The sequence below is a fragment of the Cherax quadricarinatus genome, chromosome 14, assembly GCF_038502225.1.
Source record: "Cherax quadricarinatus isolate ZL_2023a chromosome 14, ASM3850222v1, whole genome shotgun sequence".
In the NCBI taxonomy this organism is placed as follows: domain Eukaryota; kingdom Metazoa; phylum Arthropoda; class Malacostraca; order Decapoda; family Parastacidae; genus Cherax; species Cherax quadricarinatus.
The window spans coordinates 46756701-46870716 of record NC_091305.1 but is presented as its reverse complement, the minus strand read 5'-3'; the positions used below and the strand labels follow the sequence as shown (position 1 = coordinate 46870716).

At 42.1% G+C, this 114016-nt stretch overlaps 1 protein-coding gene across 4 annotated transcripts; it reads right to left on the bottom strand.

Annotated features, from left to right (window-relative positions):
* Positions 1 to 50423: 50423 nt before the first annotated feature.
* Positions 50424 to 112161, bottom strand: LOC128694830 (uncharacterized). Of its 4 annotated transcripts, XM_070084987.1 has the most exons (4): positions 110465 to 112160; positions 67478 to 67568; positions 63439 to 63562; positions 50424 to 51786 (listed from the first exon to the last, which is right to left on the bottom strand). In XM_070084987.1, exons 2-4 carry the CDS (start codon positions 67564 to 67566, stop codon positions 50815 to 50817), a joined length of 1185 nt encoding a protein of 394 aa, XP_069941088.1. In that variant the 5' UTR covers positions 67567 to 67568; positions 110465 to 112160; the 3' UTR covers positions 50424 to 50814. The 4 variants fall into 4 exon arrangements, with proteins under 4 accessions (XP_069941088.1, XP_069941090.1, XP_069941089.1 ...); XM_070084989.1 differs by lacking the exon at positions 63439 to 63562 and having other exon boundaries at positions 110465 to 112161; XM_070084988.1 differs by lacking the exon at positions 67478 to 67568 and having other exon boundaries at positions 110465 to 112159.
* Between the last annotated feature and the right edge of the window lie 1855 nt (positions 112162 to 114016).

The following is a 114016-nucleotide window of genomic DNA, read 5'->3' as shown; positions in this document are numbered from 1 at the left end:
AGGGTGGGGGAGGTGCAGCTGATAAGAAAAGATTAGATGACCATCGCCCTCCCTTTGTTTTTGCTGGTACACAAATATTTCTGTCTATGTGTCTGCCAACCTCATCTGTCTGTCCTCCTAGCTCTCTGTCTCAGAGAGAGCCACAAGACTGTGTCATCGTCACGTTTACTCACATCTTCAAGCAGAGTATAGCACTTTGTCAGGATTTTTTGGGTTATCCTAGGTAATTTACACTATGTATACTTGTATTTATGTGTACCTGTGAGACAGAGATAGACAGATAGAAAGAGAGAGACAGATTGAAAGAGATAGAATGAGGGAGAAAGATAATTAGATAGAATGGAGGGGAAGCAGCATCTGACCCCATTGTTTTGACAGGCGGTAGGGGGAGTGAGTAATGAGATAATATGTCATTCTGACAGCTGCTGACTCCAGACTCAAAACAATTATAAGCCACACACTTGCACACAAGACAAGCTTGATGAATGAAGATAATAGCAGTTATATGAACGTATCCAGTGACTATATATGTGTATATATATTATAGAAACCAGAAGGAAGGAAGAATGGAAGGCAGGAATGAAGGAAGGAAAAAAGAATATAGGAAGGAAGGTAGGAAAGGAAGGAAGGTAGGTAGGAATGCAGGAAGGAAGGAATGATGACACACGACCATTTACCTAGGATAACTACATAACACAACTGCCTGCTAATACTTTGAAGAAAACTGCTCAGACGAGGTGTTTTGTCTTTGCACATAAAAAAAAAGTTCACAAAAATGCACACACACTGGTTTTATGTGTGAGAAGTGTAAAACACCATTGTGTATGAAAACATGTTTCAAAGAGTTCCACAAGCTGCAGAACTTCTAGGAATATGTTCCGTGACTGTACATTGGTATATATATTATAGAACAATAGTAATAAAAAAAAATTTTGTATTGTTTGTTTTTGCAAACAAGTTTTGTAAACAATATACTGATAATTATGTTTGTGTGCTTATTGTGTTGTATACAACGAGTGTATATATGTACATTGCACCTTACTTTGGTCTCACAGGCCACATAGGTTATATGAAAAAATAAAATAGTGAAAAAAACAAACCTTCAAATACAAGTAAACCAAAGTTTACCGGGTGAGCAGCAGTCGCCGCTGTTGCCATACGCGGCTCATTTTCTGCAAACTTCACGCCTCTATATCTCGGTAAGTACTGATGGCAAAAACTTTTTTTTTTTTTTTGGACTAAAACACTCAGAAAAATAATTTTAACATTTTCATAAGAAAAAATAATTTTTTTTTTTTCGAATATTTTGTGACATAGAATGACAGTTTCAGAAAGGGGCCTGCGACAGTCAAAGGGTTAAATATTCCTGCCATCTTCCCAATACCTCCAACTCCTCATCTACGAACTCTTCTATTCTGTTTTTGACTATCAAATCCATTTATTCCCTAGGTTTTCTTAACCTGTTTATCTCACTCCAAAATTTTTTCATATACTCAGCAAGATTTGTTGATAGCACCTCACCTACTCTGTCCTTTGCCCTCGCCATTCTCTTCACCTCTCTTTTAACCCAGAAATGGTCCAAGCAGATCTACATTCACATGTGTAGTGCTCCAAAAGTAGATCTATGTTTTTTTTACACATTTTCAAATATAACAAAAAAAAAAGTATATAAAAATTTTTTTTACACATTTTCAAATGTAAAAAACAAAACAAAAAGAAGATCTACTTTTTTTATATACTTTCAAATGATGAAAAAAACGTATATGTACGTTTGGACCGTTTACGGGTTAATGTCCATATACTCCACCCTTCCTTTATCACTTCTGCTTTGTAAAAATCTCTCATAAGTGACCTTTTTCTCTTTTATCACACCCTTTACCTCATCATTCCACCAATCACTCCTCTTTCCTCCTGTACCCACCCTCCTACAGTCACAGACTTTTACTCCAGATTCTAAAACTATCCCACCCCTCTTCAACATCCCCCTACTACCCATACTTGCACTACCCCATCTTTCTGCCAATAGTTGCTTATAACTCACCCTAACTTCCTCCTCCCTTAGTTTATAAACTTTCATCTCTCTCTTACTTGCTGTTGCCATTTTCCTCTTGCTCCATCTACCTCTTACTCTAACTGTAGCTACAACTAAAAAATGATCCAATATATCTGTTGCTTCTCTATAAACATGCACATCCTGAATTCTACAAATCAACCTTTTATGCACCAATACATAATCTAACAAACTACTACTTTCATTACGTGCTATATCATATCTTGTATACTTATTTATCCTCGTTTTCTTAAAATATTTATTACTTAATACCAAACCTCTTTCTATACATAGTTTGATTAAAGGCTAAATTTTTATTCTCCCCTGGCAACCCAAACTTACCTAATACTCCCTCCACAACAGTTTTACCCACTTTAGCATTTAGGTCCCTCACCACAAGTACACTCACTTGGTTCAAAACTCCCCACACACTCATCATCTCCCAAAATCAATCAGTCAGTCAATATCGCTTTATCTCTCTTTTTTTTTTTTTTACACACGGTTCGACAAGGTTAAGGATCCCTAGCTTCATTGACAAGCTATTTACAGGTTAAGGATTCCTAACTTTATTGGCAAGCTAAGAGCTGTTACCTACATCAGCTCATTTGAAAGCATTTTTATTGTTATGAGACATACAAGTAGGGAACAGGATGAAGTTGGAGCCATCTGTGGGCCAGCATTTTCATTTGATCAACTGACGTTATCTCGTTGACATTATGCTGTACGAATGTGTTCCATACTCGAGTCATCCTGGGTATATATGATCTCAGATGGAGTGATGTTCTGGAGAAGGGTACAGCCAGAGTGAAGTTGCTGCTTTCTGCCCGTCTTGTGGCATAAAAGCTTGTTTCACGCTGTCCTCGAAGTGGATCCAAGTGTGGTACTTTGCAATATTGGCCTGGTACATAACAGTAAGGCCACCCACATCCCTCCTGTGTTGAAGGCTCTGCTGAAATGACAGATCTATCCAGGATGGGTCCAGGCGAGAGATGAGACGTCTTGCTCTGTTCTCCACTCTGTCAAGCAGTCGCAGATGAGAGGGGGGGCAGGCAAACCAAGAAAGTGGAGCATACTCAAGATGTGAGCATACTTGTGCCTCATACTGAATCTTGCAACCCCTACTGTCAAGCAGATGCGAGATACGGTGAAGTGCTCTAAGCTTCCTGGCTGCCTTGCTTGCTAGATTTACATGGTTCTTCATGGTTAGTTTGGAGTCAAATTTCACCCCAAGGAAATCAACTTCTTCTCTAGGTGCCAACACCCTCCCATTCATCCTTACTACTGCACCAACATTACCATCATGGTGCCTAGAGACGATCATCATTTGCGTTTTCTCAGGTGCAAATGTTACTTGCCATCTATTTCCCCAAGCTGATATAGCTCTTAGCTGGTGATTGATGTAGCTTACAGCAGCTGGCATTTCTTCTCTTGGATAAGTGAATGTCAGTGTACAGTCATCTGCATATGCAGGTGATTCTGGGATGAGATGAAGAAGGTCGTTGAAGTAGACATTCCATAACAATGGTCCCAGCACGCTTCCTTGTGGAACACTTGCCCCAATAGGATGTCTTGCTGATTCCGTTCCATTGAGAACTACACTTAGAGATCTACCATGAAGGTAATCACTGAGGAGACATAGCGTAGAGCCTGCAATTCCCAGTGCTTGAAGTTTTGCTAAGAGGCCCTGGTGTCACACCTGGTCGAAAGCACCAGCAATGTCCAATGCTACCACACAGCTGACTTTGGATTCATCCAGTGACTGGTGCCACTTAGTGGAGAGGTTTAACAACAGATCAGCAGCAGAGTAACCTTTCCTGAAGCCATATTGACGATCACAAAGCAGTGAGAGTCAAAAAACTCTGTCATTTGTCTTGAGATTATTGCCTCAAGGATCTTACCAGTGATTGACAGGAGTGACACTGGTTTGTAGTTGCTGATTTCTGCTCTGCTCTTCTTTTTGTGAACAGAGACTACATTTGCCTCTCTCCACAGAGAGGGCCATTTACACTGTACTAGGCAGTGCTGAAAGGTGCGAGTTAGAGGTGCTGCTAGCTGGTCTGCACATCTCAGCAATCTTGGGCTCAACTTGTCTGAGCCCACAGCCTTTTCTTGGTCAAGCGATTTAAGAAGGAAATGCACCTCCTGCTTTATTGTCACCACTGACAGTTTTGACACAGTTCTTGCAGCTAGCCAAGGAGGATCCCTTGCTGGATCAGGAACTTGCATTTTGGTAGCAAAGTGTTCAGCAAAGAGGTCTGCCTTCTCTTGACTACTAGTAGAGGTGGTCCCATCCTGTCGATTTAGAGGTGGAATGAGTTAATCAGGCAAATAACCTTGTCTGTCCTTGACCAGGGACCACCAGGTTTTGGAGCCTACTCCACCTGATCCTAGCTTTCTTTTTGTGTCCACCTCCCATTTAGCAATGGCCCACTTTTGAACGTCACCCATATGTCTACAGGCTTGCCTGTGCAAGTTCCTGTTATAGGTGGTAGGATGTCTCTTATACCTTCACCATGCTTTGTACTTAGCAGTAGCAGCCTCTCTACAACAAAAGCCAAACCAAGGCTGATTTGTAGGCTTCGTCACATATTGCCGGTGAGAAATGTGTTCTTGTTGTAGATTAAGGATGTGTCCAGTGAAGGCTTTCACATGGTTGTCAACATCCCCTTGGAGAAGAGCATTCCAATCGGTGGTGGCGAGCTCAGAGCAAAGGGCTGGCCAATTACCTCTCCCATAGCCAGGTTGTGCTTGTGGACTCCTCACCTCGTTCTGTTGGGATCTTAAGTGTCATAAAAACAGCCTTGTGGTCAGACGATCCAATGTAGCCGAGGGGTTGACAAGTGACTATACCTTCTGCCAGATCACTCACTACTGGGTCAAGGGAGGAGCCAGAGATGTGAGTAGGGAAATCAACAAAGTTTCTCATGTCAAATACTGCAAGAAGGTCATCAAAGTCCCTCTGTATAAGGTGTTGGTTGAGGTCACCAACAATTGATATTTTGACAGTTGTGTTGTAGCAGAAGGGAGTCCATATTTTCCATTAGGAAGTTGATGGGGTCTGCATGTTGCCACTGAGATCTGTACATTGCACATGCTAGTACAGAGGTACTAGTGTTTATGCAGAGCTTGAAGAACATCATTTCAAGATGAGTAGGGGTCGCAACATCAATGTGCTGGGCATGAACACTTTTAGAGAAGCACACAGCAACACCTCTTCCTTGCCCTTGCCTGTCTCTTCTCATCCATGAGGTGTAGCCAGCAATTCTTGCAAAATTTTCTGGAGTCCTGTCATCAAAAACTGTTTCAACAACAGCTATCATGTCGGGACGTCGAGTGTTCACAAAACTATGTGTTAGCTCTCTCTCTCTTTCTCTTCTCCAGTTGCATAAGCACTTACTGTAACCCACTTTTCATATCCCACCTCTATTTATACATTTATATTCCCTCTTTTCCTGCCATAACTGAGCCTTCAACATTACTGCTACTCCTTCCTTAGCTCTATTAGAAACCCCTGACCTAATCCCATTTATTTCCCCCTCCCCTCTGAAATTCCCCTACCCCTTTCAGCTTTGTTTCACTCAGAGCCAGGACATCTAGCTTTTCATTCATAATATCCATAAGCATCCAGGTCTTCATATCAACTCTTATTTCATTGAACCTGCTGGCATAGTAAAGTTGTTTAGACTTCCTTATTTGTTCATTAGGTACTGACATGTAGTTTTTGGTGTGTTCTTAAGCCCAATCTATATTGTTTTTCATGTTTCTTATCAATGGACCTGAGGATGCTATTTGTTAGTCATGGGCTACCCAGTCTCTTTATTGTTATCTGCTTAGTTTTAATAGGACAATGTCTAATGTGAAGGTTCTGAATTTTTTGCAGAAAAATTTTGAAACATTCATCAGTACCCCTATTGTCAGTAAACTCTGTTTCTGTGCTAGTCACTGTCACTTACTGCTGTAGTGAAGTTATTTAATGATGTCTCAAGACAAAATGAGATCATTCTAGTTTTGAATGGTAGCTGACATGTTGGTTATGAGGAAGGTGGAGTAGTGATTAGCAGTATTGTTTGTGATTATCTCTGCGCTACAAGAGTTATTACTTTGGTCCAGATATGATCAATTGTGATTGCTCTCATCTCTGTTATTCTTGTTAGTTTAGTTATAGATGGTATAAGCAAGAAATTATTCATACTGTTATTAAGTCAGTTACTTGAAGGTCCTCAGCTTGACTAAGGTAATGTTGAAGTCACTAACAAGTATTAGATAATGTTTGTTTACTGTTAGTTATTAGGTTTTTTAGGTTGTCACTAATGGTTGGGATATTAGTATGAGGTAGGTACACTTCTCCATCTGTAATGGAAGTCTTTAGGTTTTTTGTTTGAAAAGTTAGCAATTATATATTCACCATATTTATCACTGATTCTAGGTAGTAGGTTGGTAGACAGCAACTGCCCAGGGAGGTACTACCGTCCTGCCAAGCGAGTGTAAAACAAAAGCCTGTAATTGTTTTACATGATGGTAGGATTGCTGGTGTCCATTTTTCTGTCTCATGAACATGCAAGGTTTCAGGTACGTCTTGCTACTTCTACTTACACTTAGGTCACACTACACATACATGTACAGTGGACCCCCGGTTTACGATATTATTTCATTCCAGAAGTATGTTCAGGTGCCAGTACTGAACGAATTTGTTCCCATAGGGAATATTGTGAAGTAGATTAGTCCATTTCAAACCCCCAAACATACATGTACAAACGCACTTACATAAATACACTTACATAATTGGTCGCATTGGGAGCTGATCGTAAAGCGAGGGTCCACTGTACAAGCGTATACAGTGGACCCCCGGTTAACGATATTTTTTCACTCCAGAAGTATGTTCAGGTGCCAGTACTGACCGAATTTGTTCCCATAAGGAATATTGTGAAGTAGATTAGTCCATTTCAGAGCCCCAAACATACACGTACAAACGCACTTACATAAATACACTTACATAATTGGTCGCATTCGGAGGTGATCGTTATGCGGGGGTCCACTGTATATACAAACCCCTCTGGGTTTTCTTCTATTTTCTTACTAGTTCTTGTTCTTGTTTATTTCCTCTTACCTCCATGGGGAAGTGGAACAGAATTCTTCCTCCATAAGCCATGCGTGTTGTAAGAGGTGACTAAAATGCCAGGAGCAAGGGGCTAGTAACCCCTTCTCCTGTATATATTACTAAATGTAAAAGGAGAAACTTTCACGTTTCCTTTTGGGCCACCCCGCCTTGGTGGGATACAGCCAGTGTGTTCAAAGAAAGATTTATCACTGATACATGTAGAGTTACTGCATATTAACCTTTTCAGGGTTTTCGACGTACTGGTATGGCTTACGCTCCAGGATTTTTGACGTACTAGTACACCTAAATTCTAGCGCCTTCAAATCTAGCGAAAGAAAGCTGGTAGGCCTACATATGAAAGAATGGGTCTATGTGGTCAGTGTGCGCAGTATAAAAAAAATCCTGCAGCACACAGTACGGAATGAGAAATAAAAAAACTTTGACCGTGTTTTTGGATTAAAACAGCGACTTTGCACTGTATTTTCGTATGGTATTTATGGTTGTATTCTAGTTTTCCTGGTTTCATTTTATAGAATGGAAGACATACTACAGAAATTGAGATAATTTTGACTGGTTTCATAATGAAAAGTACCTTGAAATTGAGCTCAAAGTAGCAGAAATGTTCTATTTTTACCAAAGTTTAAAAGTAAACAAATCATGCCAAGCGTCCAATACACATCAACTGGTGAGTCTAATATTCTTTCACAAGTGCGCTGATGTTATTTATACCATTTCTATGCTAATGCAGTAGCCTGCATAACAGTAAATCTTCTATTTTTTGTAAGAATAAAAATTCAAAGTGGAAAGCAAAAGAAATATAAGAGGGGCCTGGGGACGTGACTAATGAGCAGAGAACTTGTTATTTTAGTGCCAGGAATGTCTTTCTTTTTTATTCTGGACCCTATTTGGAAATTGGCATCTTCTGAAATTTGTGTGAAATTGGCAAAATTGGCAATTTCTAACCACTTTATTGGATAGTTGAAATTGGTAAATGGGTGGTTTCTTGTACTCATTCGATAGAGAAAATGGAGTTCTAGTGAAATAAATATGATTTTTGTTCACTAGTACACAGGAATTGGCCAAAAATAGGGCTCAAAGTGGGCAGAATCGCCGATGCGTAAACACCGGCGAGACCGCTAACTTTGCGAGAGCATAATTCCATAAGTTTTCCATCAAATTTCATACTTTTGGTGTCATTATGATCGGGAAAAGATTCTCTGTCATTTCATAAGAAAAAATAATTTTTTTCCAAAAAATTTTTGACCCTGAGAACAAGTTTAGGAGAGGGCCTCTCGACCCTGAAAGGGTTAATTCATTAGAGTAGTAGATGGCAGTCCCTTCCCCATTTGATCTGACCTGTAGTTATGAATGTGTACCCAGGTATGATAAAAATGTCTGTCATGTTTAAGATAGGTTTCAGTAAGAATAATAAGATGTTAGCATTTCAAGACTCTCGGAGTGATAGATCATCATAGTGCTTACGTAGGGATCTAATGTTGTAACTGAATATTGATATATTCCTGTTGTTGCTGAGAACACCTTTTGCCTGGCTTGCTATGTAGTATAAACAGAGAAGCATTGATCACCATTTTGATAAGATAGGAGATTTAAATCAGGGTCAGTATCAACATCCATGAACTATGAGGCGGAATTAGGTAAGTGATGGGTGAGGTAGAGGTATCAGTAGTTAAACACCAGTGATATCAGTAGTGGTGTAAGAACAGAATAGCACACTTAGTTGGTATGACTGTTTATACCAAATAAAATCAGTAATGAAATTAAGGATAGTGTACATGGTTCTAGTGTGTCCCCAAGTAATAAATCAAAATAAGGTAAAAGAGAATTAGCTAATCAAATCTAAATAATGCATGTAAATACAAGGTAAAAAGTTACACAATGAACTAGTAAACAGGATACAGGAGAGGTTTGCTTATATGATGGGTTAGGTTCCAGGCTTCCTCCAAAAAGCAAAAATTGCCATAATGCAAATCACCCTTTTTTCACCTTTTAAGTGCATAAAAATGTCTTATAGTATGTTTACACTATCATATATTGAGTTCTCAATAGAACTAGGCCTATAAACAATAAAAAAGTAAAATATACAGTACACTCATTACTTACCTTAAAATATTTTTGGCCTTAACGTAGGATGAAAGGCAAGTAGTATTTATTATAGGAAGTCAGGAGATGAAACCAGTCTCTATCAGCTTCGAATGTATCTTCAGTAGCTTCCTCACCTCTCTCAGCCTTCATAGAATTGAAGAGATTTAAGGCCTTGGACTGGATAATGGCTTGGCTTAACCCCTTCAGGGTCCAAGGCCAAAATCAGAAGTGGTGCTCCAGTGTCCAAGAAATTTGGAAAAAAAAAATAAATAATTTTTTCTTACAGAATTAAAGAGTATATTTTTTTGAAGGTAATAAGACAAAAAAAAAATTTTTCTGATCAGTACTTACCGAGATACAGCGGCGGGAAGTTGACCCAAAATGACCGGGTGGCGGCAACATCAGTGACTTCCGCAAAATCCCATTTTTTTATTTTACGTTTTTTATACTTTTTTCTTTTCTTTTCTAATTTTTTTCTTTTTTCTAATAACATTTGTGGCCTGTGAGACCAGTATAATGTATATTGTATAAGTGTACACTCATTGTATTCAACACAATAACTGCACTAATTTGTTTATCATTATATTGCTTACAAAACTTGTTTACAAGTTTATTGTAAACAAAATGATGAAAATATTAGTGGGGCTATTGTGTTGAATACAATGGTACCATATAGTACCATATGGTACAATGGTGCCATAGGGTGCAATTGTACCATGTGGTACAATGGCACATGATACAATGGTACCATATGGTACAATATGGTACAGTGGCACATGATACAATGGTACCATATGATACAATGGTACCACATGGTACAATGGCACCATATGGTACAATGGCACCATTTGGTACAATGGTACCATATGGTGCAATGGTACCTTATGGTACCATATGGTGTAATGGTACCTTATGGTACCATATGGTGTAATGGTACCATATGATGCAATGGTACCATATGGTACTGTTGTATTCAACACAATAAAAACACTAATATTTTCATTATTATTTTGTTTACAAAAGTTGTTTACAACAAAAATATGCAAAAATGTTGTATATTAGTAATGTTCTATTATATATTTACAAGTGTACAGGAACTTGACGTGTTCCTTGAGGTGGATGACAAAGCACTTTGTCTCGGAAACTGCCGAGTCAGTAGCTAGCTTGCGTCGCCACTCACTCAGTCTTGGCTGGTGTCTCATGCCACCAACACTTATTGACCATATGGTACACGGTACCATATGGTACAGGGTACCATATAGTACATTGTACTATATGGTATAGGGTACCATGCAGTACAGGATAACATATGGTACAGGGTACCATATGGCACAGGGAACCATATGGCACAGGGTGCCATATGGTACAGGGTACCATACAGTACAGGACACCATATGGTACAGATACAGGGATAACTATGGAAATAAGTCACCCTGACTTTTTTGGGTTATCCTAGGATTTTATATGTATGCTGCTATGTATGATAATCTATGTAATTGTATTTCTGTACACCTGAATAAGCTTACTCAAGTGCACGTGGCATCATAAGTAAGTTTATTTAGTTATACACAAATAAACTTACATAGAATATCATACTTTGCAGCATATGTTTGGAGAACCTAGGATAACCCAAAAAAGACAGACTTATTTCCATTAGGGTCCCTGTACCCTGTACCATATGGTATAATGTACCATATGGTACAGTGTACTATATGGTACATTGTACCATATGGTACCACTACCATACAATACCATTGTACCATATGATATTGTATGGCATGGCACCATTGTACCATATGGCACAATGGTACCATATGGTTCAAAACCATAGAATTCGTCTTCAGCTCCACTTCCATCAGTCTTAGAACTGTAAGTTGTGAAGAGGAGAGTCAGAATTCGCCCGGAGAGCGAGTGGGGAGTGAGAGCTTCCTTGCCGCCAGGCATGATGAACAAAGCTACTTTGCCGGCGTTCCCACAATGCCATGCAGGTGTCCAGATTTTTTCTATGGTGTGCACACTGACCACCCAAACCCATTCTCTCAGATGTAGGCCTACCAGCCTTTTCGCACTAAATTTGACGCCGCTAGAATTTTGGCATAGATCTATGGTTTGGACCCTGAACGTAAAGTCGTAGATCTACGGGACAGACCCTGAAAGTGTTAAAGGCACATTGTGACTAGTTTGATCATCAGTGCACTCCAGTGAAAGTTTTTTCATATCAGCAATAAGGTTATCACATTTTCTTATAACTTTAGTGTTCACTGGTGTGGCACTTTTAATTTCCTGCAACACTTTCTCCTTATAGTTTATTTTAAGTAAAAGCTTTACAATGTAATAACTTTAAAACACTTGAAACTTTGGAAAGTTTCCAGATGGAACCAAGGGAGATGCAGAGTTCATGGCAACACACCCAGTTCCACTTGTAGAAATATTGTTATTATTATAAAACACTGTTGGGTGTGCTACATAAATGTGTATATAGTGTCTGTTTTAGGTGGGCAGTCGGATGGATACGTATTTCATATCTGTCCACTGGCTCTTGATACGTGTTCAGCTGGCATTATGCACATGACTGAGAAGTGCTTTTCCCACAATACAAATACAGAGGATATAAACAAACTGTGAACAGGTGGTGCGCAGATGCCGTAATAGCGAATCATGAGCCGTATAAGAGAAATTTCGTTTATAATTTGAATTGTCCTTATTAGTGAATTGCTGTAAGGGAAAGCACTGTAAAGCAGGTCCCTCCTTTCTGAAAAGACAAGAGAGTTTATTTAAAACAAAAATCAATTAAGAAAATATGGGCACTGTACAGTGTGAATCTAGATTCAGTTCAATTCAAGTTTATTCTCTATAATGGTTACAATGTGGGGTTTACAGGTTTTGGATATTTTGTGGTTTACATGTTATAAAATACTAATTACTGATTACCTCATCTTCTGTACATAGTTCTACTGTCTTCAAGTTATGTCCTAGAATTTGTATTGATAAAGCCACTGGATGGCAAAACGTCTACAATAAAGATACCCAGATGTTGCACATGTGTCTTACTCTCATCTTGTCGGTATTATATACCATTCATACACAGTTCTAGAGTTTTCAGGTAGGGTGTTCCAGATTTTAGGTCCTTTGAAATACATTGAATTTTTGTAAAGGTTTAGTCGAACACGGGGAATGTCAGAGATGTTTGTGTCTGGTGTTATGCCTGTGGATCCTGTCACAACTATCAAGAAAGCATTTTAGGTCAAGGTTAATATTGGAATTTAAGGTCCTGTAGATATAGATTGCACAGTAGTAAGTGTGGATGTTCTGAACAGGGAGTAAGTTTAGATCTATGAAGAGTGGGGGGGTGTTGCCAGGCAGGGCCGGATTAAGAAGTCTCCGGGCCCTAGGCTATTCAGATTGGCGGGGCCCCTTTGAGTTATGGGTAAGCGAAGCGACCCCTTCCAGCTTGGGGGTGGGGGGGGGTCGGTGTGAGCCTGTTTAAGGTCTAATTAAATACATTCTGGCTATTTAGATTAAATTTAATAGGGAAAGTACATCAAGACAACCAAAACCATTTACCAACAGCCATTATAACTATCTTGTTAAATCATGCATTTTAAAGAGAATAAACTCAAGACAGCATAGTATTACTAGATTAAGCTATTAAAGTAGTGACATCATGTATGTGGAAAATACTGTATATATATTTTCCAGAAATACAGTAGTTATTAAATGTAAATAGATGGCCATACTGTATTTAAAATTTATGTAATCGAAAATGGGAAGCTGCGCCTGCGCAGAAGGGGACTCGCTATCTTGGGTTTTGAATTGTGTACAACGTTGGTGTGATGGGAAGGAATTTTCGTGCTCTAGAGGTTGAAATTGGGCTGACACCTCTCAAATAGGAGGCGAAATTGTTGGACATGCATTCCTGCATAACTTGAGATATCAGACGACTGGACAAGGCAGCTCCAGGAACCTCAGATAAGCTCTCTAGATTTGTGTATAATTCTGGCCAGTGTTTTCATAAATTTAGTTAGTGAGGTTTTTCTGAGTATGATACAACTTAATATCCAGTCAAACTGGCGAGTGATATTAAGATATATTTTCCTTCTGTTATGTAAATGTGTTTATATGTAATCATTTTTTAATTTTAATATACAGTCCACAAATTTATATATTTACCAGAATTCCTGGTGATGTATAATTCATTTAATTAATAGGTCCAGAGCAACTTGTGGATATGACAGTGGTAGGTATCGAAGGGGGACATTTTTGCGACCTAGGTGTCCCAAATTCCTACTTGTCTAACTGATAAATAATAATTATCTATGCTCATTTATTGTTATGTACATAATTATACATACAGATAAATGCAATTTTCCACAATGTACCTATTATATTCAGCATAACCACTATTATTCCCTTTATAAATCACTGACCATTATTATTATCATTGCATCATGCATAAGACTGTCAAATCATATAAACTACAGAAAATTGGAGAGGAATCTCCCATACTCACCCATTAGCGGGAAAACACAGCTGTTCTGATGTAAACAAAGGCGTGTTGAGTGTTGCCATCTATGGTTAGGTTTATTTATTTTTATTTTATTTTATTTCATTATTTATTTTTGTTTTGATTAATTTTTAAAAATCAATTTTACTCTCCAAACACTTGAACTTTTTAGGTAGGGACCCCTTTGCACTTGCACCATGTGCGCAGTCTTGGATGACCCCTGAACCCCTTGGACCGCGGGGCCCCCAAATGCGCGGGGCCCTAGGCAAATGCCTAGTTTGCCTATGCCGTAATCCGGCCCGGTTGCCAGGGATGGTATTTAGTGATTATTCTTCCTGTGGCTTTTTGTTGGGTTATTATTGGCTTTAGGTGTGTTGCTGCAGTTGAACCCCAAGCACAGATAGCATAGGTGAGGTATGGATATATAAGTGAATGGTATAGTGTGAGAAGGGCAGTTTGCGGTACGTAGTATCGTATCTTGGAGAGGATCCCCACCGTTTTGGATGCTTTTTTTGTTATGTGTTGCATATGGGTGCTGAAATTTAGGCTGTTGTCGAGGTATAGGCCAAGGAATTTGCCCTCATTATGTCTGGCAATTAGTGTGTTGTCGATCTTAATGTTAAGTTGCGCAACACCTGCTCTGCTACCAAATGTAATATAGTAGGTTTTGCAAGTGTTAAGTGTAAGTTTATTGGCTGTCATCCAAGTCGATATTTTGAGCAGCTCCTCGTTAACAATGGTGTTGAGGGTGGCAAAATTAGGGTGGGAAATAACGTAAGTCGTGTCGTCAGCAAAGAGAATGGATTTCAGGTGTTGGGATATGTTTGAAAGATCATTGATGTAAATGAGGAAGAGCAGGGGTCCAAGGACACTTCCCTGCGGAACTCCAGTATCAAGTGGCCATATTGATGAGGCTGTGTCTTTAATGGTGACATACTGATACCTATTAGAAAGGTAGGATTTAAAATATGCAAGCGCATGGCCTCTTATACCATAGTGGGCAAGTTTGTGGAGTAGGATGCCGTGGTCTACTGTGTCAAACGCTTTTCTTAGGTCAATAAAAATTCCTAGCGGATATTCCTTATTTTCCAGTGCTGTGTAAAGCAGGTCTAGCATTTTTATAATTCCATCATTAGTGCTTTTATTTTTCCTGAATCTAAATTGGCATGGGTTGAGTATGTTTTGTGACGTTATAAATGAATATAGTCTCCTGTGCACGAGCTTCTTGAAGATTTTGGATAGCAATGGTAAGTTTGATATTGGCCTATAGTTGTTTACGTCTGTAGGGTCACCACCTTTGTGTATTGGTGTAACCCTTGCTGTCTTGAGTAATGTCGGGAAAGTGCTAGTATTTAGTGACTTGTTAAAAAGTAATGTAATAGCATGCGAAAGGACACGGGCCGCTCGCTTGTACAATAATGGTGGGACGTGAGACAGATTCCCCGAGTTATTTTTAAGTGACTATATGATCGCGGTGACTTCCATGGGCTCAGTTGGTACAAGATAGAAGGAATTTGGGAAATTCCCATCTAGGTAGTCCCCGTCACGGGCATTGGTACGTGGGATTTTATTGGCGAGATTAGATCCTACGTTTGAGAAGAAGTCGTTTATCTTGTTAGCTGTATCAGTGGGATGCAGTGGTGTTTCATTAGGTTTAGTTAGAACAATATTCTTGGTTTTTTTCAGTTTGTGGGTCCCCAGAATCTGGGAAAGTGTTTTCCTGGTCTTTTTTTTTACATCTCCTCTTGTGTCAGTGAATCTGCTGGAGTAGTACAGTTGTTTGGCTTTCTTTATTAATTTGGTGAGAACTGTTGAATGTTGTTTAAGAATATCTTTGTGTATTAAGCCCTGTCTATATTGCTTTTCATATTGGTGTTTCTTATCAATGGATTTCAGAATGCTGCTGGTTAGCCATGGGCAACCAAGCCATTTATTCGTGATCTGTTTCGTTTTTATAGGACAATGTTTGTTGTATAGTCTAAGTATTTTGTTAAGAAAAATGTCTGTCCAGTCGTCAATACCATTGGCATTGGAGAATTCTGTAGGCCAGTCAACAGTCTCTAGGTTTGGAAATAAATGGTATAAAATACCGACACAATGGAAATATAAACACACATGCAATATAATGTGATCCTTTATTGACAACGTTTCACCCACACAGTGGGCTTTTTCAAGTCACACACAGATCTACCTGGGGTGGAAGGTACGGGAGTATTTATAGTCATGTTCAGAATGTTGAGGTCAGGTGGAGAATGCTGCATCTGATGATCTACCGGGTGGGGTTATAGAGTCTTGGGTAGCTTGGCAGGGGTATTGGACAAGTTGTGAGTAGACCTTCTGCAGTGTTCTATGTTCTTAAGTGGGATAGCGATGAAGAAGTTTCTTGGCGAGTGGTTCAGCTATGTTATAGAAGCAGTTGTTCTGGTTGAAATTGTTAGTTATAGAGATAAGCGATGATTCCAGGATTCTTCGGTATTGAGTGTTGTCTTCTGTGGCGATAAGTCTTGAGTTTCTGTAGTTAATTAAATGGTTGTGTGAATTGTGATGTTGTACACAGGCATTCCTTGTATCGTCAGTCCTGCTTGCATATTGGTGTTCTGAAATACGTGTTTGGAGGTCTCTTGATGTTTCGCCCACATATAATTTGTTGCAGTCATTACAAGGGATTATGTATACCCCTGCAGAGGATGGAGGCTTGTCCTGTCTACTACTGGTGATGTCCTTGATGGTCGTGGTTGTGGAGGTAGATACTTGGAATGATGTATTGGAAAAGATGTTGGAAATATGTTTGGCAATGGAGTTGGTGGGGAGGACTATGTATCTCTTCTCGGAAGTGTCTTCTCTGGGTGTGTTGAAGATGTTTAATGCCCGCCGTCTGCAGTCTCTGATGAAGTGACGAGGATAGTGGAGTTTAGAAAATACTTGTTCAATTATAGTGCATTCTTCCTCAAGGAACTCATTGCTTCAGATTCTGAGTGCACGCAGGAAGAAGCCTATAATTACACCACGTTTGGTTTTGGTGTCGTGGTGAGAGTATATGTGGAGAAGATTGTTTTGGTTGGTGGGTTTTCGATAGACTTTAAAACGAAGTTCGTGGTCAGCTTTGCAGAGCAGAACATCAAGGAAAGGAAGAGTGTTGTCGACTTCTTCTTCAAGTGTGAACTGGATTGAAGGCTCGACCTGGTTGAGCTTGTCTTGGAGAGCTTGAACGTTGAAGCGTTTAGGAGTTATGAGGAGACTGTCGTCAACATAACGGAGCCAGGTGACAGACGAAGGAATAATGGTGGAGAAACGTTCGGCTTCTAGGTGTTCCATGTATAGGTTTGCCAGTACCGCACTGAGTGGCAAACCCATGGGTAGTCCAAAAGTCTGTTGAAAGAGGTGATTTTCGAAAGAGAAACATGTAAAGCCAACACATAGTTCAACAAGGTCGATGAAATCGCTGGCATGAATGGGAAGATCAAGTGAATCATCAATTTTCCTGCGCAAGAGATCGATTGCTTGTGTAGTAGGTACTTTGGTGAATAGGGAAGTCACGTCAAGGCTGGAAAGTTTCTTGTTCCTGATGTTGATGTTGCGAATGCGATTGAGAAGATCACCTGAGTGTTTGAGATGTGCTGGACTGATAGTGCCCAAGAGTTTAGAGAGGTGTTTTGCGAGAATTCCTGAGAGCTGGTGGGGAGCACTGGCTATTCCCGAGGATATGGGCCTCAGTGGGATACCAGGCTTGTGAATTTTTGGCAGGCCGTACATTCTGGCAGGTCTGGGGTTGCTGGGCATGGTGTGCAGAAGTTTCTTCCCTTGTTCTGAGCCCCTCAGAATGCGGCGAGTCCTTTGAAGAAAAGTTTTAGTAAGGTTGTCCACTTGTTTAGTTGTGAGAGGTTTGTAGGTATCTGGGTCATTAAGTAGATTGAGCATTTTGTTCCTGTAATCGTCAGTGTTCATGATAACAACACCACCTCCTTTATCAGCGGTGGTGACCCTGATGGTCATGTCTTCTGCTAAACCTTTGAGTGCATTGATGTAATGTCGAGGTATGACTGGGGAGCTGCATGTTGAGATGGCTGCTGAGATGATGCCTTGAAGATAGCCTTTTTGGAAGTCGGAGTCATTGTGTCTGTAGTTTTTGGCGATGAAATTGAGGTCTTGTTTTGGTTTCATAATTCCTGTTGCGAATTTGAGGCCTAAGCTGAGGGCTTCAGTTTAGGCCTCAAATTCACAACAGGAATTACGAAACCAAAACAAGACCTCAATTTCATCGCCAAAAACTAGACACAATGACTCCAACTTCCAAAAAGGCTATCTTCAAGGCATCATCTCAGCAGCCATCTCAACACGCAGCTCCCCAGTCATACCTCGACATTACATCAATGCACTCAAAGGTTTAGCAGAAGACACGACCATCAGGGTCACCACCGCTGATAAAGGAGGTGGTGTTGTTATCATGAACACTGACGATTACAGGAACAAAATGCTCAATCTACTTAATGACCCAGATACCTACAAACCTCTCACAACTAACCAAGTGGACAACCTTACTAAAACTTTTCTTCAAAGGACTCTCCGCATTCTGAGGGGCTCAGAACAAGGGAAGAAACTTCTGCACACCATGCCCAGCAACCCCAGACCTGCCAGAATGTACGGCCTGCCAAAAACTCACAAGCCTGGTATCCCACTGAGACCCATATCCTCGGGAATAGGCAGTGCTCCCCACCAGCTCTCAGGAATTCTCGCAAAACACCTCTCTAAACTCTTGGGCACTATCAGTCCAGCACATCTCAAACACTCGGGTGATCTTCTCAATCGCATTCGCAACATCAACATCAGGAACAAGAAACTTTCCAGCCTTGACGTGACTTCCCTATTCACCAAAGTACCTACTACACAAGCAATCGATCTCTTGCGCAGGAAAATTGACGATTCACTTGATCTTCCCATTCCAGCCAGCGATTTCATCGACCTTGTTGAACTATGTGTTGGCTTTACGTGTTTCTCTTTCGAAAATCACCTCTTTCAACAGACTTTTGGACTACCCATGGGTTCGCCACTTAGTGCGGTACTGGCGAACCTATACATGGAACATCTAGAAGCTGAACGTTTCTCCACCATTATTTCTTCATCTGTCACCTGGCTCCGTTATGTTGACGACATTCTCCTCATAACTCCTAAACGCTTCAACGTTCAAGCTCTCCAAGACAAGCTCAACCAGGTCGAGCCTTCAATCCAGTTCACACTTGAAGAAGAAGTCGACAGCACTCTTCCTTTCCTTGATGTTCTCCTCTGCAAAGCTGACCACGAACTTCGTTTTAAAGTCTATCGAAAACCCACCAACCAAAACGATCTTCTCCACTTCTACTCTCACCACGACACCAAAACCAAACGTGGTGTAATTATAGGCTTCTTCCTGCGTGCACTCAGAATCTGAAGCAATGAGTTCCTTGAGGAAGAATGCACTATAATTGAACAAGTATTTTCTAAACTCCACTATCCTTGTCACTTCATCAGAGACTGCAGACGGCGGGCATTACACATCTTCAACACACCCAGAGAAGACACTTCCGATAAGAGATACATAGTCCTCCCCACCAACTCCATTGCCAAACATGTTTCCAACATCTTTTCCAATACATCATTCCAAGTATCTACCTCCACAACCACGACCATCAAGGACATCACCAGTAGTAGACAGGACAAGCCTCCATCCTCTGCAGGGGTATACATAATCCCTTGTAATGGCGGCAACAAATTATATGTGGGCGAAACATCAAGAGACCTCCAAACACGTATTTCAGAACACCAATATGCAAGCAGGACTGACGATACAAGGAATGCCTGTGTACAACATCGCAATTCACACAACCATTTAATTAACTACAGAAACTCAAGACTTTTCGCCACAGAAGACAACACTCAATACCGAAGAATCCTGGAATCATCGCTTATCTCTATAACCAACAATTTCAACCAGAACAACGGCTTCTATAACATAGCTGAACCACTCGCCAAGAAACTTCTTCATTGCTATCTCACTTAAGAACATAGAACACTGCAGAAGGTCTACTCACAACTTGTCCAATACCCCTGCCAAGCTACCCAAGACTCTATAACCCCACCCAGTAGATCATCAGATGCAGCATTCTCCACCTGACCTCAACATTCTGAACATGACTATAAATACTCCCGTACCTTCCACCCCAGGTAGATCTGTGTGTGACTTGAAAAAGCCCACTGTGTGGGTGAAACCTTGTCAATAAAGGATCACATTATACTGCATATGTGTTTATATTTCCAGTCTCTAGGTTTGCTGTGAAATTCCTTATTGAGGCCTCGTCATGGAGTCTAAATGAAACTTTGTTATATTCGAGTGGTGGCTTACTAATGTTTGTTAAGAGGAAGGTTGGGTAGTGGTCAGTAGTGCTGTCTGTGATTATCCCTGATTTAAGGGGGGCTATTATATTGGTCCATATGTGGTCTATTATGGTTGCACTTGTCTCAGTCAGCCTGGTTGGTTTAGTTATTGTTGGTATGAGAAGTGCATTGCTCATATTGTTGATGAAATCAGTTACAGTCTGATCATCTGGTAGGCTAAGGTTGATATTGAAGTCTCCAGCTAAGAGAAGGTGGTGCTTGTTCATTTGTTTGTTATTAGTGACTTTAGATTTAGTTTGGGATGTTTGTGTAGGGTATCCGGTATATGGCACCGATTTTTATAGGCGTCTTGAAGTTTTTTACAGTAAAATTAGCAAAAATGTATTCCCCATATTCATCACTAAAGCAATTAGTGCTAATACAAGATAGTTGGTTAGAGTAATAGATTGCAGTACCACCCCCAACTTAGTATGGTCTGCAGTTGTGGATTGCTGTGTATCCTGGTAGTGGGTAGATATCAATTGTGTCCTGCTTAAGCCAGGTCTCAGTAAGAATAATGCAGGAGAAGGGTGTCTTTAGTGACTCAAGGAGTGCCAGGAGGTCATCATAGTGTTTGCTTAAGGACCTGATGTTGTAGTTAAGAACTGATAGACTTTGAGCAGTGTTCAGGATAATGCTGGCTTGTGATGCTGTGTAATAAAGGCAGTTACTTTCCAATAAGTTTTGATTGTGTGTTAGATTATGGAGGTTTAGATCAGGGTCAACATGATCATTCATCTTTTAGGTTTAAATAGTGGTTGTTTATATCCTGTATTATGTGGCGAGTTCTAATACTGATTTCTGTAGTGGTGGGAGGTTTGGACAAGTATACCGCTAAAGCACTTTGGTCATTAAAGACACAGCATCAACAACACGGCCACTTGATACTGGAGTTCCGCAGGGAAGTGTCCTTGGTCCCCTGCTCTTCCTCATATACATCAATGATCTTCCAAATGTATCCAAACACCTGAAACCCATTCTCTTTGCTGATGACACAACTTATGTCATCTCTCACCCTAATCTTGCCACCCTCAGCACCATTGTTAACGAGGAGCTGATCAAAATATCAACTTGGATGACAGCCAATAAACTTACGCTTAACACTGACAAAACCTACTATATTATGTTTGGTAGCAGAGCAGGAGATGCACAAATTAACATTAAGATCGACAACACTCTAATTACCAGACATAATGAGGGCAAATTCCTAGGCCTATACCTTGACAACAACCTGAATTTCAGTACCCATATCCAACACATAACCAAAAAAGTATCCAAAACAGTTGGGATCCTCTCCAAGATACGATACTACGTGCCGCAAAATGCCCTTCTCACACTATACCACTCACTTATTTATCCATACCTCACCTATGCTATTTGTGCTTGGGGATCAACTGCAGCAACACACCTAAAGCCAATAATAACCCAACAAAAAGCTGCAGTAAGAATAATCACTAAATCCCATCCCTGGCAACACCCCCCCCCCACTCTTCATAGATCTAAACTTACTCCCTGTTCAGTACATCCACACTTACTACTGTGCAATCTACATCTACAGGACCTTAAACTCCAATATCAACCTTGACCTAAAACGCTTTCTTGATAGTTGTGACAGAACCCACAGGCATAACACCAGACACAAACATCTCTACGACATTCCCCATGTCCGACTAAACCTTTACAAAAATTCAATGTATGTCAAAGGCAGAGAGGGGCCTGAAACAGTCAAAGGGTTAAGTGGATGAACATTTTAGAAGAATTAATTATTGAAGGAAGGTTGAAGGGGACAGTAGAGCTTCATCAACTAAGTCTTCAACTTGCTTAATTCAGCTCAGAGTCAAGTGAATCACAGAAAATAATATGAATATAACCGTGCCCCGTGCCTGATGGCTAAAGCTCTTGCTTCACATGGTGAGGGTTGAACCAATGGGTGTGTTTCTTTACACCAGCTGTCTATGTTCCTCATCAGTAAAATGGGTACCTGGGTGTTAGTCAACTGGTGTGGGTCTCATCCTGGGACAATACTGACTTGATTTGCCCAAAATGCTCTGCATAACAAGTGGCTTTCTATACAGTAGTATATCATTGATGTCAGATAGGCCTGTATAACTTGTACATGTTGAAATAAAGATATTATAATATTATTATTATTGTTATTATAACTGAAAAGTGTCACATTAGCGAAGCACTCTAAAGCCAGTGCTATATTAGTGAGGTATGCCTGTATGTGAGTCAGAGATGTTAGGAGTACCTCTTAAGCGTTAATGTGGTAGAGAAATGGAGTGAGCTAGACTAGTAGTAGTGAAGACAAACTTCATGCTCAGTGTCAGGCATAATGTACTGCAAGACTCATGCTTTATGGTAGAGAAACATCAAAAGGTGGAGTGAGAAACAGTCTCTCAAGACTCATAAACAATTTGAGTACAAGTCTGATAAAAAAATTATACTGATATTTGCATTCATTATTATTTTTTTTATTACCACACTGGTCATTTCCCAGTGAGGCAGGGTGGCCCAGAAAGAAGGAATACTTACCCCATTACTCACTCCATCACTGTCTTGCCAGAGGCATGCCAATACTATAAAACTGCAATACTATAAATACTATAAAACTGCAAATATCCCCACTCCTGCAGAGTGCAGGCACTGTACTTCCACCTCCAGGACTCAAGTCTGGCTAACTGGCTAATGTTACATTGCTAACACTCCAACAGCACTTCAAGTCATAAAAACCACTTGCCCCTACTCATTTCTATCTAACATGCTCACATACACTTGCTGAATGTCTAAACCCCTCACACACAAAACCTCCTTTACCTCCTCCCTCCAACCTTTCCTAGGATGACCCCTACTCAGTCTTTGTTCTACTGCAGATTTATACCCTTCAAGTCATTTTATTTTATTTCATCCTCTCTAACTGTGCAAACCACCTCAACAACCCCTCCTCAGCCCTCTGGATAATACTTTTAGTAATCCTGCACCCCCTCCTTATCTCCAAGCTTTGAATTTTCTGCATAATATTCACACCACACATTGCCCTCAAACATGACATCCCACTGCTTCCAGCCTTCTCCTTGTTGCAACATTCACAACCCATGCTTCACACCCGTATAAAAGCATTGGCACCACAATACTCTCATATATTCCCCTTTTGCCTCCATGGATAATATTGTTTCCACATGACTTAAGAAATCGTAATGACACGATTGCAAACAAACCATACCCCCGGCTGGGATTGAACCCGCGGTCATAGAGTCTCAAAACTCCAGCCCGTCGCGTTAGCCACTAGACCAGCTAGCCACAATAAGATTCATCCAACTAGGTATATTTCTACACCATAGGAAAGTTAGCACAGGCACCTCTGTGACCACAAATGCTAGAGTTCGTCACGGCCACGCTAGCTGGAGATTCGTCTGTAAAAACTTGCATTTGTGGTCACAGAGGTGCCTGTGCTAACTTTCCTATGGTGTAGAAATATACTTAGTTGGATGAATCTTATTGTGGCTAGCTGGTCTAGTGGCTAACGCGACGGGCTGGAGTTTTGAGACTATGACCGCGGGTTCAATCCCGGCCTGGGGTATGGATTGTTTCCACAGATGCCTCAATGCACTGCTCTCCTTTTTTCCCTTGTCTATTCTATGATTTACCTCATCTCTCATAGACTCATCTGCTGACAAACCCACCCCCAAATATCAGAACACATTCACTTCCTCCATACCCCCCTCTTTCCAATCTGATATCCAATCTTTTCATTACCTAATTTTGTTACCCTCTTCACTTTACTCTTTCTGATGTTCACTTTTGATTTCCTTCTTTTACATACCCTACCAGACACTTCCACCAACCTCTGCAACTTCTCTTCGTTATTATAATCAAATAAAGTGCTAAACTGACAAGGGTAACTTCTCTTCAGAATCACCCAAAAGCACAGTGTCATCAGCAAAAGTAACTGTGACAACTTTCACTTAGTATTAGATTCACTTCTCTTACAAACTCATATAAAATTGTTAAACAACTATGGTGACATCATTCATCTGTAAGGCCTACTTTTACCAAAATATAATCTCCCCTCTCCTACATATCCTACCCTGAGCCATGCTATCAGAATAGTCTTTACTGCAAAAACGCTATGCACATAAAGGGCCCGAAGATCTGGAACTCGCTACTCACTACCACTATTTGTAATCATATAAGTTTTATAAGCTAAATTTAAAACTGTAATTAATGTACTCACTGTAACTTATTAACATCCAAATAATAACCTGTTATTGCCTTCCTAATCTTAAGTTAATATTAAGTTTGCCCGAAATGCTTTGCATACAAAGGGGCTTTTGGCTTATACACCAAACTATTATATTCTTCTGTACAACTGTGTATCATGTCCAAATAAAATTTATTATTATTATTATTACAGTGGTACCCAGAGTTTCGTACATAATTCGTTCCAGAAGGCTGTTCGAGTGCCGTTACCAAACAAATTTGTTCCAATAAGGAATAATGTAAATTAGATTAATCCATTTCAGACCCCCAAAAATACACTTACAAAAGCACTTACAATAATACACTTACATAATTGTTCAAGTTGGGAGCAGTACGAAACTGTATTATTATTATTATAAATTTAGGACTTTGATAAAAAATCATCTTATCTCTCAATACTAACCAAATCAACTGCTAATTAGTTTTATTATGTGACCTCTAGAGTTTTAAACTTCTGCCAGTCCATGAAATATTACTGCTTGAACCATTAATTTAATATTGTTTTAATTATGTGCAATTTCAAGATTATTATTCTTATAAATCTCCACCCTGACTACCTCGCATTAGTATTTTATTTTTATTTTATTAACGCATCGGCTGATTCCCACCAAGGCAGGGTGGCACGAAAAAGAAAAACTTTCATCATTATTCACTCCATCACTGCCTTGCCAAAGGGGTGCTTTACACTACAGTTATAAAACTGCAACATTAACACCCCTCCTTCAGAGTGCAGACACTGTACTTCACATTTCCAGAACTCAAGTCCGGCCTGCCAGTTTCCCTGAATCCCTTCATAAATGTTACTGTGCTCACACTCCAGCACGTCAAGTGTTAAAAACATTTGTCTCCATTCACTCCTATCAAATATGCTCATGCACGCTTGCTGGAAATCCAAGCCCCTCGCACACAAAACCTCCTTTACCCCCTCCCTCCAACCTTTCCTAGGCCGACCCCTACCCCGCCTTCCCTCCACTACAGATTTATACACTCTTGAAGTCATTCTGTTTTGTTCCATTCTCTCTACATGTCCAAACCACCTCAACAACCCCTCCTCAGCCCTCTGGATTATAGTTTTGGTAATCCCACACCTCCTCCTAATTTCCAAACTACAAATTCTCTACATTATATTCACACCACACATTGCCCTCAGACATGACATCTCCACTGCCTCCAGCCTTCTCCTCATTGCAGCATTCATCACCCATGCTTCACACCCATATAAGAGTGTTGGCATAACTATACTCTGATACATTCCCCTCTTTGCTTCCAAGGAGACTCCTAAGTGCACCACTTACCCTTTTCCCCTCATCAATTCTATGATTTACCTCATCCTTCATAGACCCATCTTCTGACATGTCCACTCCTAAATATCTGAATACATTCACCTCCTCCATATTCTCTCCCTCCAATCTGATATCCAATCTTTCATCACTTAATCTCTTTGTTATCCTCATCACCTTTCTCTTTCCTATATTCACTTTTAATTTCCTTCTTTTACATACCCTACCAAATTCATCCACCAACCTCTGCAACTTCTCTTCAGAATCTCTCAAAAGCAGTGTCATCAGCAAAGAGCAACTGTGACAACTCCCACTTTGTGTTTGATTCTTTATCTTTTAACTCCACACCTCTTGCCAAAACCCTGGCATTCACTTCTTTTACAACCCCATCTATAAATATATTGAACAACCATGGTGACATCACACATCCCTGTCTAAGGCCTACTTTTACTGGGAAATAATCTCCCTCTCTCCTACATACTCTAACCTGAGCCCCACTATCCTCGTAAAAACTCTTCACTGCTTTCAGTAACCTGCCTTCTATACCATACACCTGCAACATCTGCCACATTGCCCCCCTATCCACCCTGTTACATGCATTTTCCAAATCCATAAATGCCACAAAAACCTCTTTAGCCTTATCTAAATATTGTTCACCTATATGTTTCACTGTAAACACTTGGTCTACACACCCCTTACCTTTCCTAAAGCCTCATTGTTCATCTGCTATCCTACTCTCCGTCTTACTCTTAATTCTTTCAATAATAACTCTACCATACACTTTACCAGGTGTACTCAACAGGCTTGTTCCCCTAAAATTTTTGCACTCTCTTTTATCCCCTTTGCCTTTATACAAAGGAACTATGCATGCTCTCTGCCAATCCCTAGGTACCTTACCCTCTTCCATACATTTATTAAATAATTGCACCAACCACTCCAAAACTATATCCCCACCTGCTTTTAACAATAAGATTGTAATAAAGTAAACCACTATTATCTTGTATAGTTTTAAGTAGTTACTATGTGTACTAGGATTAGTCTGCCCGAAATGCCCTGGCATGGTAGTGGCTTTCTTTGTACTTAGCAAGCCAAAATTGTAATTACACATTGTAACCTTTACAAAGAAATAAACCTTTATCTTTAAGAGCTTTCCACTTATTCCGTACATTCTGCAAAATATGCCATATTGCTTCCTTTTCCTCCCCTCTCACATGCCTTTTTCTGAATCCATGAATGCAGTTCACAACCTTTTATCATAGATCATTTATCATTGGAATATTAGTAAAATTACTGAGTTACACAGCTTTTAATATCATTATTATTATAATCAAGTTCAGTACTAAATACAAGTGGGTCATGCAGCATCACATGTGAGTGATGTGCAGAAGTAGGAATGTATGAAGAGTAGGGGTGAGAGTGAGGGGCTCTGGGGAATATTATTAAGCTAAGTCTATTTAAAGACATGAATGAAAAATACTTAGCTTCAGTGCTGATTCGGCCTCCCTGCAGCTGCATCTGGAGTGGCCCCTTCAATATGAATCAGGTAACCCCAGCCCATAGCTGTTGAGGTATGAGGGATGATTAAGTAGTTGCCCCGAAGGAGTGTATGTTTCAGCATTTCTGACACTGGTAACTTAATGCTGACTAGATTTGTACTCGCTTGGTCAGGCTCAATGGCCCACCCATTACTGCCATGTGTAGGACAGCCTCAAACACCTTGTATCTACCCAAAACTGCAGTTTTTCTGGTTCTACGAGAGGATTTGAGATTTGCCTTGCTCTTGTAACATGAGCTATGGTGCTGACAGCACCATTTATGACAGATATGGGTGTCTTGATTGGAGCAGTAGTGTCTCTCAAACTGTTGCACTGTCCTCCACTCAGTAGGGAATGTTCTGCAACACGCACTGTTAAACTACACTAAAATCAAGATTTGTCTTTTGCTTCATAGTATTTCACAACAGGAAAATGACAGTTCACTGTATAATAGTTCTACCCCAAGTTTCTGAGATTGTACCAGAGTCAAACACACTGAACACTATTGTTCCTTTGCTCAGGGCAATGCCTGAATGAAACATGCTTCCCGTTCATCTGAAGCCAATCTGAGCTTCTCTACATACTTTGCCCTAGCCGGGCCCTAAAATGCTGACTTCAACATGATTTCCCTCCATGCTTAAGACTGTCACAGTATTCAATACAAGATGGTTGATTTCTTATTATCTATCAACAACAGTTCATTATTGTCCCACATTGTAAGTAAAGTGGTGCAGGGTTTTTCTGTAATTTTCCTGCAAAGGGAAAGAGCCATTTTTCTCGTTTCACTGTCACTCGTATTGCAACGAACACTACTCTGCAAGAAGAGGTGGCATGACTTATGATGCTGTTAGCCACATGCGGATCTAATTAAACTGTTTATGTGGAAGCAAGAGAGGCTATCAGCCCCTCAAGTCCCTCAGGGGGCTGAGAGGGCTGATAACCCCCTTTCTGGAGAATTTTCTCCACAGGGGCAGGGATATACGAGAGTAGGAGTGTGAGAGGCAGGGATCTGCGAGGGTAGGAGTGTGAGTGAGGGGCAGGAATATGCGAGGGTGGGAGTGTGAGTGAGGGGCAGGGATATGTGAGGGTAGGAGCATGAGTGAGGGGCAGGGATATGTGAGGGTAGGAGCATGAGTGAGGGGCAAGGATATGCGAGGGGAGGAGTGTGAGTGAGGAGCAGGAATATGCGAGGGTGGGAGTACAAGTGAGGGGGCAGGGATGTGCGAGGGGGGGGGTTAGTGGATGTAGGGGAGAGTGCAAGAGTAAAATGTAAATTAAAGTTGGTGCAACAGTCATCAGTATTATTTCTTATTTGCAGTTACTTGAAGAGTTATCACCTCGGCTGGTTCTTAGTGGTCACACCCACCATGGTTGTCACATCAAACATTTGAACAAAGGCTCAGAGGTACACGAATACACCATTGCTTCATTTTCTTGGCGGAATAAAAAGAGTCCTACATTTTCCATGGTAAGTCAAGTATTTTTTCAGCAACTCTGTATTTAGCTCTTCACTTGTCAGTTTTACAAGTTTATACCCTCACAGTGCTTATGATAGTATCAAATTTTTATCAAAGATAAGTGGTAGTAGTAAACCTTGCATTAAAAGTATTTTATTTACACTATTACAGTATAAGTTTGTCAGTGTGATTCCAGTTTGTATAGTGAAAACTAGTATCTTGCAATTTCTGTGACATATTATAAGATGCATTAAGATATGTAAAATGTTTTACTACAACAATAATTATTTCCAATAGCTGAGTGTGAGTTCCAACAATTACTCCATCTACAAGTGCCACATGCCTCAAGAGAGAACTGTGTTTGCAATGTATACTGTTGCTGCATTGTTTTTGATAGCATGGATGGTGAAGAAGAGGCTCAGATCACAGGGTATTATTTATACAAAAGTGTCTCGGTACATAGACTAGAATAGTTTATACTCGTAATTGTTTTTTACGAAAGGATCTCAAGACAGCATTAGTAGTAAAGGTGCTCCTTGACTTACAATGTGGTTATGTTCTGACCAACCCATCATAAGTTGAATGTGGATATGCTAAATAAATAAGCAAATAAATGTCATCACTGATTAAATAAACAAGCAGTTACTTTAAATACCAGCATTGAAAAGTAAAAAATTGTATACAAGTTACGAACTTGCTGCCTTCATGCTGGGTAATCTTAAGTTTCATCGGCAGCGTACAGGAGGACCTCACTTATACAGCAGGTTAGGTTCTGGGCTACTGCTGTAAAGCCAAAATCACTGTAAAGTAAAACATAGCCTCTTTTCACTTTCAAATGCATATAAAAGCCTGATAACATGTTTACACTATCATATATTAAGTGATCAGTAGAGCTAGGCCATAAAGATTCATATACAGTACACACAAGCTATAAGCTAAGCACAAATATTTTTGTGCTTAGCTTATAGTGAGTGGTGAATATATTTATTGTAGGTCTAAATAAAGGAAGAACGAATATAATTGAAAGCCTCTGCACTAGCAAAACACTGTAAAGTGAAGCGCTGTAAAACGGGGCCCACCTGTAATTGCTTTTGCACCATTGTTAAGTCGAAATATTGTGAGTTGAACCATCATAAATTGAGGAGCATCTGTATATTAAAAGTGCCAAAGACACTAATTAAATATAAAAAATTCAGGGCATTTTACATCAGAGATTTTAATTAACTACAGGCAGTTACGAGGCAGGTTTGTTTAATAATGGATCTTGCAAGATTACAAGTGTTTGAAATGTTTTACAGCAGTGTCTTGAACTCGTTTAACCATTTAACTGTCTGACATACTAGTATGCAGGTGCAGGTACTGTGTCCAATGTACTAATTTACGGGTGTTGGTACTTTGTCCAATGTACTAGTATGCAGATGTTGGTACTGTGTCCGACTTACAGTGGAACCCCAGTTTTCGCACTCCCCAGTTATTGGACGATTCGCTTTTAGAACCAGTTTTTGTGTGAAATTTTCCTCCAGAAATCGCATGTATCTGATGCCACTTCAGTCTGGCTCTGTCACTGGTTGAATGAGCATTCATCTGAAACATTTTATAATTCTTGTGCTTGTTTATTGATTGTGACTGTAAAATAAGCCACCATGGGCCCAAAAAAGTTCCTAGTGCCAGCCCTTTGGTAAAGGGCTGAGAGAGAGGGGAGAATGTGCCTTCTTCAGTGATTCTACAATATGTACAATACTAAAGTAGCAGGAGTCAGTAAAGGCTATAGTGCCAGGCAGCAATGAAGTGTAGCATTAACAGTGTAGTAAGTAAGTTAATGATTCAGCGATAGAAAAATGATGACACGAAACTTAACTCCTCCATTGTTGTTTGAGATATGTAGGGCCACTGAGAACACCGCCACCACCACTACTATACAGCTTATGCTCTCAGTGGCCCTTGTAAACCCAACACCACCACCACCACCACCACCACCACCACCACCACCACTCCACATACGTAATGACATATTTTATTAAGATAAGATTGTGTTTGGATTTTTAACCTCGAAGGGTTAGCCATCTAGGATAACCCAAAAAAAGGCAGTGCGTAATCAAGGACTGTGTGTCTTATTATTTCCATTGGGGTCCTCAATCTTGTCCCCCAGGATGCGACCCACACCATTCGACTAACGCCCAAGCACCTACTTGCTGCTAGGTGAACAGGACAATGTGTGTAAGGAAACTCATCAAAATGTTTCTACCCCGCCGGGAATCGAACTTGGGCCCTTTGTGTGTGAAGCGAGAGCTTTGTCAACCAGGCCACGGGGCCTGGCTGGTTTCTATGTTATTATGTCATATTAGATCAGTTGTGATAGATAAATAAGCCGTAGAGTTGATAGTGTCATATTGTAGGAGTATTTTGTCCTGCCTCCAAACACTCTCTGCCTCTGCCACCATTAGCCTCATACGTAATGACATATTTAATTCATTCAGGTTTCTATGTTATTTATATTGTTTATGTCACATTAGATCAATTATGATAGACAAATAAGCCATAGAATTGATATTAGTGTCATATTCTTTAAAAAATTAATTTTTTGTAAATATTTTTGTGTGTTTGGAATGGATTAATTGCATTTACATTATTTCTTATGGGAAATATTGATTCAGTTTTCGCATGTTTCAGTTTTAGAACGATCTTCTGGAACAGAATAAGTTTGAGAACTGGGGTTCCACTGTACTAGCATGCAGATGTTGGTACCGTGTCTGACATACTGGTACACAGATGTTGGTACTGTGTCCGATGCACTAGTACGCAGATGTTGGTACTGTGTCCGATGTACTAGTACACAGATGTTAGTACTGTGTCTGACATACTTGTACACAGATGTTGGTACTGTGTCCGACGCACTAGTATGCAGATGTTGGTACTGTGTCCGATGTACTAGTACACAGATGTGACTATTGTGTCTGACATACTAATTTGCAGGTGTTGGTACTGTGTCCACCATACTAGTACGCACCATTTTTTGTACCCACAAATCTGCCACCTGCCAATATTTTTTACCTCAGGGCAAGTCTTTGGGTTTTCTTCCATCTATTCATATCTAAGGCCAGCAGGGACCACACAATGTATCATGGTTAACTACTCAGGTGATGACTGCATGTCTGACGCACTAGTACGCCTCACTAGCTCAAGAGTAAACAGAAGAACCAGGAGATGTTGTTCTACCACCAGCTTCGGTCCAAATTTGTTAGTTTCCTGATACTATCAGTGGAATTCAGCCACAAAACACACTAGAATAGTAACCCAGGATAACCCATTAAAGTCAAACAATGTACAGTGGACCCTCGCCTAACGAATGCATCGTATAACATTAAATTCGCCTAACGATACATTTTAACACTAACATTTTGCCTCGGCTAACGCTAAAAAACTCGCCTAATGATATTCGTTCTTGGGTACCAATTAATATCGTTAGGCGAGGGTCCACTGTAAATAATTTCCATGTTTTGATGAATATTATACTCTAAAATGAGTGTAAATATTTTAAGTATTAATTATACATAGCCTTAGAAGACCGAAATAGTAGAAAAAAATTCATAAAATAACAGTTATAAAGTATATACATAACCCAGTAAAGTCAATCAATATTACTTATTTCCATGTTTTGAGGAGTATTACATTTTGAAACAGTTGTAATGTTAAAAGTATTCCTTGTACATAGCCCTAGAAGACCAAAATAGTAAAATAAATAAAAAGAAAAACCAGTCACACATTATAGATACCAATTATTCCAAATGAAGCAATGTTGGAAGTGCTAAAACACCTTGAAACACATATAATATTATAAAAAAAATGAGTATATATAATGTTAAACATTAAAAGCAGTTAAAAAAAAAAGAAAAACAATTATATATTAGCGTGAATAATTGTAAAATGTCAGCATCGCTGGTGCTTTAATGCCATTGTTGCTGATTAGTGATCATTTGTTCACAAACTTCAACATACTATAAAATCTTAAGTAATTATCAGAGTTTGCTTGTTTTAATCTTATTCAATTCAGAAAAACAAACTGTCGATCTGTAAGAATTTTTTTTTTTATTTTTCAAAATCTTCCCACACAGGAAATTTTTTCCAGGGTCTTCCACAGTTAAAGGGTTAAAAACTGTTGTTTCTCCTTGCCATGATTGCACTGACCATTTATGCTCACCTTGAAAGTCCAATTGTACCTTATTTCCATTGTTTTTAACATGAAAAGTTTCTAATGTGGCAGCATCAATGAAGCTCCTAAAATTTTAGTCCCCTGGGCCAGTCTAAGCTCCTGAGATGGCCTAATTGCAAGTACTACTGCACTAACATATGCAGACCCAGCATGACCTAAAAAAAACGACACATCTACAACCCGACAAAATCGACGACCAAAGGAAGACTGCCCTGTATACCCAAATTCAGCCCTGCTACCAGACGAACAACCAACCCAAGCTTTGTGCACCACAAAGCTCTCCTTAACTCTCACCAACTGCACCAGTGTTCCCATGAAAGAGAATCTCAGTACCAACACCTACAAGAATAACACCAGAACACCAAGGAAACTATTCCCCATTATGACTACCATGGAGGACACTGGCAAATCGTCCACCCTCATCCCCACCCCTGTAGGCTAAACATCAACAACAACAACTTACATGGTGCACATCTTAACCTCTCCCTCAACCTTGGTCTAGAAGAAGACCAACCAGTAACTGACTTCATTAATAGTATGAACAATTCATTACTCATACCAGCTATAACAAAACCAACAAGGTTAACTGAGAATAGTGCAACCATAATTGACCATATATAGACAAATGTATTAGATCCCCTCAAAGCAGGGATAATCACAGACAACACTACTGATCTGAGACTAGGTTGCCTGTGGCTTACAAAGAGCATCCCTTGATCCATAGATAAGAAACATTATGAAAAACAGTATAGACAGGGCTTAATAACTAAAGAACTAGTAAAAACTATACATCAGTCCTCACCAAACTAATAATGAAGTCCAAACAACTGTATTATTTTAACAGATTCACTGAAACAAGAGGAGATATGAAAAGGACCTGGAAAACACACTCAGACCCTGGGTACTCAAAGCTGACCAAAATTAGAGATATTGTCCTAACTAAACCCAACAAACTGCAACTCCGGCCTATTGAAACAGCCAATAAGGTAAATAATTTTTTCTCTACCATAGGATCAAGTCTCACTAACAAAATTCAAAGTACTAATACCTAAGACAGTGATTAATTAGATGGAAACTTCGTAACATCCCTCTATCTTGTTCCAGCTGAGCCCACTGAAGTCTCCCTGATTATTATTTCACTAAAAAACACATCAGAAAATTTAGCTCAAGTTCTGCCACTACTGCTCAAATGAGAAGATCATGTCGTCTCACCCACCTTTACATTACTTTTTAATATATCACTAGAAACAAGCATTTTCCCAATATTACTCAAGATGGCAAGAGTTACTCCAGTACACAAAGGTGGAGACCCAACAAATGTAAACAATTATAGGCCATTATCTAACTTACCATTGCTATCCAAAATTTTTGAAGAACTAATACATGGGAGATTATACTCCTTTATAACATTACAAAGTATTCTCAATCCCTGCCAGTTTGGTTTCAGGAAAAAAAAAAAGAAAAAAGAAAGCACAGATGGCACAATCATAAAATGCTAGATTTACTTTACACAGCTCTTGAAAATAGTGAATATCCACTAGGCCTCTTTACTGACCTTAGGAAAGATACTGATACAGTAAATCACAGCATCCTACACCTCAGACTTGATCATTACAGTATAAGAGGTGATGCATTTGCATATGTATCAAGTCTTACCTAACCAATACACACCAATTCATCTCTATCAAGGGTACAGCCTCTTCAACAAAATCTGTGGACATTGGTGTTCCATATGGAAGTGGCCTTGGCCCTCTGCTTTTCCTCTTATACATCAACAATCTTACAAATGTATCACAACAACTTAGACCTGTTCTCTTTGTCGACAAGACAACTTTTGTCATCTCCCACCCAAATCTAGCATCCCTCAACAACAATGTTAATGAAGAGCTCTTAAAAATATCAACCTGGATGACTACCAATAAACTTACACTTAATATTGATAAAAACTTCTACACTACATTTGGGAGCAGAGCAAGTAATGTTCAACTAAACGTTATGACTAGCAATACTCCTATCGCTAAACATAATGAAGGAAAAGTTCTGGGTCTGATCCTTGACAGCAACTTGAAAGTCAACACCCATATCCAACACATTACAAAAAACAAATATAGCGGACCCTCGCCTAACGCTATTAATCCGTTCCTGAGAGCTCAACTTTAGTCGAAATTATCGTTAGCCGAATTAATTTTCCCCATAAGAAATAATGGAAATCAAATTCATCCGTTCCTGACACCCCAAAGTATGAACAAAAAAACATTTTTGCCACGTGAAATATTAATTTTAATACACACAAACTGAAGAAGACATGCATAGTTACATGACACTTACCTTTATTGAAGATCTGGTGATGATTGATGGGATGGGAGGAGGGGAGACTGTGGATGGTGTTAATATTTAGAGGGGGAATCCCCTTCCATTAGGACTTGAGGTAGCAAGCCCTTTTCCGGGGTTACTTCCCTTCTTCTTTTAATGCCACTAGGACCAGCTTGAGAGTCACTGGACCTCTGTCGCACAACATGTCTGTCCATAGAGGCCTGTACCTCCCATTCCTTTATGACATTCCTAAAGTGTTTCACAACATTGTTAGTGTAATAGTCACCAGCACGGCTTGCAATAGCTGTGTGAGGGTGATTTTCATCAAAAAAGGTTTGCACTTTAAGCCACATTGCACACATTTCCTTAATCTTTGAAGTTGGCAACTTCTTCAATTTCTCTATCCCCTCCTCTGAAGCAGTTTCCTTAGGTGTGGCCTCTTGCTGTTGAAGATGATCTAGCAGCTCATCAGTGGTTAGTTCTTCATTGTCCTCCTCCACCAACTCTTCCACATCCTCCCCACTAACCTCCAACCCCAAGGACTTCCCCAATGCCACAATGGATTCCTCAACTGGCATAGGATTCAAAGGGTTAGCCTCAAACCCTTCAAAATCCCTTTTGTCTACACATTCTGGCCACAGTTTCTTCCAAGCAGAGTTCAAGGTCCTCTTAGTCACTTCCTCTCAAGCCTTACCTATAATGTTTACACAATTGAGGATGCTAAAGTGATCTCTCCAAAACTCTCTTAGTCAATTGAGTTTCTGAGGTCACTACAAAGCACCTTTCAAATATAGCTTTTGTGTACAGTTTCTTGAAGTTGGAAATGACCTGCTGGTCCATGGGCTGCAGGAGAGGAGTGGTATTAGGAGGCAAAAACTTGACCTTAATGAAGCTCACATCTGCAGAAAGTCACTGCCACATCTGAAGGATGACCAGGAGCATCGTCTAATACCAGGAGGCACTTAAGGTCTAATTTCTTTAAAATTAGGTGATTTTTCACAGTGGGGGCAAATGCATGGTGTAATCAGTCATAGAAAAAGTCCCTAGTGACCCATGCCTTACCGTTTCACCTCCACAGCACACACAAATTAGCCTTGAGGACATTGTTTTTCCTGAACACTCTGGGAGTTTCAGAGTGATACACCAATAAAGGCTTCACTTTGCAATCACCACTAGCATTAGCACACATCAACAGAGTAAGCCTGTCTTTCATAGGCTTATGTCCTGGGAGTGCCTTTTCCTCCTGAGTAATGTAGGTCCTGCTTGGCATTTTCTTCCAAAACAGGCCTGTTTCATCACAATTAAACACTTATTCAGGTTTCAGTCCTTCACTGTCTATGTTCTCCTTGAATTCCTGCACATATTTTTCAGTCGCTTTGTGGTCCGAACTGGCAGCCTCACCATGCCTTATCACACTATGTATGCCACTACGATTCTTAAATCTCTCAAACCAACCTTTGCTGGCTTTAAATTCACTCACATCACCACTAGTTGCAGGCATTTTTCTAATTAAATCGTCATGCAACTTCCTAGCATTTTCACATATGATCGCTTGAGAGATGCTATCTACTGCTATCTGTTTTTCGTTTATCCACACCAATAACAGTCTCTCAACATCTTCTATCACTTGCGATCTCTGTTTTGAAAACAAAGTTGCACCTTTGGAAAGAACAGATTCCCTGATTGCCGTTTTCTTGGCCACAATAGTAGCGATGGTTGACTGGGGTTTTGTGTACAACCTGGCCAGCTCGGAGACACGCACTCCACTTTCATACTTAGCAATGATCTCTTTCTTCATATCACCCTTTTTGCTGTAGGGTTGGTACTAAAAGCTTTCTTGGGGCCCACGGTGACTTATTTTGCAGGTGCAATCACTAAAAAGGCTATGATAATATGAAATGTTCTGATTGTATGCTTGGAAGCGACCACAGTGGCTGGCTTGTAAACACTGGCACCCATGGAACAAGCGAGGCGGGCTCAGGCCGCACGTGGACGCGTCTCGAATGAATCGTGTTGAGTGAGTTTTTTAGCGCTAGCCGCCGAGGCAAAATTTTTGCATTAAAATGTATCGCTAGGCGGATTTAACGTTATGCGATGCGTTTGTTAGGCAAGGGTCCACTGTATGTCCAAAACAATTGGCATTTTCTCAAAGATATATTATTGTGTACCACAAGCAGCACTACTTACAGTATACTACACACTAATCTATCCCTGCCTAACCTATGCTATTTGTGCCTGGGGATCTACAACAGCAAACCACCTCAAGCCAATTGTAACTCAACAGAAGGCTGCAGTACAAATGATCACACAATCTACTGCCAGAAAAAACACCCCTCCCCACTCTTCAAAGACTTTAACCTACTTACTGTGTAAAACATTCACTCTTACTACCGTGCATGCTACATATACAGAACAATAAATACTAATATTAATCCTGACCTGAAGCACTTCCTTTGTAGTTGCAACAGAACCCATAGTCATAATACTAGACAAAAATCTTTGACATATCCAGTGTCTGGCTTAATCTGTAAAAACTGAATGTGCATAAAAGGATCACTCTCGCCTGAGTGCTTGAGGGGTGCAGACATGTATTGGGGGTGTCTGGGCCCACTAATTTGCAAGCCTACCCATTTCACCCGACTGATGGGGCATCATAGAAACTATACTGTTGGATCACAGCTGCAGTGTTGTCAGAACTCTTGTGCGAGTTGTGACTAGTGATATACAGTGGAACCCCAAATATCGGCCTCTGCGGGTATCGGCCGAATTGTATTTAGGCCGGTTTTTGGACTGAAATTTTGCTCGGTGTTTCAGCCAGTGCCTCACAAATCAGCCATATTAGACGTGTCAGCCTGCCTCCCGCCGGGACGCCACGTGTAGGTGAGTCAATCTCCCTGTGTCTCTCGGTGAGTGAGCATATACTTCGCACATTCATCCAAACATTTTCTTGAAATTCATTGGTTTTTGTTTATTTTTTATTTGGACATGATACATAGTTGTACCACCAGTCCGATGACATTCTTCTTTGCAAATATACAGGGTCTAAAGCCAGCGACGAACAACAAAATACCTTTCATCCGTGGACTGCTTGCAGAGACAAATGCAATGTTCACAGCTTTCACAGAGACCCACATAAAGGATGTTACAAAAAACGCAATTCTAAAAGCTTAGAGATCTCCAGTGAATACTAGAAAGGACTGCCCTTCTAGCATCCAGCCTGTTACTGGGTTTTCGTAACAATTAGTCAGTATCCTTGCCCAATTATCCATTAGAATTCAGTATGATTCAGTAGTGCTTCAGGATTACAACTGGTAGGCTACTAACTAGAGAAATTAAAATTTAATAAATTTATTAAGTCTAGAGGTATGTTATCAAATTAAATTAAATTAAATTAATCACAGTAATCAAAATAATATCACTTCTCTCGAGTACAATATTATTGTACTGAAAGCACACATCACATTTATAATTCTTAAGTACCGTCTGGTACATTAACATTTAATAAGATATTACAAATATGTACAAGTAAGTTTGTGTATGTGTGTAAGTGCTCTAAGTAGTTCGCTATGTCTCAAGACTCGACTAGACTTAAACAAGTGACTGACAAAGCCCTCAAATAAACTAAGTTCTTGACCAAGTGGCAATCAGAACAGTCTGCTTGAACAATAAAAAGAATGCTAAGCCCAATAGCAATATAACAAGCAACTGCGACACAGAATCAGGAACAAGGAGATAATATAACGACACTAAGTAGGGACCATCTGCAGATCCTCCACAAAAGTCACAAAACTCCCATACTACTGAATCTAAGTTCAGCATAAGAAAATCCCTGACTGTGATAATATACAGATACCAGTACAAGTTAGGTCAGAAGCTACCGCTCAGGACCCGAGTTGTTTAGAGTGTATGCGACACACAACCTCAGTACAACGTCGAAAATCACTAAGTCTATACAATGTTCTTTGAACAGAGTTCTACAGAACTAACAAGAATAATGAGACAGACAATCTGTCCAACCACCAAGAGAGTCTAGACCAGACTGAATACTTCACGCGAGGTGAGGACACCCCCCCCTCGATCACGTGATAGCTCCGTGGACAGCTGCAGCTCAGAAACAGAAGCCGGCAGTCTAACGAGCCACAAGCGATAATTACAGTAGTTAGACAATCAAGACTTGAACTGAGCACATAATATGTTACATCCTACCTAACAAAAGGAAGCTAAGTCAAATAATATAAAGCAATACATTTACGATTTAGCTATTATCGCAAATATAAGCAATATAAAATTATACGAAAAGGTAATACACATGTAATATATATAGTACATACATTGCAACCCATTCAGGGGTTGCAACAAAGGATCACTTGGACAACGAAATATGGATCCCAGGTTACAACCTATACAGATGCGACAGAGTAAACAGGCAAAGGGGGGGGGGGGTTGGCCTGTATATCGCAGAGCCACTTATTTGCACAGAACTGCTTAATGCCTCAAATGATGTAGTGGAAATTTTAGCAGCAAAGATCGAGAACCAAAACTTAGTCATTGTGGTAGTCTACAAGCCTCCGGATGCAACGTCCCAGCAATTCCAGGAACAGCTGTTAAAAATTAACCACTGTCTGGAAAATCTTCCAGCTCCTGCCCCCAACATCTTGCTCCTGGGGGATTTCAACTTGAGGCACCTACAATGGAGGAATATAGCAAATAATGTTGTTGCAGTGATAACACCAGGAGGCAGCTCTGACGAGAACTCGAACTCACTCGCTCTCACTCACTCGCTCTCACTCACTCGCTCTCACTCACTCGCTCTCACTCACTCTCTCTCACACTCTCTCTCACACTCTCTCTCACACTCTCTCTCACACTCTCTCTCACACTCTCTCTCACACTCTCTCTCACACTCTCTCTCACACTCTCTCTCACACTCTCTCTCACACTCTCTCTCACACTCTCTCTCACACTCTCTCTCACACTCTCTCTCACACTCTCTCTCACACTCTCTCTCACACTCTCTCTCACACTCTCTCTCACACTCTCTCTCACACTCTCTCTCACACTCTCTCTCACACTCTCTCTCACTCTCTCTCTCACTCTCTCTCACACTCTCTCTCACACTCTCTCTCACACTCTCTCTCACACTCTCTCTCACACTCTCTCTCACACTCTCTCTCACACTCTCTCTCACACTCTCTCTCACACTCTCTCTCACACTCTCTCTCACACTCTCTCTCACACTCTCTCTCACACTCTCTCTCACACTCTCTCTCACACTCTCTCTCACACTCTCTCTCACACTCTCTCTCACACTCTCTCTCACACTCTCTCTCACACTCTCTCTCTCTCTCTCTCTCTCTCTCTCACACACACACACACACACACACACACACACGAGCTTTTAAATCTCTGCACAAAATTCAACATAAACCAGCAAATACTAGAGCCTACTAGACTGGAGAATACACTAGACCTCATCTTCACTAACAATGATGATCTGATACGAAATGTCACCATATCAAAAACAATATACTCAGACCACAACATAATCCAGGTTCAGACATGTATGCTCGGAGCCCCAGACTGACAAAATGAGATCAGTCACGAAGGAGCCTTCCCCAAATTCAGCTTCAATAACAAGAACATAAAGTGAGACCAATTAAACCAAGTTCTAAAGGATATAAGCTGGGAAGATAGACTAAGCAACACAGACCCCAACTTATGCTTAGAACAGATTAACTCAGTGGCACTCGATGTATGCTCAAGGCTTATTCCTTTAAGAAAAAGGAGGAGTAGATGTAAAATAGAAAGAGACAGGCGCTCCCTATACAGGCAACGGAAAAGAATAACAGAGTGACTAAAAGAGGCCAATATATCTGAAATGCATAGGGAGACACTGGTCAGAGAAATAGCAAACATCGAACGCAAGCTAAAGGAATCTTATAGGAGTCAGGAATCGTGGGAAGAACTAAAAGCCATAAATGAAATTGAAACAAACCCAAAGTATTTCTTTTCTTATGGCAAATCAAAGTTAAGAACAACATCCAGTATTAGGCCCCTACTTAAACAAGATGGGTCCTGCACAGATGACAGCAAGGAAATGAGTGAGCTACTCAAGTCCCAATATGACTCGGTTTTTAGCAAGCCACTAACCAGACTGGGAGTCAAAGATCAAAATGAGTTTTTTATGAGAGAGCCACAGAATTTAGTAAACACGAGTCTATCTGATGTTATCCTGATACCAAATGACTTTGAACAGGCGATAAATGACATGCCCATGCACTCTGCCCCAGGGCCAGACTCGTGGAACTCCGTGTTCATCAAGAACTGCAAGAAGCCCCTATCATGAGCTTTTACCATCCTATGGAGAGGGAGCATGGACACGGGGGTCGTCCCACAGTTACTAAAAACAACAGACATAGCCCCACTCCACAAAGGCGGCAGTAAAGCAATAGCAAAGAACTACAGACCAATAACACTAACATCCAATATCATAAAAATCTTTGAAAGGGTCCTAAGAAGCAAGATTGCCACCCATCTAGATACCCATCAATTACACAACCCAGGGCAACATGGGTTTAGAGCAGGTCGCTCCTGTCTTTCCCAACTACTGGATCACTATGACAAGGTCCAAGATGCACTAGAAGACAAAAAGAATGCAGATGTAATATATACAGACTTTGCAAAAGCCTTCGACAAGTGTGACTATGGCATAATAGCGCACAAAATGCGTGCTAAAGGAATAACAGGAAAAGTTGGTAGATGGATCTATAATTTCCTCACAAACAGAACACAAAGAGCAGTAGTCAAAAGAGTAAAGTCTGAGGTGGCTACTGTGAAAAGCTCTGTTCCGCAAGGCACAGTACTCGCTCCCATCTTGTTTCTCATCCTCATGTCTGACATAGACAAGGATGTCAGCCACAGTACCGTGTCTTCCTTTGCAGATGACACCCAAATCTGCATGACAGTGTCTTCCATTGCAGACACTGCAAGGCTCCAGGCGGACATCAACCAAATCTTTCAATGGGCTGCAGAAAACAATATGAAGTTCAACGATGAAAAATTTTAGTTACTCCAATATGGTAAACATGAGGAAATTAAAACTTCATCAGAGTATATAACAAATTCCAGCCACACAATAGAGCGAAAAACTAACGTCAAAGACCTGGGAGTGATCATGTCAGAGGATCTCACCTTCAAGGACCATAACGTTGTATCAATCGCATCTGCTAGAAAAATGACAGGATGGATAATGAGAACCTTCAAAACTAGGGATGCCAAGCTCATGATGACACTCTTCGGGCCGCTTGTTCTATCTAGGCTGGAATATTGCTGCACACTAACAGCACCTTTCAAGGCAGGTGAAATTGCTGACCTAGAAAATGTACAGAGAACCTTCACGGCGCGCATAACTGAGATAAAACACCTCAATTACTGGGAGCGCTTGGAGTTCCTGAACCTGTGCTCCCTGGAACGCAGGCGGGAGAGATACATGATTATACACACCTGGAAAATCCTAGAGGGACTAGTACGAAACTTACACACTAAAATCACTCTCTACGAAAGCAAAAGATTCGGCAGACGATATAACATCCCCCCAATGAAAAGCAGGGGTGTCACTAGCATGTTAAGAGAAAACACAATAAGTGTCAGGGGCCCGAGACTGTTCAACTGCCTCCCAGCATACATAAGGAGGATTACCAATAGACCCCTTGCTATCTTCAAGCAGGCACTGGACAAGCACCTGAAGTCGGTACCTGACCAGCCGGGCTGTGGCTCGTATGTTGGATTGCGTGCAGCCAGCAGTAACAGTCTGGTTGATTCACCATGAGGTCTTGTCACAGACCGGGCCGCGGGATCGTTGACCCCCCGGAACTCTCTCCAGGTAAACTCCAAACACCAGTGTCGACAACGATTGTAACTAACTGCTACACCACTGAAGATTCACCATGCCTTTGTTATTGGGCTGCCTCACCATAGGGCTGTAAGTGGCACTCCACTTGACAAGAATGCTCACCTTGCCCCTCCCATAAGCTCCAGACTTGCATTGGCTGCATCACTTATACAAACTCCGACACTCCTTCAGGAGCCACTGCAGGTTCACCATATGGAGAAGACCTGGGTCAGGACCCTTTCTGGCAAACCTACATGAACATGAACTCTCTTGTCATTATCCATTGGCCACCTCTGCCAGATGTCAGGTGTTCAACACACCTCCAGAGAATCTCCCGAGTTGTTCTGAAACTCGGACTGTGCCCCGAGTGCCAGGAGTGGCTCATTTGGAGTCGATTCACCGTGCCCTTGCCATAGGGCTGCCCCAGCCATAGGGTTGTAAATGGCACTCCACTTGACATGAAGATGGTTCACCCTACCCTTGTCATAGGGCTGCCTCTGCCATAGGGCTGTAAACAGTACACCACTTGTACCAACTCTAATACTCTGGGATTTACTGCCGGGTCACCACAAGGGGAGGACCCGGGCCAGGACCCATCCTGGCAAACCTTCATGAACATGAACACACTTGTGTTAGTGTGACTTGTAAATGGTCAAAGTCGGACTGAAACATCATCACAAGCTTCTCTCTCCTATGTGCGGGTTATTTATGTATTCCAGTCACAGTATTGTGCCTTTTTGTTCTTTCAGAGAATCTCACTGTCAAAGATCACAGCACTGTGTCTACCACATCTGCTAGGAAAATGATAGGATGGATAATGAGAACCTTCAAACTAAAAATACCAAGCCAATGATTCTTTTCAAATTGCTTGTTCTCTCTAGGCTGGAGCACTGTTATACACTAATGACCCCTTTCAAGGCAGTCAAAATTGTAGACTTGGAGAATATACAGAGAACTTTCACTGCATATATAAGTACAATAAAGCACCTCAAATACTGTGAATGGTTGAAGTCCCTTGACCTGTATTTCTTAGAATGCAGGCAAAAAGATACTTGGAAGATCCTAGAGGAACTAATCCCAAACCTGAACACGGAATTCACTCCCTACGAAAGCTTTTAAGACTCAATAGGCGATGCAACATCCCCCAATGAAAAGCAAGGGTGCCATGAGTACACTAAGAGACAACACAGTGTCAGGGGCCCAAGACTTCAATTGCTTCCCAGCATACATAAGGGGGATTACCAAAAGAACCTTGGCTGTCTTGAAGAGGGAGCTGGATAGGAACCTACAGTCAGTACCCGATCAGCTGGGCTGTGGTTCGTACATTGGTTTGTGTGTGGCCAGCAGTAACAGCCTGGTTGATCAGGCCTTGATCCACCACGAGGCCTGGTCATGGACTCAGCCGCTGGGAGCGTCGATCCTCGGAACATATTCCAGGTATACTAGATACAAGTTTAATCCCAAAAATCTTCATGCTCCCTACCCTTCCATACCACACTACCCTAAAGTTTTATACAAATCTAAACTAGAGCAGAATCACTTCCTAAACCAATTAATTTAAATCAGTGAATAAATATTTTGACTGAGTTATCCTAAATGAATTCCAATACCATGTGTATGTCCATAATGTTTGTATGCTCTCAATTATATAAATTTATACTATTGTTTGTAAATCATATTATAGAGCCCTATATAAAAGAAGAAATAACCTGTTTGATGGGGTTCTAACAGTAGGAAATCTGAAGTTCAGATCACAAATGTAATTTATTTATTATTAATTTGGACATGATACATATATGTACGAAGAAATACAGTGGTTAAGTGTAACATGCCAAAAGCCCCTTGTATGCAGAACATTATGGACAGGCTTAAAATTAACTTGAGATTAACTAAGCAATGATATATTCAGTGGTAAAAATTACAGTAAACAAATAACAATTAAGCACAAATTTCAAAGACAGGTCATATGGTCATTTACTGAGTTGCTGAGCATTCAGTAGAATGGAGTATTCTGTTAGGTAATGCAATTAAAAGAAAAAAAGTTTGATACGGTCACAGGTTAAACATTTATGAGATACAATTATTCAGCATTTATTTAGTTGTGGGGTGAGCAAGTGATTTTTGAGAAGAGACTTGAATTTATAAACAGACAGTGTTTCTTTTATATTCACAGGTAATGAATTCCAGATTTTAGGGCCTTTTATGTGCATTGAGTTTTTGCATAGCATGCGATGGACTCGAGGAACATCAAAGAGTGATCTGTGCCTTGTGTTATGGTCATGTGTTCTGTTGAGGTTGATAAGGAGATGTTTGAGGGGTATTTCTTAAAAGTGAAAAATTATAGGTTTTGCCTAATTTTTATTGTATTAAATGAAAGACTCGAGTGGATTGATTAATCATTTTGCTAGTATCTGGAGTCTACCTGGAGAGAGTTCCGGGGGTCAACGCCCCCGCGGCCCAGTCTGTGACCAGGCCTCCTGGTGGATCAGAGCCTGATCAACCAGGCTGTTACTGCTGGCTGCACGCAAACCAACGTACGAGCCACAGCCCGGCTAGTCGGGTACTGACTTTAGGTGCTTGTCCAGTGCCAGCTTGAAGACTGCCAGGGGTCTATTGGTAATTCCCCTTATGTATGCTGGGAGGAAGTTGAACACTCTCGGGCCCCTGACACTTATTGTATAGGTTAGGTTTAAAAATGAAAGAGAAAAATATGAACTGGAATGCTGAATGTTACCTGCCTTGCATGGGCCAGGAGGTATATTTCAGCAATCCTCTCTTCTTGAGAATGCTACATAAAATTTTGTTCAGATTTTTCACCCTGAAGGGTTTGCCAACCAGGATAACCTAAGAAAGTCAGTGTGTCATCAAGGATTGTGTCTTATTTCCATTAGAGTTCTTAAATCTTGTCCCCCCAGGATGTGACCTACACCAGTTGACTAACACCGGACATCTCCCCATGGGTTCTTAGAAAGGGAGCAGAAATGCTGTGCATGCCACTAACCATAATCTTCAACACATCCATTGACACTGGGCAACTACCTGAGGTATGGAAGACTGCAAATCTAGTACCCATTTTTAAAAAAGGAGACAGAAAAGAGGTACTAAACTATATACCAGTGTCACTGATGTGTATAATATGCAAAATCATTTTGATTATCAGGAGGAGAGTGGTGGAACACCACTCTCCTCCTAGTTTTTTTTAGTTTAATATCTTTATTATGCACCCCATACCCATCCTGTGGGCGGTAGTCAAAAGATTACAAAGGTACATAATGGGTCCAGGGACTGGACCCCAAAGTAATGATAGCTGAACTAGTTACAAAGGTAATGAGCTCCAGGTAGATCTGGTCACAATCATGGCAAGTTACAAAGGTAATGAATCAGCCTCACTCCTATACATGCACATGGTTACAGTTATGAACAAATTACAAAGTAATGAGCCACTGATACATCCACACCTGGTCACAATTGTAATGAGTTATAAATACAAATATTAAGTGGGTCATACACCCACACGAGCGCACGCGCGCGCACGCACACACACACACACACACGAGGGCGCACGCACAGACACATGCACATGAGCGTAATAATATATGCATACATACAAGCACACGCACGCACACGCACGCACACGCACACACACACACACACACACACACACACACACACACACACGTGGTAATGCATTATTTACAGCTAGCAAAGTCAGGGTATTTCTCCAGAATGGTCTGTAATATACCACTGTGGATAAAATACTTTGCCATTTCTTGAACATTTCTGAGTGAGTTGTCTCTAAATTCATTAATTTTATCGCACTCCAGTACATAATGACGTAAGGTGTGACAATAGTCCATCTGGCAAAGTTTACATTTCGTTTGGTCTACATCTGGTGGTGGGGATTTAACCTGCCAACGATACTTGTAACCCAGCCGGAGCCGGGCGGTAGTGACATCCAAGAGTCTGCTTATCTTGTTGGATGCACCATAGACATGTGGCTCCTCCTGCATGATGGAATGATGATAGATGGACTGACTTGTGTCAATCTCCCTAAGTCAATAAAGTTCAATTGAAGTTATTTTCGTATTGTTCTCAAACTACTAACTGACAACCCAAGATTGTAATCTACTCCCTCTTTGAAAGCATACAGCTTAGCCAATTTATCAGTTCTATCATGCATCTGAAGACCAGTGTGAGATGGAATCCACAGCATATGCACTGACGACTCCACTGTCCACAATCTTACCATACCTATGTCTGGCTTCTGACACAAGCATGCCACAATTTATACTTAATGAGTTGAGAGCATTTATGGATGACAGAGAATCAGTTACAATTAAAGTGTCAACCTTAGATACATGGACGCATTTGAGTGCAAGGAGTATGGCAAACAGTTCTGTTTGAAGGGTAGAGGCCCAGTTATTGATGCGTGCTCCAATTTCTTTATGAGAGCCATCACTCTGTATGACAACAGCAGCACTACCAGCTGCACCAGTGGACTGGTGAACAGAGCCATCAACGTAAATAATTTGTGAAAGGAGGAGGACATCAAAAAAATCTTTCAATGGGCTGCAGAAAACAATATGAAGTTCAACGATGAGAAATTTCAATTACAGTGGACCCCCGCATAACGATCACCTCCAAATGCGACCAATTATGTAAGTGTATTTATGTAAGTGCGTTTGTACGTGTATGTTTGGGGGTCTGAAATTGACTAATCTACTTCACAATATTCCTTATGGGAAAAAATTCGGTCAGTACTGGCACCTGAACATACTACTGGAATGAAAAAAGTTCGTTAACCGGGGGTCCACTGTACTCCGATATGGTAAACACGAGGAAATCAAAACTTCATCAGAGTACAAAATAAATTCCGGCCACAAAATAGAGTGAAAAACCAATGTCAAAGACCTGGGAGTGATCATGTCGGAGGATCTCACCTTCAAGGACCATAACATTATATCAATTGTAGCTGCTAGAAAAATGACAGGATGGATAATGAGAACCTTCAAAACTAGAGATGCCAAGCCCATGATGACACTCTTCAGGTCGCTTGATCTATCTAGGCTGGAATATTGCTGCACACTAACAGCACCTTTCAAGGCAGGTGAAATTGCTGACCTAGAAAATGTACAGAGAACCTTCACAGCGCACATAACGGAGATAAAACGCCTCAATTACTGGGAGCACTTAAAGTTCCTGAACCTGTATTCCCTGGAATGCAGGCGGGAGAGATACATGATTATATACACCTGGAAAATCCTAGAGGGACTAGTAAAGAACTTGCACACGAAAATCACTCACAACGAAAGCAAAAGACTTGGCAGACGATGCAACATCTCCCCAATGAAAAGCAGGGGTGTCACTAGCACGTAAAGAGACAATACAATAAGTGTCAGGGGCCCAAGACTGTTCAGCTACCTCCCAGCATACATAAGGGGGATTACCAATAGACCCCTGGCAGTCTTCAAGCTGGCACTGGACAAGCACCTAAAGTCGGTACCTGACCAGCCGGGCTGTGGCTCGTACGTTAGATTGCGTGCAGCCAGCAGTAACAGCCTGGTTAATCAGGCTCTGATCCACCAGGCAGCCTGGTCACAGACCGGGCCATGGAGGCTTTGACCCCCGGAACTCTCTCCAGGTAAACCCCAGGTAAACAGTCAGCACGGATTCATGGAAGACAAATCCTGTGTCACAAACCTTCTGGAGTTTTATGATAAAGTAACAGACGTAAGAAACGAGAGAGAGGGGTGGGTTGATTGCATTTTCTTGGACTGCGAGAAGGCCATCAACACAGTTCCTCACAAGAGATTAGTGCAGAAGCTAGAAGATCAAGTGCGTATAACGGGAAGGGCACTGCAATGGATCAGAGAATACCTGACAGGGAGGCAACGAGTCATGGTATGTGATGAGGTATCACAGTGGGCACCTGTGACGAGCAGAGTCCCACAGAGGTCGGTCCTAGGACCAGTGCTATTTTTGGTATATATGAATGGCATGATGGAAGGGTTAGACTTAGAAGTGTCCCTGTTCGCAGATGATGTGAAGTTAATGAAGAGAATTAAATCGGATGAGGATCAGGCAGGACTTCAAAGAGACCTGGACAAGCTGGACACCTGGTCCAGCAACTGGCTTTTCGAATTTAACCCCGTCAAATGCAAAGTTATGAAGATCGGGAAGGACAAAGAAGACCACAGACAGAGTATAGGCTAGGTGGCCAAAGACTGCAAACCTCACTCAAAGAGAAAGATCTTGGGGTGAGCATAACACCGAGCACATCTCCGGAAGCACACACCAACCAGATAACTGCTGCAGCATATGGGCGCTTGGCAAACCTGAGAATAGCATTCTGATACCTAAATAAGGAATCTTTCAAGACTCTGTACAATATGTACGTCAGGCCCATACTGGAGTATGCAGCACCAGTTTCTAACCTACGCCTGGTCAAGCACATCAAGAAATTAGAGAAAGTGCAAAGGTTTGCGACAAGGTTAGTTCCAGAGCTAAGGGGAATGTTCTACGAAGAAAGGTTAAGGGAAATCTGCCTGACGACACTGGAGGACAGGAGGGTTAGGGGAGACATGGTAACGACATACAAAATACTGCATGGAATAGATAAGGTGGACAGAGACAGGCTGTTCCAGAGAGGGGACACAGAAACAAGGGGTCACACTTGGAAGATGAAGACTCAGATGAGCCAATGGGATGTTAGGAAGTATTTCTTCAGTTATATGGTAGTCAGGAAGTGGAACAGTCTGGCGAGTGTAGTGGAGGCAGGAACCATACATAGCTTTAAGACGAGGTATGATAAAGCTCATGGAGCAGGGAGAGAGAGGACCTAGTAGCGTTCAGTGAAGAGGCAGGGCCAGGAGCTGAGTCTCGACCCCTGCAACCACAATTAGGTAAGTACCCAGGTACTTACCTACTTGCTTTCTAGGTGAACAGGGCCAACAGGTGTAAGGAAACGCACCCAATGTTTCGACCCTTGCCGGGGATTGAACTACAGACACTTGTTGTGCGAGGCAAGTATGTTGCGTACCAGGCCATGGGACATGCTGTGAACCTAAGCAGCCAGCCACTGGCTATCATTTTGAAGCAAATGCTGATTTTTTTCCTCCAGAATATGCTTGTCTTTCAGACTGCCCCCAGGTTCCCACTTTAATGCTGTTTGTTTTATCTCTGCTTCTTCTTGTACTTCGTAATGCTGAATGTCATCAGTGGGTTAATTACCACTCCCATGATAATTACTAGAAGTTTTTGGCTGTACCATCAGTTTATATACAGATTAATCTACTGGGTAATACAACACTTTAGTGAAATCTTAAGAAAAAATTTATTGTGGTTTTAAGATGTGGTTTTAAGAACACATTTTTACAAATGCCTGAAGTTCATTTTGAACAAAAACTAAAGTGCTTAGAATTAGTGAATACTGTATTACCATTATTATTATTACATTTATAAAGATTTACTCAAGCACATAAACATGAGTCGTGTATACTGAAACTAAATTCAATTTTTTGAAAATTTTAATATATTCAGACTTCTTTAGGAATCAACTTAAGCATTTGATAATGAATAAACAACATTAAAATTATTTTTTAAACAAGAGTTTCACAATGAATATGTATAAATACAATGAACTGAAATTATTTTACCATAAAGAAAAACACATAAAAAAAACTGTCAGACGAGACAAACACCTGCATTAAAATAAACTGTCAATTATCCAAGACAAAAATAAATTTCCAATTTCAAAGAATGGAAGCCTAATAATAATTGGGGCATAACTTGCTAGACCAACCTTCAATACAATGCTCAGTACAGTGTTCTCTGGTACAATAAATGAGATGAAATAACAACCTGCATAAATAAGAGCTATAACATATGAAAAGTAAAAGAAAAAAAAGGAGACACCCTTGCTAGTGAAGTTAAAAAATTTAAAGGAGTCCTCCATCTGACTCTGCATTTGGTCTCCATCAGCTAACAAGTCAACAGTCTGGTAATTGTATCCCATAGGTATTCCGAAGGTAACATTCAGATCACTGTAAGGAAAGCAGGTAGTAGTATTTGCAGATATATTATAACAAGGTTTTTCTATGATATATGGTAACTTACTTGGTACATCAACTGGTTTATAAAGTTTAACAGTCACTGTTTCAGCTGCTGAAGAAGCTGTTGTAGATGTTAAACTTTCAGGTTCTGCAGTTAGAAAAGACTGTGTACTGCTCTCACCTAACAGATCTTTCACCACAGTTTCTAATGTACTATCTGTAAGTAATACATTCCCTTGATAATTCTCTACGATCTGGTCAGGACTCTTACCCAGATCCAGAGAAACACTTTGACTGAATCGTTTGTGGTCACGAGCTCCACTCTTTGTTTCATTTATTTTCTCAGGTGATGAAAGAACTTTCCCATTGTTTAATTGTACTTGAGCCTGATATGCATTATCATATGAATTTGAATAATCTTTTTCACCTATAAACTCTATACTTGCTTCAGTTTCTTGGTTTGTCATATTTATTGTGTCCAGTAAATCTTCAGTATTGTTTTTATCATTCACAAGACTGCTAGATGCTGTTGTATCATTATCTTGGTCAGGCTTCATCACAGGTAATGTGCGTTCATTATCCTGGGTAGCGCAGCAGTAAATCATTTCTAAGGGGCAGCCTGTATCCTTTAAAAAAAATTAAAGTTCTTAAGTCGTTACAATATCCCCAATGTTATTAATAATAATAATTAATAAAAATATTAGTATTACTACAGTAGATCGTTATATTACACGGATTTACTTGCCACGTTTTGGTTATTGCACTATTGAAAAATTGCAACACAATTTTATACAACACTTTGTAAAATTAACTTAGCATGGCTCAGTTTGTGGGCGCGGAAAACATTTCCCCAGCTCCAGCTGCCGCCTTGTTGTGGGTCAGATTTGTGTCAGTGGGGCAAGACCTATCACCATCCCCTGCCACCCATGACACTCCCGCTACCCCCGTCCTAACCTTCGTGAATACATAGTCAGTTCCATTCTGTCTTAGCTGTGTTTGTAAATTTGGTTTTGATCTTTTAATTGCTATATCTTATATCTACCAAGCAATCATGGCACCCACTAGGCATACGAGCGTTGCTGAAAGTGGCAAGAAAAGGTATAAGCGTTTCAGTCTTAGCATTAACGAAGAAGATAGAGATATTAAATAAGAGAACCTAGGCCTTAATGAAGTATCAGTTTGTATAATTAAAAAGAATGAGGTAAATATATGAGTTTGTGTCATGAATAACTGACTGACTTATCTGACTGACTTGACTGACTTAAACTTTTTTTTACTGAAGAGGACCCCTGACAAATCTAGAAGCAGTGCTCTGAAATGGTGTCTAGAGCAGCTGATGCCTTACTGTCAGCTGTATAATGTACTGCAGGGTAAATTAAAACAGAAATCCATTACAGAATTTATACACACTCCAGTACAACCATCAACTTCAGTACCAGAACCTCTACCATCCACCTCAGCCCAGTAGGACCACAACATAACTCTCCACTCTCTTCACAATCATCAACAAACACCAGCACCCACAATTTAAAGTAAGAAATACTATTATTTCTGTTGCATTTGTAGTCTTAAGAAGTAAAAATATAATACATCACAATGAACTACAATTACATATTCACTCTTATTTTTGTAAGATCTGGAGGTCTAAAAATTTTTTTTTTTTGTTTTTTTTTGGGGGCTCCCAGGAATGTAACACTATTTTTCCAATAAGTTCTTCAGTTTATCTAACACAGATTTACCTAACACAGCGTTTTCAAGAACGTAACAACCGTGTAATATAACGGTCTACTGTAACAGTAATATTGATAAAATGCACTCTTCCTATACAAGTCATGGTGCCAAATAACTGAGGGGAGCATCGCCAGAGGGGCACAGGTTAACAAATTTACGAGCTAGCAAGGAAAGTTAAATTTGGTGCAATAAATCAGTTTTAAAATCACAGTGCGTCTGTGTAGAAAGTAGACAAGATAACATAAAAAACAGAATAAAAATGAAACCTATGGAAATAAAACAATTATGCAAAGGGTTTTTGACTGAACATCACCTGACTAGTTGCACAGAGGTGCTGGGCACCTCTCCATGTGATAGCGGTCAGTCTTGCATCACTAATATGCAATTGTGTGAGAACTGTTCAAAACAATTAGATGCCAAAAAACCAACGATGGTTTATTGGAAAGCTTTTTACCTTCTTACCTGGACCAACAACGTTGTCATTGATACCAGATGCTTTTAGACAAAACTGGAGAATAGCTTGCATGCTATAACATGCAACTTTCAAGATTATGAGGCTTCCAGAACATTCGGACATCAAGCAAAAAGACAGGAATACGACTATCACATTCAGAGATACAGGAACCACACAGGTATTAAATAGTCTGAGAGACAACAGTCGGTCTTGTGAAAGTAAGCTGATTGTTTTAGCAACTGAAAATTTAAATCCATAAAAGGTGGTCCACTGGGAAGCAGAATCAATAATATTCTAGAGAGGCTGCTAGAGGTGACACTCAGTACTTACACATAAGAACATAAGGAAGAACACAGCAGCAGGCCTACTGGCCCATGTGAGACAGGTCCAAGTCTCCTACCAGCTTAAGCTAATGACCCAACTTAGTCAGGTCAGGTCACATTTACTGAAGGAAGGAGTACGGCATCAGACCTAGTAGCAAAAGCTAGTCAGGTACAACTCAAACCCACTCATGTATTTATCTAACCTATTTTTAAAACTACACAACGTTTTAGCTTCCATAACGGTACTCGGAAGTTTGTTCCACTCATCCACAACTATTACCTATATCCTTCATGAATCAGAATTTTTCTAACTTAAAACCATTGCTGCGAGTCCTGTCTTGGCTAGATACATTTTTAGCATGCTATTTACATCCCCTTTATATATTCCTGATTTCCATTTATACTTATATTATTTATTATCACACCGGCCGATTCCCACCAAGGCAGGGTGGCCCGAAAAAGAAAAACTTTCACCATCATTCACTCCATCACTGTCTTGCCAGAAGGGTGCTTTACACTACAGTTTTTAAACTGCAACATTAACACCCCTCCTTCAGAGTGCAGGCACTGTACTTCCCATCTCCAGGACTCAAGTCCGGCCTGCCGGTTTCCCTGAATCCCTTCATAAATGTTACTTTGCTCACACTCCAACAGCACGTCAAGTATTAAAAACCATTTGTCTCCATTCACTCCTATCAAACACGCTCACGCATGCCTGCTGGAAGTCCAAGCCCCTCGCACACAAAACCTCCTTTACCCCCTCCCTCCAACCCTTCCTAGGCCGACCCCTACCCCGCCTTCCTTCCACTACAGACTGATACACTCTTGAAGTCATTCTGTTTCGCTCCATTCTCTCTACATGTCCGAACCACCTCAACAACCCTTCCTCAGCCCTCTGGACAACAGTTTTGGTAATCCCGCACCTCCTCCTAACTTCCAAACTACGAATTCTCTGCATTATATTCACACCACACATTGCCCTCAGACATGACATCTCCACTGCCTCCAGCCTTCTCCTCGCTGCAACATTCATCACCCACGCTTCACACCCATATAAGAGCGTTGGTAAAACTATACTCTCATACATTCCCCTCTTTGCCTCCAAGGACAAAGTTCTTTGTCTCCACAGACTCCTAAGTGCACCACTCACTCTTTTGCCCTCATCAATTCTATGATTCACCTCATCTTTCATAGACCCATCCGCTGACACGTCCACTCCCAAATATCTGAATACGTTCACCTCCTCCATACTCTCTCCCTCCAATCTGATATTCAATCTTTCATCACCTAATCTTTTTGTTATCCTCATAACCTTACTCTTTCCTGTATTCACCTTTAATTTTCTTCTTTTGCACACCCTACCAAATTCATCCACCAATCTCTGCAACTTCTCTTCAGAATCTCCCAAGAGCACAGTGTCATCAGCAAAGAGCAGCTGTGACAACTCCCACTTTGTGTGTGATTCTTTATCTTTTAACTCCACGCCTCTTGCCAAGACCCTCGCATTTACTTCTCTTACAACCCCATCTATAAATATATTAAACAACCACGGTGACATCACACATCCTTGTCTAAGGCCTACTTTTACTGGGAAAAAATTCCCCTCTTTCCTACATACTCTAACTTGAGCCTCACTATCCTCGTAAAAACTCTTCACTGCTTTCAGTAACCTACCTCCTACACCATACACTTGCAACATCTGCCACATTGCCCCCCTATCCACCCTGTCATACGCCTTTTCCAAATCCATAAATGCCACAAAGACCTCTTTAGCCTTATCTAAATACTGTTCACTTATATGTTTCACTGTAAACACCTGGTCCACACACCCCCTACCTTTCCTAAAGCCTCCTTGTTCATCTGCTATCCTATTCTCCGTCTTACTCTTAATTCTTTCAATTATAACTCTACCATACACTTTACCAGGTACACTCAACAGACTTATCCCCCTATAATTTTTGCACTCTCTTTTATCCCCTTTGCCTTTATACAAAGGAACTATGCATGCTCTCTGCCAATCCCTAGGTACCTTACCCTCTTCCATACATTTATTAAATAATTGCACCAACCACTCCAAAACTATATCCCCACCTGCTTTTAACATTTCTATCTTTATCCCATCAATCCCGGCTGCCTTACCCCCTTTCATTTTACCTACTGCCTCACGAACTTCCCCCACACTCACAACTGACTCTTCCTCACTCCTACAAGATGTTATTCCTCCTTGCCCTATACACGAAATCACAGCTTCCCTATCTTCATCAACATTTAACAATTCCTCAAAATATTCCTTCCATCTTCCCAATACCTCTAACTCTCCATTTAATAACTCTCCTCTCCTATTTTTAACTGACAAATCCATTTGTTCTCTAGGCTTTCTTAACTTGTTAATCTCACTCCAAAACTTTTTCTTATTTTCAACAAAATTTGTTGATAACATCTCACCCACTCTCTCATTTGCTCTCTTTTTACATTGCTTCACCACTCTCTTAACTTCTCTCTTTTTCTCCATATACTCTTCCCTCCTTGCATCACTTCTACTTTGTAAAAACTTCTCATATGCTAACTTTTTCTCCCTTACTACTCTCTTTACATCATCATTCCACCAATCGCTCCTCTTCCCTCCTGCACCCACTTTCCTGTAACCACAAACTTCTGCTGAACACTCTAACACTACATTTTTAAACCTACCCCATACCTCTTCGACCCCATTGCCTATGCTCTCATTAGCCCATCTATCCTCCAATAGCTGTTTATATCTTACCCTAACTGCCTCCTCTTTTAGTTTATAAACCTTTACCTCTCTCTTCCCTGATGCTTCTATTCTCCTTGTATCCCATCTACCTTTTACTCTCAGTGTAGCTACAACTAGAAAGTGATCTGATATATCTGTGGCCCCTCTATAAACATGTACATCCTGAAGTCTACTCAACAGTCTTTTATCTACCAATACATAATCCAACAAACTACTGTCATTTCGCCCTACATCATATCGTGTATACTTATTTATCCTCTTTTTCTTAAAATATGTATTACCTATAACTAAACCCCTTTCTATACAAAGTTCAATCAAAGGGCTCCCATTATCATTTACACCTGGCACCCCAAACTTACCTACCACACCCTCTCTAAAAGTTTCTCCTACTTTAGCATTCAAGTCCCCTACCACAATTACTCTCTCACTTGGTTCAAAGGCTCCTATACATTCACTTAACATCTCCCAAAATCTCTCTCTCTCCTCTGCATTCCTCTCTTCTCCAGGTGCATACACGCTTATTATGACCCACTTCTCGCATCCAACCTTTACTTTAATCCACATAATTCTTGAATTTACACATTCATATTCTCTTTTCTCCTTCCATAACTGATCATTTAACATTACTGCTACCCCTTCCTTTGCTCTAACTCTCTCAGATACTCCAGATTTAATCCCATTTATTTCCCCCCACTGAAACTCTCCTACCCCCTTCAGCTTTGTTTCGCTTAGGGCCAGGACATCCAACTTCTTTTCATTCATAACATCAGCAATCATCTGTTTCTTGTCATCCGCACTACATCCACGCACATTTAAGCAACCCAGTTTTATAAAGTTTTTCTTCTTCTCTTTTTTAGTAATTGTATACAGGAGAAGGGGTTACTAGCCCATTGCTCCCGGCATTTTAGTCGCCTCATACGACACGCATGGCTTACGGAGGAAAGATTCTTTTCCACTTCCCCATGGACAATAGAAGAAATAAAAAGAACAAGAGCTATTTAGAAAAAGGAGAAAAACCTAGATGTATGTATATATATATATATGCATGTGCGTGTCTATGAAGTGTGACCAAAGTGTAAGTAGGAGTAGCAAGATATCCCTGTTATCTTAGCGTGCAAATTCAGGACCGTCAATCTGTTCTCATAGGGAAGATTTCTGATACATGGGATCAACTTTGTCATCCTCCTTTGCACGTTCTCCAGTGCATTTATATCCATTCTGTAATACGGTGACCAAAACTGCGCAGCATAATCTAAATGAGGCCTAACCAAGGATATATAGAGTTGAAGAACATCCTGAGGACATCTATTATTTATGCTTCTTGATATGAAGCCAAGGATTCTGTTAGCTTTATTGCGAACACTTATGCACTGTTGTCTTGGTTTTAGATTACTGCTAACCAGAACTCCCAAATCCTTTTCGCAATCAGTTATATTAAGATCTACATTATTTAGTTTATATGTGGCATGGTTATTTTCGTGTCCAATGTTTAGTACTTTGCATTTGTCTGTGTTAAACTGCATCCGCCACTTCTCCGACCACTGCATCAGTCTACTCAAATCTTCCTGGAGCTCTACTGTCCTCGTCAGAATGAATTCAATAGCCTGTTTTGGTGTCATCAGCAAACTTGCTTATGTTGCTATTTATTCCCTCATCTATGTCGTGTATGTAGATTGTGAACAACAAGGGGCCCTAACACTGACCCTTGTGGAACACCGCTCATGATGCTTCCCCACTCTGATTTCTCCCCATTTATGCAAACTCTCTGCTGCGTATTTGTCAACCATGCCTCAATCCAGGAAAAAGAAATTCTCCTATTCCGTGTGCCTTAATTTTCCTCAACAGTCTCTGATGTGGGACCCTGTTAAAAGCCTTACTGAAGTCCATATACACAATATATTCATTACCATGATCTACCTCAAATACCTTAGTGAAAAAAAGTTAATAAATTCGTAAGGCAGGAACGCCCCTTTGTAAAACCATGCTGAGATTCATTGATTAATTTGTGCTTTTCAAGATGGCTACAAATTGCCTCGGCAATTATTGATTCCATATATTTTCCCACTATGGAGGTAAGGCTTATTGGTCTATAGTTCAAAGTTAAGGACCTGTCACCTGCTTTGAAAATGGGTATCACATTTGCCGTTTTCCACTTATCAGGCACTATGCCAGTTTGTAGTGATATGTTGAAAAGGTTAGCCAAAGGTTTGCTAAGCTCCTCTTTACATTTCTTGCCTATATTTCATCAGGGCCAAGGGATTTGTTAGGTTTTAATTTATCAGTTTGTCTAAGGATGTGTCATATGTGACCCTAATCGTTCATAGTTCATTGTCCTGTTCTACATAATTTATTTCTGGAATATTGCTAGTATCTTCCTGTGTAAAAACTGAGAGGATTATGTGTTAAAAATGCTTCGCATTTCCTTATCACTCTCGGTGAGCTGACCCGAGTAACTTTTGTCCCTAATCTTACTTCCGTATACCTGAAAGAAGCCATTTAGATTAGTCTTCGATTCTTTTGTACTTTAACCTTAATCTCTTTGCTTTTCTTTTCTTTTTTCTCTCTTTAACTGAATATACTGATTTCTTAACTGCCCCTCTCGTCTTATGATTCGCCTAAATATGCCTCTCTTTTGACAATGAGATGTTAATTTATTATTTATCTATTTAGGATCATTTTTGTTTGATCTGACTTCCCTGTTCAGAACATAAGTTGTCTGAGCAGCTAGAACTATGCTCTGGAAAACGTCATATCGACAACCATCACCACTTATCTAACTCAGTCAGGCCATTCCAGTTCAGCCCACCCAGGTAATTTCTCAATCCTATGAAATCAACCAAGCGGAAGTCAAGAACAGAAACTTGATAGCCATTATTATGGTAATTCCATGATATATTAAAACCGAGTGATATGTGATCACTTTCCGCAAGTCCAAATTAACCTCGAGATTATTAATTAGTGATTCCCTGCTGGCAAGAACCAAGTCAAGCAGGTTATTTCCTCTAGTTAGTTTTGTCACAAACTGTTTTAAAAACCAATCCTGAATCGTATCAAGTCAGTCACTCGACTAAACTTCCTGTCAAAATGCTCCAGTCAGTTTGTCTAAAGTTAAAATCTTCCATTAGCACATTTTCGTATGTAGATGACTTACGAATTTCGTCCCATAGTATAATAAAATCGTCAACACAAAGATATGACTAAACACTGGAGAGGAGGACAGAGGTAATATCATTAGAAGCATGAAGTGTTAAGAATACAGCCCTAGGGACGCCTTCAGTCTGGCTGAAGCCAAGGGAAAGAGCTCTTGTCAATGATTAAGTCCCTCACCAGCACCGAGGAACTTTTCTCGAGGGGTAAACTACCATATGTCAGCTTTCCGGGGATACCTAGCTAGTAAAAACCTTTATGTAGCAACCCTAGTTTCATTAACCACTGGGTTAGTTTCAACTGGACCTCTTGAAGCTGCAAAACTACCTAAAAAGGCAGCATCTCGGCAAGTCCCGGGTCTGTACATTTTCCTTCCCTCCTGCGGAGGGGCAGGATATTTCACGCGATCACATCCCCTGCACCCACCATATGTCACGCCTAGTCAGCAGGAACAAAGAGAAAATAACTCTCCAAAGTTTGCTTGCCTGAGGAAGGGGGGGGATAGAGGCAACAGGATGCGAGGGGATCGACCATGGCTTTGGCGCCCGTGCCGGACCTATCACTTTCATTACGCCTTTGGGTTAAATAAGCCCACTTTATATGTTTGACTTCTTGGTCCATGTTTCAGGAGTCATTATAATCATATAATAATCATAATCCTCCTTGCTGGTGAAAGGAGAAAACTTAAGACTGCCAAAATGTCTGAGCCTTCAATGTCCCTCTCAACGGGTCACGGCTCCCTACAGTGGGGAAGATCGCCGGCCGATGCCTGCGTGAGTACAGGCACACCCAAGCAATCATGGGTGGCTGCTTCCCACTGAACTGGTGGACAGACTTGTACTCAGCCAAAGCCGGCCACCTGGAACCCTTTATTCAACATCAAAGGTTCTGTGGAAAATTGCATTTACTTGGATGTATAATTATATACATAACAGTAAATGAACAATGATAACTATTATTTATCAGTTAGACAAGTAGGAATTTGGGACACTTAGGTCGCAAAAAATGTCCCCCTTCGATACCTACCACTGTCATATCCACAAGTTGCTCTGGACCTATTAATTAAATGAAATATACATACACCAGGAATACTGGTAAATATATAAATTTGTGGACTATATTAAAAAATTATTATATATAAATTCACATATACATAACAGAAGGAAAATATATCTTAATATCACTCACCAATTTGACTGGATATTAAGCTGTATCATACTCAGAAAAACCTCACTAACTAAATTTATGAAAACACTGGCCAGAATTATACACAAATCTAGAGAGCTTATCTGAGGTTCCTGGAGCTGTCTTGTCCAGTCGTCTGATATCTCAAGTTATGCAGGAATGCATATCCACCAATTTCGCCTCCTATTTGAGAGTTGTCAGCACAATTTTAACCTCTAGAGCATGAAAAATTCTTCCCCATTCACCGTTTCTAATACAAATTCAAAACCAACATGGCGAGACTCCTCTGTGCAGATGCAGGCTTTCCGTTTTCTATGTCATCAATATTATTAAATACAGTATGGCCATCTATTTACATATAAATACTGAATTTCTGGAAATTTATAAATTATTTTCCACAGGTTCTGTCAGTTTGGCTCTTATGGTTTTACGTACTCTTGAACTCTTTCTTCACATAGGAAGCACGTCTGTCTCACGCTCAGCAAGTCTTGCATTGAATGACCCACATGGGTTTAGCACTTCATATGAATTATTTATTTGAAACTGTAAATCAGCATCAGTAGATCTGGGAAACAAAACTAACCCAGTGTTTGACTATGGAAGTTCCATCTCCTGAACATCTATGTTTTCAATCATCCTCAAGAGGTCGAAGAGAGAATTATCCTGGTAAAACACTACCTGAAAACTTAAGAACCGCAGACACATTCATCTCTTTCAAAACTACAGTTAGAAAACATCTTATCTCCCTGATACACCCCGTCAACTAACTACATAAAAACCACCTGGTGGTTCACACTTACACTCACCTATTGACTATAAACACAGAAATACGAATTTTAATCTTAAAATAATGAATCCTAACTAGTCATAAGCTTGCCTACGATACTCCAATATAGACACTATGTATTGTGCCAAAACAAAAGCATTCACATTGCTAAACTCACAAATTATGATGTAGTCACTTAGCCTTAATACCATAATCTGTAATAATTTAAAGTTAAGAATTAATCTAAGTCTGCCCAAAATGCCTAGCCATGCTAGGTGTCCTAGTGGCCCCCCTCTGTAATAAGTATTTTATAACATGTAAACCACACAATATCCAAAATCTGTAAACCCCACACTGTAATCCTTATAGAGAATAAACTTGATTTTTTTGGTCTATCTCCTGGACCTCTCAAGGACCCGAGGGACGGGCCAGTAGTAGTTAAGAAGGACATGAAGATGTTCTCTGAACTATAATTACATGATGTTGCAGTACTTGGTTCACATCTTCACAACCTTCTTTACTACCGGCCCGTCCCTCGGGTGACCTAGTTCCACTGTGTAATCCCTCCTACCAGTGACCAAACCTTCGTCTGCTACACGTCCCTCACCTGACAACATTATATAAGCACAAGCCTTTATTTCTGTGTTTCAGACTTCACGACTACGGTGCCCTTCAACTCCAAGGTTGAGGGACCGATTACCTCATCTTTTGTATATAGTTCTGTCTTCAAATATGTCCTTGAATTTGTATTGATAAAGCCACTGGATACCTGGGGTATACCTGGAGAAGGTTTCAGGGTTCAATGCCCCATGGCCCAGGTTGTTACTGCTGGTCGCATCCAAACTGACATACGAACCACAGCCCGACTGATCAGGAACTGACTTCAGGTGCCTGTCCAGCGCCTTCTTTAAGACAGCCAGGGGTCTATTGGTAATCCCTCTTATGTATGTTGAGAGGCACTTGAACAGTCTTGGGCCCCTGATACCTAATGAGTTGTTCTTAGCCTACTCGTGGCGTCCCTACTTTTCATTGGGGGGATGTTACATCTGCCCAGTCTTTTGCTTTCGTAGGGAGTGATTTTCGTGTGCAAATCTGGGACTAGTCCTAGGATTTTCCAAGTCTATAATAAAAATACCCAAATGTTGCATGTGTGTCTAATTCTTCATCTTGTCGGTATTGTGTACCATATACGTATGTACTACTAGTAGTACTTAAAAGTCAATGGTTGTGGTTAGTAGCTCTGGTTATTAGTAGTAGTAGCTAATATTATAGTAGAAGTTAATGGTAGAAGTTAGTGGTGGTAGTAGTTACCAGTAGTAGTAGTACTTCGCACTAAGTAGTAGTGGATGGCATTTGGGGAGCACTGTCACCGCACCAGGAGAGACATGATCATGACTTACGAAATACTCAGACAAAATTGATTTAATATTGGCAGGCTGGTTGAGAAGAGGAAGCCAAGAAACATCAAGAGCAGCAAAACACAGGTAAATACACAGATGAGAGGAAATAAATATTCAGACCCGCAGTGGTGTTAGCAACCTACACACTGCTTCAGGACAGATACACTCGGGTCCTGGAAGCCTAAATTAGCAAACCCGTCAGTCAGGCTCAAGTGACGGGGCAAATGGACTTCAGCAATCAATTAAGTATTCCTGGAGATGGCTTTGGGGGTGAATGCCTCAGTGGCCCAGTCTGTCACCAGGTCTCATAATAGATCAGGGTCTGATCAACCAGGCTGTTACTGTTGGTTACATGTAAACCGACGTACGAACCTAAGTACATACATTGCACCGAGTAAGAGTGCACGCGCTACTGCAGTTTTCTACGATGTGATTCACGATTCATTAATGCTAATCATTTGAAATCAGTTGATGTATACTGCGTGCCTTTAAAAGTCAGTTATATTAAAAAACTTACAAAGTGAAGAATCTTGTGAGGTGTCAGTTGTGGACAAGCGTCTGGTAGTCTACATCCACAGGATACAGGAATAACTTGGTCTTCAGGCTGTAGCTCTTCATTCACTTCCGACTGGGCAACTTTCCTGGATGGTTTTTAGGTAATATAATTTCTTACTTCCAACATTCCCTTATCTTAAACCCGTTTTATAAAAATAGATCTGAAGCGAATAAGGTAATGAAATTTAAAATGTATGATTATCAATCTTATCAGTTCTTAATTAAATATACAGATATAAAGACAGAGTTAAGTATGAAGTCGGGAGAAACTTAAGTAAGGCTGGAAGGATTATAATGACTAAATATAAAAAAATATACAACTGCAACTCCAAATAACAAAACCCAATTACAGTCTTTACTAACACTAATAGGAGATGCTCAGTACAGGAGAGGAACCACAGAAGCCAATATGTGTACACAAACGGGGCAAACTCTTCCGCACACCCAATTACAGTTGGAGTCCCACAGAGAAGTGTCCTAGGCCCTCTTCTCTTTCTCATATACATAAATGACCTACCAAATGCATCACAACTACTCAAACCCACACTATTTGCAGATGACACTACATACGTCTTCTCTCACCCGAGCCCAGTCACGCTAACTAATACTGTAAATACCGAATTACAGAAAATACCTACCTGGATGAGTACTAACAAACTTAATCTAAACATTGACAAAACCTACTTCATTCAGTTTGGTAACAGAGCTACAGACGTCCCTCTTAACATAATGATAAACGGATCACCTATCACAAAACTCACAGAAGGAAAATTCTTAGGAATCCACATTGATAATAGACTCAAATTTCAAACACATATACAACAAATTTCCCCCCCAAATTTCCAAGACCGTAGGCATACTATCGAAGATACGGTACTATGTTCCACAGTCAGCCCTCCTGGCCCTATATCACTCACTTATTTGCCCCTAACTCACCTATGGAATTTGTGCATGGGGCTCAACAACAATAAACCATCTCAGACCATTAATTACCCAACAAAAGGCTGCAGTCAGAATGATAAATTCCCACTACAGGCAGCACACTCCACCAATATTCAAAACTCTAAACCTACTCACCATTCAAAACATCCATACTTATTACTGCACCTACTACATTCATAGAACACTTAACTCTGATATAAACCCTCCCCTCAAACGCCTCCTTACCAACCTCAACAGAACACACGACCATAATACAAGGCACAGATCACTCTTTGATGTTCCTCGTGTCCATCTCACACTATGCAAAAACTCAATGCACATAAAAGGCCCTAAAATCTGGAATTCATTACCTGTGAATATAAAAGAAACACTGTTTATAAATTCAAGTCTCTTCTCAAATATCACTTACTCACCCACAACTAAATAAATACTGAATAATTGTATCTCATAAATTGTATCTCGTAAATGTTTCTCATTATTGTATCTCATAAATGTCTAACCTGTGACCAAATGAAACTATTTTTTAATCACATTACCTAACAGAATACTCCATTCTACTGAATGCTCAGCAACACAGTAAATGACCGTATGACCTGTCTTTGTAATACTCATTTGTGCTAAATTGTTATCTGATATATCATTGCTTAGTTAATCTTAAGTTAATTTTAAGCCTGCCCATAATGCTCTGCATACAAGGGGCTTTGGCATGTTGCACTGTAGTAACTTTGTACCTCACTATCATGTTCAAATTAATAAATAAATAAATAAATAAATAAAGATGACAAGTGGAGTGACTTGTGTCAATGTTCCTCATTCTCAAGTCAGTGAAGTTTAGTTGAAACTTTTTGTACATCTTCGAAATACTAGTTTTCTTGAGAGCAGCCTGAACCAGATTATCATTTTAGCGTGTATCTGAAGGTCAGTGCTAGATGGCATCTACAGGTGTTACCTGGAGTTTACCTGGAGGGGGTTTCGGGGATCAACGCCCCCGCGGCCCGGTGTACTCCTACTCCATTTACAATTTCGCCATACCTGTGTCTGACTTTGACACCAACATGTCACGACTGACACTCGTGGAGTAGACAACATTTATAGATGATGGAGAATCACGTGTAAATAAATTATAAGCTTTAGATACACAGATATTTAAATACAAGCAGTATAGCAAACTGTTCAGTTTGGAAGTAGAAGTCCATTTAGTTGCGTGCTCTAATTTTTATATGGATGGATTTGCACCACGTTTAGATTTCTATTGGTACATGTGCAATACATCCTGTCTCACTGCTTCTTGCTGCATTTTAACCCTCCAAGCTTGCTGACAACAGAAAATAGGTGTGTAGATAGTCAACCACTGATCTTTTATAATAAAATAATTTTCATAATTTTCACATTTGATCCATACCAAGGATGAAACCCTGCTACAGAGATAATTACTTTCAGCCTTGTTTTATATCTGCGACAAAGTGTGGCTGCAAGTCCAGGGGACCTTATGTCTCAACATGCATAACATCGGTCCACATGTTCGAGCCGAGACCCAGCATGCAACTGGATTCTATCGAGTTCGCCTCCCTGCCGGGAAACACCTATTAAGTATCTTCGATTTCTCAACGGAGATTATCAACTCCAGGTCCTGACACGAACTAGTAGATAGTTAAGGATGCACTGGCTGTTGGAGAATGTTGGTGTGCGTATCATTGTATCACAATGTTAATCATGTAAAGATTAGGTTGCCTAGGCATTGCATCTAGCAACGTATTAATATGAATAATAGCAAATAAAGTGGGACTGATGACACCTTACTATTGGGTCATTAGTTATACTGTGCTCCTGGAACAACATACATGACTTTGTTAAACATGTAGACTTTAACACAGAGAGAAGCCATCCACCGACATCTATTTTGGCGCGTCCTGTAGCGATTACATATCTGTTAGCTATATGAGGTCTCTCAGCCATTCGAGGTTAGAAAATAGTGCAGATGACAGTGTGCAGGTTGAGAAAAGTGGACGCACCTCTAGCCACGAATGAACCAAGCAAACAAGGGAGAGATCGTTGGATTTTATGCACAAAACTGCTTGGAATCACCCTCCTAAATGTTTTACACAGATAGCAAGAAGAACGAAGTGTATTTTGATAACAGGGTTCTGGAATGGTAATTTTTAGACTTCTTATATGATTTAGGGAGTTCCCCGGATGCATAGCTGGTATTGTAAAATTTAAGTAAAGAAATAGCTGATATTTAACAGTATGTTATGATACTAATCTCCCCAAGCGAAATGGATATGCCTTTAACTAGTGCAGCGTCGAATTTAAACCAAAGGCAATTTTCGAGTTCAGTGTTTTGGACTTAAGGCTTGGCCAGAATATCCTGCACAGTCGCACCCGAGGGGTGCAGGCCAGAACAGGTTGTGATGTAGGCCTGCAGTTCTACTCCCGCTTTATGGTCGGCAAGAATAGTTAAATGAATGTAAAGTGTAAGGATCAGAGATTGGGACATTACCACCAGCAGTTCATGACTAGAGGTATCTATTGTTACATGTACCTAGTGAGGAACATTACATTTCCAAGGTTAGAGTACAAATATAAGCAGTGGCAGGAACGCTGTCATATATTCATTTAATGATGGTCACTATCACTACTTTCAAATATGTTATTAGTTCCTATATGAATAGGACAGTGACTCGCTAAAATTCTGACTTTCATTGTTTGCAAAATTTGTACTGTTTGGCTACGTGGGTTCATGTTAGAGAAGAGGAATGGGATTTCAGGGGCCTTTAAAATTATCAACACTTTCTTCACTCTGATACGAATTTTAGCTAGTAGCGAGGAGCTAGATCCGAGTATCAACGGCTGTGGGTGTTGTCGGCCAAACTTGATGTGTGCGGCCTCTTACACTCTGGTATTTTATAAATATTTTAAGGAGAGAAAATGAAGAAAAAGAACAGAGTGCAAAGAGGAATAAGGTCGAATTGTAAAGGAAAGAGTAAAAAAAAAAGTCGGTAATATTTATAAAATGGGACAAGGTTGGAAGCAGTAGAATATTCCGTCAATGTACTCACGTAATATTGTGTGTTTGGTCGACTAGGAGAGCCGAGGACACCACCACCACCACCACCACCCACACTACTAAAGCAACCTCACACGTCATCTCTGAGAAGAAAACAACAACAATAATAAAGGAAACAATACTCAAGGTAAAATCTCAACACTAACGAATAGGTAACGTCGTAAACTATTGTGGTAATGTTTATCGTGTCTACTGACACAGGTCTCTCAAGTGACCGTAACCAGTTAAGCAATTACTGGCTTACCGACTCAGGTTTTACTTTCCATTATCACAAACAAGTAGTGTTCCATGATGGTGACACTCGTGTATTCAAATCTGTATCGTCACCATCGCCAGAAGATGCATATCAACTAGCCTGAACTGAGTTAGTTTAATATGTTTATTATGCACCCCATACCCATCCTGTGGGCGGTAGTCAAAAGATTACAGAGGTACATAATTGGTCCAGGGACTGCACTCCAAAGTTTTGATAGCTGAGCAAGTTACAGAGGTAATGAACTCACAATTTACAAAGGTAATGAACTCACAATTTACAAAGGTAATGAACTCCAGGTAGGTCTGGTCACAATCATGACAAGTTACAAAGGTATTTACAGATTACAGAGGTACATAATGGGTCCAGGGACTGGGCCCCCAAAGTTTTGATAGCTGAACTAGGTACAAAGGTAATGAGCTCACAAGTTACAAAGGTAATGAATTCTGTAAGAATGGTTACTTACGTTTATACATGGCTACAATCATGAACAAATTATAGTGTAATGAGCAATTCACACTTCCACACCCGGTCACAACTGTAATGAGTTATTGGTGCAAATATTGATTGTTGAGTCACACACACACACACACACACACACACACACACACACACAGGAGCTAGGACTCGACCCCTGCAACCACAAATAGGTGAGTACACACACACACACACAGAACTGAGGGATGTTAACCTTTCACCATGATGGGGAGGCGATTGATTTTGAACTTAATCGCCACTGTAAATTAAAGATTTTTATATGGTACAAGATTAATTGAATCTAAACGTAATTAGTAGGTCAGCTGAAAATAGAATAGTTCATAGTATATTTAGTTCCAGGCTAACAACCTTAGAATCTAACTAATTATTGGGTTACTTGACTAGCACCATAACTACTCTGCCATTCCCATCACCTTCAGAAATTTGTTTACAACCCAATCTTCGCCCTGATCCAAAATCTGTTTCAAGCTAGATACTTTATTCGTAACGCTTTTGCCTTAAACTATATTACCCGACTGAAACTGACTAGTTACGACAACTTTGCCAGTTGTCGACCCAGCCTTGGCTCCCTATCGTGGGAGTGTCAGACGTATGTCTGCCATGGGAGGAGGTACAAGTACCTCCTCATCTTCTGGGGCAAATTGTCCCCAGGCCTAGCCCCATTCCCTACCCCCACAGGGAACATAGGGAGAAGCTAGGCACCTTGGACTGCCACAAAAGCCCGCCCCACTGGGCTCGAAGGGTGTGGCAGCTACATAGCAGCAGATGATGTCAGGAGGTGCTAAGGCAGCAAGAACTACAGGATCCTTTTGGAGCTACACCCCAGCTTTGGGCCACAGCCCGAGCACTGGGGAAGCTCAGGGATGCCTCTTGCTGTGTGTGCTGACTGCTGCTGCTCCCCGTTCTGTCATCTCCCTTCCTCTGGCGCTGTGACCTGCCCTCACCTCTCCTCCTCTACTGCAGTGACCCAACTATAATATTGATCATCCATACTATGTACACTGATGGTTCCCACCACCAGTCTACAGGTACATCTGCTGTATCACTGTCGTTGTGGAACAGTAATTGAGCCTTCCTAGACAAAGATGCCAAGTATTCCTGGTACGAAGTGCACAGTGCACTTTTTCGAAAAGAGGTTGGCAGTAGACTTATGAACGTGCGTTTTTAAGAGTTATGTTTGATCAGTTTTTAGTAGTAGCGACAATACAATCAGACAGAGGTATCCTTTATGTCCCATAATCTCTGCTCTACCCACTGCAATGCTTACAAAGGATATAGTATAGTATGGCATATGTTTCACATGCAGTTATATGTGAACAATGATTATTTGAGGTCAGTAAGAGGAAATATTCACTAGTCATAACATGGCTAATAATCCAATTTCAGTGTGAGACAACACACTTACACTTATTAAGACTGAATTAACGTATCCTCGGTAATGTCTTCAATACTAGTGTATCGTGGCTCGCTTGGCAACGCACTCGCCTCACAAAGTGTGTCCACAGTTCAGTCCCCAACCTGAGAGAAAACATTGGGCATGTATCCTTATTAATGCCAGCAAATAACCCCCGCCCCCCCAAATTCCATCAATATAACGACATTTATCTTTGCAAACATACAGGGTCTAAAGCCATCAACAAACAAAATTCCTTACATCAAGGAACTGCTTACGGAGTCAAATGCTGTGTCTGCAGCATTCACAAAGACCCACATACGAAATATGGTTCCCAGGTTAAAACCTATTCAGATGCGACAGACTAAACAGGCAACAAGTGGGGGTTCACTTGTACATCACAGTCACTCATTTGCTCAGAACTACTAAACACCTCAAATGATGTAGTTGAAGTTTTGGCAGTAACGACTGAAAACCAAAACCATGTCATTGTGGTACTATACAAGCCTCCGGATGCAACTTCCCAGCAATTCCAAGAATAGCTTTTGAAAATTGACCAGAAAATCTCCCAACTCCTGCCCCAAACATCTTGCTACTGGGAGATTTCAACTTGGGACACCTAAAATGGAGGAAGGTAGCAAATAATGTTTTAGCAGAGATCACCCCAGGAGGCAGCTCAGATGAAAATTCACACACACACACACACACACACACACACACACAAGGGACACTACCAGAGAGAGAGAGAGAGAGAGAGGGGAGGATGAACCAGCAAGACTGGACCTTGTGTTCACCCTGAGTAGTTCAGACATTGATGACATCACATACGAAAGGCCCCTCGGAGCTCGTGACCACGTAGTCCTGAGTTTTATTACATGGCAGAGTTACAAGTGGAGAGGGTAACAGGAGTCAAATTGGCAAAGCCAAACTGTAAAAGGGGGGACTACACAGGCATGAGGAACATCCTGCGGGAGGTGCAGTGGGACAGAAAAACGGTAGGAAAGTCAGTAAATGAAATGATGGAATACGTAACAATAAAATGCAAGGTAGCAGAGGGAATATTTGTTCCCAAGGGCAACAGAAACAATGGGAAGACCAAAGCGAGTCCTTGGTTTACCCGAAGGTGCAGGGAGGCAAAAACTAAGTGCATTAGAGAATGGAAGAGGTACAGAAGGCAAAGGACCCAGGAAAACAAGATCAGTCGAAGAGCCAGAAACGAATATGCACAGATAAGGAGGGAGGCCCAGCGATAGTACGAAAATGACATAGTATCGAAAGTCAAGTCTGACCCGAAACTGCTGTTTAGCCGCATTAGGAGAAAGACAACAGTCAAAGACCAGGTGATCAGGCTGAGGAAAGAAGGTGGGGAACTCACAAGAAACGATCAAGAGGTATGCGAGGAGCTTAACACGAGATTTAAGGAAGTATTCACAGTGGAGACAGGAAGGGCTCTGGGAAGACAGGACAGAGGGGGACACCAACAGGGAATACACCAAGTGCTGGATGCTATGCACACAACTGAGGAGGTGAAGAAGCTGCTAAATGACCTTGATACCTCAAAGGCAATGGGACCGGACATCTCCCCGTGGGCCCTCAGGGAGGGAGCAGATATACTGTGTGCCATGAACCACAATCTTCAACACATCCCTTGAAACTGGGCAACTACCTAAGGTATGGAAGACTGCAAATGTAGTTCCCATTTTTAAAAAAGGAGACAGAAAAGAGGTGCTAAATTACAGACCAGTGTCACTGACGTGTATAGTATGCAAAGTCATGGAGAAGAATATCAGGAGGAGAGTGGTGAAGCACCAGGAATGGAACAAGATTATAAACGACAACCAGCACGGATTCATGGAAGGCAAATCCTGTGTCACAAACCTTCTGGAGTTTTATGACAAAGTTACAGAAGTAAGACACGAGAGAGAGGGGTGGGGTGACTGCATATACTTGGACTGCAAGAAGGCATTCGACACAGTTCCTCACAAGAGATTAGTGAAGAAACTATAGGATCAGGTGCGTATAACAGGAAGGGTACTGCAATGGATCAGAGAATACCTGACAGGGAGGCAACAACGAGTCATGGTATGGGATGAGGTATCACAGTGGGCACCTGTTACGAGCGGGGTCCCACAGGGGTCGGTCCTAGGACCAGTGCTATTTTTGGTATATGTGAATGACATGATGGAAGGGATAGACACAGAGGTGTCCCTGTTCGCAGATGATGTGAAGTTAATGAGGAGAATTAAATCAGATGAGGATCAGGCAGGACTTCAAAGAGACCTGGACAGGTTGGACACGTGGTCCAGTAACTGGCTTCCCGAATTCAGCCCTGCCAAATGCAAAGTCATGAAGATCGGAGAAGGGCAAAGAAGACCGCAGACAGAGTATAGGCTAGGTGGCCAAAGACTGCAAACCTCACTCAAGGAGAAAGATCTTGGGGTGACGATAACACCGAGCTTGTCTCCGGAGGCACACATCAACCAGATAACTGCTGCAGCATATGGGCACCTGGCAAACCTGAGAATAGCGTTCCGATACCTTAGTAAGGAATCGTTCAAGACACTGTACACTGTGTACATCAGGCCCATACTGGAGTATGTAGCACCAGTTTGGAACCCACACCTGTTCAAGCACGTCAATAAATTAGAGAAAGTGCAAAGGTTTGCAACAAGGCTAATTCTGGATCTCAGGGGTATGTCCTACAAAGAAAGGTTGAAGGAAATCGGACTGACGACGCTGGAGGACGGGAGGGTCAGGGGAGATATGACAACGACATACAAAATACTGCGTGGAATAAATAAGGTGGACAGAGACAGATTATTACAGAGAGGACACAGAAACAAGGGGTCACAATTGGAAGCTGAAGACTCAGACGAGTCACAGGTATGTTAGGAAGTATTTCTTGATTGGAAGTATTTCTTTTTGACTGGAATTTCTTGACTGGGAATTTAGAATCATACGACTTCTTAGAAGTATTTCAGGATTGTTTTTTGAAGCAGTTTGTGACAGAACCTACAAGGGGAAATAACCTGCTTGACTTAGTTATGGCAAACAATGAATCCCTTGTTAATAATTTAGAAATTTCAGAGGAACTGGGTGCTAGCGACCACAAATCAATTACATTTAGCATTGAATGGAAGTATGATAGTAGCGATAACTCAGTAACAGTCCCAGATTTTCGCTTAGCAGATTACGATGGGCTTAGAGAACACTTATCATCTGTTGACTGGGGTAACGAAGTGAGCTATCAATATGACAGTTTTCTGAACACTATACATGCTGCTCAAAGAACGTTTATCCCATATAAAGAAATTAGATCAAATAGAAATGACCCAAAATGGATGAATAATAGGCTCAAATATCTACTAGGGCATAAGAAAGGAATTTATAGGCGTATCAAAAGAGGTGAGGGTCATCTTATGAATCAGTATATTGACATTAAGAGGGACATTAAAAAGAGGATAAGAAAAGCTAAAAGGGACTATGAAATTAAAGTTGCTAGGGATTCTAAAACTAACCCAAAAAGTTTTTTCCAGGTCTATAGAACAAAAGTTAGAGATAAGATAGGTCCCCTTAAAAATAACTATGGGCACCTTACTGACAAAGAGAATGAAATGTGTTTGATTTTAAATAATTATTTTCTCTCAGTTTTTACACAGGAAGACACTAACAATATTCCAGTAATTAATTTTTACAGTGGGCTAGAAGAAGATTAATTATGTAACATCACAGTCACTAGTGAGATGGTTGTGAAGCAGATAGACAGACTGAAGCAAAATAAGTCGCCGGGTCCTGATGAGGTTTTTTCAAGGGTTCTTAAGGAATGCAAAATGGAACTCTGTGAACCATTAACTAATATTTTTAATTTATCTCTTCAATCAGGTGTAGTGTCTGATATGTGGAAGATGGCTAATGTAACTCCTATTTTTAAAACAGGGGACAAGTCGTTACCGTCAAATTACCGCCCAATAAGCCTGACCTCAATTGTAGGCAAATTACTAGAGTCAATTATAGCTGAGATTATAAGAAGCCATCTCGATAAGCATAGCTTGATTAATGATACTCAGCATGGATTCACAAGAGGCCGGTCTTGTCTAACTAATTTATTAACTTTCTTCAGTAAAGCTTTTGAGGCTGTTGACCACAATAAAGAATTTGATATTATTTACTTAGATTTTAGTAAGGCTTTTGATAGAGTTCCGCACCATAGACTGTTAAAGAAAGTGGCAGCTCATGGCATTGGGGGAAAAGTGCTCTCGTGGATCGAGTCATGGCTCACTGACAGGAAGCAGAGAGTGTCCATAAATGGGGTTAAATCCGAGTGGGGATCTGTAACAAGTGGCGTTCCACAGGGACCAGTCTTGGGCCCGTTGTTGTTTATAATATATATCAATGATCTTGATGAGGGAATTGCTAGTGATATGAGCAAATTCGCCGATGACACAAAGATAGGTAGGATAATTGATTCAAACGTAGATGTTATGGAACTTCAGGAGGATTTAAACAAACTCTATTCTTGGTCAGAAAAGTGGCAGATGCAGTTCAATGTAGATAAATGCAAGGTTCTGAAGCTTGGGAGTGCCCATAACCCTAGTACTTATAAGTTAAATGATGTAGAACTTAGCCATACAGATTGCGAAAAGGACTTGGGGGTTATGGTGAGCAGCAACCTTAAACCAAGACAGCAATGCCTAAGCGTACGTAATAAGGCAAATAGATTACTGGGATTTATATCAAGAAGTGTAAGCAACAGAAGTCCAGAGGTCATACTGCAGCTTTATACATCATTAGTAAGGCTTCACCTAGATTATGCAGCTCAGTTCTGGTCTCCGTATTACAAAATGGACATAAATTCGTTAGAAAGCATTCAGCGTAGGATGACTAAATTAATACATAGCATTAGAAATCTTCCTTATGAAGAAAGATTGAAGACTCTTAAGTTACATTCACTTGTTAGACGAAGAATGAGGGGAGACCTGATCGAAGTGTATAAGTGGAAGATAGGTATTAATAAAGGGGATATTAACAAGGTCTTGAGGATATCTCTCCAAGAGAGAACCCGCAGTAATGGATTTAAATTAGATAAATTTAGATTTAGAAAGGACATAGGAAAGTATTGGTTTGGAAATAGGGTAGTTGATGAGTGGAACAGTCTACCTAGTTGGGTTATTGAGGCTGGGACTTTGGGTAGTTTCAAATCTAGGTTGGATAAGTACATGAGTGGGAGGGGTTGGATTTGAGTGGGACTTTCACAGAGCTTATTTCTTGGGTGGCATTGAAAATTGGGTTGGGCAAATGTTTTGTTAGTGGGATGAATTGTAAAGGACCTGCCTAGTATGGGCCAGCAGGCCTGCTGCAGTGTTCCTCCTTTCTTATGTTCTTATGTTGAGTCAGAGTCGTCAGGAAGTGGAATAGCCTAGCAAGTGATGTAGTGGAGGCGGGAACCATACACAGCTTTAAGACGAGGTATGACAAAACTCAGGAAGCAGAGAGAGGACCTAGTAGCGATCAGTGAAGAGGCGGGGCCTGGAGCTGAGTATCGACCCCTGCAACTACAATTAGGCGAATACAATTAGCCGAGTACACACACAAACTATTAAATCTCTGCATCAAATTCACTTTAAACCAGCAAATATTAGAACCTACAAGACAAGAAAATACGCTGGACCTCATCTTCACTAACAACGACGATCTGATACGTGATATAACCGTATCAAAGACAATACACTCAGATCACAACATAATAGAGGTACAGACATGTGTGCACAGGGCTCCTGACCAGCAGAATGTGATCAGTCATGAGGCAGCCTTCACAAAATTCAACTTCAATAACAAAAATATACAATTGGAACAAGTCAACCATGTCCTAAATGAAACAAGCCGGCATGATAGTGGGTTTCTTTCTACTTAGCAAACCAAAATTGTAATTACATATTGTAACCTTGACAAAGAATTAAACATTTACTTTACTAAACACGGATCCTAACCTTTGCGTAGAAAGAAAATAACTGTGACACTTGAGGTCTGCTCAAGGCACATTCCATTAAGAAAAAGAAAGTGAAGATGTAAATAAGAGAGACTCCCTATACAGGCGAAGAATCACAGAGCTGTTGAGAGAGGCCAGTATATCTGAAATACGAAGAGAGGCACTGGTCAGTGAAATTGCAAATATTGAACTTAAGCTTAAGGAATCTTACAGGAGACAGGAATCTCAGGAAGAACTTAAACCCATAAAGGAAATTGAAAAAGACAATACTTCTCTTATGCCAAATCTAAGGGTTAGTTTTTACTTTAATATGTTTATTATGAAAAATCTAAGGGAAAAACAACATCCAGTATTGGGCCCCTGCTTAGGCGAGATGGAACCTACACAGATGACAGCAAAGAAGTGAGTGAGATAGCAAAGTCCCAATATGACTCAGTTTTCAGCGAGCAGTTAACCACACTAAGGGCCGAGACCCAAAATTTGGTTAGCCCAAAAATCTGATATTATCCTAGTACCACAAGACTTTATAAGGGCAATAAATGACATGCCCATGTACTCTGCCCCAGACCCAGACTCGTGGAACTTTGTTCTCTTCAAAAACTGCAAGAAGCCCCTGTCATATGCCTTCAGCATTCTATGGAGAGCATGGACACAGGGGTCATGACACACACTAAAAACAACATACATAGCCCCACTCCACAAAGGTGACAGTAAAGCAATTGCAAAGACCTACAGACCGATAGCACTAACATCCCATATCATAAAAATCTTTGAATGGGTTCTAAGAAGCAAGATTGCCAATCACCTAGATACCCATCAATTACACAACCCAGAGCAACGTGGGTTTGGGCAGGTCGCTCCTGCCTGTCCCAGCTACTGGACACTTATGCAGCATATGCTGCATAAGTGTCTCAATCTTCAACTTGTCGGTTTTTCAAACCATTCATCACAACTGTCAGACACTGCAGCATCATGGGATCTTGTTACAAAGAATTCTTCAACACTTGTTCAACCTTTGGACGAAGACCTACTTCGACTAGTGGATGGTACCACTATGACCCCGCCTCCATCTGCTTCACGTCACCTCACTACAGTATATAAGCCACGTCTACGGCCCTATGCTGTACATTCTACAAGATTGATGGACTGAACACATCGACTCCAGGTTGAGGGACTGATTACCTCATTCTCCTCCTCTCCTTACGCCTTCCTCTTTGTATTGGACTGATGAAGCCACTGTGTGGCGAAACGTTTCCTGAATAAAGATTTCCATATGCTGCATAAGTGTCTCAATCTTCAACTTATGGTACTAATGTTGCTGGCTACAACCCCAACTATGGTACTAATGTTGCTGGCTACAACCCCAACTATGGTACTAATGTTGCTGGCTACAACCCCAACTATGGTACTAATGTTGCTGGCTACAACCCCAACTATGGTACTAATGTTGCTGGCCACAACCCCAACTATGGTACTAATGTTGCTGGCTACAACCCCAACTATGGTACTAATGTTGCTGGCTACAACCCCAACTATGGTGCTAATGTTGCTGGCTACAATCCCAACTATGGTGCTAATGTTGCTGGCTACAACCCCAACTATGGTGCTAATGTGAGAATCGTGAGAATGGTGTACATAGCCTATGTTAGGTCCTTAATTGATTATGCTTCTCCCATGTTGATATTAGCTAAAGAAAGTTCTCTACGACCCTTGGAGTTAATGCAAAATGAAGCCCTCAGAATTATTCTTTGGTGTCCCAAATCTACAAAGATTCTTAATATGAGGAAGGAGCTTGGTATTTCTAGTATCAGTGATAGGATTGTTAAGATTAACACTGTACTCGGTATTAGAATGTTAAGAAATGTACCCGACACTGCCACAATGAATCTTGCTAAGTGTCTAGAGGTAAATACACACAGATCTAAATGGACTGTGAAAACGTGCAACTGCATTAAGTTTTATAACTTGCATGAACTGTATCACTGTAGGCAACAAGAGCATTTCACCCCTCCATGGAAGATGTGTTCATTTAATATCACATACCTGCAAGTCCCTCCCAAGAAACTCATTGCTAGTAATCCCTTCCTTAAATCACTTGTTAAAGCAACTGCTCAAGAAGAAATTTCTCGCCTAGCTGGTAGTAATAAGTTATCACAAGTTATATACACTGATGGATCTAAACAGGAGTCTTCTGGTAAGGCTGCATCTGTTCTTGTTGCCACCTCCCTAGTTAAGAACGATAATAAATTTGTTGAGTTAGGCATAAGAATTAACAACTGGGCGTCTACATTGAAACTGAATTGTTTGCAATCATAATGGCGCTAAAGCTAACTTATGACACTGAGCTTGACTATCATCATTACTGATTCTATGTCATCATTGAAGGCTCTTGACTCATATAATGACTCCAACAACATGCTCATTGGAGAAGCCAGGTACAGATACTCAAAAATCAGGGACAAAGGGATTAATGTACAATTGCTATGGATCCCATCACACATTGGATTACTCCTTCATGATAAAGTTGATATGTTAGCCAAGAAGAGTACCCAGAAGGAGAATGTAGAATATAACTTTGGTATATCTGTGTCTAGCATTAGGAATAATATTAGGAGAGAAGTAAATAATGAAAATGATTGTTATAGGAATGCAGTTAGAAGCCTGAGTAGATCTATAACTCACTATGATAACATGAACGTAGATAAGTATGTTTATGGAGCAACTTGCAATGTGAACAGACTGACTGATGTTGTAGTGGCCAGGCTTAGGCTTGGTTACAAGTACTTCTGGCAGTTTGGGAGAGAGAGATTATCAAACTAAATGCAAATTATGTGATTAGGCATATTGTCACTGTCTTGAACACTATATGCTTAATTGTCCACTTATTGAAGAATACAGAGACAGACAGTATAATAACCTACGTGACATATCAAGATATCTTATTAATGAAAATAAGATACCAGATATACTAAGCAAATTTCCTAAATTTGCTTGTAATCGATAAGTGAACTATAGATATGTAGATATAAACCCATATGTACACCTGTTAACCCTTTTGGGGCCTAGTTCTTAGGCCTTTTGTGTATCCATATGCTCTTGCGCTACCGTCCACAGGATGGATATGGGGTGCACAAAAAACGAGCCACTTCGGTGGCAAAATCTAAAATCTAACAGTACCGTGTCTTCCTTTGCAGATGACACCTGAATTTGCACGAGTGTCCTCCACTGAAGACACTGCAAGACTCCAGGCGGACATCAACCAAATCCTTATATGGGCCGCAGAAAACAACATGAAGTTCAATGATGAGAAACTTCAATTACTCCGATATGGAAAACTTGAGGAAATTAAAACTCTATCCGAGTATAAAACAAATTCCAACAACACAGCAGAGCGAAAAACTAATGTTAAAGACATGATGGATAATGAGAACCTTCAAAACTAGGGATGCCAAGCCCGTGATGTCACTCTTCAGGTCACTTGTTGTATCTAGGCTGAAACATTGCTGCACACTAACGGTACCTTTCAAGGCAGGTGAAATTGCTGACCTAGAAAATGCACAGAGAACCTTCACGGCGCATATAACTGCGATAAAACACCTCAGTTACTGAGAAGTTTTAGTTAGTTTAATATGTTTATTATGCACCCCATACCCATCCTAGTTACTGAGAACGCTTGAAGTTCTTCAATCTGTACTCCCTAGAACACAGGCAGGAGATGCACGATTATATACATTTGGAAAATCCTAGAGCGATTAGTCCCAAACTTGCACACGAGAAACACTCCCTTTGAAAGCAAAAGACTCGGCAGACGATGCAACATCCCCCCAATTAAAAGCAAGGTTACCATTTGCACAATAAGAGACATTATTATTATTATAATCAAGGGGGAAGCGCTAAACCCGGAGGATTATACAGCGCCTGGGGGGGGGGATGTGGAAGGCATTTAAGCTTAATTCGGGGAACTGGAGCACAGATCCAATTTCCTAAATCAAGAGCCCCTCACCAACATCAAGGAACCTTCCTTGAGGGGAACAATAAGAGACAACACAATAGGTGTGGGAGGCCCAAGACTGTTCATCTGCCTCCCAGCATACATAAGGGGAATTACCAATAGACCCCTGGCTGTCTTCAAGAAGGTGCTGGACAGGCACCTAAAGTCGGTACCTGACCAGCTGGGCTGTGGTTCGTACGTCAGTTTGCGTGCGGCCAGCAGTAACAGCCTGGTTGATGAGACCCTGATCCACCACGAGGCCTGGTCTCAGACCGGGCCGCTGGGGCGTTGACCCCCGAAACCTTCTCCAGGTATACTTATTGTCTTCTGTACATATTTCTACAGTCCTCAGATTGTGTCCTTGTATTGTGTTGATTAAGCTCCTGGACGCCGCAGGTGTACAAAAAATACTCAAATGTCCATAAGTAAGGCGTTTGCAGCAGGTTTTTTTTTATTTTTATTTAAAAGACCTTACAGAATTACAAAGGATGCATAACAATAGTAAAAAAAAATACAAAAACATAACAGTTTCCTCTACTAGTACCAGGTTATTCCTGTAGATGACAAATATTATACCAACAGCCTGCTATAACAAACAGTACGCGCAAAAGACAAAACCCACTAAATCATTGATAGGTTCTCACTAATGAAGGAAATAGAAATTTTCCTATCATATAACAAATGGAAGCTTAACATGGTTTTACCGTATATTTTGAGTACCTTGTCATAAACTATTACAACAAAAACAACAAACCTGCACATCACAAGGGCACTATAGTTACTGTAGTAAAACATGATTATAGCCACATTTGTCTCTCACGAATATATAATACACAAATCATGACATTAAAATAAAATGCCCCTAACAAGAGCTACCATAACAATTATAAAAACAAATCGGACCTGCCCTCTAGTACAGGGTACAATGTATTGGTTAAAATTGTGTTACGTTATCGCATAACCAATACTAAATCGGAAGGGACGAATGATTCCTTATGCACAAAACCCATGGGAAAACAGTATTATTATATTATAATTATGTTAAAACCTTCAAGTACATAAGTTCATACATGTAACATAACCAGATCACATGCTCTTATAACAAAGTATTCAGCAAATACTTATATGCCACTCACATCAAAGGGGTTTAAGACCAACCCTACTCATAATTTTATACGTCCCACATATGTATATAAACCGAAACCCTTGTCAACAAAATTTTTTTGGTATAAACCCCTTAACAAACATGGTATAAACCCGAGACCTACCTGGAGTTTACCTGGAGAGAGTTCCGGGGGTCAACGCCCCCGCGGCCCGGTCTGAGACCAGGCCTCCTGGTGGATCAGAGCCTGATCAACCAGGCTGTTGCTGCTGGCTGCACGCAAACCAACATACGAGCCACAGCCCGGCTGATCCGGAACTGACTTTAGGTGCTTGTCCAGTGCCAGCTTGAAGACTGCCAGGGGTCTGTTGGTAATCCCCCTTATGTGTGCTGGGAGGCAGTTGAACAGTCTCGGGCCCCTGACACTTATTGTATGGTCTCTTAACGTGCTAGTGACACCCCTGCTTTTCATTGGGGGGATGGTGCATCGTCTGCCAAGTCTTTTGCTTTCGTAGTGGGTGATTTTCGTGTGCAAGTTCGGTACTAGTCCCTCTAGGATTTTCCAGGTGTATATAATCATGTATCTCTCCCTCCTGCGTTCCAGGGAATACAGGTTTAGGAACCTCAAGCGCTCCCAATAATTGAGGTGTTTTATCTTGCGCTATACACTTAAAATAGTACCACATAGAACCTCCAGCAGACAATAAAAGTTAAACATAATACAAGACAAGTAGGAAGTATAAGGGCCGCATTTATCTGTACCTCATAACTTATGTCTTGAATCCAAATTTCCAAATCTGGTTCCTCAAAACCGAGATCCTAAGGGCTCGTTATCCTGGCTATAAAGGAGAATTTCTTACACAGTGAACATAACCATCAGGTTTAAAATATAATCCTTAGAAGCTACCCTTGTGTCTCACTAAGGCAAACCATTCCCGTGAAACATAGCTTACCATCCAGACCAAACTTCCACTACCTTCCTCTTGCACACCACAACTACTCCAGCGGCAACCCCCCCCCTTTACATCCCCCTAGAAGGAGACCACCCCTTTGCCCATCCCCAGGCCCCCCGACAAAGGGTACCCACAGTGAGGTTCCTATAACCCTCCGGGAAACTTTTTTCCCAGGACGCCCCATAAACCAGCATATTCCTACGCTTCGTCCTATAGAATCAAGCCGCCAATGCTTTTATCCTCGTATCACCCCTTAATTCCCTCATTCCCCATGAGATATCCAGATAACCTACTATGACATACATTATAGCCCTTCCCACATCCCAAGGCACTCCCCTTACATCTAATAGTAAAGCCCTTAAAAGCAGTAAACTCCCCCCCCCCAACAATCTGATAACCCCACCCATCCATGATCTCACCCCCTCCAAGGAGGGACAAAAGATGACCACATGAAACGCCATTTCAACATCACAAAACTGACAAAAAGCCTCTTCCACAAACTCTGGTGGCCTGGTGGTTAACACTCTCGCTTCACACGGCGAGGGCCTGGGTTCGATTCCCAGCCAGAGTAGAAACATTGGGCGTGTTTCTTTCCACCTGTTGTCTATGTTCCCCATCAGTAAAATGGGTACCTGGGTGTTAGTCGACTGGTGTGGGTCGCATCCTGGGACACTGACCTAATTTGCCCGAGATGCTCGGCATAACAAGTGGCTTTCTATGTAGTAGTATGTCATTGTTGTCAGCTAGGACTTTATACCATGTACATGTACTTGTAGTAAATAAAGATTATTATTATTATTATTATTATTAACACCTCCTTGGAGGCCAGAATCCCCATGATGAAACGATACACTAATTCTCTTACCCTAGCCGGCATCCTAAGCTTACTAAAATCCTTCCAAATAACCCCCCAATCATACGTTGGATACACGGCTACCCCTTGCAAAATTCCCTGACCTCTCACTACCCTCACCAACCTTTTCACTTTGATGTTATCCACCTGTTGCACTGCCAATAAAAATCTCAACATATCTTCACAAACCCTCAGGTCCTTGCCACTCCACCATTTACGTGCCTCCTCCATCACTCTTCCTACTTTAGCTCCCCTCACACCCCCTTCCCTTATACACCTCCGCTTGATATATATAGCCATTACTCTCAGTCCCAAAGGCAACAAACCTAAACCCCCTCTTTGAAAATCTGTCATAACTACCTCCCTACTTAACCATGCCCTCCCAAATCCCCACACAAACTTTAGCACCCTCCTCTGCATTTCCACAATGTCCTGTACCTCTAAGGGAAAAACCTCTGCCACCCCCATACCTTGCTATAAACAAGTGTATTTACCACCACCACCCTCTGATGTAAAGCTAGATCCCTCGCACTTAAACCTCCTAGTCTACCTATAACCTTACCCGTGACAGACTCCAAATTTACCCTTCTGCAGGCCTGCACCTCTGCCATATACCATATTCCACATACCCTGATTCTATCAACCACTGTCCATCCTAACCCCATCCCCAAGCCCCCTCCTATCCAATTACCCACCTCTAGTAACTTTGATTTCACCGTATTAACTCGCATCCCCATATTCATACCAAACATCTGAATCACTCTACCCACCCTCCTTAACTCCTCCTTACCCCATAGCAAAACAGTAGTATCATCCACATACCCAATGATGCCCCCTTTGCACCCCCCTCCATCTCCTGATTGTCCATCACCCACTCAACAGACTCATAGAAAGGATTCTGCACACATGCAAAGAGTAGCTGCAATAGTGGGCATCCCTGCCTCAAGCCTTTCTCCATCGGTACACTTTCACCCAACCTCCCATTGACCTGTACCCTCACCTCTGCCTCAGCATATAGTGTTCACCCACCTCGCTACCCCCTCCCGAAACCCCAACCTCTCTATACAAACTCCTAAAAAATCTCTGTCTACACAATCATATGCATTCTAGCCTAGTATTTCCCCTCCCGTACAACTCTCCAGAAAATCCCTAATAAGACCATGTCCATCCCTCATCCTTCTCCCCGAAATTCCCAACTGCCCCCTATGTAACACTAAACCCAACACTTTCCTCATTCTGTTGCCCAAAATCTTAGTAAAAATCTTGTAATCCAAGCTCATTAAAGTAATCGCACGGTAATCATTCAAAACCCTGCATTCCTTCTTTTTGGGCACTAAAACCGTGACACCCGTTCTTTGCGATTTTCCCATCCTCCCACTACTTAACATACAATTCAAAACCCCCACCAGACAATGCCGTACACTCCCCCAATGACACCTATAAAAATCGCTTGGTATGCCATTTATCCCAGGGGTTTTACCCTGGCACACCCCAAAAGCTGCCTCCTCCACCTCTGCTACACTAATACTAATCTCGAGTCTGTCACTGTCCTGCTCACTTAATACCCTATTAAACCCCTCATCCCCAAAACGTCCCTTACCCACTCCCCCACCAACCCTCCTCCATTTCTCCCTAAACCAGAAATCGGCATACAAACTAATATTTTCCGTGGTGGATAGGCCTTGACCTTTCTCAAATCCACCCCCCCTGGTACCTGCCACTATATACGCCAAGGTGGTTTTTACCTGCCTTTCCTTAAACTTCCTGAGCACAAATCCCGACGGCCTATCCTCCCTTAAAACATCCTCCAACCCCGCCCTAACTCTAATTGCCTCAAACTTTTCATTATGGATTTCTGCCAATCTATGTCGCAAAAGGTCCATGTCCTCACTCCGCCCCACCCGTTCCTCTGCATAACAGTCATTTAACTGACCTTCAAGATAATTCTGTAGACCATAGCTCCACCTCGCCTTCTCCTTACCCGGTACTTTAAAAAAAATCCGCAATTCCAACTTTAGCCCTCATTTCCCACCAATCCAATAAATCCACCTCCCTATTCCTAGTCTCCCAAAAGGATTTCCACCAATCCTCAAATCCTGTAGCATCACCCTCGTCCCTAAGTAACCTCACATTCAATTTCCAGTATCCCGCATAAACTCTCACTATACCATCTACCCTCAAATCTGCTATAACAGCACAATGATCAGAAAAACCCACATCTATGGTCCTCACCCTCTCCACACCTTCCTGCCTAACATAAATCCTATCTAACCGTGCCTAATATCCCCTATGAATAAAAGTGTACTCCACTCAATATCCCCTACTCCCCACCACATCTACCACTCCAACATCCCACAGAGAGTCTCTCAGAACCCCCAAAATGCAGCCCGCCCCCCTTGGGACCACACCCTCATTCCTAATTACACAATTCCAATCCCCGCCAAGCACCGTAAAAGCCGGTAAATCTCTCAAATGATACACCAAGACATCACGTACAAAATCCACCTTCACTCTGGCGTTACTAGTGGCTGGCATGTACACACCTACAAAACAAACCTTCCTGGCCCCCCAAAACCCATCCACCCTGACAACCCTCCCACCCCCGTCCTTCCAACCCAGGATACGCAAAGGACTGGTCTCCTTTGCTGCCACAGCCACACCTCCTTTCAACCTCAAAGCATCACTGGTAAACAAACTATAACCTTTTAAAACCAACTCACATCCTAACCTATGGGTATGTTCCTGCAAAAAAACATACATCAATACTAAATCTCCTTAAAAATCACTAACCATACCCTCTTGACCTCAATCTTAAGACCGTTTACATTGAAAGTCACACACCTGAAAATTACAAGAGTGGCGGCTTTTCCCTATGCCGCCGAGGCTTACTAGGCCCTCCTTTCAAAGGTCTCGGTCCATCTTTATCAATCCCTCGTTCCTGCCTCCAACCTCTCCCTGTCCCTTCCCGCCGATCTTCCCATTGCCCCCATTCCCTTCCCGTTCTCGCCGTTTCCACCACATCTGCCCATATCTTCTTCCCAGGGCACTGCGCCGGTGTGAGGACCTCGTCCATGTCTGATGCCCCCGCTGATCTCTTGCGGGAGCTACCCTCTACACGCATATCTGCTTCAAGCACATCTTGATGGACCTCCACCACCACATTACTCTCCATTTTAACCTCACTCAAGTCTTCCTTACCCAGTGTCTGTTCGTCCATCACCTTGACATCACCTAACCTCTCATCGCCTTCCACACCATGCTTCGACTCTTCCAAAAAATCCCTCAGCACAGCCTCCAAAATCCCTTCTTGAGCTGAATCTGTAGGATCTAACGGTCTGTCTGACAGCGTCATTCCCCCCCCCCCCCCGTTTCCTCTGATAGTGTAACACGTCCCCAAAGCCACCTCTGCTCTTTCAACCTCCTCATTCCATAGGCCCTTCCCCCGAACCTGAGTTCTGTAGCTATGCAAGGTGACGTACGATGGTATCGGCCTCCTCAAGGTCATTTTCATTGTGAAGGATCCTTCCGGCAGCCCCTCGTAGGGGCCGTCCCTCCACATTCCCATGCTTGCCGAGTGTCCAGTCCCATAACCACTGAACACATCCTGTAGGCTGTATGCTGTTGCTTCAAAAGGTACATTCTGTACTTTCACCCAAGTAAAATACTTGGAAACATCATGCAAGCACACTTCCACTGCCGAATTAACGCTCATCCTCCTTTCTTGAAATTCGTCGACGATACTGGAGTAGAAGTCGGTCCTCATGAACTTCACGAAGACCCTGGACATACCATTCAGCGCCACTCCATACAACTCTTCATTGGGGATGCCATAAACGTCCCTGATAATGCTTGGCAGGAGAACGTTCATCATGGCACTGCTTAAAGATCCCCTGACCAATTCGATGCAGACAGTATTTATGCGCCGGCTCATTCGGTCTGCCATCTTGGTGCTAATGCTGTTTTCCTCACCAGGTGGCGTGCAAGAGAAACTGTTGAAGCATCCTCTCTCCCCGCAGGTCGAGAGATGAATATTTTGCAGCAGTTTGGTATCTTTATTCCGAAACGTTTCGGCTACACAGTAGGCATCTTCAGTTGAGTACAGAAGAGTGAGCAGAAGCAGTAGAGATGTAAAGACGATGTCATCAGTCCATCATCCTTGAAGACGTAGTTTTGAGGTGGTCAGTCTCTTAGCCTGGAGAAGAGTTTTGTTCCACAGTCTGGAAGAATGTGAAGTTGAAGCGAATGAACGAACGAACAAGTTCAGGTAAGATCCCAAATGGGATGAGTGGAGAAGACGGGAAAGACGAAGAATAGCGCTGGAGAGGAGTGTTCTTAGTCGTATAAATAGAGCCAGGGCTTAACCCAGCAGCGAAGGCGATCGTGGGACAGATATTGAGAAGAGAAATTCAGGCTCTTCTGTTGGGACTCCGGTGGGGTGAGCGGGGAGGAAGGGACAGGCGAAGTTTAGCGCTAGAGAGGAGTGTAGAACCGAGCCATGTCTTAACCCAAAAGCTAAGGCGAACGTGGGTCAGAGAATGGTACCTGTCAGAGAAGGTACCTGTCAGAGAATCCAAGGTTATTTGTAAATAGGGTTAGGAGCAGGATCATGCAAGGAGTAGAAAAGATTGTGTTGGTTTGTGGGTCTGCGAATGTCTTCGTCAAGGAGAGAGGTCCAGTAGTCATGTCCTGTCTCAAGTTTGTCTATCTGTCTGTCACTGAGCGTCTTCCAGTACAGATTCAGCGCAGGGATATCTAATTGGGCATGGAGAGACTCGCTTGTGGCGAAGTCCTCTCATCTGACATCAAGCACTCAGCGCAGCACCTTGTTCTGGACACGCTGCAGTTTAAGTTTGTTTTAACTGCGAGAGAGAGGGCTAGAGGAGAGTAAGTTATCAGAGGACGTATTAGGGATTTGTAGAGGTGTAGTTTGGTGCGTTGGGAGGCATGTTTCAGCTTGTAGAGGCCCGCAAGGGCCTTACTAGCTATTGCATGCCTTGAGTGAATATGACCGTGTAAGCAAAGAAGGTAGTCAAGGACAGTGACAGGTTGTGTGATGGGGATGTAAGTGCGGGTGTCAGCTGTTTTGAGCTCGACAGGTAATGGAGGATCACGTTTCCTGTAGTTAAAATATGTAATGCTGGATTTAGCTGCATTGGTTTTGATCCTCCATTTTTGTTCCCAGATGGCTATCCTGTCGACCTCATTTTGTGTTTTGAATGTGAGTGTATCTATATTGGCGTGAGTGATGAGTTGTGTAATGTCGTCTGCATAGGCTAGTGTGATGGAGTTGTGGTATACAGGTGTTGAAATGTCGTTAGTGTATAAAATGTAGAGGGTAGGGGAGAGGACAGATCCCTGGGTTACTCCAGCATTTAGTGTGAAGTAGTCAGAGTAACAGCCTTGGAATTTGATTCTCATGGTACAGCCGTCTAGAAAGTTGCATAGGAGTTTACGAGTAGCGAGAGGCAGGTTAAAGTTAGTGCAGAGTTTGTACTTGAGCCCTTCGTGCCAGTGTCAAAAGCTTTTTCAACGTCTTTTGCAACCAGGGCTGTCCTGTTTCTTTGTTTTGTGTTTATGTGGATGTAGTTGAGAATGATGGTAATGGCATCCTGTGTGGATCTGTGTGTTCTGAAGCCAAACTGGCCATCAGAAAGTAGAGAATTGCGTTCCAGGTATCTGCGAAGGCAATGGTTGACGAGTTTTTCAAAGAGTTTTCCTAAAGTTTCGAGGAGGCTGATAGGGCGATAGTTTCTAGGATCAGAGTGGTCTTTTTTGGGTTTAGGAAGGAGGATAGCAGTAGCAGCTTTGAAGAGGGAAGGGAAGTATCCAGAGGCAAGGGGGGCATTGAGGAGGTTTGTGTAGGCAGTAATGATAGAGTCAGGAAGATGTTTTAGGATAATATGGTTTAGGCCAGAGGCACCAGGAGCCTTGGGAGGAAGGTGTCTGAGGAGTTTTAATGTCTGTGTTGGTGAAAGGAGTGTCGAGTTCTTGGGAGGAGGTAAGAGAGTCCAGATGGATGTGGCTATCTGGTGTTGTTTGTGTGTGTGTGCGCGCAGTGTTCCAGTGTTCTATGTTTTGAATATGTCGAATAACGTTTGGATGAGGTGGATGAGGGTGGAAGATGTTCTCCCAGATGTGTTTGAAGATGTTAGTGGCAGCCTGTGGGTCTGAGATGTGTGTGTTGTTGTGGGTGATGTGTTTGAATTTGTTGGTGGGAGTTGTGCCTCTGATTTTTTTGATAAAGTTCCAGAAGGCTTTAGTGTTTTTAATACGCTGTTTGTCTGCTTGTTGTATGAGTTGTGACCAGTGATTGTTGTGGTCTTGGTCTAAACTGTGTAGAATGTTGTTTCTAAGGTAAGTGAGATCTAATCGGACTTGATTAAATCTGTGTGTGTTGTAGAGGAAGCGGTTGTGGTAGCAGATAATTAGTCTTCTTGTTCTGATTGAGGGTTTGAAGGAATAACGAGTGGTGTGAGTTTTCTTTGGTATTGTGATGTTGGCTGCTTGTGTAATGGTGTCCTGGATGAGATCAAGCTGAGTGTCGATGTCAGAGATAGGTTTGTTGTTGTAGTCATAGGTGAGGTTAGTACTGTCTATGTGTTGTCTGAAAGCATCCCAGCCAGCATTCTTATAGGAGAAGGAAGGTGTGGCCGGGATGAGGATAGGGTTGGAGGAGATGTGCAAGATGACTGGGATGTGATCAGAGCCTGTAATAGAGCCAGGTGATATGTAGTGTTGAAATAGAGAGCTGGCTCGGTTTGCCAGAATGATGTCGGGTTTGCCTTGGTCAGTGTGGTTGTAGAAGGTGTTGAAGTCTGAGCCGAGATGAATTAGGTGTTTATGGTTTGTGAAGTTGAGTGATTGGTGACCAAGTTGGTTGTTACTGGTGTGATGAAAGGCTGTGTGTTTGGCATTCATGTCAGCTAGTAGGTATGTTGGTGTAGTTGAAGACTAAGAAAAGGTCGTGCATGTTGAGAATAGTGTTTGGGCGAGAATAGGTGGTGAAAAAGATAAAGGGGCCAAGGTGGGTGTGTATTCTGACTGCAAGACAGTGTTGGCGTATAAAAGGGATTGGGAGAAATTCGTGTTATATGTTGGATTTGACAAGGATGGCAACACCATCTTGGGGATCATAGGGGGACTGTAGTGCAGTATAACCATAATGGCAGATACGTTGAGGGGCTTTGAGGCAGGTACTGTTTAGCAAAACAATATCTGGCCTCTCTGCTTCAAGGAGCTCGGCCAGTAGGTGTCTAATTGTGAAGTAAGAACGTATGTTGAACTGAATCACTTTAAACATTATTTAATGGTTTCGTCATAGGAAAGTTAATGTCGGGGGAGGAGTTTGGATTAAAGCCTGTGATAGTGGTGCCATCAGTGGATGTGTGTTTGTAGGTGTTACGGACCCTTTTCCTGGAGGGGGAGGAAGAGATGGATCTGTTTTTATGTTCTTGGGTCTGTCTGTCAGAAGTTGGGGCAGGTTTAGGTTTGAGTGGATTTTGTCTGGAGGAGGTGAAGTTGGACCTGGATGAAGTTTTGGTTGTGGAGGAGGAGTGGGCGAAGGTGGATACAGAGGAAGTGGAAGCTTTGGTAGGGGATGAGGAAGTGGGTAAGGAGGTGGGGGGACGGGTGGTCGTAGCAGCAGCAGTAGGGGTGTTGGTGGGAGGGGTAGAAGTAGTGAAGAGGGGTAGGGGAGGAGGAGAGCTGGTGGGAGTAGGAAGTGGGGAGGTGGGAGAGAGGGAGGAGGGAGAGGTTGTAGGAGGCTTAGAAGAGAAGCAGGAAGGAGGGATAATTAAAGATGGAAGATAGTTAGCAGACAAGATTAGGTTAAGGGTGAAATTTACGTGTGTGTGTGTGTGTGTGTCAGCGTGCCTCGTTGTGCTCCAGGTTTTCTAGTGTTTTCACGGTCGCTCTTACGTGCTAGAACTTAATTTGTGTCATCAATCCTATACGATACATCCCTCTAGCGCCTGGAACCAATCTTGGGCGGAAAACATTATATACTGAGTCAAAAAAGGAGAATTAGTGTGCACTACCTAGCAGAGTTTACTACCAGAGGGGAATCATAGGCCTGGGTGCCGTGTGAAAAAATAATAATTGAACTTTTCTTGTCAGAGGAAAGAAAGTCTCCCTGATAGCATTGTGTATACATAATGTTATAGTGTATACTACAGTGGCTCCCTAGTATATAGATGATAAAGGCTAAAGTATCATTTGAAAACAGGTGAATTTGTAAATGAAGTGATAAGCCTATAGAGGCAGGTGCCAGAAGTCGCGAGAAACTTACCACAGGTCAACTGTTTTTAATAATCTTCCTGGCCTGCTAGTGTACTCGCATATAATCTAGTGATACCAGTGAATAGCAGAATACAGTGCTGTAGTAGCAACTAACCAGTATTATAATGGTACTTAGAGGAGTGGAGTGACTTTCATTAGTTTCTTTTTCTTGAAATACCAGACGTTACTGTGAATTTCATATAGCCTGTAGTTACCAGCGGTCGCAATATACACAACGAGAAGCAATTATTACTACAGAAAAAGCGTCCCTCCTCCAAAATTTCCACCAGTCAACTACAGTGATAATATAGCATTTATTGTGGTGGAGGCCAAAAAGAAAAAGAAAAACTAGAAAAGCTAGATACAGCGATTGATAAACAAGGGTTGAGGCTCGACCGTTCGTCACTGTAGGAGTTGCCAGCAGTCACCGGTTTCTTCAACACGCAAGTTATACTTTTGTATCAGTCAAATAACATATTACTCGGGTAGAATTTTCCAGTAGATCCTTCATGTGTTAGCCCAAATCACCGACCAGTATGTATTAAATAAGTGACCCACTGATCAGATCCGACTGGCTACGAACCCTCGACTGGACCGAACCCTCGACTGGTCGAACCCTTGGCCGGTTTCAAACGGATTCGTTGGACAATAAAGCAGACTGTAAATGGATGGGGTTGTAGGCGCCCTTATAAACACAAACAATAAATATAAAACAAACTCCAGGAGCATACTCCGGTAAGCTGTCCTGATATAAAAGTACAGTTAGAAATAGAAATACAGATAGCTAGAGCTTTACTTAAAGAGGTTATTAATAGAGTATTCAAGAGGTTGCTAGTAGAATTACAGTAAATCAACCATTCAAATCATTATGAAGCTGTGTGTAGTCTGCATTAAATCAAACAAACGGGCTTCCATATGGATAAATTGTCATTTTTGTGGAAATTGGTGTCACGCCCCTTGTGCAGATATCCAAGAACTAGCTACAAGCAGTATTAAAACAGGGAAGTGTTTTTGGGTATGCCCAAAGGAGATAAATCTGTGGACTAAAATCACAAGGGTATTAAAAGAGGATAACATCAAAGCTGCTTTCATAGACAACCTGGAAGCTTTCTACAACAGATGGGAACATAAAAAGTCTGGGCTGAATGGTACTGCCCTTGATACTGGCCATGTAGTCAGAAACTGTAAGGCTGGAGGTGATGTCCTGGTAGTCAGTAAATGTGGGGCTGATAGTGCTGTCCTGGGAGACAGTAATGGTGAAGCTGGAGGTGCTGTCCTGGGAGACAGTAATGGTGAGTTTACCTGGAGTTTACCTGGAGAGAGTTCCGGGGGTCAACGCCCCCGCGGCCCGGTCTGTGACCAGGCCTCCTGGTGGATCAGAGCCTGATCAACCAGGCTGTTACTGCTGGTTGCACGCAAACCAACGTACGAGCCATAGCCCGGCTGATCAGGAACCGACTTTAGGTGCTTGTCCAGTGCCAGCTTGAAGACTGCCAGGGGTCTGTTGGTAATCCCCCTTATGTATGCTGGGAGACAGTTGAACAGTCTCGGGCCCCTGACACTTATTGTATGGTCTCTTAACGTGCTAGTGACACCCCTGCTTTTCATTGGGGGGATGTTGCATCGTCTGCCAAGTCTTTTGCTTTCGTAGTGAGTGATTTTTGTGTGCAAGTTCGGTACTAGTCCCTCTAGGATTTTCCAGGTGTATATAATCATGTATCTCTCCCGCCTGCATTCCAGGGAATACAGGTTCAGGAACCTCAAGCGCTCCCAGTAATTGAGGTGTTTTATCTCCGTTATGCGCACCGTGAAGGTTCTCTGTACATTTTCTAGGTCAGCAATTTCACATGCCTTGAAAGGTGCTGTTAGTGTGCAGCAATATTCCAGCCTAGATAGAACAAGTGACCTGAAGAGTGTCATCATGGGCTTGGCATCCCTCGTTTTGAAGGTTCTCATTATCCATCCTGTCATTTTTCTAGCAGATGCGATCGATACAATGTTATGGTCCTTGAAGATCGTCTGTGTTGTTCCAGGGACATAGAAGTGTAACTAAAGACTTTGAATTAGGAACCCCACAGGGAGGTGTGCTCAGTCCCACACTGTTCAATATTCTAATTAATGCATTACTTAATGCTATGCCTAGTCAGCCCCATAAATATGTGATTAGTTTTGCTGATGATATAATGATTCACACCACCGGATTCTCCAACACCCCAAACATTTTTTTTCATGTACTAGCCTCGTGTCAGGACCTGGGGTTGATAATCTCTACTGATAAAACAAAGATACTCAATAGGCGTCCTCCTCGACAGAGAGGCACAGTTCGTCAGATCCAATTGCATGATGGGTCTCTTCTAGAATATGTAAGCAGATACAGGTATCTAGGCTTTGAGGTTCCACTACTTGGACCTGTTGTAACAAGACTTTGTCGCCAATACAAAGAACGACTAAGAGCACTTAGAGTTGTGGCAGGGCTTCACCCCAGGTATGGTGCTAATGTTAAAATTGTGAAAATGATGTATCTTGCTTATATTAGATCATTGGTTGATTATGCTGCGCCACTACTTGCTCTTGTGTTTGACTGGAAGCTTGGAGGGCTGGAAAAACTGCAGAACGAAGCAATGAGGATCATCCTAGGATGCCCTCGTACTGCCAAAATTTTAAATATGCAAAAATAACTTGATATTCCAAGCATCAGAGATCGTGTTACTGAAAGAAATATCCTAATTGGGGTTAATATGCTCAGGCAAGCTCATTCAAACCCCTGCACAGAAGCCCTCCAAACTTTCCTCAGCACTGGTGAACACTCCTCCAGATGGATCGAAAAGACTGGAACCGACCTCCGCATGAATCAGATACATGATCTATGTCAAGTAGGGCAACAGCGGCACTTCTCCGCTCCATGGAATATTACCCCATTCCAAACTACCATTCCTCCATTTCCCCCCAAACTACTTCTTAAATCACAACCAAAACTTCGCCTTGAAGCCAAACATGAGGCCTTAAGCTGTATTGATAACTTAGTCACACAGCACACACTCTCGCAAATTATTTACGTTGATGGTTCTGTTCACCAATCCACTGGTGCAGCTGGTAGTGCTGCTGTTGTCGTACAGAGTGATGGCTCTCTTAAAGAAATTGGAGCACGCATCAATAATTGGGCCTCTACCCTTCAGACAGAACTGTTTGCCATACTCCTTGCACTGAAATGCATCTATGTATCAAAGATTGACAGTTTAATTGTAACTGATTCTCTGTCATCCATAAATGCTCTCAACTCATTAAGCATAAATTGTGGCATGCTTGTGTCAGAAGCCAGACACAGGTATGGTAGGATTGTGGACAGTGGAGTCAGAGTGCACATGCTGTGGATTCCATCTCACATTGGTCTTCAGATGCATGATAGAACTGATAAATTGGCTAAGCAGTATGCTTTCAAAGAGGGAGTAGATTACAATCTTGGCTTGTCAGGTAGTAGTTTGAGAACAATAATACGAAAAGAACTTCAGCTGAATTTTATGGACTTAAGGCTCAGGGAGATTGACACCAGTGAGTCCATCTATCATCATTCTATCATGCAGGAGGAGCCACATGTCTATGGTGCATCCAACAAAATAAGCAGACTCTTGGATGTCACTACCGCCCGGCTGGGTTACAAGTATCTTTGGCAGGTTAAATCACCACCACCAGATGTAGACCAAACGAAATGTAAACTTTGCCAGATGGATTATTTTCACACCCTGCGTCATTATGTACTGGAGTGCGATAAAATTAATGAATTTAGAAACAACTCACTCAGAAGTGTTCAAGAAATGGCTAAGTATTTTATCCACAGTGGTATATTACAGACCATTCTGGAGAAATACCCTGACTTTGCTAGCTGTAAATAAAGCATTACCACATATGTGCATGTGTGTGTGTGTGTGTGTGTGTGTGTGTGTGTGTGTGTGTGTGTGTGTGTGTGTGTGTGTGTGTGTGTATGTGTGTGTGTGTGTGTGTGTATGTGTATGAGTGTGTGTGTGAGTATGAGTGTGTGTGAGTATGAGTGTGTGTGTGAGTATGAGTGTGTGTGAGTATGAGTGTGTGTGTGAGTATGAGTGTGTGAGTATGAGTGTGTGTGTGAGTATGAGTGTGTGTGTGTGTATGAGTGTGTGCGCGTGTGTGTATGAGTTTATGTGTGTGTGTGTGGTGTGTTTATGTGTGTGTGTGTATGAATTTGTATGTGTGTGTGTGTGTGTGTGTGTGTGTGTGTGTGTGTGTGTGTGTGTGTGTGTGAGAGACAGAGACTCAGCAATCAACATTTGCACCAATAACTCACTACAGTTGTGACCGGGTGTGGAAGTGTGAATTGCTCATTACTCTAAAATTTGTTCATGATTGCAGCCATGTATAAACGTAAGTAACCATTCTTACAGTATTCATTACCTTTGTAACTTGTGAGTTCATTACCTTGTACCTAGTTCAGCCATCAAAACTTTGGAGCCCGGTCCCTGGAACCATTGTGTACCTCTGTAATCTGTAAATACCTTTGTAACTTGTCATGATTGTGACTAGACCTACCTGGAGTTCATTACCTTTGTAAATTGTGAATTCATTACCTCTGTAACTTGCTCAGCTATCAAAACTTTGAGGCCCAGTCCCTGGACCCATTATGTACCTCTGTAATCTTTTGACTACCGCCCACAGGATGGATATGGGGTGCATAATAAACATATTAAACTAAAAAAAAAAGGTGAGATCCTCCGACATGATCACTCCCAGGTCTTTGACGTTGGTGTTTCGCTCGATTTTGTGGCCAGAATTTGTTTTGTAATCTGATGAAGATTTAATTTCCTCATGTTTACCATATCTGAGTAATTGAAATTTCTCATCATTAAACTTCATATTGTTTTCTGCAGCCCATTGAAAGATTTGGTTGATGTCCGCCTGGAGCCTTGCAGTGTCTGCAATGGAAGACACTGTCATGCAGATTCTGGTGTCATCTGCAAAGGAAGACACGGTGCTGTGGCTGACATCCTTGTCTATGTCAGATATGAGGATGAGGAACAAGATGGGAGCGAGTACTGTGCCTTGTGGAACAGAGCTTTGCACCGTGCCTGCCTCGGACTTTACTCTGTTGACAACTACTCTCTGTGTTCTGTTAGTGAGGAAATTATAGATCCATCGACCGACTTTTCCTGTTATTCCTTTAGCACGCATTTTGTGCGCTATTACGCCATGGTCACACTTGTCGAAGGCTTTTGCAAAGTCTGTATATATTACATCTGCATTCTTTTTGTCTTGTAGTGCATCTAGGACCTTGTCGTAGTGATCCAATAGTTGAGACAGACAGGAGCGACCTGTTCTAAACCTATGTTGCCCTGGGTTGTGTAACTGATGGGTTTCTAGATGGGTGGTGATCTTGCTTCTTAGGACCCTTTCAAAGATTTTTATGATATGGGATGTTAGTGCTATCGGTCTGTAGTTCTTTGCTGTTGCTTTACTGCCCCCTTTGTGGAGTGGGGCTATGTCTGTTGTTTTTAGTAACTGTGGGACGACCCCCGTGTCCATGCTCCCTCTCCATAGGATGGTAAAGGCTCGTGATAGGGGCTTCTTGCAGTTCTTGATGAACACGGAGTTCCACGAGTCTAGCCCTGGGGCAGAGTGCATGGGCATGTCATTTATCGCCTGTTCGAAGTCATTTGGCGTCAGGATAACATCAGATAGGCTTGTGTTAACCAAATTCTGTGGCTCTCTCATAAAAAATTCATTTTGCGACTTGAGTAGCTCACTCATTTCCTTGCTGTCATCTGTGTAGGACCCATCTTGTTTAAGTAACGGCCCAATACTGGACGTTGTTCTCGACTTTGATTTGGCATAGGAGAAGAAATACTTTGGGTTTCTTTCGATTTCATTTATGGCTTTTAGTTCTTCCCGCGATTCCTGACTCCTATAAGATTCCTTAAGCTTAAGTTCGATGTTTGCTATTTCTCTGACCAGTGTCTTCCTACGCATTTCAGATAGATTGACCTCTTTTAGCCGCTCTCTTATTCTTTTCCGTCGCCTGTAAAGAGAGCGCCTGTCTCTTTCTATTTTACATCTACTCCTCCTTTTTCTTAGAGGAATAAGTCTTGTGCATACATCGAGTGCCACCAAGTTAATCTGTTCTAGGCATAAGTTGGGGTCTGTGTTGCTTAGCATATCTTCCCAGCTTATATCGGTTAGGACTTGGTTTACTTGGTCCCACTTTATGTTTTTGTTATTGAAGCTGAATTTGGTGAATGCTCCCTCGTGACTAATCTCATTTTGTCGGTCTGGGGCTCTGCGCATACATGTCTGAACCTCAATTATGTTGTGATCTGAGTATATTGTTTTTGATATGGTGACATTTCTTAGCAGATCATCATTGTTAGTGAAGATGAGGTCTAGTGTATTCTCCATTCTAGTAGGCTCTATTATTTGCTGGTTTAAATTGAATTTTGTGCAGAGATTTAAAAGCTCGTGTGAGTGTGAGTTTTCATCAGAGCTGCCTCCTGGTGTTATTACTGCAACAATATTATTTGCTATATTCCTCCATTTTAGGTGCCTTAAGTTGAAATCCCCCAGAAGCAAGATGTTGGGTGCAGGAGCTGGAAGATTTTCCAGACAGTGGTCAATTTTTAACAGCTGTTCCTGGAATGCTGGGATGTTGCATCCGGAGGCTTGTAGACTACCACAATGACTAGGTTTTGGTTCTCGACCTTTACTGCTAAAACTTCCATTACATCATTTGAGGCATTAAGCAGTTCTGTGCAAACAAGTGACTCTGCAATGTACAAGCCACCCCCCCTCCTTTGCCTGTTCACTCTGTCACATCTGTATAGGTTGTAACCTGGGATCCATATTTCGTTGTCTAAGTGATCCTTTATATGGGTCTCAGTGAAAGCCCCGAACATTGCCTTTGCCTCTGCAAGCAGTCCACGGATGAAAGGTATTTTGTTGTTTGTTGCTGGCTTTAGACCCTGTATATTTGCAAAGAAGAATGTCATCGGACTGGTGGTATTGTTGGTACTGGGGGGCGATTTTTTTTCCGGCATTAGTATCTGTATCTGTTGGTTTGGAGTGGAGGCCATCGACTGTGGTTCCACTCCAGGAATGACTGGATTTGGTGTACAATTTCTGTCATTTCCTGCCAGCTTTTTTTCCTTCCTGGCACTAAAAAACCTCTCCCTCTTGAGTGGCTGTGGCTACCCAGGTTTTCCCATGGCCTGGATGTTTTGTATCTTTTTGTCCCCTTTAGATGGTGTGCCTGGCAATTTAAGTTATAGCACAGTCTTTTCTGTACTGAAGAGGTACACATTTCAGGGTGAAAAAGCTTACAGGAAGGGAGTTTGCATTTTCCTGTTGTCATATGGGCATGGCATTTTCTAGGGTGGTCATAGTTGCACGTCCCATCTGTTTTTCCAGATTTCCCATGTCTGCAGATACCAAGTGCATAGTATGTGCACAGGCTTGGTTTCCGTTTGCATTGGGTTTCTGTGACTGTATTCCCTGTTGGTGCATGTTTACCTGTCTTATTCCTATCTTCCCTAGCACCAACAATGGAGCTCCCACCAGTTGTTTTTGGTAATATATCCTCACTATTGCTAGTGGAGTCCTCTTGTTTGCTATTTCCTGTTGTATTTCTTGTTTGCAATATTGGTTTTATCTTATCTTTGACTACACTTGTTTCCCCACTACGGCTCCTGTCCCCTATGAGGTCATTTATATGCATTCCTTCCTGCGTATAATTCCCGACTACCTGGACAAAATCTCCAGCTTCACCATTACTGTCTCCCAGGACAGCATTTCCAACTTCACCATTACTGTCTCCCAGGACAGCACCTCCAGCTTCACCATTACTGTCTCCCAGGACAGCACTTCCAGCTTCACCATTACTGTCTCACAGGACAGCACCTCCAGCTTCACCATTACTGTCTCCCAGGACAGCACTATCAGCCCCACATTTACTGACTACCAGGACATCACCTCCAGCCTTACAGTTTATGACTACATGGCCAGTATCAAGGGCAGTACCATTCAGCCCAGACTTTTTATGTTCCCATCTGTTGTAGAAAGCTTCCAGGTTGTCTATGAAAGCAGCTTTGATGTTATCCTCTTTTAGTACCCTTGTGATTTTAGTCCACAGATTTATCTCCTTTGGGCATACCCAAAAACATTTCCCTGTTTTAATACTGCTTGTAGCTAGTTCTTGGATATCTGCACAGGGGGCGTGACACCAATTTCCACAAAAATGACAATTTATCCATGTGGAAGCCCGTTTGTTTGATTTATTGCAGACTGCACACAGCTTCATAATGATTTGAATGGTTAATTTACTGTAATTCTACTAGCAACCTCTTGAATACTCTATTATAACCTCTTTAGGTAAAGCTCTAGCTATCTGTATTTCTATTTCTAACTGTACTTTTATATCAGGACAGCTTACCGGAGTACACTCCTGGAGTTTGTTTTATATTTATTGTTTGTGTTTATAAGGGCGCCTACAACCCCATCCGTTTACAGTCTGCTTTATTGTCCAACGAATCCGTTTGAAACTGGCCAAGGGTTCGACCAGTCGAGGGTTCGGTCCAGTCGAGGGTTCAGAGCCAGTCTGATCTGATCAGTGGGTCACTTATTTAATACATACTGGTCGGTGATTTGGGCTAACACATGAAGGATCTACTGGAAAATTCTACCCGCGTAATATGTTATTTGATTGATACAAAAGTATAACTTGCGTGTTGAAGAAACCGGTGACTGCTGGCAACTCCTACAGTGACGAACGGTCGAGCCTCAACCCTTGTTTATCAATCGCTGTATCTAGCTTTTCTAGTTTTTCTTTTTGGCCTCCACCACAATAAATGCTATATTATCACTATAGTTGACTGGTGGAAATTTTGGAGGAGGGACGCTTTTCTGTAGTAATAATTGCTTCTAATAATTGGAGGTGCTGTCCTGGGAGACAGAAATGGTGAAGCTGGAGATGCTGTCCTGGGATACAGTAATGGTGAAGCTGGAGGTGCTGTCCTGGAAGACAGTAATGGTGAAGCTGGAGATTTTGTCCAGGTAGTCGGGAATTATACACAGGAAGGAATGCATATAAATAACCTCATAGGGGACAGGAGCCGTAGTGGGGAAACAAGTGTAGTCAAAGATAAGATAAAACCAATATTGCAAACAAGAAATACAACAGGAAATAGCAAACAAGAGGACTCCACTAGCAATAGTGAGGATATATTACCAAAAACAACTGGTGGGAGCTCCATTGTTGGCGCTAGGGAAGATAGGAATAAGACAGGTAAACATGCACCAACAGGGAATACAGTCACAGAAACCCAAGGCAAACAGAAACCAAGCCTGTGCACATACTATGCACTTGGTATCTGCAGACATGGGAAATCTGGAAAAACAGACGGGACGTGCAACTATGACCACTCTAGAAAATGCCATGCCCATATGACAACAGGAAAATGCAAACTCCCTTCCTGTAAGCTTTTTCACCCTGAAATGTGTACCTCTTCAGTACAGGAAAGACTGTGCTATAACTTAAATTGCCAGGCACACCATCTAAAGTGTACAAAAAGATACAAAACATCCAGGCCATGGGAAAACCTGGGTAACCACAGCCACTCAAGAGGGAGAGGTTTTTTAGTGCCAGGAAGGAAAAAAAGCTGGCAGGAAATGACAGAAATTGTACACCAAATCCAGTCATTCCTGGAGTGGAACCACAGTCGATGGCCTCCACTCCAAACCAACAGATACAGATACTAATGCCGGAAAAAAAAATCCCCCCCCAGTACCAACTATACCACCAGTCCGATGACATTCTTCTTTGCAAATATACAGGGTCTAAAGCCAGCAACAAACAACAAAATACCTTTCATCCGTGGACTGCTTGCAGAGGCAAAGGCAATGTTCGCGGCTTTCACTGAGACCCACATAAAGGATCACTTAGACAACGAAATATGGATCCCAGGTTACAACCTATACAGATGTGACAGAGTGAACAGGCAAAAGGGGGAGGGGGTTGGCCTGTACATTGCAGAGTCACTTGTTTGCACAGAACTGCTTAATGCCTCAAATGATGTAGTGGAAGTTTTAGCAGTAAAGGTCGAGAACCAAAACCTAGTCATTGTGGTAGTCTACAAGCCTCCGGATGCAACATCCCAGCAATTCCAGGAACAGCTGTTAAAAATTGCCCACTGTCTGGAAAATCTTCCAGCTCTTGCACCCAACATCTTGCTCCTGGGGGATTTCAACTTAAGGCACCTAAAATGGAGGAATATAGCAAATAATATTGTTGCAGTAATAACACCAGGAGGCAGCTCTGATGAAAACTCACACTCACACGAGCTTTTAAATCTCTGCACAAAATTTAATTTAAACCAGCAAATAATAGAGCCTACTAGAATGGAGAATACACTAGACCTCATCTTCACTAACAATGATGATCTGATAAGAAATGTCACCATATCAAAAACAATATACTCAGATCACAACATAATTGAGGTTCAGACATGTATGCGCAGAGCCCCAGACCGACAAAATGAGATTAGTCACGAGGGAGCATTCACCAAATTCAACTCCAATAACAAAAACATAGTGGGACCAAGTAAACCAAGTCCTAACCGATATAAGCTGGGACGATATACTAAGCAACACAGACCCCAACTTATGCCTAGAACAGATTAACTTGCTGGCACTCGATGTATGCACAAGACTTATTCCTCTAAGAAAAAGGAGGAGTAGATGTAAAATAGAAAGAGACAGGCGATCTCTTTACAGGCGACGGAAAAGAATAAGAGAGCGGCTAAAAGAGGTCAATCTATCTGAAATGCGTAGGGAGACACTGGTCAGAGAAATAGCAAACATCGAACTTAAGCTAAAGGAATCTTATAGGAGTCAGGAATCGCGGGAAGAACTAAAAGCCATAAATGAAATCTAAAGAAACCCAAAGTATTTCTTCTCCTATGCCAAATCAAAGTCGAGAACAACGTCCAGTATTGGGCCCTTACTTTAACAAGATGGGTCCTACACAGATGACAGCAAGGAAATGAGTGAGCTATTCAAGTCCCAATATGACTGTTTTTAGCAAGCCACTAACCAGACTGAGAGTCGAAGATCAAAATGAATTTTTTATGAGAGAGCCACAGAATTTGGTTAACACAAGCCTATCTGATGTTATCCTGACGCCAAATGACTTCGAACAGGCGATAAATGACATGCCCATGCACTCTGCCCCAGGGCTAGACTCATGGAACTCCGTGTTCATCAAGAACTGCAAGAAGCCCCTATCACGAGCCATTTCCATCCTATGGAGAGGGAGCATGGACATGGGGGTCGTCCCACAGTTACTAAAAACAACAGACATAGCCCCACTCCACAAAGGGGGCAGTAAAGCAACAGCAAAGAACTACAGACCGATAGCATTAATATCCCATATCATAAAAATCTTTGAAAGGGTCCTAAGAAGCAAGATCACCACCCATCTAGAAACCCATCAGTTACACAACACAGGGCAACATGGGTTTAGAACAGGTCGCTCCTGTCTGTCTCAACTATTGGATCACTACGACAAGGTCCTAGATGCACTAGAAGACAAAAAGAATGCAGATGTAATATATACAGACTTTGCAAAAGCCTTCGACAAGTGTGACCATGGCGTAATAGCGCACAAAATGCGTGCTAAAGGAATAACAGGAAAAGTCGGTCGATGGATCTATAATTTCCTCACTAACAGAACACAGAGAGTAGTAATCAACAGAGTAAAGTCCGAGGCAGGCACGGTGAAAAGCTCTGTTCCACAAGGCACAGTACTCGCTCCCATCTTGTTCCTCATCCTCATATCTGACATAGACAAGGATGTCAGCCACAGCACCGTGTCTTCCTTTGCAGATGACACCCGAATCTGCATGACAGTGTCTTCCATTGCAGACACTGCAGGCTCCAGGCGGACAGTGTCTTGAACGATTCCTTATTAAGGTATCAGAACGCTATTCTCAGGTTTGCCAGGCGCCCATATGCTGCAGCGGTTATTTGGTTGATGTGTGCCTCCGGTGATGTGCTCGGTGTTATGGTCACCCCAAGGTCTTTCTCCCTGAGTGAGGTCTGTAGTCTTTGTCCACCTAGCCTATACTCTGTCTGTGGTCTTCTTTGCCCCTCCCCAATCTTCATGACTTTGCATTTGGCTGGATTGAATTCGAGAAGCCAGTTGCTGGACCACATGTCCAGCCTCTCCAGGTCTCTTTGCAGTCCTGCCTCATCCTCGTCCGATTTAATTCTTCTCATCAACTTCACGTCATCTGCGAACAGGGACACTTCAGAGTCTATTCCTTCCATCATGTCATTCACATATATCAAAAATAGCACTGGTCCTAGAACTGGCCCCTGTGGGACCCCGCTCGTAACAGGCGCCCACTGTGATACCTCTTCACGTACCATGACTCGTTGCTGCCTCCCTGTCAGGTATTCCCTTATCCATTGCAGTGCCCTCCCTTTTATGTGCGCCTGATCCTCCAGCTTCTGCACTAATCTCTTGTGGGGAACTGTGTCAAAGGCCTTCCTGCAGTCTAGGAAAACGCAATCTACCCACCCCTCTCTCTCGTGTCTTACTTCTGTTACCTTGTCATAAAACTCCAGGAGGTTTGTGATACAAGATTTGCCTTCCATGAACCCATGCTGGTTTTCATTTATAATCTTGTTCCATTCCAGGTGTTCGACCACTCTCCTCCTGATAATCTTCTCCATGACTTTGCACACAATACATGTCAGAGACACAGGTCTGTAGTTTAGTGCCTCGTTTCTGTTTCCTTTCTTAAATATGGGGACTACATTAGCTGTCTTCCATTTCTCAGGAAGTTGCCCAGTTTCAAGGGATGTGTTGAAGATTGTGGTTAGAGGCACACACAGCATCTCTGCTCCTTCTCTAAGGACCCATGGGGAAATGTTGTCCGGTCCCATCGCCTTTGAGGTGTCAAGGTCACTTAAGAGCTTCTTCACCTCCTCCTCAGTTGTTCGTATGTCATCCAACACTTGTTGGTATATTCCCTCTTGATGTTCCCTTCTGTGCTGTCTTCCCACAGCCCTTCCTGTCTCTACTGTAAAAACTTCCTTAAATCTCCTGTTCAGCTCCTCACATACCTCCTGATCATTTCTTGTGAGTTCTCCACTTTCTGTCCTTAATCTGATCACCTGGTCTTTGACTGTTGTTTTCCTCCTGATGTGGCTATACAACAGTTTCGGGTCAGTCTTGATTCTCGATGCTATGTCATTTTCATACTGTCGCTGGGCCTCCCTCCTTACCTGTGCGTACTCATTCCTGGCTCTGCGACTGATCTCCCTATTTTCGTGTGTTCTCTGCCTTCTGTACTTTTTCCATTCTCTATTGCACTTTGTTTTTGCCTCCTTACACCGTCGGGTAAACCAGGGGCTCGTTCTGGTCTTCCCGTTGTTACTGTTGCCCTTGGGAATAAACCTTTCCACTGCCTCCTTGCATTTTGTTGTTACATATTCCATAATTTCATTTACTGGCTTTCCTGCCAGTTCTCTGTCCCACTGGACCTCCCGCAGGAAGTTCTTCAACCCTATGTAGTCCCCTCTTTTATAGTCAGGCTTTTCCCATTCAACTCCTGTTATTCTCTCCACTTGCAGCTCTACTATGTATTCAAAGCACAGAACCACGTGGTCGCTAGCTCCTAGGGGACTCCCATACTTGATGTCCTCAATATCTGAGCTGCCCAGGGTGAACACAAGGTCCAATCTTGCTGGTTCATCCTCCCCTCTCACTCTGGTAGTGTCCTTAACATGTTGGTGCATGAGGTTTTCCAGCACCACGTCCAACATCCTGGCTCTCCATGTTTCGGGACCCCCATGTGGCTCCAGGTTTTCCCAGTCAATCTCCCTGTGGTTGAAATCCCCCATAACTAGCAACTTTGCTCTGCTGGAGTGACCTCTTCTTGCCACCTCAGCAAGTGTGTCCACCATTGCTCTGTTGCTCTCTTCATATTCCTCTCTTGGCCTCCTGCAGTTCTGTGGTGGATTATACATCACTGCAATGACCACTTTGTGTTCCCCAGACTGAAGTGTACCTGCTATGTAGTCTCTTTCTCCCGTCTCATCTATTCCTTCCATTTTCTCGAATTTCCATCTGTTTTTTACGAACAGAGCAACCCCACCTCCCCCTCTGCCCCTTCTATCTTTCCTCATGATCTGGTATCCTGGTGGGAAGATTGCATCTGTTATTGTCTCCATGAGCTTTGTTTCTGTAACTGCTATGATGTCTGGGGACTTCTCATTGATTCTTTCTTGCCATTCCTCATGTTTATTCGTTAATCCATCTGCATTTGTGTACCAAACCTTCAACTTCTGTTCTAATACTGTAACTGTGGTGCGGGGGGTGGAAACAGAGGGATCGGTGTGTGATGGTTGGTTTGGATTGTTCAGTTGCCTTGGGGGGTGTCGTGGCTGGAGTCCTTCTGCAGGTGTTTCTGAGGGGTGCGCTTGTCCTTCCATTTGATCCTGGGTTATTCTGCTCTGTGTATGTTAGGCCCATACTGGAGTATGCAGCACCAGTCTGGAACCCACACCTGGTCGAGCACGTCAAGAAGTTAGAGAAAGTACAAAAGTTTGCAACAAGGCTAGTCCCAGAGCTCAAGGGAATGTCGTACGAGGAAAGGTTAAGGGAAATCGGACTGACGACACTGGAGGACAGAAGGGTCAGGGGAGACATGATAACGACATACAAGATACTGCGGGGAATAGACAAGGTGGACAGAGACAGGATGTTCCAGAGAGGGGACACAGGGACAAGGGGTCACAACTGGAAGCTGAAGACTCAGACGAGTAACAGGGACGTTAGGAAGCATTTCTTCAGTCATAGAGTTGTCAGCAAGTGGAATAGCCTAGCAAGTGAAGTAGTGGAGGCAGGAACCATACAGTTTTAAGAAGCAGAGAGAGAGAGGATCCAGTAGCGATCAGTGAAGAGGCGGGGCCAGGAGCTGAGTATCGACCCCTGCAACCACAATTAGGCGAGTACAATTAGGTGAGTACATCAACCAAATCTTTCAGTGGGCTGCAGAAAACAATATGAAGTTCAACGATGAGAAATTTCAATTACTCAGATATGGTAAACACGAGGAAATTAAATCTTCATCAGAGTACAAAAATTCTGGCCACAAAATTGAGCGAAACACCAACGTCAAAGACCTGGGAGTGATCATGTCGGAGGACCTCACCTTCAAGGACCATAACATTGTATCGATCGCATCTGCTAGAAAAATGACAGGATGGATAATGAGAACCTTCAAAACGAGGGATGCCAAGCCCATGATGACACTCTTCAGGTCACTTGTTCTATCTAGACTGGAATATTGCTGCACACTAACAGCACCTTTCAAGGCAGGTGAAATTGCTGACCTAGAAAATGTACAGAGAACCTTCACGGCGCGCATAACGGAGATAAAACACCTCAATTACTGGGAGCACTTGAGGTTCCTGAACCTGTATTCCCTGGAATGCAGGCGGGAGAGATACATGATTATATACACCTGGAAAATCCTAGAGGGACTAGTACCGAACTTGCACACGAAAATCACTCACTACGAAAGCAAAAGACTTGGCAGACGATGCAACATCCCCCCAATGAAAAGCAGGGGTGTCACTAGCACGTTAAGAGACCATACAATAAGTGTCAGGGGCCCGAGACTGTTCAACTGCCTCCCAGCACACATAAGGGGGATTACCAACAGACCCCTGGCAGTCTTCAAGCTGGCACTGGACAAGCACCTAAAGTCGGTTCCTGATCAGCCGGGCTGTGGCTCGTACGTTGGTTTGCGTGCAGCCAGCAGTAACAGCCTGGTTGATCAGGCTTTGATCCACCAGGAGGTCTGGTGGATCAGCCAGGCTGTTGCTGCTGGCTGCACGCAAACCAACGTACGAGCCACAGCCCGGCTGATCAGGAACTGACTTTAGGTGCTTGTCCAGTGCCAGCTTGAAGACTGCCAGGGGTCTGTTGGTAATCCCCCTTATGTGTGCTGGGAGGCAGTTGAACAGTCTCGGGCCCCTGACACTTATTGTATGGTCTCTTAACGTGCTAGTGACACCCCTGCTTTTCATTGGGGGGATGGTGCATCGTCTGCCAAGTCTTTTGCTTTCGTAGTGAGTGATTTTCGTGTGCAAGTTCGGTACTAGTCCCTCTAGGATTTTCCAGGTGTATATAATCATGTATCTCTCCCTCCTGCGTTCCAGGGAATACAGGTTTAGGAACCTCAAGCGCTCCCAATAATTGAGGTGTTTTATCTCCGTTATGCGCGCCGTGAAAGTTCTCTGTACATTTTCTAGGTCGGCAATTTCACCTGCCTTGAAAGGTGCTGTTAGTGTGCAGCAATATTCCAGCCTAGATAGAACAAGTGACCTGAAGAGTGTCATCATGGGCTTGGCCTCCCTAGTTTTGAAGGTTCTCATTATCCATCCTGTCATTTTTCTAGCAGATGCGATTGATACAATGTTATGGTCCTTGAAGGTGAAATCCTCCGACATGATCACTCCCAGGTCTTTGACGTTGGTGTTTCGCTCTATTTTGTGGCCAGAATTTGTTTTGTACTCTGATGAAGATTTAATTTCCTCATGTTTACCATATCTGAGTAATTGAAATTTCTCATCGTTGAACTTCATATTGTTTTCTGCAGCCCACTGAAAGATTTGGTTGATGTCCGCCTGGAGCTTTGCAGTGTCTGCAATGGAAGACACTGTCATGCAGATTCGGGTGTCATCTGCAAAGGAAGACACGGTGCTGTGGCTGACATCCTTGTCTATGTCGGATATGAGGATGAGGAACAAGATGGGAGCGAGTACTGTGCCTTGTGGAACAGAGCTTTTCACCGTGCCTGCCTCGGACTTTACTCTGTTGACGACTACTCTCTGTGTTCTATTAGTGAGGAAATTATAGATCCATCGACCGACTTTTCCTGTTATTCCTTTAGCACGCATTTTGTGCGCTATTACGCCATGGTCACACTTGTCGAAGGCTTTTGCAAAGTCTGTATATATTACATCTGCATTCTTTTTGTCTTCTAGTGCATTTAGGACCTTGTCGTAGTGATCCAATAGTTGAGACAGACAGGAGCGACCTGTTCTAAACCCATGTTGCCCTGTGTTGTGTAACTGATGGGTTTCTAGATGGGTGGTGATCTTGCTTCTTAGGACCCTTTCAAAGATTTTTATGATATGGGATGTTAGTGCTATTGGTCTGTAGTTCTTTGCTGTTGCTTTACTGCCCCCTTTGTGGAGTGGGGCTATGTCTGTTGTTTTTAGTAACTGTGGGACGACCACCGTGTCCATGCTCCCTCTCCATAGGATGGAAAAGGCTCGTGATAGGGGCTTCTTGCAGTTCTTGATGAACACGGAGTTCCATGAGTCTGGCCCTGGGGCAGAGTACATGGGCATGTCATTTATCGCCTGTTCGAAGTCATTTGCTGAATATATGTTACTACAACTTTATTCATTAATTGTACGACCCGTTCGTTATCACCTGTCCCATTTTGTAAGTAGTTAATTACTACTGGCTTGACTAATGATGTTGGGGTCCAGCCCCTGGACCCATCATGCGCCTCTAAACGTGTTGACTCCCTCTAACAGGATACGTGTGTGTGTGTATGTACTCACCTATTTGTACTCACCTATTTGTGGTTGCAGGGGCCGAGTCACAGCTCCTGGCCCCGCCTCTTCGCTGATTGCTACTAGGTCCTCTCTCTCCCTGCCCCATGAGCTCTATCATACCTCGCCTTAAAACTATGTATGGTTCCCGCCTCCACTACGTCACTTTCTAGGCTATTCCACGGCCTGACTACTCTATGACTGAGTAGTGTGTGTGTGTGTGTGTGTGTGTGTGTGTGTGTGTGTGTGTGTGTGTGTGTGTGTATATGTGTGTATATGTGTGTATATGTGTGTATATGTGTGTATATGTGTGTGTGTGTGTGTGTGTGTGTGTGTGTGTGTGTGTGTGTGTGTGTGTGTGTGTGTTCGTTCACAGGGAGGGGGGGTAAGTATCGTAGTGGTAATGCTACAAATAACGGCTGGGATCACAGAGAGGGGGAAGGGAGGTCAGTATCGTAGTGGTAATGCTACAAATAAGGGCTGGGATCACAGGGAGGGGGGGTCAGTATCGTAGTGGTAATGCTACAAATAAGGGCTGGGATCACAGGGAGGGGGGAGGTCAGTATCGTAGTGGTAATGCTACAAATAAGGGCTGGAATCACAGGGAGGGGGGGAGGTCAGTATCGTAGTGGTAATGCTACAAATAAGGGTTGGGATCACAGGGAGGGGGGTCAGTATCGTAGTGGTAATGCTACAAATAAGGACTGGGATCACAGGGAGGGGGGAGGTCAGTATCGTAGTGGTAATGCTACAAATAAGGGCTGGGATCACAGGGAGGGGGTCAGTATCGTAGTGGTAATGCTACAAATAAGGGTTGGGATCACAGGGAGGGGGGGTCAGTATCGTAGTGGTAATGCTACAAATAAGGGCTGGGATCACAGGGAGGGGGTCAGTATCGTAGTGGTAATGCTACAAATAAAGGCTGGGATCACAGGGAGGGGGGGGGGTCAGTATCGTGTGGTAATGCTACAAATAAGGGCTGGGATCACAGGGAGGGGGGGTCAGTATCGTAGTTGTAATGCTACAAGTAAGGGCTGGGATCACAGGGAGGGGGTCAGTATCGTAGTGGTAATGCTACAAATAAGGGCTGGGATCACAGGGAGGGGGTCAGTATCGTAGTGGTAATGCTACAAATAAGGGCTGGGATCACAGGGAGGGGGGTCAGTATCGTAGTGGTAATGCTACAAATAAGGGCTGGGATCACAGGGAGGGGGGGAGGTCAGTATCGTAGTGGTAATGCTACAAATAAGGGCTGGGATCACAGTGAGGGGGGGTCAGTGTCGTAGTGGTAATGCTACAAATAACGGCTGGGATGCAATCAGGTTTCATCCGGGGAAGGGAAGAATCGCTCCAACTCCTTGCATCAAGAGCCCTTCAAGGAACACCTTTTTGAAAAGCACATAAAAACAGAGTTATCAAATTAACTCAGAAAATTTAAGTTACTCTTCACAAACATCAAAATTCTTGGACCCACATTAATTTATATAACCACTAGACCCACTTCAATACATCTCTTATTAATATACGTGAAAATACGTCAATTTTGTTTTGATTTTTAATCCCGGAGAGTTAGCCACCCAGGATAACCCACGCCAGTCGACTAACACCCAGGTACCTATTTGCTGCTAGGTGAACAGGATAACAGGTGTAAAGAATCTCGTCGAAATGTTTCTACCCCGCTGGGAATCGAACCCGGGCACTCCGTGTGCGAAGCGAGAGCTTTGCCAGCCAGGCCACGGGGTTCTCTCTTCATTATTCTGGTATGTTATAATGGTCATCCTGGCTTTAAGACACATCATCCCAAAACTAAATCGAAATAAATTCGCCATAAGTAAACTAAAATGAACTAGGATACTTAATTACAGGTGATGTTTAAGTTGTCACTCGACCAGAACACTAAAATTACCTCGCTGAAACAGTCACAACACTCACCCCAATATTACATTAATAATAAATGCAAAAACTATAATAGGAATACCACAATAAAAGGAATATAATACAAGCAAGACTGTGAAAAATACCTTAGATATGGTAGTGCTGCCTGTTAATGTTCTGGTTTGTCATCAATGGACAACACTTGTACTAAAAATCTTGTTCAATAAACCTTGCTGCTCAGACTGCTCCATCAACGAGGTGATTCCCAGGAGATTGTGGGAGGGAGGACCGTCCTTCAGGAGAGAGTTTCCCAGGTGAGTGATGCTTGGCCAAGCAGTAGTAAGATGGGAACACAGTAGTGGTGTTTGGCCAAGCAGTAGTAAAGGGTCAACACTAGTGGTGTCTGGCCAAGCACTAGCAAAGGATCAATACAGCAGTGGCGTCTGGACAAATAGTAGCAAAGGGTCAACACAGCAGTGGTGTCTGAACAAGCAGTAATAAAGGGTCAACACAGCAGTGGTGTCTGAACAAGCAGTAAGCAGGGGGTCAACACAGCAGTGGTGTCTGGACAAGCAGTAGCAGGGGGTCAACACAGCAGTGGTGTCTGGACTAGCAGTAGCAGGGGGTCAACACAGCAGTGGTGTCTGGACAAGCAGTAGCAGGGGGTCAACACAGCAGTGGTGTCTGGACAAGCAGTAGCAGGGGGTCAACACAGTAGTGGTGTCTGGACTAGCAGTAGCAGGGGGGGTCAACACAGCAGTGGTGTCTGGACAAGCCGTAGCAGGGGGTCAACACAGCAGTGGTGTCTGGACAAGCAGTAGCAGGGGGTCAACACAGCAGTGGTGTCTGGACTAGCAGTAGCAGGGGGTCAACACAGCAGTGGTGTCTGGACAAGCAGTAGCAGGGGGTCAACACAGCAGTGGTGTCTGGACAAGCAGTAGCAGGGGGTCAACACAGTAGTGGTGTCTGGACTAGCAGTAGCAGGGGGGGTCAACACAGCAGTGGTGTCTGGACAAGCCGTAGCAGGGGGTCAACACAGCAGTGGTGTCTGGACAAGCAGTAGCAGGGGGTCAACACAGCAGTGGTGTCTGGACAAGCAGTAGCAGGGGGTCAACACAGTAGTGGTGTCTGGACTAGCAGTAGCAGGGGGGGTCAACACAGCAGTGGTGTCTGGACAAGCCGTAGCAGGGGGTCAACACAGCAGTGGTGTCTGGACAAGCAGTAGCAGGGGGTCAACACAGCAGTGGTGTCTGGACTAGCAGTAGCAGGGGGTCAACACAGCAGTGGTGTCTGGACAAGCAGTAGCAGGGGGTCAACACAGCAGTGGTGTCTGGACAAGCAGTAGCAGGGGGTCAACACAGTAGTGGTGTCTGGACTAGCAGTAGCAGGGGGGGTCAACACAGCAGTGGTGTCTGGACAAGCCGTAGCAGGGGGTCAACACAGCAGTGGTGTCTGGACAAGCAGTAGCAGGGGGTCAACACAGCAGTGGTGTCTGAACAAGCAGTAACAAAGGGTCAACACAGCAGTGGTGTCTGAACAAGCAGTAACAAAGGGTCAACACAGCAGTGGTGTCTGAACAAGCAGTAACAAAGGGTCAACACAGCAGTGGTGTCTGGACAAGCAGTAGCAGGGGGTCAACACAGCAGTGGTGTCTGAACAAGCAGTAACAAAGGGTCAACACAGCAGTGGTGTCTGGACAAGCAGTAACAAAGGGTCAACACAGCAGTGGTGTCTGGACAAGCAGTAGCAGGGGGTCAACACAGCAGTGGTGTCTGGACTAGCAGTAGCAGGGGGTCAACACAGCAGTGGTGTCTGGACTAGCAGTAGCAGGGGGTCAACACAGAAGTGGAACTGATCACCAGGAAAATATACTCGTAAAAATAATGACTGGTAACTCTTAAATTTAAAAATGGAATGATTTCTCTGCACTAGATGGCATTCTCTCTCTCTCTCTCTCTCTCTCTCTCTCTCTCTCTCTCTCTCTCTCTCTCTCTCTCTCTCTCTCTCTCTCTCTCTCTCTCTCTCTCTCTCTCTCTCTCTCTCTCTCTCTCTCTACACACACACATGATTGACTTCAACGACTATATTTTTGGAGGAATTTTCTTATTTTGGGGAATTACCCTAAAAGAAAACTGTTGAATAGGATTCTTGACCTTTTCCTAATATCAAACCTAACGTTAGATGTACTGATTCTTTTAATAGAGTGAAAAATAGAAAAATTGCCGTACTACAGCAATGTCTTAAAGGCTTCGATAAATCTAAATTAATTTACCTACAAGATTGTTATGGCAGTGAGGTGATACAAGACTTCAAACATAACACATTGAAAATCTCGTTACTCCTAAACTTGTGCTACCATCTTCAGTAGTTGATTGATCTTATTAGACAGGAAACATTGAAATTTTACCACAGGATGTCAAGTTTTTCAACAATTACATGCAAGGTAGCCTTCGAACATACAAGGGATAGTGAGCTGACCTGTGTGAGTAGTGTGGTGACCTGTGTCAGTAGTGTGGTGACCTGTGTCAGTAGTGTGCTGACCTGTGTCAGTAGTGTGGTGGTCTGTCAGTAGTGAGCTGACAGATGTAAACCATGGTGCTGTGGTTTACATCTGTCTATGTCAGACATGAGGATGAGGAAAAGGATAGGAGCGGGTACTGTATCTTGTGGAAAAGAGCTGCTCACTGTAGCCTCCTCGGACTTCATTTATTACTGCTCTTTGTGTTCTATTTGCCAGGAAGTTATAGATCCTTCTACCAACTTTCCTGTTATTCCTTTATCACGCATGTTGAGAAATGGTATTACCAACTAAGATATAATTTATAATTTTAAATATAGGGAACACTTAGCTGATAAAAGACAGCAAATCGTCTACACAGCCGCCCCTGCAGACGAGGTCTTGAATTGTTGTCATGATCATCTCTCAACAGGCTGGAATAGATCATATTATGTAAACAATAAATTACCCCTAGGGGGTGTTATGTCAGCATATTTCATTCACTGATGGCTGGCAAACTTATGTGTGTGGACTCAAAGGTCCGCATATCACCGGGGTTTATGATAAGTGACTAACTCACGACTTTATACTCAACTGCACAGTCAATAGTAGTACATCACGAGTTAGAACACTTACCTGGGTATATGTATCTGACCCGTAATTACACCCGGATATCCGTTGAATTGATTGAAGAATAGTGTTCTTTGAAGAATGTTGCACTACATTATGTTGGCTCGCAACACTCGTTGTTACACTGTTCATCAATAATTGTTCACACAATATCACTAAGAAGTTGATCACACTTCTCTGTAAGTGTTTATCGTGTTTTGTGAGACACTTTGTTCACACTAACGCACAGATCGTTCTTTGTTGGTTATCCTGGCATCAGTGTCACTCTCAGTAGAGTCAAAAGTAATCTGAAGACGCCACAGCACCCCACGCCATCACTGCCCTTCACACATAAAGAAAAAGCTGACCTAGTACCTTTTGCTTTCTTGCCACTTCCTCGATGAAGCAAAGCAGAATGTTTGATTCTTGCTGTCTTAAGCATAGACAACAATGTCCACTATCTTTACAATGGTAATAAAGTGGGAGCAGGATTTTCCTTAATTGTCCTGCTAAGGTAAGAAATGGACTGTCTCTTATTAAAATACACTTTACAACACTGGAGTCTGCAAGGAGCGTCAGTCGAAGCGACCAC

Coding starts and splice junctions, on each gene's coding strand:
- LOC128694830 (XM_070084987.1), bottom strand. CDS start 67,566: ATGACGTGTGAGGTTGCTTTAGTAGTGTGGGTGGTGGTGGTGGTGGTG. Junction 63,563..67,477: donor GACCAAACACACAATATTAC/GTGAGTACATTG, acceptor AAAACCATCCAG/GAAAGTTGCCCAGTCGGAAG. Junction 51,787..63,438: donor CTCACAAGATTCTTCACTTT/GTAAGTTTTTTA, acceptor TTTTTTTTAAAG/GATACAGGCTGCCCCTTAGA.